The following is a 143407-nucleotide window of genomic DNA, read 5'->3' on the forward strand; positions in this document are numbered from 1 at the left end:
TGGTAATTCCTTCGCCTCTTAGCGGGTGTCTTGCCAACACTCAACCTGTCGATGTGAAAGTCGGTAATGACTTGCTGATCTTTGATAGCTCGCACATACTCTTGAACAGAGGGCTTTGGGCGATGCACTCGGGATTTAAATCCTCTGTGAAAGCCAGGCAGACTTGAGGGCTGAATCCTTTACTTGTCCTTCTTCCGGGAGTAGATGTATCCATCAGAGTCGAGTAGCTGTTGACATCCTGTCCGACCAGAGATGAATTTGGAGAAAGTAGGCATGTTGATAGAATGCGATACTATTGTCTATCATCTTCCAGTATATAATATACCTAAAAACACTTGATCGGCTCACTCCCGTTGCATGCCTTTGGCACGTACGTCTCACATCCCTAGATACAAGAACCCCTCTTTAGCAAGAGCTCCTGTCCCTTATGTGATATAGTTATACGAGTCGAGCGGTCAAATCTTAAAGATCATGTTTACTTCTTAATGCACAGCTATGATGTACATGTGAACTCTACCATTTCTAGGTTAGTTAAATTCTACTGATGGATCACATTACTAATTATACGTCACTAATTAGTGACATGATCTGATCTCCCTGGGCCCCCTAGTAATGAGGGGGCCTGGAAGTCGGCCTCTCGACCAGTCAGTGAGTGGAATATGGAGTGAAGCCTGTTACCATTCCTCCACTCTTTAGAGTTTAGGAAAATAGAGCCAGCAACGAAGATTGATAATCGCCTGCTAGTTCCTGTAGCAACTAAATCATCTAGTGAGTGCCTGAGGATGGTGACCGGATTTTCGTCTGTTCAAGAGAAGAACATCCAACAGCAAGGAATGTGAAATATATCAATGCCATGCCGTGCCAACAGCAGACGGATAACTTCTCGTGTGGACCTCTATGCTTTGGGTTTCTCTGGGCATTTAGTGGTGGAAACGACCCCCAACAGATTCTGGTTCAACTCTACGGATATTAGGAAGACCATACTTAAAATCGCCGAGGACGTCAATAATCGCGATACACACCTTGGGAGAGAAGTGCAAAAAATAAATCCAACGGCAGCGTCAAAATCTCTGGTAACTGTTTCCTGTCAGGCTGTCTGAATCCTTAACAACAAATTACTCTCCAAACCCTGGGCAACTTCTCTCCTAGCTCCAACTACAACCGAAATGCTGTAATATAAGCCCATCACCCTTTTCATCAGTCTCTGGAAAGCCCCTTGAAGTACCTACAGGTGTATCTATACTAGTATACTCATTCCACTAGCATGTAACATGTTCACGTAATCATTATAATGAGCTTTCCTCACTTCTTCACTTATCACTCAACCCAGCCTCTCTTCCAGTGCTCTGGATTTGGAGGACTTAATTAATGATACACTCAATTAATATACTTGTTAATTGATCTTTGATGTAATTTCTATTCGGTCTATTATTTTAATTTTGTTAGTGCATGGAGTGAGTCATGTGTATTAAATTTCGTAATGAAGACTGCTTTCAATTCCCAATTGAATTTGTTTTAGTTCTTAGTACAATATTTTAAGAGATTAAGAGAAAAGGAAGTTTTGATACTATGGTTTCGTACACGCTGCTTTGCTTTTAATAACTTCCTGGGTTGATGTTATACAGGTGGGCTGTGTAGAATAATTTTAAATTTGGGATAGACGTTGCGAAACTATGATCGACCGCCAAGCTTTTGTTATATTTGAAATAATAACAATAATAAATTAAATTATAAACACTGCTTTTAAGTTGTAAAAATTTTACTCAGCAGTTTGAGAACAACTACAAAAGAACAAACTGATATAAGTGCCACAATAACTCTATCCTAAATTAACAGCCTTCCCAGCAATACACGATATATTAATATAACTCAGTAAATAGTACACACTACACAGTATTATGTACTATGCAGTAGTACACAGGCACTTTCAATCATTTAGTAACCTGAAATGTTTAGCCAGTAAATTATTTTAATGTTATTTTTTACACACTGTTCCTCATGATGTGTGGTATATTAAAGCTTTATTACCGGGACTACTGTATTTCTTTTACTTGTTAATCCGACCGACTGCTTTAAACTTTTTTTAAAGTGTGTTATCTTCAAATTAATTCTGAGACCCACTCAATCAATACGATGCTGCATTCCATGTTTAAATTGTTCCTAATTACATTGTTATCTTCATCCATGATCGCAAATAAGCTTAATGACATTGTTTGTAATTTAGTACTTCTTTTTCACTTGTTTACAAAAGAAATATGACTCAAAATTTTTCAGCTCCAGTACCTTGGTCGAGTGAAATCGTTTCTGCTCAGATGTCCTCTGGAGTACTTCGTCCGCTGGAGTACTTCGTCCGCTGGAGTACTTCGTAATGTTGTTCTAAGGATGAACAAAGGTAGTACAAAATTTAAGATTGTAAATCTTTAGAATCATACTGTCTAGCGCCTAATCGTTCAAAATCTGGCGAGTAACTGAGATAATTAAAACCTGATTGAGATTTGAAAAGTTACTTACCATTGTACAGTCAAAAATTATATTTTTAATTTCAGCATAGTGATGAGAGAGGGCTATTAATGTGTGGGATTTCTGCTGCTTTGTTACAGTCATCTGACTTTTTCATTTTTACTCGGTGACTTTCTGAGGAAAGATTTCTGCTAAAAAAGAGACAAAAGATATGCACGCGAGAGATGTTTCCTCTGAGATTATGCTGATGCCGGATGCATCACAAGCACATATTATTCGAACTGCAAATCGGAGAATTTTTTTATAATCCTGAACTTAATTTAAAATCCTTACTTAAAATCAGTTCTCATCCAATACTTTACAGATATTGCATCTAAAAGATAACTAAGAGTAACAGGACGCTCGCAATATCTTGTATATATATATTTTCTTGTGTTTGAAGTCATTATATCTCAAGTTTGGCACATATAAATTCTCCCAAACTCTCACACATTATCCGTCATATAGCCTTGTAACTATCTGGAAAGTTTAAAGAAAATCTATCAGTCAGACCTTGAGAAAATCAAAAATATATTCTAAGTTATTCACTAAAACACTCTATTTTCGAACTTTTTAACTTTTTATTTTAAACAGATTTATCGTTCTGGTACCAAAATGCTTTACCATAATAAACGTACGGCGCGAGAACATTTCCTCGTCCAAAGTCTGACAGTTAACAACATGCGTAGGATTCCCTCAAGAGGTGAAAACGTAATCGCCACCAGAGTGGAAGTCGGCGCTCTCATTAAATTTTTGGAGAAAATCGCTCGCCAAAATTTGTTGGACCAGGACGATGTCCTAGCCTGGCAGCTCATTGCGCGTCGCAACGAGCTTCGTTGTTCGTCGACGTGCGACGAGCAACGAGAAAAATTGTGTGGCGCGTCGGGTGGCACATCTTAACGGGTGATACGCGTATAAATTTCGATCGCTGACGTACAGCGAGCAGCACAGCTGCGAGTGGCGTCAGCTAGTAGGATTTCATCCTACAAGGCACATCGCGTTTACTTAGCTAACCAGGTCATTTCCGCCTCCGGCGCGGCGGTCGCGCGCTACTGCATACTGCAAGCGAGAGGGCTATAGTTAGAGCAACACATCGCGCCACAAGTCAAATATTTATCAACATCTTGACTAGCTACGCGGTCCTTTTCCGCATGCGCTCGCGCTGTGCTCAAAAATTGACGTCGTCAATCAATCAACATTAAGATTTTAGTTTTACATTTCACCTTTATGTCAAAAAATCTTTGAATTTTCAATTGGTGGTCGATGTTACCTAAGGACCTCAGGCTTGATCGTCCTTACTTCGTCACAGGACGATCGGAGCTCGAAGAGCGTAGAGAGTGCCGGCTGGCGTCGTCCTGTGATGGTCGACGTATTTTTGCTTGCTGGGATCCGGCCGAATGACGCCACATGCAACGTGTAGGGTAAAACTAAAAACGCTTCCCTATATGAGATAATATGACAAAAATTGTTTTGGTCACGTGACCAGTCAATGATATTGATATTTCGCTGCTGACGGTTTGGTGGAGGGTTAGGGTCAACGTTTATACATTATAGGGTCAAAGTTTTACCTGAGGACCCCAGGCTATTATGTTCTTAACGAATAAAGATTTGGCGGAATGACAGGCTGAGCCCGGCCCAATAACGCTAGCTTTCTTTTCGATGGCAAGTGCTACAAGGTAGCGCGCGCCGGGCCAGACCATTAACAATGGTTAAGGTTTTTTTTATTGAAATCTTTCAAATCAGTCAATTACATACAAGTTTACACAATGAATTAGTTAAATATAATATTGTCCTCTAAGCATGGATTGTCAAAGTTGAAATTGTCTCGGACAAAATGTATGTAACCAAAGGACCTGAGGGTCACCAAAACACAGATATTGAGTGCAAATGCAGCTCCTGCACAAGCATGGGCCCTTAGTTATAGTTAGGGTTAATGTAAAACTGTTTTGTACGGCTGCAAAACCATAAAAACCAAAGTCACGTAAAATTTTTGAACTCACTGCTGCAATAGCGCCCGGCTGCAAACTGCGCGCGCGCGACAGCAGCAGTTAGCAGCAATTCAACGGGGGATACGATTGTAAAATATTTGTTTCAAGACCGTCGACGAGTCCAACTCGGCGCGTCTTGGTAGGTTATATATAAACTTGTAGCGTGATGCGTTACTATGTACTAGCTGGCCCGCGCCGCGCATCCAATAATGCTTCTCACAAGAGGTGCTACCTTGCTTTAACCAGAGCCCTCTCGCTTGCAATGAAACAAGCGCGTCACGCAGTACGCATATATATAATAATATACACATGGCTATATGATGGTGCTACCAGCTACTAGGCCTCGCCGAGCTGTGAATAATTGACATCGCGATCATCAATTAAGTTATAAACCTACGAAGAAGTTGTCATACGTTGTATGACCCGCCGCGCACGAGTGTGCGGCTCCCCCTGTATCGTCAAAACTCTACAGGGGAGTACTATAGCTCCACTATAGTGAAGCGACAGTGGGGGTCACCACGTGATACAACGAAGCAGCAGTTAGCAGCAGCGAAAAGCAGTGAGCAGCAGCGAGTAGCAGTTAGCAGCAATTAAAACCAGTTAGCATAAGCAGTTTACCGTACCTGGTATGGGACCACAGGCTAATATATTTATGTTAATAAACATATGAGAGATTCCGCGAAATGACAGGCTGAGTGCCGCCCAGTAAGCACAATTAGTATTTTAGTTACAAGTAGCACGACAGATTTGAAATAGAAAAATAAAATTTTTTAAAAAAATAATAATGTTTTTAAAACACGATAATATTAGGTGGTTGCTTGATCATTCATATCATTTGTGTCATTACGACGACGTCGTCATATTTAATATTAAGTCAAATATTCCCCAAAATAATTTAAAGATTATTCCCGATCGAAAACGTTTTTGGTAGAAAAATTTTATCCAAGTTACATAAATATCAATGGAATTGCAATTTTATTTTTATTTTTTGCCCACCTCTGGAGTATGGCAGTCCTAGGGGAGTGGGGAGTATGCCGGAGAAATCAGCGCTTATAATGGAGGATGTTGGTAATATATAAGTGTTATGAGGGGCCGGGGGATGATTCATGAGGGAACGCTAAAGTGTCAGCTTGGTGTCGAACAGAAAGATGAGCTAAGACAACATGTGAAATGTGAATTGTGAGTAGTTGCTATGTCACAACGGTCTGGTCAAGCTCCTCGGGCACAATTAAGGGGCCATCTACTTAGGACGTCCGGCAAATAATAATAATAATAAATACAACTTTTATAAACCGCCTTATAGCTAAATCATATAACTCGATATAATTTAATCCTGGAGATAAACTCCAGTGCTTTCTAAAGCGGCTCTTACATTAACTGAGCTTAGTTTAATTGAAAATTAGACATGACAAGTTCATTTTACCTATGTAAATGCAAAATCAATCAAATGCTAGAGAAAAGAAGTATGTTTTAAGTTTGGTCTTGAAAGATGTAACTGACTCAGCTGATCTTATGTCGTATGGCAGGGAATTAAATACTTTAACTGCACAGTGACTAAAAGCTTTCTCTGTGTTTACATAGTTAGGAGAGGGCGGAAAACTAAGGTAAAAATAATCATTATCAAGACGTACATTTTTAAAACTTTGCTGCCTAGGAGATATCAACTCTTTTAAGTAAGGAGGAGCTATATTATTTAAACACTTGTAGGCAAGTAGGGCAATCTTAAAATCTATTCTAAATCTAACTGGTAGAAAATGAACTTTCTTAAGTAGTGGAGTAGTGTGTGCCTTTCTTCCTCTCCCGAAAATAAATCTTACAGCAGAATTTTGCACCTTCTGTAAACGACTTAAATCATAAGAGCTCAGTCCAAAATATACGCTATTGCAATAATCAATTCTAGAGAGTACTAGAGCATGAACAAGCTGAATCTTAAGGTTAAAAGACAGTTTTGATGCAATAAACCACAAATTTCTGATCTGAATATTACATGCTTGAACCACTGAGGTAATCTGATCACTCATTGAAAGATAACTGTCCAAATACAGCCCAAGACTCTTCACAGTTCCACTAACAACATGTGGCTCTTGATCCTTAACAATCTGTAGAGAGGCTGGAATATTTTTTGAGTCAAATTTAGAGGATATAACGATGACTTCAGTCTTAGAAGAATTCAGTTGAAGGAAATTGTTTGTCATCCATTTCTTGATATCAGACATACAGTGTTCCATATTGTGCTCTAGCTGTGATGGGTCATCAGAATCAAGAGTGAAATACAGCTGGGTGTCATCAGCATACAAATGAATACAGCACCCATGCATACTTGCAATGTTCTCAAGATCTTTGGTGTACAATATGAATAGCAGGGGGCCAAGGATTGAACCTTGTGGCACACCTATCTCAAGAACAGTTGATGAGGAAGACGAATCCTTGACTTTGACACAAAATGAACGGTTAGCCAAGTAGGACCTGATCCATGTAAGAGCAATGCCTGTAATGCCATAAGCAGATCTTAGCTTCTTGATTAATCTTGGGTGATTGACAGTATCAAAGGCAGCACTCAAATCTAGAAGTAAAAGAACAACTTTAGTTTTCTTGTCAATAGTTATCAAGATGTCGTTATGGATTCTGGTTGTTGCAGTTTCACAGCTATGAAACTTCCTATAGCCGGACTGAACTTTAGAAAGCAAGTTGTTATCCTCAAGATAACTGGTGAGCTGTATAGATACACACTTCTCAATGATTTTTGACAAGAATGAGAGATTGCTAATAGGCCTATAGTTAGATAGTAATTCACCGTCAAGGCCACGTTTCTTCAAACTTGGACGAATGAGAGCCTCCTTAAGTTTTATAGGAAACTCACCTTTAACTAATGATTCATTGACTATAAATGAGATCAGAGGAAGGAGTTCTGGGAGACACTTGATGAGAATCTTTGTAGGTATGGGGTCAAGATCACAGAATTTGTTAGACATATTCTTTATGATGCTTACTAGTTCCTCATCAGACACATGACGGAATTGTACTATCTTTGGGCTATTAGAAAGAGGAACAGATTCATCTGAGTTAGGAGAATCTTCAAGGGATTGTTGTTCTAAATAAATGTTGTTGTATATGTTGTCGACCTTTGATTTAAAGAACTGTGCAAAGTTGTCAGCACTCTCAAGATTTGAAGAGCAAGAAGGTGTAGTAGTACTAACTTTTTCTTTATTGAGCAACTTATTAACGATGGAATAAGTCTTTTTAGCATCACCTGCACTATCTTGTAACCTTGTTTTGTAGAAGTGATCTCTTGTGGATACAATGACTGAGGATGCTCTCTCTGATGCTTTCCTGTACAGTCGTTTATAATCTGGGCAATCATGATTCTTTTGATACAGTCTCTCAATCTTTCTTCTCATTGCTTTTGCTTGTTGACAGTGTGTAGACCACCATTCAGCGTTATGATCTTTTCTTGGGATGAAAGTTTTTTCTTTAGCATGCTTGTCCAAAATACTGCTCAACTCAGACTCATAGATATCAACTGCACTATCGAGGTCATTGAAGCAATCAGTGTCACATAGTTTTGACTTAAGAATGTCCTCAACAAAAGCATCTAGGTCTATGCAAGCAATGTTTCTGTAAGTAATTGGTTCTAGAGTGCCTATGGGTGCTGGAGATACATTGCAATTAAAAGCAACAAAGTAGTGGTCAGACGATGTGCCAGAATCAGTAATGACAGGATCTAGAACCTCAATGCAATCGTGAGTAAAAGAACCATCCCTGGTAATTACAAGATCTAATATGCCCCCATCTCTGTGTGTTGCAGCTGAAATTTGTTGCACCCACCCACAAGACTTAAGTAGTGAATTAAACCTTTGTGCAACTGAATCATTTTCGTCTTCAATGTGGATATTAAAATCACCCATGATCAAGGGCTTTCCAGGTTTGTCTACTAAATCAACCAAGAGTTGCTCAAAGTCAGTTAGAAATTGGGGGATGTTAGCACTCTGAGATGTGGAGGTGCCAGAACGGTAAATTGAAACAATTCGTAGTATATCTCCAGAAGATGATTTGAAGGTACATTCACAAGACTCAAACGTTTTGAATCGCTTGCACTTCTGAGGAGTCACTTTAAGACTTTTCTTATATAGAACAGCAACACCTCCTCCCCGCCCAGCTCTTGGCTGGCTATGAATGGAATATCCAAGTTCTTTCATCTCAGAAAACTTAGCATTGTCATCTTTTCTCAGCCAAGTTTCTGTAGCACAGCAAATATCAGTATCAAAGTCTTCAAGCAATTGCATGACTCCAGCAGTTTTATTGCATATGGATCTGCAATTGAACAGGGCAAAGTTCATACTCTGACATTCTGACTTAGAGTTTGTAGCTAGTTTTTTGAAGTAAGGATGTTTTGTTTATACCGATTCAATGCCTGTTGCATGATGGGGCACTGCTCTGAGCTGGAATGGTGAGTGTTACAATGAGATGAGACTCTTGGATCTTTTGACAGACTGCAATTGCGACATCTATGTCTGCTAGGGTCTTCCTTGTAATGACAGTCTGATGTTCTATGCCTACCGCTGCAATACATACAAACCAGAGTTTCTTTCTCAGGACAATTTTGGGAAATATGGTGGAGCTTCTGACAATTATAGCACTGCTTGATGATGAATCTATCCTTTACAGGACAAGCACTATTCAGAATGAAGATTTTGCCGTCTCCTGTCAATAGGTTCCTAATCTGAGGAGAGACCTTGATCCCAGCAGTAGTGTACCTTAGTCCAACATTTATGTACACAATTTCAAAGAAATGCTCATTATCTAGCAAGTGTTTAAGTCCAGGATTTTTCAAGGGAATAATATCTAGAAGAGCTTTTTTAGTCTGTAACCGGAAATCTTCAGCGGGCAAACCAGAGCGTTCAATGGTTTCGAATATCTGACTGGGAATATTAGACACAGTGACTTTAGGGAGAGCTTTCTGGGAAAGAGTGATGTGAAAACCAAGTAATTTAATGACATCAGAGTTTTCAATAAGACTTTTAGCCTTCAGCCTATCAGATGAAGATGGAAAAACTAGCGTTATCTTCTTGTGTGAATCTAGTAGGCTAGTTTTCATAGCAATCAATCGTGTGTCATAGAGCAACTCAGATAGAACATCTGGAGCAGATGAAATATCAGCAGAAGGAAAGGGACTATCTAGCACCAATATCTCTTTACTTTCCTTGCCAACTTGATTTATGTTAGCTGACACTTTTCTTGGCTGAGGAGAACTAGCACCACCTACAAGAGCTGCAGAAAAGTTGCTGTAAGAGGACAGTGCACTTGGAGACCGGGATTGCAAGTTTTCTTTGTTAACATTAGAAACTTGCTCTTCCTGCAAATGTTCTGGAGCACATAGAGCAAGCTTGTCGACAATAATGCTATGCATTTCCTCACGAAATGATTCCAGAAGGGCAGAGTTGTTTGCCCTCATCAGATGCTCAACTTTGGAGAGAATATCAGGAGCTTCATCATCACCATTATCATGACTCATCACAGGGTTGGACTTAGGAGCATCTACCACAGATGGTACAGGTGGACCAGGTGGAGAAACGTTTTTGGAAGAACGGGTGTCATCTACCAGTGAAATGCAATCTTCACATACGAATAGAAAATAACCCCAACGAGCTTGATCTGCAATCATAGGTCTCACCTTAGCACGGAAGGTATTTGTACAAATGGAGTCAAGAAATTGAACACCGGTTTTTTTGCGACAAGCGGAGTGAAACATCCCATCACAGACATTACAGATAATCGATTCATTCACAGTGTCATTACTCCCACACTGTTTACACGAGCCGTCTTCAAATACAGGAAGTATAACAGAGTTCTTCTTTGGCTTTAGAGTCTTCTTGAGCTTCTTACTGGCCAGGGCCTCGTGCCCCTTTTGGCCCGCCATTGACATTGCTTCCTGAAACTCAATAAATGTAATAGATTTGTAGTGTTGTAATTAGTTTAAAACTAAAAATATGGAGGGGGGGGGGGTTGGTTTTGGAATTTCGGACAAATTCGGACAGGTGGAGGGGGTGGTTCCTGAAAATCCGGACGTCCGGAAATTTTGGCAGAATTAACGAAAAAGTCTCATTTATTTCAACTCTTTGACACTAAGTTTAGATCCCTGTATTTTGAACGAGTACTTAAATGTACTTAAATGTAACTGTGCTAAACTTGTTCGACATCAAATGTATTATTGTCTATTTTAAGTAACTACACATTTTATCAATAATGAATTTGAGTTCATGGTTTTATTTGTTCTCTTGAAAGTAGCTGGAAATCCGGATGTCCGGGGAAGGGGGCGGTTTTGAAAATTCGGACACACCCGGACAGGGGGAGGGGGGGGGGGGGGTGGTCTGAAAATCTGTGATTTTGGCAGACATCCTAAGTAGATGGCCCCTAAGCATTTGGTGCGGTTTGCAAAATTGAAAATAGTAGATGTGTGTTGGTTGTCAAATATGTCATTGACATAGTTGGTAATAGTCCTGAGGTAATAGTCCTGGAAATATTGACCTATTATTTGGGCTATAGCCGGACACTGTCCAAGAAAGTGTGAGACAGTATCCTCTTTGTCGGCGCACATAGGACAAGCACTGGTGCTTGATTTGCGAATGGTGTGGAGGTGCTTATTTCATGTCCCGTGATGAAGTGCACTGCAGTTCTGTAATTTTTTCTGTTGTTGCTGAGTGTTGCACGGCTTTTAAATTGAAAATAGAATAATTTCATGTAAACTGTAAAGTCCTGCTTCTGAATTGTTATGAAAATCTCTTTAAATGAATTTCATTTTTTCCTTTCCCTTGAAATGTACTGTAAATTTTATCGATTTACAATTTATGTTTTTATTTGTCTAATAGGTGTTTAGTGTATAACTGTAATTATTCAGGGGTTATGTATAACGGGATGTGGTAAACAGTCATTTTAATATCATATTACATCTTTTTTAACTCTCTGTAACTCTAAGTTGATCAACTCTCTCAAGGATGGCTGAGTTCATGTCACTACTCTAAAATCTGAAAGTCATGGATGATCTAGATATTGGTGGTATTGATGAAATACTGAAACAAGCAGCAAAGATAAGAAATGATGCTAAAAGTGGCTATTTGTACAGTGATGTGAGTGCCAAACACATTGGAAGCTACCAGTGTAATGGTTGTGGAGAAGAAAATAGTTTACTTTCATCATGGTGCTTTAAATGTGGCTTACGTAAATTTGGAAGTCCTCCTAAACCTAAAATGAGCCATTGCTTTTCAGAAGCGGACACTAAATATAATGTCTACAACACAGATCAAATATTGCAGTCAAAGCCGATTGTAACACCGGCAGATAAACCGCGCGAGATCAATACCACAAAAAATATTGTGAAGGGTGAAGTTAAGGTTTTTGAATACAATCAGTCAAAAGAAAATAAGCAAAACGTAATTGGGGTTAAAGACATGCCTGTTCCAGAAATTGATGAAGGAAGTTCAATGGAAAATGTTGGATCAGAAGCTGAGTTTCTTGAGTGCCCCAGTTTTTCCAGTGAAGACATCATATATTATGATCGCTGTGAGACCAAAAAGAGCAAAAAGAGACTGTATATTAAACCGTTATCAACTCCATCTCTATTATCATCAACATTCAGTCCAACAGCCACAAAAAATGCCTGGTCAACACCTGTCTCAAAGCAAACAAAACCATCTGCCACCCCACTACGTGTCAAAAATGGAAGACCAAATTCTGCTTCAAGTGGGAGACCAAATTCGGCTTCAAATGGGAGACCAAATTCGGCTTCAAATGGGAGACCAAATTCTGCTTCAAAGTCAACTCCACAGATAAGAGCTAATTCTCTGGCAAGGAAGAATTTTCCAACATTAAAGCATCACAATTCTACCTGCTCAAAAAAATCTCTCAATAATTCACTGACCCCATCTGTTTTTGAGAGGCTCTATAGTAATGAAACCAAACCAAAAATCAGAACAGTTCAAAGCTCTCCTCACCTCATTGATATAGAGAAAAATAAGAACATGAAAACAAATGCTGTTGTGGCCCTTGCTGCCCCACAACTAAGGTAAGTAATACGTACAATGTACACAATGATGCAATATTTTGTGAGTTCTAAGTTTGAAACTTTTCAAAGAGGAGCAGCATTTAAAATTGTATAGAAAATATTCATTCGTGAGAGAAATGCTTACATAAAATTTAAACTAAATTAACTAACAGATAATTACAATTTGTCTGACCAATAACCATCATAAATTTTTGCATCGTGTTTATTTTTCAGTTTTCAATCTACTGATAAAAAATCAAAGATTTTTACTGAAGAGGAACTGATCATCAATAACAGGAGAAAGGCTAAGAAAAACACTTTTCCTAAACAGGTATGTTGTTGTGGTCTGTCTAAAAATTCCTGTTTATAGTTCATTTTATCGACACGATGACGTTAAAATTCTGAGGTGAGGTATATTAATTGCTGATTTTCCACAGCTATAAGTCTGCCGTTTTCTGACAAAAGTGCTCAAATACCACTGAGCAAATATCGGAGGTTTTCAAGCACATTTGACACATTTATGACAACTTGTGGCATTTTAAGCGGGTTCAAAAAGTGGTTTCTGAAATTTAAAAAATGGTCTTTAAGCATATTTGTCAGAAAACAGCAGAAGTGTAGCAATGCTAAATGTGCTTATTTTTAGATGGGTGCTGCACCACTAGCTGTCAGTGGTATCCGCTCCAATCTTCCCAAGAAATATCGTAAGTTTGCATGATTTCATTGAAATATTAAAATAACTTAAAGTATTACAATAACTTAAATTATTACAATAACTTAAAGTATTAAAATAATTTTGCGTATATTACAATAACTTATTTAAGCATTACAATAACTTATGCATCTGAAATTGATATATATTTTATTTTAATACTGATTGTGGTTCTTTGGGCTGTTTGGATCGGATACTTAAACATTACATCTGAATCACAGACTTCAATTAGTCGGAATAAAGTGGCCCCACAATTTCGGGAGATGATGGTGGATTCACGGAAGATAGATCCACTTTAGCGTGAGGAGCAAGAAAGATCCAGTAAAGTATCCTGCTATTACCATTATCTGAACCTGTATCATCTCTAGACAAAACACCATCTGTTCTTGGGGGTTTGGAGAAACCTTGAAATCTGAGGGATTGAGGAATTCAGAACGTTAATCACTCAAGTAGGAATTAGGAGTTGGACAGGAGGTTCATTTAAACAGCTGTGGTCGCAATTAATTTATAGCACCACAGCTGCAGTGGCGCACTGCTTCTGATTGAGATTGCTCAAGTCTGCCCTTTTGTGACAAATTAAGTGCTGTTATATTATCCAGTTCATGCAATTACTTAATTTTTATAATCTAGTTCTGCACCTGGTTTTTCATTACGTCATGTTCTACGATAGAATTTGCAAATGTCAATATATTGTCAGAGTTATCAAAATTTCCTCCATTTAGGCTAGAGAAATACCCCTATTCGACACTAAGACAATTTGTTCTTCATAATGACTTCATCCTCATTAGCAAGTTTATCTGCTACTTTGTAATATCTGTAGCCCGATTCCCGAACTTGAGCTTACCAATTTGTCACTCACATTTAAACCTAAAGTTTGATTTTGCAAAACTGATTTGTCAGTTACTTAAAACCTTAAGTTTGCCCTAGCCTTACCGATGTATCGCAAATTTTATATTTTATATTTTTGACAGATTTCGTTTTTCCGTGACAGATGGAAGTGGTTAAACAGCTTAAAAACAAAGATTCTGAACAGCTTAAAAACAAAGATTCTGCGGTTACTGACAGTTACGGAGCCTCTTTGTGATCGGTGTGTTAGTTTCGTCATTCCACCGGACTGGTCCATTAAACATGTCCACGTTCAGTCTGAAATATTAAAATATGGACCTTATGTATTTCAAGGTGTATAAATATTAAATAGGGCCTCCATATTGCAATAATTCTTTTATCCACGTATTTCTATGGAATTGTTTATTTGTTGGCTGAAATTTCACGCTAGTGATCCTAGTAGGGGTTTTTAATTCCAATCGAATCCTGGCCCTCAAATCAGTTGATGCTCTTGTCTATCGTCTGAAAGCGTTTTAGTGCTTAAACTGTATATAATATAGCTGGCCAAAAAGAAAGCGAAAATGTCCGTATAAATCGTTCAAAGGAGTCAACACAAATAAATTGCTACAAGATTTCTCAGCTACCTTGATGAAGTATGCTCCACTCGCATTTACTAATTAATTACAAGTGCACAAATGTGAGATCCGTGTGAATCTACGAACAAAGCTGCATGTTTAACTCCACAATTTAGTGAAGTGCTCGGATGAGAATTTGTTCACAGAGGCACTATTTATCAGGTAAAACCTCGCGAATAAGGCGACTCCCCGGCAAATTAACCCATTATTATAATGGGTTAATTTGCCGCGGGATCGCCTTTGGGCCTTATAACCCAGTGGTTGCATATGCAACCACCCAATTCAAGGACTTTTAATATGTGAACCATTTGAGACAGGAGACTGGTTAATACTGCGTTTTGTTTTAAATTAAACCTCAGTTCCCCTGTGATATTACCTGTGTGGAGTGTTGTGTTTACGAAGGAGCTTCCTCAAGTCAAATCTCTCCACCCTAGATTTGCGCCTTAAAGCTGACATCATGCCTGTCGTACCAGAAACTGTTGATATAAAAAGGAGGATCCTAGAAAGAAATCCTAGAGAAATCCTAGAGAAATCCTGGAGAAATCCTAGAGAAATCCTAGAGAAAGCCTAGTAGAGAAATCCTAGAGAAATCCTAGAGACATCCTAGAGAAATCCGGAGAAATCCTAGAGAAATCCTGGAGAAATCCTAGAGAAATCCTAGAGAAAGCCTAGTAGAAAAATCCTAGAGAAATCCTAGAGAAATCCTAGAGAAATCCTAGAGAAAGCCTAGTAGAAAAATCCTAGAGAAATCCTAGAGAAATCCTAGAGAAATCCTAGAGAAATCCTAGAGACATCCTAGAGAAATCCCGGAGAAATCCTAGAGAAATCCTGGAGAAATCCTAGAGAAATCCTAGAGAAAGCCTAGTAGAAAAATCCTAGAGAAATCCTAGAGAAATCCTAGAGAAATCCTAGAGAAATCCTAGAGAATTCTAGAAACTGACCTGTAGTGTTTGCTGTCACCAATACAATTTACCACAGTGATAAACAATTGTTCATTGCTATAATACTGGCTTTGTCGCCGCACAATAAGAAAAGGCGATGCAATATATGGTAGAATAGTGTCTGGATATATTATCAAGTGTGGTGAAGTGGTTTCTAAACAGACTCCATGATGCTCGATGCTCGACTCATTGAAATGATGCTTAAGATTGTACAATCTATGTGTTTTCTCGGCTGTCATACTGACATTATGAAAATACATTAATACTAGATTAATCGTATTGTTCTGCAGTAAACTGTGTGTGGGCCCTAATCATAGGATTGGGGCCCACACACGAAACTTTCTAGAGAAATAATATTCTGCCGTCTTATTCATGAAAATTCACCAGACTCACCAGTGCACCGCATGATTCGTTAAAAATCACCACAACTGGCCACAATAATTTTCAGACTAAAACAGTTCAACTGCACGTTATCAAACAAGTTTACTAATGGATTTATAAATAACATTATGATGATCAAGAAAAAGCTCGAAATAGTGAAAAGTCTGCAATAAAAAGCAAGAAAACCGCCTTCCATCTACACAATGACACGAACAATGCACTACAGACATTCCAAATCATACAATAAACCAGTGAATGAGTGAACACGTAGACACAAACCCACACAAAGTTAGTCTAACTGCAGGTATACTGCGGAGATGAGGTGAACAATCCCCCCTCACAGCAACACAAGTGGTATTGCTGTATTGTCATGGTGTTCTGCACGTGTTGTGCGCGTGTGTGTGTGTCACTGTGGGATACCGTGACATTATAAAGGAGACCTATTAATTAGGATTGACAGCTGCTGTTAGCTGTACTGTAGCTGACTGCAAGAGCGGATACCAATCCTATCACTTTATTAACAGTAAACTAGCACATTATTAGCGCTAGATTAGCACCACGTTGTATTGTAGATTAAGAGGACTATCATGATGTTGTGTTTAAATATCCGGAGGAGGAGGTGAGGAGACAGGGAGGTAAGGAGTGCATTATAAAATGAGAGATTCATATTTTACTTCATATTCATATTTTACTTCTACGTGAAGTAATGCCAGAAACACATGTTTTATTGACGTTTTTATTGACTTCCACCACATGTGCTTTAATAATCGGGGGTCTTATTGTCCAATAAAATGGCAGGGCTCAAAACTGGTTTACCTTTATGAAATATAATGAGACTTTGTAAAGTTCCCTAATATCAACTGTCTCTGGCAGTGAGCCAATAAGTCTTCAAGTTCTCTACCATCAAACTATATTATATAAGACAATCACAAATCATGGAAGCATAGAAATACACTATAATATTAGTATATTGATGAGTATTGGCTAGAGTCGGTGGTAGGCAATATTAGACCAGATCGTGCTAGAGTATCACGTGACTCTGTCCTCTGATGATGATTGATGATGTTACCTGAACTAATGAAATCAGTGGTGTGTTTAAGCAGTTGCCCTGCGCAGTTTAGTCTTGATCGAATGAACTGAACTTCCTGTCTGAGAAATAAGCAAATTCTGACCCGGTTTTATTCCACTACATTTAAGAATTATAGAGAATTATAAACATTGTCTGGCACTTTATTGCTTTATTGCCACTGTCAGATCAGAATATAATATGTTTCTGTCACGAAAAATATAAATTTTATTCATTTCAAAACATGTTCAAATTGATGCACGAAATTTGCCGTTCTCTGACAAAGGTGCTTAAAGATCACTCTAAAAGCCGAAGTTATAAGTTATATTAGCACTCTTGACACACTTTTGACAAATTTTGTTCAGAATATCAAAAATGGTCAGAAAACGGTAGAAATGCTAGTGGGAATTAGCTGATAGAAAATATAAGCAACTGTTTATTTAATGGTACAGACGACCATTACCCACCCCGGATTCTTGAATGTTTCTGAAACAAACACCCTGTCGTATCCAGATAAGTTCCAGATAACGGCCCAGATAAGAGCCAGATAAGAGCCAGATAAGAGCCAGATAAGAGCCAGACAAGAGCCAGATAAGAGCCAGATAAGAGCCAGATAAGAGCCAGATAAGAGCCAGATAAGAGCCAGATAAGAGCCAGATAAGAGCCAGATAAGAGTCCAGATAAGAGCCAGATAAGAGCCAGATAAGAGCCAGATAAGAGCCAGATAAGAGTCCAGATAAGAGCCAGATAAGAGCCAGATAAGAGCCAGATAAGAGCCAGATAAGAGCCCAGATAAGAGCCAGACAAGAGCCAGACAAGAGCCAGATAAGAGCCAGATAAGAGCCAGATAAGAGCCAGATAAGAGCCAGATAAGAGCCAGATAAGAGTCAGATAAGAGCCCAGATAAGAGCCCAGATAAGCGCCCACTTCCAGTTATTAAGCACAGTTGTGGGGCACGTGGTTACGTGGTGAATCAACGCCTAAAAGATGACTTAACCAACTTTACTCAGCAAGTTCAGTTCCTCATTCAGGGATGCATATCCCAGTCTGGTGTTTCTAGTCAAAGATCAGGACTATAGTTCACCGAATTGGCGGTTCGACCTATCAAATTATTCATAAAATTCAATCCAATCATTACCGAACCACTTTTAATCAATTCTACGGTCAAAATGCATTTAATTTCATAGTATAGTAGTATCAGTATGTTCAAAGTTCCCAGCGTTTCGAGTGCAAACACCTGACACCATGATATGAGGTCCTCAAATATTTTTATCAGAGATCTCAACCGGCAATTCTAAATCGTTCCACTATAAGTATAGTCATTCGGGTTGGTTTCAGACGCTATTATTACGTAAAAGGAAGGCTACATTTGCTACATTTGATACATTTGCAAAACAGAATCTTTCTTTAAAATTTCAGAACACAACTCCATCAGTAACCTGTTCATTTGGCTCATTCATTTTTTGCCAAGATTGGGTACTGATTGGATTTATCAGAGAGCTTATTGCGCTAAAATATCAGGAGCTGCATGACGATTACGTTATTAACGCTGTCAAACAAATTAAGTAATGTTTATAATCTCTAGCTTTAAAGAGTTCTCACAAAACGAATTAAAGAGAACTAAATCATTGTCCGGTTAAACAGATTTTAACTAGCCGCCTTGAACAAAATCGACTTTTCAGTTGTTTCTAATAGAAGGGAGTAATATCTATCAGCTGCTTTTGATCCCATTGAAAAATATTGTTTGTAGCCGAATTTATCGCTGGTCAAAGGTCAACGCTTATGAGTAATTGTACTGCGCGAGCGATTTTCAATCGCGCGTACTGAAAATCGAGTCTTAAAATCTAAAAATCGTAAAAAGGAGGTCCAAGATTTTCAAAATCAATTGAAAAATGTTTAAAGGCCTATCTCAAAATTTTGAGATGATAGCCCTCTTTTAAATGATCCCTAGAACATATCCTGATAGTTTCAGGGCGATTGCTCAAAACTGTAGAAGAAGATAGATTTTTAGACTCGATTTTCAGTACACGCGATTGAAAATCAATTACAATTACTCATAAGCGCTGACCTTTGACCAGTGACTAATTCGGCTAGGAACAATACTTTTCAATGGGATTAAAAGCAGCTAATAGATATTACTCCTTCTATAATTAGAAACCAACTAAAAAGTTGATTTTGATAAAAATTTCCATGAAGACCCCCCAGTGCAATCTCGCAAAGCTGCAATATTATAATGATTATTTAACCAAATAGAGGTATATTAGTCACGCAAAATTTCACTGGCGTGCAGGGGGGGTCTTCATGGAAATTTTTATCAAAATCGACTTTTCAGTTGTTTCTAATAGAAGGGAGTAATATCTATCAGCTGCTTTTGATCCCATTGAAAAATATTGTTTGTAGCCGAATTTATCGCTGGTCAAAGGTCAACGCTTATGAGTAATTGTACTGCGCGAGCGATTTTCAATCGCGCGTACTGAAAATCGAGTCTTAAAATCTAAAAATCGTAAAAAAGGAGGTCCAAGATTTTCAAAATCAATTGAAAAATGTTTAAAGGCCTATCTCAAAATTTTGAGATGATAGCCCTCTTTTAAATGATCCCTAGAACATATCCTGATAGTTTCAGGGCGATTGCTCAAAAACTGTAGAAGAAGATAGATTTTTAGACTCGATTTTCAGTACACGCGATTGAAAATCAATTACAATTACTCATAAGCGCTGACCTTTGACCAGTGACTAATTCGGCTAGGAACAATACTTTTCAATGGGATTAAAAGCAGCTAATAGATATTACTCCTTCTATAATTAGAAACAACTAAAAAGTTGATTTTGATAAAAATTTCCATGAAGACCCCCCTGTCCCCTTAAATCAGCCAGTTTAAAGGAACGTTTTATAAACGCAAACCTCAGTTAATGCGTTTATATAAATTATATTAAAGTTAGGATGTCCACTAAGATGTCTGCTAAAATAATGACTGATCAGATCAGGTGAGGTGCAATATTTATCGTTCATTTAGATTTCATGACGGCAATATTTCGTTGTATTTATGTCGGGCTCGGTCAATCATAACTATTAAATTCCACTAAACTTTGTTTGAGAAAACAAAGTTTATCTAGCGCTAGATTATATCTTTTTACACTGTACTCACATTTTCATCATAGAAGATTTCTTGAATTTCCCCCAGACAAGGAAGATAGCACACATGATGACATCCTGTATCTCCACAAATCCACGCTTGAAGTCTTTTTCTGCTGCCAAATACATTATTTCTGGGATCTGGGCGAGCAATATGAAAATTTAAATATGTTTTTGATTACATATTAGTAATATTTATTTAAATTACATATTAGTTTCTGTATAATGTTTGAAATTAAACTCGAGCGACCGTTTTGTAATGGTTTTAGAAAAGCAGTCAGTGGCCGCCCATTGAATAAGTTATAAAGCTGTTTCCAAGTAAGAAGCCACAGTGGAGCAGCTCAAATCAAGTAACTTGATTTGAGAAGTCTCCACTCTCCATCTCAATACATATCTTGCAAACATCAACAGAGAGAGTAAATCTGTAAATCTAATGTGCAACTGTTTGTGTACGCGCTTATTTCCAATCAATGAAAACTGTTTTAATAAGTCCTGCATGACATACACTTGACAGACAAGAACTCAAATCATTGTCATCTCGCAAGCTGACTCGTGCCCGTAAATCGTGCAAAAATCCGTCTCAGTAAAAAGCTTTGAAACAGGGCAGTTTAAGACAATGATGTCGCGTTATGACCCTTCTCGTAATTATAAACAATTGTGTCTGGAGTATTTCGGTGAACTATCAATTTTGAAAGATTTAAGGGCACAGGAAACTATCAATTGAGTACTTTGCTGTATTGTAATAATGCTATGTCCATACAAAATCATAAGAACTACAACTCGAAAAAGTAAGTCACGTCCAAATAATACAGTCCAACAACAACAGCTCAAGTTGGCACCTTTATTTGACACCAACGGTCACCCAAGTACCCAGGTTACTAATGAGCACAAGTAATTGTAGCTGTAACAGAGAGCAAATAGCAGCCCTCCAAACAACTCACGTGACCCCAAATATAAGATCAAATGACCCACATATCATGTCACGCCTGTCACGTGACTTGGACCGATATATGGCACCATTATCTTTCTCAATTTCTCAGTATTTATCTTACCGTATCTGTACTTATCGGAGGCATTTACAGTACCTTAAATACCAGAGCAGATGGCTGCAAAGTGTAATGAAATGAGTTGGCTCAGCCCTTAAAATGCTATCAGAATCATCAGTCATCCGACCACGTGTTTCATCATCTTGATAGTACATAATACTCTACATTTAACATGAAATTATGAGCATTCCAGTCAGGTATCATGATTCATGATAATGGTTGTAAACTTGACTGATACATATATGCGGTTTAACAACAGCTTTATTTAGGTCACAAGAAGATAATATGAGACAGTCTCCAAACTTCAATCATTTATATATAATACGATCATGAACGGTCTCCAGAAACGCCTGTATTCTTCGAGTGTGCTGATTAATAAATGCCCGCTATTATTTATTATATTCAAAGTTCAGACATTTCTGTTGTTGTTTTCTGTTATTGCGTCAATGCAGATTGCAGAGGCAAACAAAAATAACCGATGGTTTACGCTTGAAATTAATATAATCCACGTAAAATATAGCAAGCACCATGGCAACAATGGCAATCGGGTTTGGCTCATATATATCGGTTTACTGACATTTCTCGCATATATATTCGATGCAATCTGAATATGAAATCTTGTTTTAGTCCTATAGAAAGTCTAAAACTACCAACACGAAGTTTATTTAACAGTTTAACTCTCACAACCTAGCTAATGTGAGCTAAAAACGGAAAATCTGTCTTTCTTGTTTGACGTTTTGAAAATTTGAATAATGATCTTGAAAACTATTTGAATATATTGTGAGTTTCAGTAACATTAACAAATTCTTGGTAAGTCTTTCTCGTTTTGCAAATTTGAATAATGATCTTGGTAAGTAATGGTCTTATTTCATTCGAATCATAACGCAGGGTGTCTCTTGGCTATAATATATAGGTGTACTAAAACATTCCAACTTTGAACTATCATATCAAGCTCAATTAGTCTATTTTTAATTGGTCCTTAGCAAAAAAAACTCCCTTTATTAATGCATGGTCTCCACGAACTAACTATATTATATAATCTGCGACTTTTACTGAAACTCACAATATATATAATATTGTTTGCCCCAAGTGTGCACCAAGTAACTTTTTGTCCCAAGTGTGCCCCAAGTGTGCCCCAGGAAATACAATTTTGTGCCCCAAGTGTGCCTAGCTAGATTACCAAATTGCCGAACTGTAATATAAATGCTGTGTAAGTATGGTGGGTAAGTATTATACAGAGTTCAATTAAGAGGTGTCACGACTTCCATCTCCTGAGACGTTATTACCGGGTGCATTTTTGTGTACTTCAGCTGTTAGGCAATTCGGTAATCTGTCGATGGACACACAACGCACGGTTACTAAAGTAAAACATAATAATATGTCTTCTTACGTTTGAAAATCGTTTTTCATTCACGAAGATATTGTAGTCGTTTAATTTTATATCATTTTGATTTAAAATTCAATTTTAGATCCTATGTCAAAACCTGTTGAGATACGCAGTTTTAACGAGATGATTATATTAACAGTTTTTAATTTTAATTATTATTTGTTCACTCGCGGTAAAATGCTGCGGTTCTGAAAGACTGTTGTGTGTTAACCTTATCAATTCTTGTCGAACGTGACCTGTTTTAATCCTACGGAATCATCAAAAATCTAATCTTAAAATTATTTGAACACTATTTGCGGTACCTAACAAAGTTTACGATGACTAATATTTGCTATATTAGTATTTGCCATACCTACTAGAAAGTAACAGCTCGATAATATTTGCTATTTTAGTATTTGCTATACCTACCATAGTAACAGCTCGTTAATATTTGCTATTTTAGTAGTTGCTATATACCTACCATAGTATAAGCGCGTCATCATTGTACTAACTAAGGTGTGGTCCAGCAAGCTGTGCAGACTACTTGTTATATTGTCAGTGCTGTTATACAGTGAGACAATCTGCATTGTGGCGGCTGTTTTTATCGACAACTTGTCTACATTGATATGTGCAGTGTACAGTGTGCATGTGCAGCGAAAGAAAACAATCACTTTCTACTAAATTCTACTTATAAAACGTAAATAAAAATTCTACTTATTAAACTTTACAAAGCTAATTTGAATTACATACGAAGGATTCTAGCAAATAAATCAACAAATTTTGAAAAACATCGACAAATATTCGTCATTCAAAAAGACAAAAATGGTTCAGCAAATCGTATCGCGCATAGTATCTTCACAAATACTTCGCTTTTTTGACTCTCCAATTTTGTCCGTCCCCCATTAAAAGAATAACCTTATCATGAAACTGATCCAAACCCTCATCATGACTCACTGAAAGATAACAAACCCCCATAGTCCTCAGCAAATCATACATAACCTCAGCTAGATCCCCACTAACCGCACTGGTTGCCTCGTCCATTATCACTACCCTGGGCTTGTGGTAAAGTACCCGGGAGAAAGCAAGAAGTTGCTGCTGGCCAGGTGACAGGAGCTTGTGCCAGCTTCTTCTGGGTGTTTTATATAGGGGTGAGGAGGAGTGGAGGAGGGAGGGGGTGGTGAACAGTCTCCTGAGGAAACTAGTTGGTTGAGATGCTATCATGGGGGTGGTTTCTGCATCTTCATGATTTATACCATTCTCTTCGCTGCCATCTTCATCAACTGTTCTATTGAAGAAACCATCTGTCTCATTGATATCCTCATTCCACTGAGTATCATCCAGTATTTCCGTTAACTTCAAAGTCTCCAAAATCCCCAATAATTCTGGATCCTCCCCATGTTTGGGAGGATCAGGGAGAGTGATCTGAGCTGCTAGACACTGTCTGGTAAAGTAGGGTCGTTGTGGTAAGAACATGATGTCACCTGTGGACTGGATAGACCCCACCAGAGGTTCCCACAGTTGCTTGATGGTACGGAGCACGGAGCTTTTGCCCGCTGCTGGGGGACCGTGTATCAGGACGTTAGTGTGGTGGTTCAGGGAGATTGAGAGGTTTTTAACCAGGGATTTGTTAGTTATAGGGTTTAGAATTGTGATGTTCTTCAAAGTGAGGAAATCTGGAATGATTGAAGAGGTTTCTCGTTCTATTTCTTCGCCCCGTACTGAAGAAATCAGTTGTTCACTGTCCTCATCTCTGCCACGATCCTTACCGGTGTCTAGACCTTTTTCTAAGTTATCGTCTGTTGGGGACTGGTTCCAATACTGAGAATCAGCTTTGTGGTCCCTCATGAACTCAATCAGCTCACCTACTCGGTGGATGTAACCCGCTAAATCTGCTAGCTTGCCAGACATGTCCACCTGAAAAGTTGTGGATTTGGGGTTTATGTTAAAGAGAAAGTCTGGATTGCGTTTAAATACTTCCTTGATAAGTGAGCTTGGCGGATTAGTTAAACAGCTTTATAAATTGTAACTGGGCGGAAGTTTTCAAACACAGTCAATGATATTGGTATTAAATTATATACATTTATATTACTGAAAAAGATGTTATAAGGTTTAAAGGTTGTGCCTATTTATTGACGATACATTTTTGAGGAAGCAAACAGTAATTTAAATTTTAAGGACTTTGGTTTAAAGGATTATTTTATTAAATTTAATAATTAAATGGGCATACTTTAGCTTTATACGGACGCGGAAATATGTCATAAAATGGCACTTGCCAGGCATCTATGGTTATTATATTGGTTACCGATTACTGGTTATTGGTCAAGTATTTGAGAGCTTTCTGAGTTTCACAGTCGCATGATTAGGATCTTGGAATATGATTTTTCTGAATAAATTCAGTAAAATGGTGTTTTAAACTACCATGTAAATTTCTTGATTTTGTATTCTAGTTAGATTGATTAAAATATTGAAGTCTGGGAATGCTGTGAGCCTACAGAATGGCAGTTTTATGGTTACATGCTTTACTCGTAATGGTGATCAAGGTCATGTAATCATTCTCCAATCATATGCTAATTGCTAATGGAAGACATTAAGGGGGCAGGGGGGTCAAAAAACGAGGTCCAAGATTTTCAAAATCGAATAAACAAATTTCTAAGGCCTATCTTAAAATAGACCAGAATCTTCTAAATAGTCCTTAGAACATATCCTGAAAGTTTCAAGGTGATTGCTCAAAAAATGTAGGAGAAGATAGATTTTTAGACTCGATTTTCAGGGCGCGCGATTGAAAATCGCTTGCACAAAATCGCTTGCACAATACATTAAATTACAATTACACATGAAAGCTGACCTTTGACCGGCGATAATTTCGGCTAGGAACAATATTTTTCCATGGGACCAAAAGCAACTGATAGATATCACTCCCCTCTCTCAGAAACAACTATAAAATCAATTTCGAGAGGAATTTCATAAAGACCCCCCTTGCCCCCTTAAACAGGTTTCGAGGTTGAAAGTTCTAGTTATGTAATCACGAACTTGCTACATTCCGGCTGAATTCCAATCCGAGTTATTTGCCTTGTTGAATGACCTAAAGGGTAGTGAAATCAAGATCAGATAGTCACGCTGCACGCATTATTGATCATACAGGTTCAGATATACCTATGACTTTATGATATTATGCCATTCAAATCAACCGTTCGATATCAACCGTTTTCACATAAATGAGTCTGTTAGCTAGTGAAAAGGCTGTCAGTGTCACATCGTGTGACCTGACCACCCGGAGAGCCATCACATCATGTGAACAGCCAAGAGAGTAGACGCTTCTCAATTTGATTGTAGTCAACTCTAATAAGAAGCATATCTTGAGCAGAATTCTCTGCTTGAACTAGAAACTGTGGTGTAGCCCGCAAAGAATTAGTTGCAGTTAAGATTGATTGCTTAGCCTTATCGGTGAGAATATTAAGTAGAATAGGACCTAATACAGTCTGTCTAGACTGACTCAGAGCCCTATGTGCTTTAATTTAATTTTAATATGCTCTTTTTGATGCGAATAGTAAGCAAAGAATCTAACAGCCGCAGCTGACTGCTGCGATTCATTGCTCGGTCAATTCAAGAAGTAGAATAAGACCTAATAAAGGTAGTCTAGTGATCATTCGGGTCTGACCAGACTCAAGACTAAGAGTCATCTGTCACCCCACTTGTAATTAAGGCTCAAAATTATCGGTTCCCATCGATATTTAGATTGCAACTTTCTTAGAGACGTACACCATTATTTTGTTATACAAGCTGTTCTGGACCACTAGAATTTTTGCTTGAGCTACAGTGATACAATATCGATAAGTGATACCTTCAGGAATTGTTATTCCTACGATATTTTAGAATAATTTGTTGTAGTGAAAACCCCGTGATCACAACGTTATCACAACGTTATCACAACGTTATCACAACGTTATCACAACGTTATCACAACGTTATCACAACGTTATCACAACGTTATCACAACGTTATCACAACGTTATCACATTGGATTCTGCAATCTGCTAGCTTCTGTCTAACGACCCCCTCTAGTACATCGATAGTTCTAAAATATAAACACTTTCGAATATCACGTTACAAAGTTAAGGTAACAGGTTTTCACTTTTCGCAATACCTAAATGATACAGGAATAAGTGTTTTCAATCACACTAGAAATCCACTTTGTTTGGCCATACACTAGAAACTTATTTTGAGACTAAAAGTTCGAACAACCCTTTTTTTTACAATATATCCTTTAGACTTGACTTACTATTAGCTTCGTCAATTCAGTAGTGTTAGACTATAAAGGTGTCTAGTGATCATTGGTCTAACAGACTCAAGACTATAGTATCTGTCACCCTCACTTTAATTAAGCATAATTATACGGCTTCACCATCGATTTAATTGCAACTTTCTTAGAGAGTGACACCATAGTTGTGTTATACAAGCCGTTCTGGACCACTTAAATTTTGCTGAGCACAGTGATACATATATCGATAAGTGATACTTCAGATGTTATTCCACGATTTTATGAATAACTTTGTTGTAGTGAAAACCCCGTGATACTGTTTAACGATTACACACGTTATCTACACGTACACAACGTTTACACATACTTATCCAAGTTCACAAATACTTTCAAAAGTTATCAACGTTAAGTCATCACTGATTGATTTGCAATCTGCTATTTTCTAACGACCATAGTAAATATCAGGTCTAAAATATACAACACTTTCGAAATACGTTACAAATAGGTAAAATATATCCTGAAATCTTTACCAAGAAAACTGTATGTGCTACTCCTGCAAAGGAAATTGCAGCATGTGCGGTATCGCGATTTTTCACGTTTGCCGCGACAAATCGCGATTTTTCAGATTCTGGCCTCACGACAAATCGCGATTTTTTCCAGTTCTCCGCGTCAAATTGCGCATTTTCCTTTAAATCTACGGACCAAATTCTCGTTTTCTATAATTAGTATATGAAACCAATCAGTATCGCATCCACAACCTTCCGAATGTAGGCACGGACTTCAAAAAACCGAAAACAGAAAAATATATTTTCGGCTCAGAATGATCAAGGTAGCATGAAACATGAACTAAAATAATTTCCAGAAAAACTTTGAAAAATTTTGACTTAGAAAATTTTCGGTCCGAGTCATTCTCGATACGTACCTCTGAAAGCAGAGCTCCCGCTTCGGAGCTCGTATTGCGAAGGGGAGGCCTGCCTTCCGAGATCGCATTACAAAGGCCAAAGTGGAACCCTCGAGTCCAAAATCATATATCGAACTTCGAAAACCGAAAAAAATATTTTTGGCTCATAATGATCAGGGTAGCATGAAACATGAACAAAAGTAGTTTCCAGAAAAACTTTGAAAAATTTTGACTTAGAAAATTTTCGGTCCGAGTCATTCTCGATACGTACCTCTGAAAGCAGAGCTCCCGCTTCCGAGCTCGTATTGCGAAGGGGAGGCCTGCCTTCCGAGATCGCATTACAAAGGCCAAAGGGGAACCCTCGAGTCCAAAATCATACATCGAACTTCGAAAACCGAAAAAAATATTTCTGGCTCATAATGATCAGGGTAGCATGAAACATGAACAAAAGTAGTTTTCAGAAAAACTTTGAAAAATTTTGACTTAGAAAATTTTTGACTAAATAAATTTTCGGGCAAAATTTTTTTTCCCAAAATTTTTAGAAACCTAAATTAAAAAGTTGGCCCTTTTTGGCCCCTTGCCCAGATCTCATGGGGGGCGATGGCCCCCCCTGCCCCCCCCCCCCCCCCCCCCCCCCCCCGCTTCCTACACCCCTGTTCCCACCCCAAAGACGGATTCGGAATCTTAATTTAAAACTTGTCAAGCTCCTTAATCTTTGAAGTTAATAATGGACATTTTACATCTTATAGTACAATCCATCAATTTTATGTCTGTATATTACAGTATTACGTTAAGTTTTGTAAAATAAAGTTATTTATTCCGTTGAATTGTCGATTAGAACCGCCGAGACATTTTGATTTGATCAAAATGTCTGTACAGAGGGTCATGAATTTAGTTTGATTTGTGTTGATGTCAGGTTTAATATTTATCCATTGTTTTTATTGCCCTGACTGTTTGCTCAGTATTTAGAATAACCGGAATCTTGGTTATGATTGACCAATGGATAAATAATAAATATGTTGCCATGCACCAGAATACCACACTAGACTAGAACACCACACAACTAGAACACCACACAACTAGAACACCACACAACTAGAACACCACACCAAGTCTAGAATACCACACAATTAGAACACCACACAACTAGAATACCACACAACTAGAATACCACACCAAGTCTAGAACACCACACCAAGTCTAGAATACCACACAACTAGGACACCACACAACTAGAACACCACACCAAGTCTAGAATACCACACAATTAGAACACCACACAACTAGAACATTACACAACTAGAATACCACACCAAGTCTAGAATACCACACCAAGTCTAGAACACCACACAACTAGAACACCACCCACAACTCACCAATGTACTGAAAGAGCTCACTAAATACATCGTTACGAACGAGTTCTGACTGATAACAAATCCCAGATGTGGGATGTCGTCGTACATTCCACTAAATATAGGTATCGCTAGAATTATGTAACTCAGAATGGCCCCGATGTAATCGCTCGTGTTTACTGCCATGCTGAGAAGTAGTTGCTTGGTTACTATCTTCTGCTTAGAATCCAGGATAGATTTCAACGTCGCCTGAAAATGATGAGATTAACCAAAACTAGACAATAAGGCATAAGCTAGGTAATACAATAATAAGCTAGATAATATAAGCTCAGCTATTAAATGATATAATAAGTTATCTGCAAATAGTAAAACTCTTATTTTACTAGACGGACTTATAACAGTATCGCGAAATATATCGACACATTTCGTCAATCATAAGTCAGTCCCTGTCCAGATCAGGCGTTTTATATTTATATCAGTGCTACCAGTACCTGTAGTGAGTACTTTAAACAGTACAATTCTCTAGTACCGTAACATTATATTTGTAATAAACTAGTTAAATAGTTAACGTAGTTTATCTTTGATCGTATGGTTTCTCGAATTTAAACCCAACCAAACGTTCTGAAGAACGAATGGAGACTGGAGAGCATAAACCATTTTAATAAATCAAAGGAAGCTGCATCATCATCATCTAATTCTACCTTTTAAAATTTAATTCAAAATATTCATGAAACCACACGATTTTAAAACGTGAGTTTCAATAGTTCGCGTTCCTTCAACTCGCTAATGCTCTCTTGCAGCTGTTAAAACGCCCCTGGTTAGACGCGGATAAATTTTCACCGGTTAAATATTCATTCACCTCACAGCGGGTATTATATTATATAAGCCTGGTGCAAAATGCAAACTTGTTGGATCGTTTATGAGCTTACCGGTCCCCCATTATATAAGTCTGCAAAACCCGTTCCCGAGAGTTCCATGCTAAATGCACACAATGGTACAGTTAGTAGTGTTGGTCTAGTATTTTATAAAGGAGAGGGTCCTCTATTTTGCTTTGTCCTCACTACAAACTCACGCTCTTTTGTCTGCTTCTCATTATATTTAGTAACTGGATTTCTACCTACTGAACGATTTTCAAGGATGTCTTTTTTACTGGAAAAATTAGACTTGGACATTGTTTTTAACTATCCCTTGATTCATATGCATAACCTTTAGTGCTTTTATCACCTTGAAGGGCGTATCTTTTTGCTCCACAAAGATCTTCCCACAGCCTCGGCCAAAGTGCTTCTCTTACTGAACATCTTAGTGAGTAGTGACATCTTAGTGAGTAGTGACATCTTAGTGAGTAGTGACATCTTTGTTAGAAACACTTACAGTAGCAACGGTGAACCATTATCCATATTAAGGCTAAAAGCCCATGAACATACAAATTTGGGAAGTTAGCAAATATATTTCAGGCATTAATCAGACATTTTATATTATTACGAAGTCCGAGCACATAATATTATAAAACGTTAATCTTTGAGGGATTTGATAATTTCATTGCTCTTGTAGTTTTATGGTGATATTTCTAATGATATATCATTGCAGCTGGTAGGTCTAGTTAGGCTGAGTGGTCTAACTCAGGCTATCAGAAAATCAAAGTGATCTATGCGTTAGCTTTGTAGTCTTTATGTCAATATTTGTCGGTTTGTTCATGTATACATAATACATAATAATAAAATAATAATAATATTATATATATGATCGCTGTTTCCCTTTGCGTCGGTTATATATTTAATATGATATCGATGCCATTCTATAACAATTTCTAGGCAGCGGAACTTTGCGATATGGTTTAAATACTGATTTTGAATTTTTTTTTGATAAGAACCAACATTGTGCTACAACATACCGTTTATTTAATATTGTATACCATTCACAGGGGTTTTTCTTCTGTTACTGAGAACTTGTTCATTATACTAAAAATATGGAAAGATATCAAACATATGATTTCACGTTCATTTCATTATATCACAGCAAATCTTGTCTATAATAGTATAATGACTTCAGTGTTCCTGCCCTTTTCAACTTGTATATTATAATAAAGGCAGATCTGCCATCCCTATCTCGGACTAATAATACGCATTTACTGGTCACTACTGAGCCTGTTTCATTATGCAGGTAACTCATTAGGGTATTAGTGTACAGCAAGTTCAACTAAGATGGGATATCTCTGATAGTGGTTCGTGTCTAAGTCCCAATAACCAAATTACTTGATCAATCTGGGCCCCAAAAAATAGCGCACTCCGCGGTAGCGACTGCCGGTTGCATGGCCATTATATTAATTATGCACCTTGGTTTGTGATTTCTACTTGGGCTCGATTATAACTGATATCCAATCCAAAACGGTTGTGGTTTACACGTGCTACTAAAAACGGTCTCTGGCAATTAGGTTACTACTTGAACCGCTGGTAAGAGACCACGGTCTCTCTGACGTATTGTAGTATTTATACTACAGGGTGTCCCAAAAAAGACGCCCCAGTGAGAAACCCTCCTCATTTCCTCAATGGTACTCATGTCTTAGTATGTTTACCTAAATGGGTTGGGAGATTTGTTTGTGACTTCTGAAAACTTAAGCAAACTATTTTGAGTCCTCATTTTAAAAATGTCAGAAATTGTCCGAAATAGTCCTCAAATTATAGGCTCGTCGACCATTTTGAGCGCTGAGCCAAGAGGAAACCTCAGTTAATGCTAAAAGTCCCAAAAGGTGCTCACGAGGTGCTCTCATTTTCCCAGCAGGCCTGAAACCCAAAAATGGACGAAAGGCCGAAGTTGCATAAATCATGCATTTTTTAATGCGATTAAGTCGCTAGTCGTTGATTTTCTAGCTTTAATGGTCGCACATGTTCCTTGGTAAGTGTACTGACAGATCAATTAGGTAGCCGAATATTTAAAATCATATGAAAATAGGGCAAAATTACGCCGTTAAAGGTTTAAAGAAAGGGTGTGGCCCGAAAATGCTCCCAAAGGCCAAAACATGCTGGACCATATCAAAAACCTCCATTTCAGTTGTCATTGTGAAGAAGACTTTCCATTGTGTTTGTATATGCCTGGTTTACAACTTGGGGCAGTCTTAACGTTTCAAAACTAGGATTCCATCATGGACGAAAAATATCACCTATTCTGGGATCACACTAAGATTTCTTCGCATATCTTTAACATCGAAAAAAAATATTGCCCATCAAGTTCATATGAGACTCCCAATGGTCCTTAAAAAGTCTCCTAACCCCTTAGAAAATTATACTAAGAGATCAAAACCAATGACTTAAAACTGAGAAAATTAGGAGGGTTTCTTGTTGGGTAGTCTTTTTTGGGACACCTGCACCCTGTATTAAAGTTTTGGATCAAGTCTGCGGAAGCATAAAACCAAAAATATAAAACGCTTTTTTGATTATATTTGTCTTGGAGCTTTTTATAGTGGATTTCTGCCCATGACGTTCAATCGACTTTTTTAGTGTCACTGAACAGTGAACGATTAATAAACAATATTTTTTAATAATTGAACTGATCAAAGATTACTCGCCATTGACCAGAGTTAGGTTAGCTTTTAAAGAAACTATTAGAAAGAACAAAATAGAAATCCTGTATTTGTTCGATTAATTTAGAAAGAAAAAATGGCGAAAGAACAGATCAATCCCGCGATGAGCTCCCACGTACATAATTTAACTCTTAGTCCACCAGACTTGATAGAATATCTCCCTTCCACACACTGCACCACAGTTAGAGGTGGGTCCCACCCTGCAAGCCCCTCTCCCATCTCCCCACCTATCTCCCTACACTCTCTAAACCCAGGTCCTACCAGAGTGTAGTTAGAACCAGCACACTCCACAGAGACACTGTCCCCAGCACTGTAAACACCCTGACTGTTAGGGGCTGATGTTATCTTGATGTTAGATAAGATAAGAGTGGGGTCAGTGCAGCCCTTCACACATTCCTGGTAGTTCTGTACTTGTAGAGCTGGTTTGTAGCCGGTTAGGGAGCAGATGGTTGAGGTGGCTCTGTTGTAGGATTCTCTGGTAACTCCATAACCAATTTTACAGGATAGTTTTATGTTCAGCGCCAGGTCCCGGACTACTGGTGCGGTGAAACTGTTTAGGGATAGAGATCCTCGCGGGTAGTCCACTGCCATGTGATTGTCGTCCAGGAAGTTGGGATCAAGGTTGGGGCACCCTCGAGCACACCACTTGGTTTCACTGGTGAAGATGTCTGGTCTCATGACTCCGCCCTGACACGTGACTATAATCTTACCCTCGTTGTTATCCAAGTAATCTCCTGCTGTTGGTAGCTTATCTCTGGTTTTATCGTCTGGGTTCGACAGTCGTCTGTACTTGTTCATGAAAGTCCAGGTTTCAAGTTGGCATTTGGCGGTGATCCAACGTCCGTCAATAATGGCAGTCCCGTCTATTTGTAGGGAAGGTAGAGTGGGGTCGGAGTTAGCGGTTGATATTGTCAGCTCATATTTCCACTGTGGAGGCAGCAAGCAGTGGTAACCTAAATACAGCAAAAATGTATTTCATTTAAAAACTTACTATGTCCAAAAATTTATTTAATCCTGCTATTTTGATTTTTAAAATATTTTCGAGAGATGTTGAAAACAAATCTTGTTTAAAGAATAAATCATATTTTCAATTTGTTGCTGCTGGACATTTTCAAAAGAAAGGCTTCGTTTGATTAATTACAATTCTTCACCTGATTGCGATATAGTTCCCAGTATAACAACAAGGAAACCATAGAAATAGAGCCTCAGCCTCATAATATGAGTATAAACGTTAAAATATGTCTCGACTGACAAAATGTGCAAGCAATCTAAGAAAATCTGATGATCAAAATACCTCATCTTTTTACCGTCACTCAACAGTCATATTCAACTTCAAGACCAGCCAGATTAATGAAAAAGAAAATCGGGCCACATGGCCACATATTCACGGATTTGTAGCTATAGTCCGCAGAACATATTCACAAATATCAGTAATATTCAAAATGAAGCTCTAACTTATAACTTGCCAGTTTTCTTATAACTTAAAGGATATGCACGGCGTCAGTATTATAACCGTCAGGTACTAAGTTCCGTACGTGACGTATGATCCCCCGGCCCCCGTAACCGTACCAATTTCTTAATCACATCACCACTACAGTGATTCAACCCTTATACCACATAATTACCAAGTCCTACCTTGATGTTCCATTCTCTTGTGAAACTTATAGCCTGGGAGTTTCCTCTTGAATGGTTAATCGCCGCCGTGTGGCTCACGTTGTTCGTGTTAGACTTAAGGATGATTTGATCGGTTACCGGATTGTTAACTTTTTAGAGTTCCATGATATATTATAGAACTTACTCTTATCCAACCGTATAAGGGGTGCCTGAGAAACTGACAATTTAGCCGTAACTTGTAGAGTAGATGGTAGTGGAATGTAGATTGTGGACAGGGTCTAGCTCTTCCTATTCTGAACTGCGTGGTCATGTGGTACGCGCTGGTTTTATCAGTTGATCAAGTGAGTAGCCTCTCTCACGGCGAGACTTTTATTGACCCTTTAGCAACCTGTCAACTTTACAACCGGTAGTGGAATGTAGAAGGGTCTAGCTCTTCCTATTCTGAACTGCGTGGTCAACTGGTCATGTGACGTATGCGCACTTTCTGATAGACAGTATCGCGTGTTGAGGTCGTTCTATTGGCTGGTTTGCTTGTCACGTGACGATGCAGCGCGTGTATTAAAGAATTCTTTACTGCGTGATGGTGATCAGTACGAGAACAATGCCAAAGCAGTTAGTCTACCATTAACCATACAGTTAACCAGACAAATGTCAAGGTGAACTCAATTTAATGAAGTGCAGTTAACAGTTTATGAAATTAAAGACTCGGTCCTAGAAGTTCAAAGGGAATCATGGCATGGTTCACTTGTTCTGATTCGCGTAACAGTTAACTAATAGTTTCATGATTTGTCGGTTTGCAGTTGAGACTTGAGATAGTTTAGTGAAAAACTTTATATAATATATAAGCCTTCAAGAAGAACATACCTACCTCTCTGAGCTGGTTTTATCAGTTGATCAAGTGAGTAGCCTCTCTCACGGCCGTTTGACAAACTTTTAGTGACCTTTTAGTGACCTGTCAACTTTACAACCGGGCCCATTACAAGTGTATTACAAGTGCCAGGCTAGGAGTTTTAATCTTAATTTGTTTTTGTCTTCTTACGTACGCTAAACTGGATGTATCACAACTCACGACTTTTTATTGCTTACCGAATCTCTCTCTCTCTTTTGAGCTGCTACTCACTTACTCCGTCACACAGTCGATGAACCCACGTACAATCTAAAATTTTACGAGTATCAATAATTAATTTGTCTCGTCCTGCGTGGGACATGGGGAGGTGACTTCAACAGTACTTCACCGGTATAAAGTCTGAGGTTGACAGTAGATTGAGTCAGTTCATCAAGGGTACTGGTACTTTAAACAGAGACGGCTATTTGACATTAACTCTTGGTTGTGACTTTCTTCCGATCGTTAATATTTTATTTTGTTCCAGATACTTCTTGGACTTTTCATGGGCGATCGTATCTGTGCAGTACCACTGCCCAGGGGTAGAGGAAGCAGGGGGGGGGGGGGGGGGGCATCGTCACCCCATAACATCTGGGTAAGGGGCCAATAAGGGCAAACTTTTTTATTTAGGTTTCTAAAAATTTTAAGAAAAATATTGGTCCAGTCGAGAATGACTTGGGCCCATAATTTTCAAAGTCAATATTTTTTTCAATGCTGTGGCGCGAAGCGCCAAACAAATTTAGAATTTTCCTACGCGGGGGCACCCCTGCCACTGCCTTAGAATTGAACAATATACTGCGACATTATATATCGGATAATTTTTTACAATAATAATCTAAATCTTTTCAAACAATACATAATTATACAGAAATGAATGCTCCTATAAAACCCAGGTATAAAAGGAGAAAACCAATATAGCCCAAATATCCAGTAGCCCAATATATCAAACCCAAGTTATGTATTTAAGGACGCACCCGCAATAACATTGGCCCCTCGCAAAAAAATAATTAATCAATGAATCAAAACATATAATATTGCATTTATAAAAAATATAAAATTATGTTTTGAAGGATGGGTCACCAAAACACGAAAGTGTGCAATATTGAATACCGCACCCGCAATAACATTGCCCCTTACAAAAAACTAATTAATCAATGAATAAGAACATAAAATATTGTATTTATAGAAAATATAAAACTCTCAAGGTTCCTTCTCTGAGCTTCTGAGCTAATTTCCTGATTACGTGAACTTTGTCCGGCTCTGCTGTCCTTTTATTGAGCAGTTGGTCGACAACTTTCTTGTAGGCTATTCTGTCAGCAGCTGATCTATCCGGAGTAATGTAAACTGAACTAAACCCCTCTACATGTCTTAGTAGCTTAGTCTTGCTTAAGATGGTACGAGCTTGATCTGAGCTTGATAAATTAAGCTCAGATCAAGCTCGTACAAATTACGAAATATTAAATACGAAATACTAACCTTATTGCAAGCATTTCTGCAGAAATCGTCAAACAGTAAATAGCCAATGCAATCGGGTTTTTATGAACGAGCAATAACGATTTAATGCTATAATATGCTCTTAACTTGCACCGCAAACAATATTATTCATTGGTTACAGTGCCTATACTTATAGCTGTATATATTCATTCCTTCCAGTAGTAATAGTATATCTCCAGAATTCTTACAACTTCTCAAATCTCCAACTCTTGATACATTTAGTTAAACTGTACTTTGTAATTTGTTGTGCCAGCTCTTTATTAATATTATATCGACTGAGTCTTTCTCCGGAATTTTGATTAAATTAGCTTAATTCTGTTAAACTGGCTGTCATACCAGTTCTTTAATTTTATTATTACTTTATCAATTGAGCTAGTATAGAGCTTGAGTGACATTTATTTAATATTAATATACCATTTATTTATTTTGGTATGTTTTTAATGTCGAAGCGTGTAATACGTACTCGAATTTCTCCATTATTATTCATTTATTTATACATTCCAGCTCTATGATAGCAGCAAATAACAAGACCCTCTTTGGAGACTGGGGTGTGGAGAGAACATCCCTTGTCATTGCCTGGAGAAGTACAATCCTTGTCTTCTCCCTAGTCGGTAACATCACCATCATGTTCGCCATCACCAAATACCACGCTATAAAACTAGGACGAATCACCACGTCTTTCATAGGACACCTAGCTGTCTCAGACCTTGGTTTGACTCTGTTTGGTATTCTGCCTTTACTCACATTCTCGCTTATCACAGCGAGTGGCAGTGACTATATAAACGGAGTGATCTGCGCGGCAGTGTGTTTTACTTGCACACTCTTTATATCTAGCAGTGTGCTGTTAGTCTGTATGCTGAATCTCTGCAAGCTCGCTACCATGCTCTTCCCCCTGAGAAGCAGAGGTTGGTCAGCCAGGTTAGCTCACATTTCAGCGGGGATATCCTGGGGCTGGAGCAGCTTATCTGCTGTTTACTACGTCGGGATTAACAGTGAGACAGTGTACTTCGACTATAGGATTGGAGGCTGTATGGTCAGGACAGTCTCTCCCAAACAAAAGTGGTTCAGAATAACGAAACTGTTTGTGGGTATTGGACTGCCTGGAATTCTTGTCATTCTTACCACCCTCCGACTTCTCCACTTTGCTCAACGTCAAGCCAGGACACACATGAGGAACTCTCTCCAGTTTCAGAGTGCTGTAACAGCCATCTCCATCGCTTTCTCTTACTGTCTGTCATACCTCCCATTCTTTGCCTATCTAGCTATCACCTACTTCATGGTTGACAACAAACAATTTGACATTATTCACAACGAGAAAGGATTGGGAGCAAGGACAATAATAGTTGAGTATGATAAATCTGGACGGCAAATAAACGGGTTCTTCTACAAAGACTTTTACCTGATGGCCTGTCTCTTTACATTCCTCAACAGTGGTATTAACTTCTTTATATACTTGGCGTCCATCACTAGCTTCAGACAGTTTGTCCAGCGTAAAGTGAGCCTGTTAGTTTGTGGGAGATCAGATGCAGTACCACTGTCTGCTAGGCAGAATCTACTGAGAAGAGATCTGGAGAAAGCTTTAAGTTTTAACGGCGTGTTGGGTCAGGACGTTGATGTGCATGACACAGGGGTTACTATTAGCAACGACACGTTCTCCAGATCAGGATGATGAACTTGTGATTTATTTTTATTTTTATGTACACTGTACAGAGCTGGGGTTTGTGGATTCCATGATGTTTTTTATGTCTTTTTTGTCGTTCATTTTTGTTTGCTGTTATGTGCGTTGATTTTATTAATTGTGTTTTGTAAATATTCGATTTGATAAAATTCGATGTTCAAAGACGCTGTTGTTAGTTTGTTCATTCATTAGGAATAGAAAGAGGAAATCTATTTTAATACTGAATCAAATCATACTATTTAGAAAATTTGCACGAGCATATCCAGGCTCTGGTGCATATTAATAAAGAATATTCGTCGGAAAATTGCTGACTATCAATGTCAGTGGAGGATTCTCAGACTTGCAATTCTTGATTATACAGTATTAAAAGGACCTGATCTTGACACGGGTTCGACTCAACAAAAATAAGCTAAATACCAAGCTTGAGATGAGCTCGTTAAATGAGCTTATCATAGGAATTATATCATGAAAATATTTATAAAAATAACCTGAAAATTAGCATGCTCGACTTGTTCAGCATCAGAGAACGCAGCGGACTCTGCTGAAGATCTCAGGTTAACGTGGATATATCTGAAATGTCCCTCTTTTCTCTCCAGACGAAATACCTGCCAACACATGGACTGTTATTAGAATAGTACACAGGCTGCAGCTTATATTTGCAGCTTACTCTTTCATGATTAATTACATGAAAAGTAACACTTAACTCTCTTATAGTAAGTGTTGTACAGCAGTGAGTCTAGTAAAAATATCGTGAAAACAGAAGAAAGTTTGAATGTTTTAATTTACCTCTGCAACAATAGGTGACATCAAGAAGCTGTTGAGAATGTACGCCACTGTAAAATAACCGTAGATACAGACCGGACCCAGGTACCCCATGGCATGCCAGCACTTGTACGTGTAGTAAATAGCAACTCCCGGGAAGACAACTATTTGTAATATTATTGACTGCAGTGTTTCAGTCAGTTTATCCACGTCCTGGAGGTGTTGTTGGGTACTGATGTTTTGTATTTATGGAAGGAAATTCAATCATCAAAAGAGTTTGATTTGTACGGGAAGCTAGAGTTTCAAATATTGTTTAGTTGGCAGATTTGAACGTATTTTGTTTCTTGGAATCGCAAGACTTGAGTGAATTTGTTAGATCGAGAATATTTAAGGGGGCCACACACCAAGTTACCAATATATTTACCATATAATAAAGCTATAAAGGTAAAAGAGGCCAAATATGGCCATAAAATCTTGACCACAAAAATAAAAAGCTCAGAAACAAATTAAACCTGTGTAATTCTCATATCAGGGTTATCAATAGCACTGTTCAAACAGTTCAAGTCGTAGTAAATCTTGTTGCTAAAATACTTCATGTGCAGATCCTCATTAAGGTTCCACCTCCATTGTATGTAAAGGGCTCCTGCTGCGTAACTTTTACCTGATTTTATCAGCACTATCGCCACTACCCACCAACACGCCCTGAAATTATTTATTGTCATGTTAGTTTAATATATTGTTTATTAGTTTTAAAACGTTTCAATCTTTCGTTGTACTGCTTGGGTGTTGAGAAACTCAAGCAGCAGTGTGCAGGCAAACTGGAGGTACAATCTAGTATCTCTATTCAAGTAATTACCATTCCAGAGTCCATCTTATGTGGATTGAATGCGTTGTGAGCGGTACATGGTTATATACCTAAGGAACTGAGCCCAGGTAGAGTTGTGCTAACAGTGGAAGTGGTACAAGTAAAACATACAATGCACCTTTTCCTCTAGTTTACTGATCAATATCTGGAATAATTTCGTCAAAGGATCGGGTATTTCCATCGGACGTAATCATATTATCCTAATTAGCATATTCCTTGTTCCACTTCTGTGATTTTAACACCTCTCTAGACAGATGTCGCATTATTCTCACGACCTCCTAACCATTACAAATTACAATTTGCTGCCGCAGAATTTTTTCTTTGCAATCTCAAGAGGGCATTATACGTACTTTATCTTCCGATTATATAACGGCTAGGTATTATAACCTGCTTAAAACTTCATTTTAAGTTACTTCCTCACATGTGAGGTAATTTTCCAGACAATTCTTGACATTTTTGTTTAATATTTATCGTATACTTTTTATTATTGTTTTAATAGTACCACTTCCATGATGACAACATCTCTACAAACAGATATTGCACCTTACTAAAAATCAATTCTCAGAGCAATTATAAAGGAGTGTTATACAGTTTTAAACTAATTAGAACACTACAAATCTATTACATTTATTGAGGAGTGAGGACGTTACAGAAGGAATTGATTTAATATAGTTCGAGGAGTCCTAGCTCTCCTCACGTGCGTAAATCTTCCAGACAATTTTTGACATTTTTGTTCAATTATCCTGTGCTCAGAAGGATTGGATAGTGACGGAATTTCTTTTAATTTATCTCATAATTTTAATTATTGTTTTAATAGTACCACTTCCATGATGACAACATCCCTACAAACAGATGTTGCACCTTACTAAAAGACAATTCTCATAGCAATTGTAAAGGAGTGTTATACAATAGTATATATATTATATAGTTCACAATTTCTCACATTATCATATCCGAGGTTTTTGAAAATTCCGCCATACCGCCCGACCAGTTGCCGAATATCACTTGTTCTATGGTTCCTGGCCTTGTACAGACTAACAACTACTGGAAGTATCTTATCTACGTAGTACGTACTTCACAAAGTGAACGACCTTTCTTCGTGTGTGGTAAAACCTGCACCGTGGGATTTTGGAGGGGCATATTTAAGAAACTTGCCGATTTGCATTCCTTTGCAATTAACAGGCGTGGATTCAGTGATGAAGTCATTATATAGTCACAAAAATCATGGGTGCAAAGCATTCCTCCCTCGAAGAGGTGCAAAGAATAGGGTTCAAGTTACCACGCCTCATTTTCTGTCTAGGCGCCTAGAGCAGGATGATCCTTTTCAGGTTAGAAGGTTGATCTCCTGGAAGCTGTTATGAAAACCCTTCACAAATTATGGTCTATAAGAGGTAGTTTCTTAGCTTATGGTGAATATTCGCTTTTATAATGCAGAATCTAGTGGTTCGTTAATGAATTTCATGTAAGATATGTCACGCTTCCAAATATACTGATATACACCAAAAACAACTCTCTGAACTTTCTTAACAGAAAACTGGAGAAGGTCGGAATGACCCTTTGAAATCTTGATATGTATACCGTTTCAGCTGAAACTATAGCAGCTAGAATAGCAGTTTAAAGTGTTTCAGCTGAAACTAGAACAGCTAGAATAGCAGTTTAAAGTGTTCCAGTTGAAACTAGAACAGCTAGAATAGCGGTTTAAAGTGTTCCAGCTGAAACTAGAACAGCTAGAATAGCGGTTTAAAGTGTTCCAGCTGAAACTAGAACAGCTAGAATAGCGGTTTAAAGTGTTCCAGCTGAAACTAGAACAGCTAGAATAGCGGTTTAAAGTGTTCCAGCTGAAACTAGAACAGCTAGAATAGCGGTTTAAAGTGTTCCAGCTGAAACTAGAACAGCTAGAATAGCAGTTTAAAGTGTTCCAGCTGAAACTAGAACAGCTAGAATAGCGGTTTAAAGTGTTCCAGCTGAAACTAAAACAGCTAGAATAGCAGTTTAAAGTGTTCCAGCTGAAACTAGAACAGCTAGAATAGCAGTTTAAAGTGTTCCAGCTGAAACTAGAACAGCTAGAATAGCAGTTTAAAGTGTTCCAGCTGAAACTAGAACAGCTAGAATAGCAGTTTAAAGTGTTCCAGCTGAAACTAGAACAGCTAGAATAGCAGTTTAAAGTGTTCCAACTGAAACTAGAACAGCTAGAATAGCAGTTTAAAGTGTTTCAGCTGAAACTAGAACAGCTAGAATAGCGGTTTAAAGTGTTCCAGCTGAAACTAGAACAGCTAGAATAGCGGTTTAAAGTGTTCCAGCTGAAACTAGAACAGCTAGAATAGCAGTTTAAAGTGTTTCAGCTGAAACTAGAACAGCTAGAATAGCGGTTTAAAGTGTTCCAGCTGAAACTAGAACAGCTAGAATAGCGGTTTAAAGTGTTCCAGCTGAAACTATAGCAGCTAGAATAGCGGTTTAAAGTGTTCCAGCTGAAACTAGAACAGCTAGAATAGCGGTTTAAAGTGTTCCAGCTGAAACTAGAACAGCTAGAATAGCGGTTTAAAGTGTTCCAGCTGAAACTAGAACAGCTAGAATAGCAGTTTAAAGTGTTCCAGCTGAAACTAGAACAGCTAGAATAGCAGTTTAAAGTGTTCCAGCTGAAACTAGAACAGCTAGAATAGCAGTTTAAAGTGTTCCAGCTGAAACTAGAACAGCTAGAATAGCAGTTTAAAGTGTTCCAGCTGAAACTAGAACAGCTAGAATAGCGGTTTAAAGTGTTCCAGCTGAAACTAGAACAGCTAGAATAGCGGTTTAAAGTGTTTCAGCTGAAACTAGAACAGCTAAAATAGCGGTTTAAAGTGTTCCAGCTGAAACTAGAACAGCTAGAATAGCGGTTTAAAGTGTTCCAGCTGAAACTAGAACAGCTAGAATAGCAGTTTAAAGTGTTCCAGCTGAAACTAGAACAGCTAGAATAGCAGTTTAAAGTGTTTCAGCTGAAACTAGAACAACTAGAATAGCAGTTTAAAGTGTTCCAGTTGAAACTAGAACAGCTAGAATAGCGGTTTAAAGTGTTCCAGCTGAAACTAGAACAGCTAGAATAGCGGTTTAAAGTGTTCCAGCTGAAACTAGAACAGCTAGAATAGCGGTTTAAAGTGTTCCAGCTGAAACTAGAACAGCTAGAATAGCGGTTTAAAGTGTTCCAGCTGAAACTAGAACAGCTAGAATAGCGGTTTAAGGCCAGAGGGGGGGGTAAGGGGTCAAAAAATTCTACCAAAATATTATTTTCTAAATCGATTTAATTTTTAATGACAAAAACATTGCCGCTATTCACATATTTGTAGCTGATTAACTTTATTTTATAATTGAGGTTAACCGATTTTCACAAAATTGACTATACAATATTGAGGTTAATAAAATTGAGGTTAATATTTTATTACACGCCATAATTTTTTGTTATTTCGGTCAGCAAATGTAAACTCTAAATTTTAGGTTCATAATTGTCAGAAAAAGTAATATCCAAACGTGATTAAATGAGGTTAACCTCGTCTTTTAGATATAGCGAGAATAGATCAAATGATAGAGTTATTATTTTCATCGTAAGTTTTCGGTATACACATTTCTAAATAGATGACGTGTTGATTGACTTTCTTTTATCTTGGGAAAATGAAAAAAATGAGGTTAACCAACACATTTTGGTACCGTAGGGAATATACATACGGTTCTTACTTATGTAATGTACCACAATATCGAAGTGAGGTATCTATTGGTATCACAATGCCTACAACTATAATCACGTGACAAAGGTGATTCGAACTGACCATATTTTAGTAGAAGATTTTACCCGTAAATGGCTAAAAAATGAGGTTAACCTCTCATTTTTTGAATACCTGACTAGTCAATTACATGTTAACCTCAAAAACTTAATCGTTATACTGTGCAAATGTTTTACTACATATATAATAACATTGATAAACCAATCCCAGTGTTATATGGTCTAAAGCGAGGTTAACAACCAAATTTTAAGCAGTTAGTGTTTACAGGAAGTCTTGGTTAACCTCATTTTTTACAATACAAGGACATTAACTACTGAAAGTAGCTATAATCATTTAGGGGACGGCGAGGTCTGATCAAGCAAACGTTATTAAGTGTATAAAAAGTCCTAACTAACGAACTGTGAAACATTCCAGTGAATATTCAAAATTTTGAAAACACTAAATTGCATCTATCTTAAAACACATTTTTTGACCTTTCGATTCCTTAGTTGAGAAAACCGGCCACTCCCTGATCTTGAGGTTTGGTACAGTGGTTCCTTAGACAATTATCCTCATTTATTATGTGACCGATTTTTTTTATTTGACTCGGTTCTCGAATTATGAGGTTAACCAGCTAAATTTTCCGAATTTTTGACATGGTTAACCTCATAATTCAAGAACCGAGTCAAATAACAAAAATCGCTCACATAATAAATGAGGATAATTGTCTAAGGAACCACTGTACCAAACCTCAAGATCAGGGATTGGCCGGTTTTCTAAACTAAGGAATCGAAAGGTCAAAAAAGTTACAGCCGTTTAAAGATCCAGTTCAACATGTAATTACAGGTAAACCTCAAAATTTAGCACGCGATATCTCAGGAACGCAAGGTCAGATTTTGATCTGGTTTTTTTCTTCTTGTTCGTCTCCAGCAGCTATTATCAAATATGTGAAAACTAGAAAAGTGCCATTTACCCCCCCCCCTCTGGCCTTAAAGTGTTCAAGCTGAAACTAGAACAGCTAGAATAGTGGTTTAAAGCGTTCCAGCTGAAACTAGAACAGCTAGAATAGCGGTTTAAAGTGTTCCAGCTGAAACTAGAACAGCTAGAATAGCGGTTTAAAGTGTTCCAGCTGAAACTAGAACAGCTAGAATAGCGGTTTAAAGTGTTCCAGCTGAAACTAGAACAGCTAGAATAGCAGTTTAAAGTGTTCCAGCTGAAACTAGAACAGCTAGAATAGCGGTTTAAAGTGTTCCAGCTGAAACTAGAACAGCTAGAATAGCGGTTTAAAGTGTTCCAGCTGAAACTAGAACAGCTAGAATAGCGGTTTAAAGTGTTCCAGCTGAAACTAGAACAGCTAGAATAGCGGTTTAAAGTGTTCCAGCTGAAACTAGAACAGCTAGAATAGCGGTTTAAAGTGTTCCAGCTGAAACTAGAACAACTAGAATAGCAGTTTAAAGTGTTCCAGCTGAAACTAGAACAGCTAGAATAGCGGTTTAAAGTGTTCCAGCTGAAACTAGAACAGCTAGAATAGCGGTTTAAAGTGTTCAAGCTGAAACTAGAACAGCTAGAATAGCGGTTTAAAGTGTTCAAGCTGAAACTAGAACAGCTAGAATAGCGGTTTAAAGTGTTCCAGCTGAAACTAGAACAGCTAGAATAGCGGTTTAAAGTGTTCCAGCTGAAACTAGAACAGCTAGAATAGCGGTTTAAAGTGTTCCAGCTGAAACTAGAACAGCTAGAATAGCAGTTTAAAGTGTTCCAGCTGAAACTAGAACAGCTAGAGTAGCAGTTTAAAGTGTTCCAGCTGAAACTAGAACAGCTAGAATAGCGGTTTAAAGTGTTTCAGCTGAAACTAGAACAGCTAGAATAGCGGTTTAAAGTGTTCCAGCTGAAACTAGAACAGCTAGAATAGCGGTTTAAAGTGTTCCAGCTGAAACTAGAACAGCTAGAATAGCGGTTTAAAGTGTTCCAGCTGAAACTAGAACAGCTAGAATAGCGGTTTAAAGTGTTCCAGCTGAAACTAGAACAGCTAGAATAGCGGTTTAAAGTGTTCCAGCTGAAACTAGAACAGCTAGAATAGCGGTATTGTTAAATCTTCCCAGAGATGTCAGATTCCTCATGCCTTTTAACAAATTAGATTAGTCTGAATATTAGATAAGTCTGAATATTAAGTGTTCCTCGTTGTACCGCTCATTATCATGAATTCACCTCTGTGCGGATTGGTTCTGACGTTAAACCAGTAAGATTTGAGTAGTTTCATATGGTTAAACTTTAGTTTGCTGCAGGTATGGGCGCATTGGTTTGCTGCAGGTATGGGCGCATAGGTTAAACTGTTCTAGGTGGGAGCTGACAAATTTTATAATATCGTTTTAGACGATATAATTTCATTTAATAGTAGTTGTAATAGTATTAATATATAGTATTAATAGTAGTTGTAGTAGTATTAAAGTATTAATAGTGAAGTATAGGTAGTCTCCGTGCAAAGTGCAATCTGAAAGTGATCACAGGGTTTGCGGAGGACTATAAGGTCTTCATTTTCTTATATTTAATGATACATGACGATAACGATAACTTGTAAACCACAGATGTTTCCAGTATTGTTATGAAATATGAATCGGTACACTTACTGAATACTGAGCTTGGTGTCATTTGGTCATGAGGAAAACTGGGATTATAGATTATAAAAATTGTATATAAATAAATTTCCTTCGTAAAATTCATTCCTTTAAATTGAAATACGACTAAAGAGTAATTTACATATATCACATAAGCATACAAAAGTATAGAAAAGTATAGAGAAGGAGAACATGAGGTAACATCACGTGTTTTAATCACGTGGAAGATCGAGCGAAGATAATAAGGGATTATCGATTGGAATTCTCGAGCTATTTAAATAGAAATTAAAAGAGTGGGTAGGAGTTGGCACGATTTAAACTGAACAATTTGTTGACATCTTATTTCCCTCCAAGATATGATTGATGCGCTTTAAGATGTCTCAGATCATACTGAAATATATTGACTAGTAATTGTAGAGAGAGCCAATTCGAGGACTAGTGAGAATCGAAACGCAGGGAAATATCTCATTTTGGTAAATACTCGTCACTATTCTTATACACGGACATAACCGGCATTTATAGCGTTGTATATTTAGTATTATAATATATAAGGCGTTGTTGTATTTCTGGGTGGGAAGAAATTTCATATCTAATCGTTCTGAGAAAATCACAGTAGAATCATAAGTAGTTGACGGTATGAACGAAGTCATTCAAAATAGGAAGAAGTGAATTGAATTTCTAACAGCGATTAACCAATCAGATTTCAGTATTGACCACTCAATCCCAGGATAACGTGTCAAAACAAACATGATTCACACCTGCCCCCCCCCCCCCCCCCCACCACCTGCCCGCCTTATTTCCCGTACTTACACCCAGAGCTGATGGTAGAACCCGTCTATATCCCTGTTTTCTAGCACTAGATAAAACCCACTGGGGACTAGGCCCATGTAGTATATCGCTACCTGAGAATACAGCAGTGTTACTGGAGTGTTATACTGTGTGTGTGTTGAGTGGCATTCTTCAAGTTAACTCTGCATGTTAGATAGGACGTGTTGTTCATTATTGGTAGAATGAATCTTGAGCAGACAGTTCAAGTGTGACATTGTGAACATTGTCATAAAAACGTTACAAAACCATTAAAATAACCTTATAATATGCTGTTACAAAGTAAACAGTTTTATCATTGTACTACTATAATAAGTAATTATATTCTAGTGTTTGTTTGTTTGTTTGTTTGTTTGTTTGTTTGTTTGTTTGTTTGTTTGTTTGTTTGTTTGTTTTTTTTTTTTTTTTTTTTTTTGTTTGTTTGTTTGTTTGTTTGTTTGTTTGTTTGTTTGTTTGTTTGTTTGTTTGTTTGTTTGTTTGTTTGTTTGTTTGTTTGTTTGTTTGTTTGTTTGTTTGTTTGTTTGTTTGTTTGTTTGTTTGTTTGTTTGTTTGTTTGTTTGTTTGTTTGTTTGTTTGTTTGTTTGTTTGTTTGTTTGTTTGTTTGTTTGTTTGTTTGTTTGTTTGTTTGTTTGTTTGTTACCTGTTCTACAAAGCTAGCTGGTACTGTTATGAGGAGAATTAGAAATGCAGGAGTCCAAGGTCTGGACATTGTCTTCATAACCAGCCATAGTCTCTTTATAAACAGACAGTTTAATCCAACTCCACCGGTCATCCTACAAATTTTATATTGAGCTTTTCATTGAGAATTAAAACAAGTCCTTCATATTATGGAGCCAGGGTGTGGACTGGCTACACCTGGTGAAAAGACTTCCATCCCATTACATAATACTCGATAAATGTAATAGATTTGTAGTGTTGTAATCAGTTTAGACTATAATCTGCCATATATGCTGTCAAGTTGAGTAGTATGGTAAAACAATTGATTTAATCAACCAGAGTATTGTATTAGTGTTGCTACAATTGTTGTTGCTAAGTAACGGAATCTAACAGATTTTGTACATAATAAAGTAAGTTAATTAATCTTCCTCTATTTCAGCTGTTAGCATATACTACAGAGGAATCGAAGAGGTGAGTTGCTATGGAGATATATTGAATTTATCAATCACATACCTTACTGATGCAATTAACTTAATAATAATAATAAACTACGCTCTGCATCATAGATGAAATCGAGTAACAGTAATTAAGTGTAGAATTAACAATATTCAAACGTAATTAGACCAAACAAATTATGAAACTGCTCATTAATGATAGCTTCTTACAACCGACACACTTATATACCTTTATACATATAATTTGTTATCTATTTAATTGTAACCACACCAACCCCTCCCAACTACATTCCCACATTCCACCAGAACTACCCTGTACAGTGGACATCCCTCCCAGCTGAGATATGGGTTAAAATAATGGGCTACATTTCCCATGGAGAGCTAGTGGAACTGACGGTCTCTTGTTCTTATCTGCAACATGTTGCTGCTGACTACTCTATTTGTGAGTGTTTCCTTTTTACAGACTTTAAGTTGTTAGTTTCGTTTCGACGCCTGTTTACATTAACAAACGATTTTTGTTCAAGAAAGATGGCTTCTCATAAGATGAGAAAATTTTTTTTAAGTATTGAAAAATCAAACAAAACAACTGCTTTTTATCGATAAAGACTATTTTTAAAAGTGCACGCGAATAGATAGAGGCGTAAACGTATAAGATAAAATTTGCAACAAATGGAAATTTGACACTGAATCTGAAAAATTATACAATGTGTGTCTTGCACTGACTACAGAATTATGTATTACATCATTCATTACATTACATAAACTCCATTCCATGACTCGTACATTCTACATTTTACACTTAATTACACTCTCGTGTGACCTAATCACACGGCGTGTGAATTATTAATGCTTTAATGCAGCGGTCGAATAACTCATTCATCTGAATTACATTCTTAAAGTTCACAGAGATTCTTAGTTTCTTCGACATTCCATTTGCTTGTCGGCCCTTCACTATTTTAACTTTACTGCAATCACAAGCATGTTGTGCTATATTTTCTATTCATCTCTGCATCAAAAACGATTTGTTTATTAAAATTCAGGTTGGAATGATTGGTTCACTCTATTTTTGCATGCAGTGCCTTCCAGAAGTTTGTCTAGTTGCATGACAAGTGCGAAATCTTACAATTTATCTGTTATGCTACAAAATAATATTTCACAAGTCTCTAATAATACTTCCATCAATCATTATGATAACCCCCACTAAATTCTAAAATATTGTAAAATATCAAATTTTAACCGCAGTGGTCGAAACGGCACGCGCGGACACCTTACATAAAATTTGTGTCCCGACATAAAGTTTTCGTTGTTTACCTCAACTTTTTGAAAATGCTTGCGCGTCTTTCTATAAGTCGCATGGGGTGTTACCATGGGAACAGAACTTTAAATTAAGTCCAAAATTGTGAACCCAGACGCACAGCTGCTGATATCATATATCTTGCCGATAGAACAAATTTTGTCGGCCTATTCCTTATTTTTCAAGACAAATCTTTAATCTAGAATATTGCAAGAATCGTCAAACAGCGATTGATAGAGTTAAATTGTTAAATTGTGTTAAAATTTAAAAACTGTCCAATCATTGATTCAATGAAATATTTTAATAAAGGATAATATTCATATTATAAATTTTGAGAGATGCATCTATTGACCATACTATGTCCACTACGGAGTATTATTGATGTGTGAAATGCTAAGTTGAGGTCTGGAAAAGTTTTGCTGAGGGGCAACTAACCATAAAAACTACTGTTCCAGATTCCTTCAACTTATAAAGAACGATCACATCAAATATATAAGAAATTTGTCAGTAAAATCAATCTGCAGAGTGCTTTAACCATCACACTTTACCACTATGCATGTTACACAGGGAGCAAGATTACAGTAAGTGGGAGGGATCTGACAGATACACATCTCCAAGCTATTGGAGAGAGATCTCCTAAATATCTCACATTCAGCAGTTGCAACGGAAAGAAACTCTCACCTCTGGGATTCAGATCTCTGTTTAGGAACTGTTCTGCCTCACTCAAGGTTTGTTAGACATTACTCGACTAGCCTCATATTACTTCGAATTGAACGCATACACGAATTATGATATTATCAAGAGGGAGTCTTAAACGAAGCTGAAAAGCTTTCGAAATTTCCGACTAAAGAATTCTCAGCGACAAAACAAAACCAGACTAACATCGCAACGAACCTAACTCATCGCTGGGCTATAATGACATACAGCATATATTATGTAGTGTGTACCTAATATAGTGTAATGGTAATCGGATGAGAAATGTTACACACTCTCTCTCTCTCTCTCTCTCTCTCTCTCTCTCTCTCTCTCTCTCTCTCTCTCTCTCTCTCTCTCTCTCTCTTTCTATGACACGTAACATGGTCCCCGCAGGGTCTAACAATAACTGACTGTAAAGGAGGAGACTTAGTCTCAGCTTCTCTCCTCCTCCACCTCTCTGCGCGGTGTAGGGACCTCACTTCTCTTCATCTGTCTCTCTGTAACTTGGGAGATGAGGCGCTCACTCAGCTTGCTCAGAGAACTCACAGGTATGTGAATATCTTTACACACCACACTCGTGCAGATTATCTTTAAGGTGAGTTGCAGGTGGGACAAGGTGTGTAAGAGATGTGTCTAAACTTCTCAATACAGAATGATTGCAAGTATAGAGTAACTTTGAGGGAAGACGGTACTTTCCGATCTGAAACATCTACCCAAAAGAGAAAATATGTTTAGCCGTAGCGAGTTACTGTACACTGTAAATACTACTCTGCACTGTTGTGACATGTGCTGGCTGTGTGCCAGACCTGGCGAACTCAGTAGAATGTAGATACTTTACTGTACGGATATTTTAACGGAGAGGTATTTAAACCCAGACATAGATTCTGGTACCAATTGATTTAAGTCGTATTACCAGGTAAGAAAGACTAGCTCGATACTTACTGATTAATATAATTACCTGCAGGTTGGAGCAGCTGTGTATCCCGATGTGTAGTGGAGTATCAGATACTAGTTTCAGAGCACTGCTCCAACGGCACTACCGATACCTGACCTGTCTTGATATCACTGGTAAAACTTTTTAAATTACATGACAATCCCCTGGGTATTATATGACTATGAGATCTTTTTTAATACTTGTGTCAGTGTTTCAGCTGCCCTATATTTAAGTTTTAAAATCCCACACTCCACAGGGTGCTACCACATCTCCAGTGTAGCAATATCCCAGATCTCACTGTGCCCTAACCTGACATCCTTGTATTTGGGCAACTGCAACCAGATCCACTCGGCCACCATCCACACCCTCAGTGCCAAACTGGATAAACTTCTCATCCTGGACATCAGGGGCTGTAAGAACGTTTCAAGTGACAGTGTCATGGACTTGCTGAAAGCAAACCCCCACATCCATACGTTATCTTTATCTCATGTTGCCATGGTTACTGACGTGGTACTGGAGCAGATAGCGCGGACTTTGCTCAGTCTGAACGTGCTGGATTTATCTGGATGTATTAAAGTTACCAGTATTGGGATCCAGTATTTGGTTAAACACCCTCTCAGTGCGCTGGATCTGGGGTCTACTGCTGTTTCCTTTAGAGGGTGTTGCGCTATAGCTAACTATCTTTGTACAACTTTAAAACAGGTTTCTTTTAATTTCTGCTCTGATGTTAATGATGAATGTGTGAGAAAGATTGTACAGAAATGTAAGAAGCTGGAACGGATCAGTATTTTTGGGTGCAGTTATATTCGAAATTTGAGTAATTTAAGTAAATTGAATGCAGGCTTGGTTTTAGACTTTTAGTTTTAGTTTTGAACTTTGGATCGTTGTAATTTTATAAGTAGGTTCATTTATGTTAAGTTACCATATATATTGTCTTATTCATTGAGGATGTTATTATTGGATTGATGATTTAAAAAAGTGTACTATCTTAGAAATATTTAAAAAATCTACTGGCCACAAGAATAGCTCAGTAGCGTAACTTGATAAATAAATATAAGTTTCTCTGCCATTTACGCGGTACAGGTTTGTCTTCAATTCGATATATTATATGAAACCGGCCCATATTATGGAAATTGTAGTTCACGAGTTGTTCAGAGCTAATTTGAAATTGAAATCCAACTCTTGGGTAGTTTACAATGTGCAGTATCTTAAATTAAGCTGTGTTTAACTATACACTAAAGTAATTTTTTGTTCTTCCTATCGAGCATCTTGTCAATACATCTTCTGTTTATGAACATTTACAGAACACAGAGAAAGCCTGAGGTCCCCAGTACAGGTAAGTCAATGCACAATTTGAATTATTAGTGTATCTAAAATCTAGATCTCCAACTTACTAACTGTATTGTCTAATTAGGCATTTGTAATTGTTAAACTCTGAGTGTCTTACTGGGCGGCGATTAGGCGCATGCCTATAATATAATACTAATGCAGTCATTCCGCCATATCTTCAATTTTCAATAATCGGTGTTTATGACCACAAAAGCTTATTTGTTATTAGTCTATGTAATAAGCGCCATGAGTTGGCACAGAATTTTTTGTCTCTGATTTTGATAAATTTGGTACCAAAAGTTGCCTTTAACTGTGAATAATGAAAATTCACCGTGTACCGGTGTAGCACGATTCGTTGAGATGTATGTGGGCCTCCTGTTGCTGTGCATTGCAAAAGTGTACTATGGACGAAAAATGGTTAATTTATTGCTTAAAATGCCTATAACTCCTAAAATATTGAATATTTTGAAATAATTCTTACAGAATCGTAATGAGACGCAACTCTTGGTACCAAAATTATAATATTTAAAGCACCAAATTTTTCGAAAATTTGTACAAAATTTTACACAAGGGGGGACCCTTGTGTTCAGATTAAAAACTTTTGAAAAAAAATTCCTTTAAATCTTAAAATAGTAGTACTAAAAGTTTCGTCTCGATGAGCTGATTACGATACCATAATAACTATGTGGTAATAATTTAAAATGTGAAAGTTATAGGCCAAAAACTAAAAATTTGCGCGAAAAAAGCACGCGCGGCGAACAAGCGCCGTGTAGCATTTTTTCCGAAAATTGCTACACGGTGGATTTATTTTATTCACATTTTTAGACAACTTTTGGTACCAAATTTATCGAAATCGGAGAAAAAAGTTCTGTGCTCGCGCTTGGCGCTTATTACATTGACTATATAGTTATATTAATGTAGCGCGCAAAATTAAATATTCGGAGATGAGCGGGAATAGGGAATCGAAATACAAAACTTGATACTCGTTAGTATAGTCCGAGTCGTTACCTAAAAGTAAAATGACATCATACATGAGCGCAGCATGAATAATGCTAATGGAAATGCTGCAACAGATCTTTTTAGTTTAACTTTGTAAGTTTTATATAATATAAACGAGCTAGAGAGCTGGCAGTTGCCCTATATTTGCGATCAAATTTGTTTATATTCTAATCTAAATAAATGATAAAGGATGATGATTAATTACTCTACACTCGACTGTCACGTGACTTTTTCAACCCGTTCTCTAGCTGGTCCTGAACGACTATTCGATCAAACCTTGTCATGTCATACGTTGTATGACCCGCCGCGCACGAAGTGCGCGGCTCCCCTGTATCGTCGAAGACGGTACACTATAGTGAAGCACTACACTATAGTGAAGCGACAGTGGGGGTCACCACGTGATACAAATCAAACCCTAACTGCTAACCCTCTAATCTGATCCCAACCTTAACCCTAACCCAATCTTTAACAAAAGCATTTGCAATTTGCTGAAACCCTATCCCTAACGAGAAATTACGTCGTGACCCCCACTGTCGTTTCACTAAGTGTAAAGTTTTAACAATACGTCGATACAGGGGGAGCTGGAGCCGAGCACTCGTGCGCTACGGGTGGTCATCCTAACCTTAACCCAGTCTTTAACATAAGCATTTGCTGAAACACTTACTGGGCCGCGCTCAGCCTGTCATTCCACCTAATTTATGTTTATGAACATAATAGCCTGAGGTCCCCAGGTAACTGAAACACTAACAGTAACTTTGTCATTGGATGTATGACCCGCCGTGCGCGGCTCCCCTGTATCGCAGAAACTCTACAGTACAGTGTACACTACCAAAGTGTTGTATTACGTCGTGGGGGTCACGACGTAATACAACAGTAACCCCTATAACGAGAAATTAGACCAACTTCCTTGTACGTTCATATCACGTGATCGAAACATGAACAGTTTTTCGCGTTGTATGACCCGCCGCGCGCGAGTGCGCGGCTCCCCCTGTATTGTAGAAACCTGTATTGTAGAAACACCATAGTCAATAGTGAAACGACTGTGGGGGTCACGACGTGATACAAAAGCATTTTAACCATATTTTAACCATATATGTCAGGGGGTGTGATTCGAAATTTACTGGGCGGCGCTCAGCCTGCATCTTTCCGCCAAATCTTTATTTAAGTTTATGAACATAATATAGTAGCATGGGGTCCCCAGGTTATTCGGAATCAGCGTCCAAAAATATAGTATAATACATCTTACCTGCGGACCGCAGGCTTTAATGTTGGTAAATTACAATAGAGATTAGGCGGAATGACAGGCTGAGCGCGGCCCAGTAAAATACATCAAATGAAGTTGAAGTTGATTTCAATTTTAGAACAATCTCGAAGATCGAATGTAAAATTATTTAGCACGCCTGCTCAATAAATAAAAAATCCTGATATCCCCAATTAATTTAGTACTATTAAGCTGCATTTAAAGTAAATGTGAAATGCTTACTTAACTTGTTAGTTTTTTGCTCGACTTTCTTCACTTTACTTTTTTACTTTTTTGCTCGCCTTTCTTCACTTTACTTCTTCTGTGCAACTGCAATTAAGAAGCATGGAAAGAGCGCCGCCCATATAGGGTTTGGTGTACCAGGTGCGATACATAATCTCTGCAATTTTAAAATCGAGCGCTCGTTAAACGTGTAAATATAAAATTCAGTCTGTAGATGTAAACTTAAAACGTCAAAATTTAATTTCATACCTTTAAACTGAATTTTTCAACTGAAACTTTTAATAGTTAGTGTAACGTAGGTATTGTTTCATTTTCCATTCATTTTTCGCATTCGTTTTTATCTCGTTAACACCATAGCATGTAGCACATGGCTACTAGAATTGTCGTTACTTACGCGATCATGATCAAATTTTTCATTTCTAAATCAAAACATGACGAAAGTTAAAATCATCAAAATTGTTCCTTAAAATGTTGTGATGCTTGTATTTCAATAAAATTGTTATTTCCAAGCTAGGCCTATTTTGTAAACGGTATATGCCTACTAACTTAACCTCTCATTTACTTGTTACAGAGAACCTGTACAGATACCGTTGTTTAATGGAACTTTTTAAGATCAATAAGTCACGAGTACCAATTTCGTTATACTACTTATTCAACATATCAAATAGGAAAGATAATCTGTTCATTACACCCTCTCCAACTAATCAATTTATTTATAAATCTGCATGGCTGTGGAATGAATTCCGTAAAGTTGGCCCGTTAAATTTCACCTCCACATGCAGATCTATCAAGAATTTACTTAAACAGTCACTTCTAAGAGCTCAAAACCGGTATGGAACTGAGTGGTGTGACAAAAATTTCACTGAATTCTGATTAAGAAGTGATATTTATTTGCCTGTTATTCCCACTGAAGCACTTACTGACTGACAAGCTTATCTATGATTACCATGCTTGAATTTAGGTAAACAACATACAACTCATTTCCAAGTTACGCTGAGCGCAACCGCCGAATGACACAGCAATATGGAAACGCGCGCGCATAGCATTGCGCGCCGATGTTGTGCGCGCGCGTTGTCGGCCGAAACTTGGGAAGTTCCCGCTCTAATATTCAGACGACAGTGATGACTCATTAAGAGCACTAATTTCGACCACTTTCCCGGTCGAACCATACCAAATCAAACTAATTGACCCACGTGTATAGCCAATAACAAACTAAATTACATGTTATACTTTTTTTTTTGAGGAAAAGAATATTCAAACAATATACACATAATATAGCAATGGCCAATTGGCTGACTATAAGGTCATGGCCTGAACTTTAATAGTCAAGTGATGCTAAAGCAGAGCACAAATATGTAATAAGTTAATAGATAAAAATACTGATTCAATGATTAAAATTATAGCTGTGAGTGTCAATAAATTACTGTGTCATAAAAAAAGGAACGATGTACACGTGATCTGAGATACCAATATCTCAATATCAAAAGGATAGTGTCTAGAAACATTCATAGTCCATGGTGGCAGGTATCAAGTTAAACGAAGTTACACTGACTGGCAATGTATACGATTGCCGTCTCCCTCTCTCACCCCTGACCGCTATCAGGGTGCTCCTGAGGATTGAGAATCTAATCCTGGTGCGCATGTAACACATAATAGCCGCATAGTCTTCTCCTCTCTTCTGGGATAGTTTTTCAGCGAGTCTCTTGTGGTATCTTGTGGCTTGTGGACCCCATCCGCCATTTGTTGAGTATATAAGTTACATGTTATACTGATATCAGATGTAGAGTTTATAACATACAAATTCTAAATTTTTGACGGCTGACGATGGTAAGTCGCTACGTTTAACTCAGGACTTTTATAGTCTTAAGTCTTGGAGCTCAAAATGTCTCGTGCTGTGGGCCGTATAAACGGCGCACACCACCGCCCTGCCTTACTGCTTACATTACTTCATGGTTGCAGGGCGGAGCCGGTGCCGTTTGTCTCGGCCTCGAGTGGCGAGTGCTTGCCCATCGAATACACGATTGAAACACTAATTATTTACTGGCATTCTACAGTTTCCAAAACGAAGTACGAAGGTATATTAACTTTGAGCTTTGTTTTGGCAACTGCTTCATCGATGGGCGAGTAGGTATTTGTTGTTTAGCAGTGTTGAATATTGGAGCAATTATATAATGTATATCTCCATCATAATATAGGCTAGTGTAAACATATATAATCAATAATACAAACAAATAGTATTATATTATTGGTAACTCGCTAGATTATAAATGTTATTTAAACACATATGTTTACGTCAATTATTACTAAAATTTATATTCTTTTTGCTTTAATATAATTACATGTCACATAATTGATTAGTTGAATGAAACGTGTGCTACAAATGTCTACGCCTCACGCAGAACTGCGTACCGCTTAGTACTTCATGCTTGAGCGGTACTGCTGTTCACAGAGGCGCGCACTCAATTTAATCACAAATAACGAGCGCGCGGTTTTTGGAATTTCTCCATTAATATTATTCGATCTATTAATTAGATCGCAGGCCTGTACTGCGTGAACGACAGAAATATGTTTTAAATTATTTTGCTTCTGAAATTTTGGCTCTAGTAATTAAGAAATGTGACATGTAATTGTAAGATGACAATCAAATAGATCCTGTGCGCGGCTCCTAAAGCTGACCTACGAATTTCTGAACAATTGAAAATTGTGGCTGTGTGCGCGGCGTACTGTATATGTGTTTGAAATTGAAATTTGAATTTATTTATGAATATAACATTATGTATTGATTGTTTTGTGGTGAATAAAAATTTTTCTTTCCTAAATTTTTCTTTCCTATTTGCTCCTACAAATCCACTGCATACTCTAAATCCCTGCCTTATCCCATACCTAATCCCATGCTAAGACATTAACTAAACCTAAAAGTTAAACCCAACAGTTTTAGTCATGCATAGAAATAACCTTATTGACCTGGTCACATTTTTGCCTTACCTGCACAAGATCAATTGTAATTTTGTAAACAAACTTTGATGGAGTTGTTAATAAACTGATACGACCAGTCCTATCTGCACACTTACCTTTTCTCGAAAACAAATCGTTGTTTTTTTTCCAATGATGATCAGAACAAATTCCTTTTGGGACACATTTCTTTTTGAAACGTTCTCGGTTGATCTTTGAGTTATTCACACAAGAGTTCTTAACATTCTGAGAGGTTATAACTCTCAGGAAGAAAATGTTTACGATGATTCCTTTTTTAAGAGTTTTTGATTATATCGCACTTAATAGTAAACAGGATTCTTCTTTCAGCTAACGTAGTTGAATTAAGAATTTCTAACCTGATGCTGTATGGCTGTGTGCCGTTACCCTCGATTATCTGGGTGAAGCGGCATTGGATGAATAGCTTCCAATTCCAGGATAACTCTCCAACTATTATGAGCAGCAGATAGATTCCTTATTTGTACACAATATTGAGAATGGGGTCCATAATCAATCAATACATTGCTAGAACACTGATACATCTACAGTTGTCCTTGTTAGCTATTTGTCTATGTTACTGAGGGAAGTTGGGACTTGAACTCTAAAGAGAACTACAAACCCTGATGCGGAACCGGGATGTATGGAGGGAATGTTTTGGCATAAATCGGACTTAGTAGTAGTAGATCAGACTTTGTCTAGTAGTAGTAGTAGTAGTATAGTTACGCTTATTGGACAGCTATTCCCTTAAGATGATTTTTGTAATTTTGCTCCTGCTCAAGCTTGATCATACTTCACGTTACTCGTTAGCTGACGTTTGGTATCATTCGACAAGTCAGTGGTAATGATGGATAAATCAGTGAATAATCTTAAGATCAATGGTAGTCATGTTAACATGAAAACAAGGCAATTGCTTGTGACTCACAAACACGTCGCCTTGTAATAGCTCATTTTCAACTGCACATGACTACCATCAATCACTAGGATTAAGATAGATTGTTGCACTTCATTACATTCAGGGGGGGGGGGGGGGGGGCCAACGCCCCAAAAGGCCCCACATATCGAAAATCCGAAAAGGGCCCTAGAAATCGGGGCCTTTTGGGGCCTTTTGGGGCCTTTTGACCCTGACCACTATTTGATAGTGTTTATTAAAATAGATTATTACACTTCATTACAATCACTTTCTTGTTGAAGCACCTTTGCTAGAAGTTAATTCTTGAAGTTTAACTGTTTTCATATAAACTGAGGTTTCTGTAGAAAACTTTTTTACGCAGACACTTTTTTTCTGTAGTCTATCTTCTGGAGGCTACATTGTTGTTTACTTGCTTTTGTCAGAGCCACTTTCTCTTTTTTGGGAGGATTGTACAGCTGTATAGCTCTAAGGCCAATCACAATGAAGCACCCTTCAGTCTTCACCCTCGTTATCTTTCTGACAAAAGGGTATATCTTTAGTGCTTTCTGAGTAAGCATCTGAGTGAGCTTCTTTGAGAGAAATGAAGTTGTTAAGCCTTTCTCTATCTTTGGTGTTGATTCCACACGTCTATGGAAGTGTTCTTTTGGCCCAAGGTTGTGGGTGTAATGTGGATATCTAGTGCAAGTGACAAGTGTATAACCATCATGTCAGAAGGTCTGTTCTGGGTGCAACAGCAGCATTTTAAGCCAACTTTAACCTTTGACAGGATATAATTTCATGGTAGATCTTCCTTCTCAATTTGATCACATATTTTTTATACAGAATTTCCCCAGCTCCTTGCAATCATCATTCATCCTATTTCATTTATTTTCAAACTGCAATCGCAATTATTACTTATACAATGATTAACACCTTAATTGTATTACAAGTTTCTCAAAACATTGAGAGTTCGCCATTTAGAAACTTAATCCAGTTTAAACAGATATATATTTCGGTCTTCATGACTCCTTTCTTGTGATAATTTCTCTGGTTTAAAAATATAATCGTATTATTTTATTTGAAGTCAAAATTCTTAATTATTTTTGTTGTATTTGTGTGATTTTAAAGATGATTTGCCTATTTATTATTTGTTGACAATCTAGATTATACTGTAAACCTGCAGCTTGCTCTCATTGTCTATTCACCGGTATACACATTTTCAACATACCGAGAAGTACATTTTTATACGGAATTTCCAGACTGTAACAAACAATTATCTCAGGATGGTTGGCCAGCACCAGGAGTATGAGGACAGGTAAGGGTTGTTTAGACAATACACATTGACAGTAGCAGAGTGTGAATAAATTATAATCTGTCTGGATATCTACCTTTTATTAAGACAGACAGTCAAATTTTGACACTACCTTATTCTTGAGCAGTATTTCTCGACTTACTGCAATTAATGAATTAGAAGCTAACAAGTAACAACTCGATCCTCCCTTTGCAAAACTCTATTCTCGTTCGTGACTGGGAAATTTCTTAGTTTTGATAAATTAAATACCAATTTATATGTTTGTTCGATTTGCTGCACATTTGTATATTTGCTATTTTGTAAAAGTTTCAAATCAAATCATATATAGTTCTGAGGAATCGGTTTTATTTTTGAAACAAGACATAAAGCAGACAGGACCAGTGTTTGCTAATGATATTAAATAATATTATATGGTGTATACTGTACATTGTGTCTAATTTGCTGTACTAAATGCAATATTTTATGACAAACTCCCCTCAGCGATGCTATAGCATCTGAAGACGAGTATGAGTGCTACAGGGCTGCATTCAATAGTAGTGGTCACCTTTTCTGCCTTGACAGTAAGTACCCATTTGTACCATTATATCCTTTTATTAGTGTTTTTTTTATTTGCATTTTTCATAGGGCATTTGCATTCACAAGGCCATCCCAAATATGATCAATGTATGAATATTACGCTTTATTTTTGTTATCTTTGTTGTAGCTCATTGCCATTTGCCCCCTTGTTAACTGTTCTCCTCCTTTCTTCTCCTTGTTAACTACTGGCCATGCAAAGAAGAAAAGGGAGTTTGCTACCGGAAACACCCTTCTTTAGCTTTAAGTCTAGTGGACCATTATCCGAACAATATGTCATCAGTTTTACAGCACTGCTACTTGCTAGAGCAATTGTTTCAATATTACATTCGGATCTATATAATGCTAGTAAATATGGTTACTACTCCTATATATCATATTACTTGATTGGTATTCGATTTCTGATTATTTCCCTAGGAATATGATTATTATATCTCAATTTGGCTTTAGGTAGGGTGCCCCGCTAAAAGAACTGGATTCTTCCAGGAAGCATCCCGTGCACAGAGCTGGGTCTACATATATATTAAATTATTAACCATTCATTCTGTATGTGCACGAAAATTTATTTCAATTATATGGTAGAGATGTGTGTAATATACTAATAACCTAGTTAACTAATAAAGTCTTTATGTTTTAATACATTCAACACTATACAACAAATAATTTGAGATCATGAATACGATGTTGTCACATTGAAACGTTAATAATTCCTTTCCTGATAAGAGCCTGTTCCTTGTCGCATCAAACGGGATCAATACAAATTTTACCCAAGAAACAGCTTCTTTACTCGTAATAATTTCCATATTCTATAGTCTATGTTATGTGATATGTAGTCTATATAATATAGTTCATATTATATGGTTTGCGAACATTTTCCTGCATGATACTTGATATGAATATTACTTATGGGACACAAGGGCGCATGCGGTATAGTACTTTCCTGAAAGGATTGACACGATAGCGGCTCACATGATACTCACTTTAACTCGAGGCCAGGACCAAACACCGTCCCAAACTTCAATACGTTTAAAGTTAATAGAACTTATTGGCGAAGGGCATCTAGTGAAACTCCACTGTCTGTCTTTCGTAGAGTTGGTGAGAGACGTAAAGTCAGTGTTGAAAGTTTCTCAAAATAACTTACTCAACTTAGGTCCTTATGTTATTTAAGTAAAACATATTCATTTGTTTATTACGAAACATATTTCTGCAAAATAGACAATTTGTTCGCCAACATGATGAAATATCGCCTTTTTACAACTGTCTTATTGAGTTATACATGCCAAAAAATGTATCTGTTACAGATATACATTATCCAAATTATTGTACTATACAAATAAATTGCTTAGGATGATTTAATGTAAGTTACAATAGCTGTACTGTTCTGTTGACATCACGTGACTCACGTGCTTGTTATCTTCCTCTCTGTGTTACACACTTCTACAAACACTTCATTGTTACTGTTTGTTTTATCTTTCTTGTGCTGCTTTTCTGTTATGTTTCAATATAATTATGATATACATTTAATTGGCTTTAATTAGGTTACCCCATCAAAAAACAGGAGCACCCTGAAACACATAAGAAGCACCATTTTTACAATAATATGTAAATTATTGAATATTTATTCGTTTTGCAAAATATTATAATTGAATTGAATACTCGCACGCCGTAATCTGAGTCAGCCGCTCAACTGAATATATAAACTTGGAAGTTACCTCATAGAAGGATATACATGATGTGACAATTTATTGGTCGAATAATAAATATTAATACAATTTTTATAACTTCCCATAAAATTTGATGTTTTTATAACCATTTGGGAGATGCACTAATTCGCTACTCAGTGTGAACTTCGAAGTTACTTTAATTCCAGAGAGTTAAGCAACAAACATGATAGGATGGTTAATTTTAATCTTGTATTAAACCGCATGGAATCTATCCTATGTATAACATCAACTGAGTATGATTACACAACTACAGTTGAATTGTATGAGTCATTCGTTTGTTCCTGCCACGCCTAGGTGCAGCTTTTTCAGAAAGATTCCGTTTGGAACGCAGCTCGAATAGTTAAACAAACCCGGGAAACTCTGCTTTCTTTCTGTTGTATAATGATATTTGGAGATATCTTTTAGAATATCTTTGTTTTAGCCTAAAAGTATAAAACGTTTTTAAGGGACTTGGCTAACCAGCTCTTAAACTACGATTATTGTCATCTTAAAAGAGTGAACTATTAAGCAGCCCTTAGTATTAGTTAATGGCGTTTCTTATCAAGCTATTACCAAAATTATTCTTAACTGCTTTAATTAATAAATGTTCCAGTCAAGTTACTATGTAATTAAATTTGTGCCAAGACTTAATCTCCATTACCGAGCAATCAATTAGCATGAAACCTGAGATTTCCCTATAATTTATTTGAACATTTCCCCTGAAATTACGACCTTTTTGTGTGATACAGTGTAATCGTAGTGTAATCATTTTGTGTAGGATCACTGGCTTAATTACATCATTGTTAGCTTGGCTCGTATCTACAATACATCGTATCTCATGACCATAGTTTAGTCTAGAACCCGGATACGATCCCAAGTTCATATAATAATAAATAAATAAACTATAACATTATGAACTTTGTCATTATTATAATTCGAAAGATTATTTATGTCTGTATGTACGAACTACGACCGCCCACGTGCAAATTAAATGAGAAATAAGAAGTTGCATCGCGTCGTAACCATGGTAACGATGTTGAACGCGCACGTGCACGTGCAAATATTTGCGAGCGACATTTTGATCGGGTTTGTGGTAATTGCGTTGTGTTTGAGTGTCGATTACATTTTAATGGGCTGTATCTTCGGTTGTGATGGAAATATTTTTTGATGCGATAAAAACTGACTACCAAAGAATACTATTAGCTTCCTCCCTGTGACCACGGGCTTTCTAGTTATTTAATAAGTTAGAGAGTCTGGTACGCTTTGAGGTTCACATAATTATATAGCTTTTTTTTTGCAACTATTATATACATTAAAATGGTACTTAATTTATATATTATGCAAAGATCGAACACCAAATATGACCAAAATAGTTATCGATAAAGTTTTATATAGTCACGAACATAAATAAAGTCACGAACGAAACAGGAAATTAATTCACTTATGTTTGTGACATATCCAGGACCAGGGACAAATGGAAATCGCGGCATGTGCGGGATCGCGATTTTCCCCATTTTTTGCGAAAAATGTTATATGTCGCCTGTTTGGCTTGTCGCGGAACCGCAATTTTTGGCCTAAATAATCGCGATTTTCTTTTGTCCCTGCCCAGGATACATAACATGAAGACTTTGTTGTAACTTGTATGAAAAGCATTAATACAGTATGTCCCTGGCCTGACCTTGTTAGTTGTTTTATTTAAGAGCTCGTAACAGTGCCTAAATTTAGACTGCAATCAGTTATATCTCTCGTTTTATTTACAGAGATTTAGTAGGATGCAGACTGTAGCCAGCTCGCATATCTCAACTTCATACATTATAATAATAAATAAATAAACTATAACATTATGAACTTTGTTATTTAATAAGTTAGAGAGTCTGGTACGGTTTGCGGTTCACATAATTATATAAGTTATATATTGTTTTCTATATTCTTTTAGACCTTTACTTAAGTCTAGTTATACATTACTTTATCATATTTTATTGAACTAAGGTGTAGTATTGCCAGATCCCAGTTCAACTTGTAACGGAGTTTTACATTAACAAGAAACGATGTAACAGAGTTGATATATTTCAATGTTGCCATGGGGTGACAAGTCCCCATACATCGTGGTCCGGTTACCGGTAGTTTCATTGCGTCCTAATATAAGTTATATAAGTGACATATTTATTGAAATCAAGTTTGCAGGTTTTTTTTGCAACTACTGTATATAATAAAATTCATACTGTTATAGTTTATTTATTTATTATTATATGAACTTGGGATCGTATCCGGGTTCCAGACTAAACTATGGTCATGAGATACGATTTATTGTAGATCATCAGTCACTATGATTGAAACAATTGTTTGACTTAACGCGTCGTTTCAATTTGTATTAAGCTTTCGGCTTGCCGATTGAGCACTGTCAGCAGACGACGCCATCCACAATTATGTATACATACATATATATAGATATATAATATATAGTCACGAACATAATTAAAGTCGCGAAAAAACAGGGGGTTAATCCACTTATGTATGTCCCTGACCTTGTCAGTTGTTTTATTTTAAGAGCTCGTTACAGTGCCTAAATTTAGACTGCAATCAGTTATATCTCTCGTTTTATTTGTTAAGTAAGCTACGGTGTAGACAGTAGCCAGCTCGCATATCTCATTTCATTGCAATTCCTTGAGGGATACATAACAATCTATGGGTTGAATAACTTAAAATTTACCTAATTTTCCACTGCATTTGAATTTTGATGTTCTTACAATTTGGGAGATGCACTGTATTGGCTCCTGCATCGTTAGATGTTCTGAAGAACAAACTGTCCAAAGTTCTCACAAATTATAAAAGTTCTCACAACAAATTAGATATTATATTTTATTTATATATTTTGCGCCACCGGCCCTCCTGGACCCAGATGGTGCGCTCACACTTAGTTACTTGTTGTGTTTCTCTCTGTCTCGAATCATACGTTTGCGGCTAAGTCACTCCTGCGAGTTGTATTATATATTTTCTGTTACTAGTACAGTTGCTAGTAAAGTTGAAATATTTTCTGTTACAGTAAAAGTATTTGATCTAGACTATATTATATTGACTCCATTTGACAATTGACGCTGTCTCTTGACACGCTAGTGTGTGTCAGCCACCTTTTACACTTGCATACATTTCTAACTTATTGTCTCTGATTTGTAATCAAACACTTTTCCATGATAACAAAAGACCCTGGCCTGATTGCTAACTTCAGGATCAGCGAAATCTGAATACCATGCTTACTACTTAAACCATGAAGTTGATGTTGTTATCTGTGATATTGATAATTACAATTAATTGCTAAGTAATTAAGTATTAAGTAATTACCCTACGCAGGTTCTAATGGGAAGGAAGTGCTGGTGAGTTTAGAGGACGAGAAACCGTCTGAGAAACTTATTGTACCTAATATTGGTGAGTACCTGTTATATACTAATTAATACCTATTGGTAAGTACTTATATAGCTAACTCGAATATTTACCGATAAAGTGCTGTGTAAAATTTGACTTTATTTATATTTATTTATTATTTTATTCATAGCGATAATTATTGGTAAACACCGTTACTAAAGTTCAACATATTTTACTTTATCGTCTCGTCTATAAGTTGACACCTCACTAGTCGCTACTCGCTATATATACCCGGTATATTATACCGTATACCAGACTATTTTACTATTTAATTGAAAAGATAGCGCCAGTACGTGATTTTTACCACCCAAATTCCCCAGGCAAGGACCACAAGAACGTAATGGACGTTAAACCAGGTACTTTAAATTCGAATGTCCAATCTTGTTTTGTTTGCTAAAATTGTACTTAAACCTGATATTAAAAGATAGATCCTGAATAAGACAATGTATGTGATAATAGACGTATAGCTAGTGTTGACAACCAGGTGTGGTTACTTAGTGGTTACTTAGTGTGGGTGTGGTAACTTAGTGTGGGTGTGGTTGCTTAGTGTGGGTGTGGTTGCTTAGTGTGGGTGTGGTAACTTAGTGTGGGTGTGGTTGCTTAGTGTGGGTGTGGTTACTTAGTGTGGGTGTGGTAACTTAGTGTGGTAACTTAGTGTGGTTACTTAGTGTGGTTACTTAGTGTGGTTACTTAGTGTGTGTTACTTATTGTGGGTGTGGTTACTACTTAGTTACAACAAAGCACTCTACCCATTTTACAATTTATTGTATTGCTAGTTTTTATAGCTTTTATCTACTTAAATTATTTCAAATTTTCATAAACTAATCATTAATATTATTTCAGAGACTTGGGACATAGATTACGCTGATATCCAGGTACCACCCAATTTAATGTACTATTTTTCTCAACAGATGCTCTACAATATCATAATTCATATATCAAAGCCTTCTTGCTTTAAGGAGCCTCCATGTCCTCAATAAACTGTCATAATTGTAGTTTTAAAACTTTAAAACTAATGATCTAGTTTTCAGGGACACCTAGAGATAAGCCGGTACTACTGTCCAGTTCAGATGACATGTTACAACTGTAACGAGAACGGGCATGTCAAGTACGATTGTCCTAAACCAAGGGTAAATTCTCTGCACCATTTTCTTTAGTTCAAAGTTGTTGTTCAGAATAGTCTGTACTAAAATAAAAGCACCTCCTGGCGGCCTGAAAGGAGCAAGGCTGCAGCCCGATATCATTAGCGAGATCAAAGGGAGGATTCACAGAGTTCATGAGCCTGCCAAGCAATCTTGACCTTTAAAGGACCAGTTAACTGAAAAATTTGTAGCCTCCAATTTGGCTAAGATTTAAATCAGCTGTGACAAACTGGTAAAGAATCGTATCGCCGAAAGAACCAACTCTCTAGCGTACGTGTAACGCGTGTTATTGCAATAATAAGCTGTGGCCGCGTGACGTCATAAAGTCCCTCAGTGCGCGCTTGCATAGCGTAATACAATGCACAAATGTTTATCATCGTCAATAAAACACGTGTTACTCACTCAAATTTTAGAGTTATGACTATTTTCCTAGTTCTACAAAATCCTTATAGTTTTGGCTATCACCCTAACTATATGAATAGCTGATTGGATGTACAGTGCTCACGTCAGGATTTTAAACAGTGACATAAGTTCTTGAACAGTGGCGGGTGAATGTACGGTTAGAAAGTCTCTGCTATTACAAGTTATGTCATATGTGATAATTTTGGATTGTTTTCATTGCTTCATTACAAACGAAGGGAGACTGTACCGATTATTTTTCCCCAGTACATGAAACTAATACACAAAACAATGTGCTATATATTAAATATAGCTGATAAGAGTGTAACTCTGTAATATAATATTACAGTTGTTCGGAAGAATGCGAGCAGTCGAATGGTTCGCTGTCCTAAAAGACATAGTTCCGAGAGCAATTATATTTTTAGCATAGCGAAATTTCTTACTATACTTTAATCCACACGTGCCAGACAGTACAGGAGACAAGAAGTCTGGCTATTTTACGGCCGTTCCCATGGGACCATTAGTAGAAGTAGCTCCTATCAGAACGGTGCCGTGGGAACCGAAAAATACCCGGTCTACTAAATACTGATTGGACTGTACAGTGTGCGGAGTGTTTTGAATTTGACTTACCTAGTTATCGTCCTACTTGTATGATCATAAAATTAAATACCAAGTGCAAACGTGTTCAGTCAATCGACCCACTGAACAACTATAGAATTTCCAAGACCCTATTATTCTTTGGCCATATATATTACGGCACGATCGATTCTTAGATGGCTAAACGACAAACGTTAATCTATACAATTCTTAAACTATGAGATAGCACTTTAATCTAAAAATACACTTTTTATATTACTCATGATTTTTACATTTCAATTTTCACGTAAAACATTGTAGCCATAGGTTGATCATGGACACTGACAGCTTAATTTTAGATAATAATGATTTATGAGTTTCTCTAAAGTTAACTCTAAACTTGTGTAGTCTAGTCATTTATGGACATTTATGGAATTGAACCTGCACATTTTCGTATACTCCCGAAATTTTGCAAAGACCTTCCCAAAAGTATGAATAAACGATTTTCGGTTGGAGACATATTGACCACGCCGATATTGACCCAATAACGTAACCGACCCTTTGCTTCTGAAGGTCGTGGAGACTTCAAAATAGGCTTAAACGAAGCCGCATATGCAAGTTTATATAGGAGTTATTGAGCAACACATGGCCTAAAATCCTTACTTTTCGAGAAATTCGCCAAAAACCATTTTGGGCGTGGTGCTGAGCCCATTTTCGATAGGATCGTGATAGAGTCTTTAAACAGGGTGCAAAAGAACCGCATTTAGCATATTAATATATGACTTACGAAGAAACAGATGCCTTAAAGTGCTTACTTTTTCAGTTATTGGCGAAAAACTGATTTCCGGTTCCAGAAATCATGCAAAAATATGGGTATCTCGTAAATTGGGCTATGAAGGCCCTACAGATTTTTGAATGGATGCAAATTGTGCAGAATGGCCATGTTTATATACAACTTATGAAGCAACATGTACCCTAAAACACTTACTTTTCGAGTTATTTGGGGGAGAAACATTGTATTATGTCCATTTTTACCTGTAAAATACAGTCTCACGAGCTGCTCTGTGCGCGCAAGGGACTTTATGACGTCATCGCCAAAATAATACAAACGCTAATTACACGCGTTAGAGAGCAGTTAGAGATTTAGGAATTTCGACTCGTTGCTCAGTTTGCTATTTGTCACAATCTGTCAAAATATGAGGATAACTTTTTTTTCAGTTAACTGGTCCTTTAAAACCCCATAGAAGTTCATATTTAATTATTCGAATATATCCCGGACGGTTCCGTTCCCTTGCATTGTTTGTTCACCGAGAAATACAGCATACATCGGCCCTGCAGCCTGTTCTCAATAACTGCCTCTGCTATGCAGTTCTCATGCAGTTTTCATGCAGTTCTCTTGCAGTTGTGGAGATTAGCAGCTATAAGATAAGAACGGCAGCATGGGGAACCTTGTGTACAACAGGTGCCATTAGACGTAAGACGTTGCTGGAACGATATTAGATACTGTTGTTGGCCCTGTCCCAAGTTTTAAGTTTCTCAAATAGCACGCTCTCTCTGTGTAGTATTTACAATGTTCTGGAAGCTCTGTGTTCCACCTTGCGGTAAATTAAGAAGATGGTAAATTAAGGGTTTACCAAGGATTGGGTAGTCTAGATGGTTCCAATTTGAATTAAAGTCATTAAGACCCTAGCTAGACGTCTAAGCAATAGCTTAGAATATGAACGCGAATGTTCCTCGAATGAACTAATTTGTAGATTTGAGGTTCTAGAAGTTAGCCGTATTTTTATAAGTTTTACGGCACGCTTTTTGATTTTTAACTAGAGTTCCAAAATCAACGTTCTTCCTCTGTCGGCAACATGATAAAGCTCTCCAAGCCGGGTTCCCTCTACCTCTCTGCACGATAACATATTTTATCATGCCACCAGTTTGTAATAATTGAGAATAACGTCATTGATGTAATGGAGAGCCGTTTGCAGTTTGTGTCCATGTTGCAGCAGTCATCGTGGTATTCCGAAAATAGTAACTATTCCCATGCCAGTTCCCTTGCTTGCCCTCACTGCCTTTGTTTCTCATTCTTAGTACATGTCTTGATTGTTCTAGCAAACGCTCTGTTTAGTTTTAGTGGAGTTGGCAGCATGCTATTACTAGTAGTTCTAGATAAAAGCTTAAGATTCTATGATTTCATAAAGTCATTTTAGCAAAAATGCCCCACAAATTTTAACGATTTTCTATGTGACCACGCTCTCTTCAGCATTTGCTAAAATTTTGAGCGCGCCGCGCATAAATATTATAATTTATCTTGAGCTTCGTATACAGTATAAAACTTTCGTAATTAGTAGCTTTTTCTTGCTAACAGCTTTCTCTTTCGCTTCAAAACAGTAAACAGTCTGTACCATTCACCACATTGTTTCTAATGTGTACCTTTTCAGAAAGAACACCCATGTTTGAGTTGTGGTATGACTGGACATAATCTGAGAGATTGCTCACACGAACTTTGCTTCAATTGCGGGAACCCCGGCCACAGTAAAAAGGTAAAACTTTAATCTCAAGACAATTTCATCAATTGAAACATATCCCAGAATAGACAATAAGTACCAAACTTTGTTGCCAACAAGCTATTTACATTTCCACTCATGATATTTCATGCTTATCCTAATACGATGCTGTGGTTACTGTCATGCTATTTCAGGGACATTCTCATGCATGCTGTTTACATGCAACATCCACACAAACAGTTGAAACTTAGAAATAATCACCTGATTATAACTAACTCTGACTCTCAGGATTGCTCGAAACCGATGGTTCCCAGATGGAAGAACTGTCCGCGGTGCCACACTCCGGGTCACACAGAGTCCCATTGTCCTGACAGATGGAGACAGTACCACTCCACTACTAGTTATGGTCCTCCTGTGGAACCTGAACCCGCTCCGGTACCGGATAACAGACCTATTTACTGTTATAATTGTGGTCGTGACGGTCACTGGGGATTTGTAAGTCTTACACATTTATATTTTGCTTTAATTGCTCTTAAGATTCCTCTCCTCGTTGGTATAATTTATTTGTTTGGCCTTTGAAAATGACTCGTTTCTTACATCCTGTAACATACCGCGACCGGTACAGTCATACTATTTTATTAAATTATGTTACTTTTGTGTTACCAATTACGGTATCTAAAATTACATATTTTCACTCTACAATGAAACAATTCACTCTTGACAGGAGTGCCAAGAGGAGAGGCCAGACGATGCCTACTACATTGGAACCCAGTTTGTTGTGCGCTACGATGCCTCTGCAAGCTCTCTGGCACCCCGGATGAAACGGAAAGTCAAGGGCAAACAAGCTGACAACAATGATCAGCCAGGCTTCTCTGATTCAGTTGTCAGTGATGGCAGTACGAAGAATGCTGCCAAGAAGAAACGTAATAAGTCTTACTTTCCACGATCTAAATCGCTTGCTTCTGAGTTCCCAGCAAAGGAGAAGACTGAAACATGGAAACGGCGGAGTAAATCTGTCGACGAAACGTCTCATTTTAAGGAGACTAACTTGTCTAAATTCAAATCTCGGTCCCATAAATCATTTGAAAAACTGAGAAATAGTGACGGTGGAAAACAAACAGACTCTCCTCCAAATCAAAAACCTCGAAAGTACAACAAAATCAAGGAGGAACTTGAGCGAATGGGCATTAACAAAAGCAAGAAAAAAATGGAGAATAAAAAAGGCAATCCCAGGTCTCGGACAGAAAATAATGTAGGAAGTGATGGGAAGAGCAGTGGGAACCATGTTTCTTTCAAGGTGGAGAAGAATGGGAAAAGAGGGAGTGGGGAGTATGGTTACAATTGGAATAAACCATCACCCAATTTGAATCATGGTGTTAATGGGGAAAGGACTAAGAGTAAAAACTCTCAAAAAGGGCCCGAAGGAAAATCAAACACTCAGCAGGCTAAGAAAAACAAGAAAAAGAATAAGAAAAATAATGGCTTTCAGAAATCAACGTCTGTGTTTTCCTGAAAATAACCTGCTTTCAAATTTAGAAGAAAATCTTTGCGGTCGCGGTGCTGGTGCATCAGTTTCTACTGAAAATAATGAAGTTCGAAATATTTTGTGTTTTTAAACTTATGTAAATAAAGTTAAGTTTTGTAGTAAATTTTTGCTGTTTATGCATTGCTGCTTTCGATTTCCGTTTTTTGGGTGACAATTTTGATGTTATTCGTATGGGATTTAAATCTGGGTTGCACGAATTTTACAATTGCGTGTAACGAATATAATATATATATTAATGATTATCAGCAACTTTCGACAATGACAGAATGGTATTAGAGTCAATGAAATGAGTTTTTTGGAAATCATTCGTCAGTCACGTTAGTTGACAATATTGTAGATTGTCACACTATCGTTATTTTTAGCTTATATTTAGGGGTTATTAACTTTATTGTACTCGTAGTTCCATGACTCTAGTTTGAAATGATGAAAAAGAGAACATTTCTATATTTAACATGGTAAGAAAACCAAAAGTATTATGCGCATGAAACAATGTTTGCGAGTACTTTGAATTGTTGTTCCGAAAAGTGGTATGGTATACCTAGTATTTTTGTTTATTGTTTGAAATGTGTTAAGAGTTTAAGTCGTTTTTTACTATTTATACTTGTAACCAATGCAAAGATATTTATGTGGTCCGACAGTTTTTAAATTGAACCAGGTTTCATTAAGAACACCACGGTAGTGCAGAGGTTATAATCTCAGAGAAAACCAAAAAAAATGTGGATACTTTTTAGAAGAGTAACGGATTACTCTTCTTGAAATGATTTATATATCGACTCATTGGACTGATAGAATTTAGGCTAACAATAACTTAGAAGACCCTCACGATTATTTATTTAACGATATCACGCGTCCATTAATATTATGACACCATCTAACTTGAATTATTAATTTGAATCGTTAGACTCTGCCTCAGTGGTTCTACATTTAGCATGAATTTGGGTGAAATTTAGTGTGGGCCGAGAATTAATTAGGAATCTGTATGGTTATTAGATTATTTATCAAAAGGTGGTTAATTAAATAATTTGCAAATTGTAGTCACTAAAAGTTTGGAGAGTGACTACATGTATATTGCCTGATCTTTTGGTGGACTTATGTGATTTCAATCAAGCTTTTAATTTATTGCATTTTTATTCCATGTCGTTTTATTCATCTACCGAACATTATTTTGTAACAAATAAATCAATGAAATTAAACCAATGAATAATCTCAGAATTTATGTGAATTCAAAAACCATTTAAGATATATTTATAAATATCACTTTAAAAAATTGATTGAATCAAAAAAAACCCTTTACTTTCATTACCGATTTTCATTCGGTTCTACCGCATGATGGGATGTATAGTCATTAACAGACAACAAGACTGGAATAGTCCAGTTATCAAATACCAGACCTTTAATCTCCTGACTCCAGGATGTTGGGAACCGAGATATCAACACTGGAAAAATGTCCCACAACAATGAGTACTCATGCGTTTACTGCTATGGGGGTGTATTTTCATGTTATCAAGATGAAACAGTCCTTCGTTCTTTGGATAGGTTCGTATCTTCTACTTTTCCAATTTAACTTTAAATCGCAGTTTTTAACTGACTCGATAAACCCACCTACTCTAAGCTCATTTCAACCGATAATCAAACCCCTCCTAAAATGTGTAAATACCGATGTGATCACTGATCAGTGAACCAGTGGTCAGGAGAAAAGTAAACCACAAGTTATTTACCATCTTCCTGTAACAAATAATATATCCGTTTACTTGACAGTCTCCTTCCCCAGGACACGACGAACCTAAAATAGACTCCCTCGCCACAGCGATCTCTCTCCCGTCCCGACCTGCTGCCTGCTCCAAACTAATGGGCAGTGCTGACTGGACGACTACTTTTGCTCAGAAACTAGCGGTGAAGACTAAACACCAGGTGTTTATAATGGCGGACGAGCTGGAGCCGGACGAGGTACCGCTCAGTGAGAAGGTTGTGTTTCAGAAGTTGAGAACTGACCCTCATATATTTCTAACAGAACCTGAGGTCCCATCATGAGAGATTTGGCTGGAGTTAGCTTCTTCAGCGATAGTTCGAATTATCTTCAGCTTTTCAACGATTTGTTCAGAAATTTGACAGCCCTTTCTGATCACCAACCGAGCGATGTATACGTTCTGGAACAGTTATGACAATACAATTTAACTTGCAATTTGTGTAACGATTTAATACGATTAACCTTGAAACTTACCACCAATTAATGTTTTTTGTGATCTTAATTAAAACTGAGTAGCAGATAAACAAATTATTTTTGATAAAAGTTACAGGAGGCTATAAACTGATCTGATTTCCTAATGTAGGATGCTTAGAGCTGTTGCTAAAAGGGCGTCTGTCATGACAGTCAGACATCTTTCTGCTAAGGAAGGTTAGCCAGTTTCTCTCTTTGTCCAGTTTAAAGATGATGATTTCCCTGATCATTCATGTATGTGTAATGTGTATCATATATCAAGAATCACTATCATTAGATAGATTATTTACATATTTTATAACAGTGTGTGTTATCCAGGAGGTTCGTACTACGGAGAACCCGAGTACCCACGAGGTTCCGGGACGGACGATGAGCGGTACTACTTTGCAGACGTGTCCAACAGGGAGAACCCCAAAAGAGTGAAACAACCTGCACCTAAGATCGCACCTCTGCCTAAACCTACTGAGAAGGAAAGATAGATAAGGGGTTGTAAACAGTTTTAAACTGAGAATAGAATCTCTGGACTGAAAAATGTTATTCGTGGATAACTAGACCGTTTCGATTGATATGTATTCAAATGATGGAAATGTGCTCATGATATTGATTAAGGTGATTTGTAAATATAAGTACAACTAGTTGAATTTAGGTATTTTCAAGTTTGTAATTTATTCACCCATGATCTGACTGTTACGTTTTGTACTTTGTACAAATTGCTAGTATCGTTAATGATTCAACTTTACTCACCATGATGCAATAACAACTCTTCTCACTATCCTTAGTTTTACTGTCTGCACCTGGTGATCATTCTCATCTTATCCCGTATTTACAGCTCTCAAATAAATCTCCGGCTAGGTCCATGTATAGATAGTGTGAAGTACAATGGATTTCCAGAACAGAGTAGGGAGCAAGACAGGAGGGGGAGGGGTAGCCTCCTTCTCCGAGTCTAACAGAGACCGGAGAGAGAGACTCAGACAGCTGGCTCTTGAAACTATCGATCTTAACAAGGTACGTGGGAAGGTCTCAGTGGGGATACTCAGTCAACTTACTTAACCGGGTCTATATTTGCAGGGTCTATATTTGTTGCACACTCGGCCCCGGCTATTTTATCATTGGTCGCTCAGGTCGGAAATTTCAGGGCCTGATCGGAACGTGGCAAGTAAACTGGTCAGCTCCAGGTCTGTTGTTTGTTTTCATTTAAATACCTGGGATAAGTATTACCTTGTAAATCAGGGTGTGCACTGTGTCCCCAACCCCAGCAAGTTGTAGGTTAACCCATGGTAGGTAACTGTGTTGCATGCTATCTTGGCACATCAACAGGCAGCTGAATATTAATAACTAAACCTTCCCAGGATCCCTACTTCATGAAGAACCATCTGGGTAGTTACGAGTGTAAACTATGTCTGACTCTTCATAATAACGAGGGATCCTACCTGGCTCATACTCAGGGAAAGAAACATCAGCAGAATCTGTGAGTACATCTGCTGGGATCGTAAATTTGAAAAGATATTGATATTTTGTAATTTTGGGATTTGGGTAATCTTTCAATTTTGAATCAACTTCCAATGTGCCAGTATTAACAGCTAACACCACATTCCAGAGCTCGGAGAGCAGCTAAGGAAGCGTTAGAAAAGGAGCAGAACAACCAGAGCATGTTACCAGCTCCAGCTAAAGCTAGGGTCAAAGTTAAAACCTTCATTAAGATCGGGCGACCAGGTTACAAAGTCACGAAACAAAAGGACACCAAGACTGATCAGCACAGTCTCCTTTTCCAGGTACTTGAGAAATTCGGGTATTTTTAATGATTTGTTTTGAGTTGACTAGATTTTTTTTTTCGGTCAAGTAATGTTGGGAGTTTTCAAAAAAATGGTGTGAAATTGTTTGCAAAACCCTCGCTAAATGCCAGTGCCCAGTATTTTATTTTGACACAACATTTCTGTCATCAAAAACTATTTACAATTATTTTTGTGGCATCTGCCCAACAGATATCCAAATATTATTTTTGAAAGTATTGCTTAATAACAAAATAACATCTAAACCAGTTCCAACTCTCAGATTGATTACCCAGAGATCGTATCGGAAGTGGTCCCCAAACATCGTTTCATGTCCGCGTACGAACAGCGTATTGAACCTCCAGATAAGAAGTGGCAGTATCTCCTTTTCGCTGCTGAACCTTACGAGACTATTGCTTTCAAGGTAAGCCATGTTTTATCTAATAGTGTTGATAGTAATAATCAATGATAATGAGACCGTCATGAAATTTAAAATTCAGGTGTAGATTCCCTTTTATCTACTTGTAGGATGTTATCCTATTCCAGCATCTCAATTTTGTTGTTCTAGCTTTTATCAAAGTGAAATGTTTGCACTTTGTAGTAAGCCAAGTTTCTTTCAGATACCCTCCAGAGAGGTTGACAAGGGAGAGAAGAAAATGTGGACACAGTGGAATCCACAGACAAAACAGTTCTTCCTCCAGTTCTACTTCAAGGAGAACATCAAGGAAGCTAGGTTGGCACTGAAAGCAGAGCAGAACAGATCCAAGTCACGAGGAGGGAAAGCAGACAAACCACCTCCAGGACCTCCAGGGTATGATAGATTATAATTCTTATTTTACTATTTACCTCCAGGACCTCCAGGGTATGATAGATTATAATTCTTATTTTACTATTTACCTCCAGGACCTCCAGGGTATGATAGATTCTAATTCTTATTTTACTATTTACCTCCAGGACCTCCAGGGTATGATAGATTCTAATTCTTATTTTACTATTTACCTCCAGGACCTCCAGGGTATGATAGATTCTAATTCTTATTTTACTATTTACCTCCAGGACCTCCATGCCAGGGTATGATAGATTCTAATTCTTATTTTACTATTTACCTCCAGGGTATGATAGATTCTAATTCTTATTTTACTATTTACCTCCAGGACCTCCAGGGTATGATAGATTCTAATTCTTATTTTACTATTTACCTCCAGGGTATGATAGATTCTAATTCTTATTTTACTATTTACCTCCAGGACCTCCAGGGTATGATAGATTCTAATTCTTATTTTACTATTTACCTCCAGGGTACGATAGATTCTAATTCTTATTTTACTATTTACCTCCAGGACCTCCAGGGTAGGGGGGGGGGGGGGGGGGGGCAACCATATTAAAGTATATTAAAGTATATCCCCGGGTCAAAATCGGAAAAAATCCTACATTTTAATATACTTTAATATACCTACAATTAGAAGATTTATATTCTTCGTTAAGATTTACATGATGAACTATATTTTTCACTCAGATTCGCAAGATAAGCCTGTTTTAGGACTAGTACATGAATTTCCATCCTGATTGGTCAAAAATTGGCTGAGCTATGAGCTTAAAAAATATGCCCATATTTGGGCATACGCTTTTGCCCAAATTCGCTTTTGTCCAAATTTGATAAAATTTCAATATTTTTTAATGAGACTAACTCTATGTGAAAGATATAACTCAGTGTTTGTTGAATATAGTGGATACTAAGTAAAAAGACCTCCATGAACAAAATTGGGAAAATTGCACATAATATCTCGGTTCGGAATACTAGCCAAAATGAATTCATTAAAATTGAAATAACTCCATCAGTTTTCAATATTTTTTCAAGAACTTTTTGGAATCGATTCAGAATTGCATTTCAAGCTTATTTTGGGCAACAATTTTTGATGTAGGCCCCCAAGGAGATAGGGATATATTAAAGTATATTGTAGGTATATTAAAGTATATCCCCGGGTCAAATTCGGGAAAAATCCTACATTTTAATATACTTTAATATGGTTGGCCCCCCCAGGGTATGATAGATTCTAATTCTTATTTTACTATTTACCTCCAGGACCTCCAGGGTATGATAGATTCTAATTCTTATTTTACTATTTACCTCCAGGGTATGATAGATTCTAATTCTTATTTTACTATTTACCTCCAGGACCTCCAGGGTATGATAGATTCTAATTCTTATTTTACTATTTACCTCCAGGGTATGATAGATTCTAATTCTTATTTTACTATTTACCTCCAGGACCTCCAGGGTATGATAGATTCTAATTCTTATTTTACTGTTTACCTCCAGGACCTCCAGGGTATGATAGATTCTAATTCTTATTTTACTATTTACCTCCAGGGTATGATAGATTCTAATTCTTATTTTACTATTTACCTCCAGGACCTCCAGGGTATGATAGATTCTAATTCTTATTTTACTATTTACCTCCAGGGTATGATAGATTCTAATTCTTATTTTACTGTTTACCTCCAGGACCTCCAGGGTATGATAGATTCTAATTCTTATTTTACTATTTACCTCCAGGGTATGATAGATTCTAATTCTTATTTTACTATTTACCTCCAGGACCTCCAGGGTATGATAGATTCTAATTCTTATTTTACTATTTACCTCCAGGGTATGATAGATTCTAATTCTTATTTTACTATTTACCTCCAGGACCTCCAGGGTATGATATATTCTTATTCTTATTTTACTATTTACGTAATTTTATTTCATATTATTCTCTTTTGAATTGAGAAGTTGATTATCCAATTTCTTTGCATACCTCTCAACACGTACACGAAATTGTTGAAAACATAATCTAAATAAACCTTGCTCCCAGGGTGCCACCAGGCATGCCTCCGAGAGGACCACCTCGAGCACCACCACCCGGACCACCAGGTGCACCGCCTCCAGGACCTCCGTCCGGTGGACCTCCTCCTCGACCTCCAGGCTTCCCTGGTCCTCCTATGAACAGACCTCCACCTCCCGGCATGCAAGGTAACTGATTTGTTCCTCCTTAAGAACTGAAATATACTGATCTGGAAAATTTAACGGAGCAGTAACATTTAATATGCAGTAACATATCGAATTGAACATGATATATCTCAGGTATGAGACCCCCCGGTGGTATGCCTCCAGGAGTAAGACCGCCTGGTGTCAGACCCCCACACTTTAGCGGACCAATGCATTCTAACAACCAACCTGGACCACCTGGCCTAACAGCCCCACCAGTCAGGCCTCCTAACATGGGCCCTGGTCCTCCTGGTAACATGGACGTGAACATGGCCCCTCCTGGATGAGACCTAACTTCATGGGCCCTCCTGGTATTAGGGGCCCTCCTCCTGGAATGAGACCTCCAGCTAGCAGCGGACCTCCCGGTATCTCCAACCCTCCAGGGGTTCCTGGTCCTGGTATGTTATAATCTTAGCTAGAATCAATTGAGATTCAAATAACCTACATTCGATTTTAGACTCATATAAAAAATATTCACCGTACCCAAGAGTTAAAAATCAGTCTTCAAAACACCGACTGATACTCCGAATTTCCCAGATAACGAAGATAGTCCAGGAAGTGTCCCTCTGCCCGGGATGCAACGTCAACCTAACCAGATGGCAGAGTTTCCAACTCGTAGAGGTGCTCACCATGACAACCAGGAGTTCAACACCGAGGACTACTAGTTTACAAGTAACTTTTATGGACAGTGTGCTAATATCTTAGTTTTGGAAAGGTCCGTGAATCATGAATGTGATCATAATTCTTACGGTTATGCCAACAAAGTCCAATGTTAATTAACTGTAAGAGCACCCCGTGTCCGACTGGCAGAAACTATATCTAAATAGATTAAAATGATTATCTTATTATTCGTTATCAACAATGAAGCTTTTTATGACTTAAATTGCGGGTCCGATTTTCGATTTGAATCGCTAAATTTTCTTGATCATCCTGGTGTTCATCCGACGAGATGAAATTGTATCTTACTTGTAAGCTGTTTTATGTATTTATATCATATTTTACTCAATTAACATTTTATTTTTTGCCTGAAATTTAACCGTGTATTCTTTAGATCTTGAATCAGATATACGACTATGTCGGGTCGTTTTATCTCAGTGCCGTCAGTGGTGTTCTATTAAATTTAGCTCGTTTTATTGAATAAAATGACCCTACTCCATCTTCTAGTAAGTGAGTATGGTTAACTTCAGGTCAGAGTGGAGGGACCTAGCGGGGTGGGCCCCCTACAACCTCCCCCTCAACACCTCCTCCAACCAGGCCGCTAAACTTTACGACGCTGCCCTGGACCAGCTCGCTTACTACTACAATGACCCTGTGTTAGATGGCGTGGGAGAGACTATGGTGAGGATGCTTGCGGAGGATCCGAGTTTTGTGGCGGGAAACCTGCTGAAACACAGCATGGAGTTGTTTGGGAGTAACAGTGACCCAGCTAGGGTTAGGTTTGATGAGTATTGTGGGACACTAGATATGGCGGGGCTGAATCATTGGGAAACAGAACATATTGCTGCTGTTAGGTGTTTTTACAAAGAGGATCTGATCGGAGCTATGGAGAAATACTCTGCTATTTCCCGTCAATACCCCTACGATCTACACAGCTTTAATTTCGGGTATGTCCTGGGTTTGATAAACGGTAAAACCTCCTACCTCAGAGACGTACCACTTGGCGTGGTAGAACGATACAAACCCCACATGCCCCATTATGGGCTAGTGCATGGTAAACTGTGTTTTGGGCACGCTGAGATGGGTGAGTATGAGGAGGCTAAGCGGTGTGGGGATATCGCTCTGGAGGCATTTCCTCTTGATTCGTGGGCTGTACATGCTATGGCGCACACTTACGAGAATCAGTCGAAACCGAAAGAGGTTGTGAAAATGTTGGATGAGACTTCCAAACATTGGACTCGAGGAGTTTGTTTCAGTCAGCACATTCACTGGCACCAAGCCAATGCCCATACCCAACTGGGTGAGTATGAAGCTGCCCTCACTATCTACGATACGCACGTGGGACACTGTGCTAGGGGAGGCGATGTGTTCCCTCTGTCTGACGCTAGTTCTCTGCTAATGAGGTTAAAGGTAGACGGTCAAAAGACGGGTGGGAGAGAGGAAATACTGGCTGATCTGTGGTCACAACACAACGATGAGTTCACCTCTTTGTTCTACGACGGACACTCCGCTATCGCAGCCGCAATGGTGGGTGACACCTCCAGTCTGGATACCTTACTGGAGAATATGAGGGAGTTTGTAGCGGGAGATAGAAGTGGATGGAACAAGGTTGTAACCTCTACACACGGAGTAGAGCTGGTGGAGGGGATCAGACTGATGAGTGGTGGAGACTACACTGCTGCTACAGATAAACTCCTGCTCTGTGTTCCTGGTGTTATCAAGATGATGCACGGGTCTAAAGCACAGAAGAGCATCTTCTCTATAGTGCTGATGCACTGTGCACTGTTATCAGGGACGACTGAGCACCTGTGCGCGGCGGAGCAGCATATGAAGGAGCTGATGGCATGGAACAAAGTGTCGACTTTGCCGCCGTTACAGCAGAGGCTCTGGGATAAGATTCAGCTGCAGCATTCAAAACATTGAGTTTAAGTCTGGTTATCTGCCTGTTGGGTTATACTCCTGATAAAGGCACTATTGGAATTAGTTCTGTAATCTTGGGTAGAATTTTTCTGATTTGTTGCGTTATTTTTTTATGCATATATAATAAATATATATGCTTTTATGATGAGCATTAGTTTTCATGTAAGGAGTTGAGATTAACTTCTTACAAACTTTAAATTGCTGTAAAATGCTGATTAAAGCTTTTTCACCTATAATATTAAATGTATGATATTTTATTTCGATTGATTTTTAGACTGTTTATTTGATTTTCAATCATATTTATGATTAAATGGAATCCTAATGTTTGCATGCAATATTTTATAAATGAGTAATAGTAGGTTGATTTGCAGAATTAATGTACATACTAACTATTCGTTATTAGTTATTCAATTTTTAAAACTGTTTTTTACTTGTGATCTCCAACAGAGACTACCAAAACTCTTCCCATTCTTGGGAGATTCTTGAACTGCTCTCGTTCGATTAGAAAAATTGCTTTAAGCTTTATTCCCTTTATCACGACTATAATAATTACACATTAGATGCAGTACGCAAATAAGCTAATTTAGTAATATCTTCAGTAGCTAAAATGGCTGAACCTATGGATCTTATGGATGCTCTCCGGGAAACGCTCAAGAACTCTATCATTGTTGATGGTGTTACCAAAGGTATGGTCTGTTTTTGACATTTGCTCGAGATATCGGAAATTTTTGGTATTTATGGGATTATATTGGATTATATATGACAAGACTATAGAAAAATGTATGATTCATATTTTGATCTATATTTTAAATTTTATCAATCGTGAAGCTATTTGTTTTAAGAATTGACTCTATATTAAAGATCAGACTCTGTTATTCATCTGATTTTATAATTTGTCAGGTCTGAGAGAAAGTGTAAAGAAGCTGGACAAGAGAGAAGCACTGTTGTGCGTGCTGGCTGAGAGCACTGATGAGAAGAATATACTGAAACTTGTAGAGGCCCTCTGCAGGGAGCATGGCATCAACCTTATCAAGGTGGCACTGCTTTCATAATCAATTAATTATTACAATCTTTAAATGAATGATTACTAGGCGTTTTTTAATGAATTAAAAATGACAAGATAACCAAATAATGACACATCATGTAAATAAATCATGTAAATAAACAGGTTAAATATATATTTTAATATATATTAAAACAGTTTAAATATATTAAATATCCCCGGTTAAAAAACATCTTAATCACAGATTGACGACGCTAAGAAGTTGGGGGAATGGGTAGGTCTCTGCAAGATCGACAAGGAAGGAAACGCCCGTAAGGTGGTACGTTGCAGCTGTGCTGTTGTCTCAGACTTTGGCCGAGAGTCCATAGCTCTGGAGGTAATCAATGATCACTTCAAACGAGCAGTGACCGCGGAGGTCTAGGATCAGATTTATTTCTTACGGTTTTTAACTTATTTTTTATTTATTCCGAGTTGTTGGGTTTGTTTCATTTGTAGGCATGTGTTCTGTATTACTGGTGTCTATCATGTGATATTATGTCAAATATGTTTTCAATTAGTCTCAATGCGTTTGTAAAATGGAGAAGATTGATTCTTTATTTTTATTTCGAATAACCAGTCAATGATTTTTCTTCCTTGTAGCCATGGCAAACCTTGAAGATAATCTCGGAAAGATAACGCTAGTCGCTACAGGAGACGGCCGCATCATTGTTGGTGAGTTTTCCCCTTTTTATCGGTAAAGATAGCGATTTCAAGTTTTTCAATTTGGAGGGGGTGGATGCAATTGCACTCTTTGTATCGTTAGAGACTTCAGAAATCGGGGGGGGGGGGGGTTCTTGAGTAACTCTGGAGGGGGTTCTTGAGTAACTCTGGAGGGGGTTCTTGAGTAACTCTGGAGGGGTGTTCTTGAGTAACTCTGGAGGGGGTTCTTGAGTAACTCTGGAGGGGTGTTCTTGAGTAACTCTGGAGGGGGGTTCTTGAGTAACTCTGGAGGGGGGGTTCATGAGTCACTCTGGAGGGGGGTTCTTAAATAACTCTGGAGGGGGGTTCTTGAGTAACTCTGGAGGGGGTTCTTGAGTAACCCTCTGCTTATCTGGTGTAAAGGTCTTCAAGTCCACCTCATACTGAGATTCAGCAGCTGTATTAGAGAAGAAATTTGAATCAGAAGGAGCACTTCTTACACCGGTGAATAGTCCCAGAACCCACGCCCTTAGGCGCTTCATCCTCCAACAATATAGCAAAGGGTTAAGGGCCGCATTGAGAACAGGGCAGAATATCTCGGCGATTGACCAACTGTAGAAGAACATAAACGTGCTCGAGTAAACGTCTCCCGGATATTCGTGATTGAATATGTAGGTTAGAGTGTACAGAAAATTGTTTACGAAAGTGAACATATTGCAAAAGAGGAATGTAGCTGCAAAAAGCATGATTGTCATAGAAGCTCTAGCCCTACGGTTGTCTCTTACAGTTTGGCGGTTGTTCTTTGCAGTAGCAGTATTCTCCCCACCCATGGCTGCCGTTCTAAGTCTGTTGACTGACACCAACAAAGATAGAAACACTACGATAGGGGGCATCCCTACACAAATACAGTAGAGAACATGATATAAAGCCTGTATCTGTTGAATTGCTTTTAGATCCTTCACAAAGATAGGCTTGTAATCACCATCGGACGTTCGTGTGCAATGTCCAACCCCAAAACTGTAATAGTTGTAGCTTGTCAAGAAGTAAAGAACGGTCAAAATAGCCTGGAAGATAAAATAGACAGGGATTGAAGTGAGAATCACATTTTTTCTGAGTCTGTAAAAGGGGAAGATGATGAGGATGGTACGAGACAAAGACATGAGCATCACCACATACATGGACATGAGTTGAACTGAAAGGAGGAGGAAATACCACAAGGAGCAGAAAACATCACTATCCATAGCCCCAGGTTTTCGTTTGTTGAACAGGTTTACAGCAACTGGAAGTTGGATGACACTGGATAGTGTATCGATAGAACAAGCCACTAAGAACAGCAAAGTTGATAGATTCCGTTTTTTTGTCAGAGAGAAATATTTTAAGGCCAGACAATTTCCTGGAAGCCCAATCATAAAACAAGAACAGTAACCCACAGCCAGCAAGCAGTCATACACTCGGTACTGAGTTTCGAGCACGAGGTCCACATTTGGAGTTAGGGGTCCGGATCCTGGTGTCGATGTCATCTAAAGCTGAGCAAAGTTCGCAGTTAGAACAAAATTAGTCAAGTGCAGTGTGGCAACTGGCACATTTAGTTTGGAAGGTAGCTGAACCACCTGTGGAAGGTAGCTGAACCACCTGCACTGTGAAAAAGATAACGATAAATGTTTCTCTAGACATTTATAATGCAATTAATAAATAATAGGTCCTGAGGATTACCAACATTTTTTTACTTAACCTAAATCTTGTTTTGCAAAACTCTTTCTCTCGAGCCATGCGATGCACCCGAATTTTGTGCAAAATTACCAAGATGATAACAATATGACCAATCAGCAGCAAAAAACGTACTTACGAAATTCATTCAGGCATGAGAAAAATTTTGGACAGCCCAATACAAATATCATTACAGAAATTGCAAGATTTTAAAGATAACGAGGATTGCTTGAGTAGCGGTAATAATAACGACCAAGTTAAATGCTTCCCGAAAGCCATTACGGCAGACACTTAACCATAATGACATAATGCTACAGATCTGAACAAAGCCCACATCGCATTCCATGCTCGCCGGAGTATATTTCCTGGTTTTTTGTGGCCGTGTAATTTTTGATATCTATTCGAAACTAAAGATAACGGTTAGAGAGCAAGGCTAGAACTTCTCTCCAATACAATGCGTAAACTAACTGAACTAACTTGTAAACTTGTGTTAGGGGTTGTTCACATATTACGTAATCAGCCGAGGGGAGGGGGGTTTACAAATGATTACGCTACTGTAATTTGGACACAATAGCTATGTGTAAAACTGATTACGGAGGGGGGCGGGGGGGGGGGGTAAAAATTGTCCAAAAGTTGATTATGTAATATGTGAACGACCCCTTATTAGAGACTTCAGCCTCACATAAATATTAAATATTCTGTGAATATTTAATATTTCTGTGAGGCTGACGTCTTATTAACAAAAGTTATTAACAAATGCAAAAGTTGTTTAAGTTAATTTGATGCAGTGGAGATACAATCGACTGACTGATGCATTTATAGTTCGGTATTGTAAATTTTCTCACTGTGTGTTCACTTTACAAGATGAAGATCTGGGCCATGCTTATACCTGCGATGCAGTTAGCATCAATAGTTTTTGGAAGGTCATTGGAGGAACAAGCTCGTCCTATTGGAAAAATGGAAGATAGCGAAGAACAAGCTCGTCCTATTGGTGTGGAAAATAGCGAAGAACAAGCTCGTCCTATTGGTGTGGAAGATAGCGAAGAACAAGCTCGTCCTATTGGTGTGGAAAATAGCGAAGAACAAGCTCGTCCTATTGGTGTGGAAAATAGCGAAGAACAAGCTCGTCCTATTGGTTTGGAAGATAGCGAAGAACAAGCTCGTCCTATTGGTTTGGAAGATAGCGAAGAACAAGCTCGTCCTATTGGTTTGGAAGATAGCGAAGAACAAGCTCGTCCTATTGGTTTGGAAGATAGCGAAGAACAGCCGCTCAACAGCCGTTTCGGAGACAGTGAAGAACAATCTTTAAACACATAATAATATCTAGTAAATTATAATGATTCACTACTAAGTTCAATTAGTAAAAAGTGTTAAATGTGTTTTAGTCGCAGCTTAGGTAGACTATAGGTAAACTATAGGTAAACTATAGGTAAACTATAGGTAAAAATACAATATTAATCATAAGCTAAAATGTACTAATCTTTGTATTCTAAATGGGGAAAAGAAGAAACATTGTCAGTCAGTCGAGAAAATTGTCAGTCAGGCTATATGGCAGCTTTGTAGATGTTGTGACTATGCTAGTAGTGGTCCCAGGCTTGCGACTGGAATTGCGGCGTTAAATCGATTTAATGGTATACCAATGATCCACCTCCCACTTGTTGTTTGGTACTTAGCATTAATAGTGTTAGCTGTAGCCATTTATAGCAAGAATCTTAAAACTAAAGGGGATGACAAGGAAAAGAGGAAGGAAAAAGAATAACGGAACAAACAATTAATTAAAGAATTTAAGAAATTAATTTAAGAAATTAATACTGAAATGCTCGAATGGAATCAAGGGGGCAATATCATAATTCATAAAATCTCCCTCTAAATAGCAACATTGCTCGGAAACAAGTCTGCGACTCTGCTTTACATTATGTCTAGGTTATCGCTAGCTGTTCATGGTCATGGTACCAGTAGCCATAACAAATGAAACGTCAGCGATCCTTAACAATTCCTTTGTCTATTATTGAACTGATCCCTGGTATGGCCCTTTTTATCGCCTCATAATTTTTGTTTGTCCAGATAATTTCCGTATCAGATGTATCTCGTACCCAACTAATCCTACTACCTCAGACCTTATTATATACAGACCTTATACTGTTATTATCAACACTTTTTGGTACTAGACAAATTGTTGGTTGTTAACAATAAAACCATTATATCATGACGAGTAGGGCGACTAATCCTCTAGTAGTTTACTCCAAATAATGGGTTATGGGTACCGTTATTGTTATTCTACTAGGAGTACACGGTACACCGCCACTAACGTGTTACCAACGAGTATACCTTTGCTATGGGGCTGCATTCTATACTTCCTATTATCTAAATATGCGAAGTTACACATTAGTGTGTAACTTTATAATGGAGTGACGGAGTCCTTTACAAAGGTCGCATATTGCATACCCCTCCCGGTCCCCAACCCAAACCCCTCCCGGTCCCCCACCCCTCCCGGTCTTCCACCCCTCCCGGTCACCCACCCCTCCCGGTCCCCAACCCCTCCGATCCCGGTTCCTAACCCAAACCCCTCCCGGTCCCCCTCCCCCTGTTATCTCTCAACATCACCTCAGGAACACTGAAAGGGTTTGATCAGACTGTGAACCTAGTGTTGGAGGACGCACATGAGAGGATCTTCTCTCACACCCAGGGGGTAGAACAGGTTCCACTGGGACTCTACCTCATCAGGGGAGACAATGTGTGAGTGCAATATATTATGTTGCTGTTTATCTTAAATTTTGCACTTCTCTAAAATACTTATGTTTTCAGTTTCGAATCGTTTTATTCGTTAAATATTATTTGGAACAACCATGTTACCTTGCCTGAGCCAGCATATTTTCTGGATTTATCACTTATTATCTTCTTCTTTCTGAGTGTTAACAGCTGATTAATCCACAGTGCCTGTGTCGGTGAAATAGATCAAGATATAGACGGGAACTTAGGACTAGGAGGAATCCGAGCCGAACCTCTACAACCTATCGTTCACTGACATTACCACATCAAGGTAATATAACATTGTCATTAAAATAACTAGATTTAGAATGCCAGCAAAATAAAATCCTACTTTGTACTGTTTTGTAGGGCAGTCTTGTGGTATAAGTTGGGAAGTTCGTTTCATTATGTTATTGTTAAAACTGTAAATGCCCTGCAGGCCAATAGTTAGAATAAAGCTGCCTCCCACAGAAGAACTGAAAAAAAATGACACCAACATTCCCTGTCAGATATATGAAATCAGAGTAAATTGAGTTTTGGAAAAGGTTTGACAAAAGTTTCAATATGGACATCGTTGTTTTAGTATTTTAACTTTCTTAAGCTGTGTAACATGTTTATTTATATGATGATCAAAGAGTGTCTGCTAGTTATTTATTTCTGTCTCAGTTTTTGGAGGATCGTTCAGTTTCAAATCTATTCTTATACCATTAGTTTTAATAAATAAGACCTGTTATCCCTAATAATAATTCCTTAAACGAGTAGAGACCTCTCACGTTATTGATTAGCAAGCAGTCTGACTTACATTATAAATCAAAGGTGTGATCCTCGGGCCGGTCATGCTACACGCTGCTACATTATTTGTGAGATATTTGTTAAATTTATCTACAACTGGAGTGACAGGTGGTTAGTGTAAAGACAGGTGGTTAGTATATATATATATACAGAGTGAGGCTGGTGAACTGTCTGAGTTTACACGACTTAAAGCATCGCAATGTAATAAGACATGCTAGTTAAACACCTGGCTGTAGTAGCCTCGTTACTACACCTCACCGTTCAGTGTCCTTTTACTTTTCTTCGTTTTGTTCTTCTTGGGGGGCGTGTCAGCGCTGAAAACAGTTTGTTACAGAGCTAATTATAGCTGGAGTGACGTTAGTTTTATATCGCGAGCTACTGGTTGTTCCATATTAACCTGGTATAAAATAAAGAGTGTGCAGGCAACATGGTTACTGGTGTGCAAGCACTGAGTTCCATGAGGTGTAATGTGCGCAAATGTCCCAGTGTTAGTTATTGTCAAGGTCGTATGTTGAATTGTACTTATTTACTGTGTGAACAGTGTTCTTTAATAGGAGTATAACAGTACTTGTTATAGTATTGTACTTAACTTGTTGTTTGCCTCTCCACGCTTACATTTTAAGCCAGATTCCTGGACCCTCTTTCTCAGATCTCTAGATTCCTGGACCCTCTTTCCGTGGGATCCTCACGAGAAAGTGAGCGCATAACCATTAGTTGCTCAGCCACTAGCGGATCTCCGAAATGAAAGACTCTCAACCGCACACCATGCTGCTAGCCTTGGTTACCTTAACTTGCTTCAAACTCCTTCACATCATGTACACTACCAACCAGGAACTCCTAAACAGCCGTCCTACTCTCTTCTTCTTTGTTTCTCAGAAAGTTTACCTGGAAATACCCCCAACTCTGATCCATGATGAGGATTGCGCGACCAAACATTTCGTCCCCATGTACAGGTTCAAACTTGCGCGCCACATTGCGGACACGTGTGAAGCAAAACAACCCAAGAGTAAAATAATGAATCAGTATGAAACTCTACCAGAAATATCCCTGAACAACATGGTTATAGATAAACAGAGGAATTATCTGTACACGGCGGTGCTAGGAGCCTTTGGGACGAAGTGGTCTCAACTAATGGTAGGGGTGAATAAAGTGGATGGTGAATACAGCGACAACCTTGTTAAGATGGCTAAATTCGTGCAAACATCGGAGGGCAAGGAGTTTTTAAAGAAATCTACAAACCTGTTCAAGTTTTATTTCGTGAGGAATCCGCTTGACAGGGTTATTAGTGGGTATTACTACTACTTTGTTGATCTCAACTACGCGCAAAGCTACCTAAACGGGGTCGCTCTGAAAGAACTGGTCAAAATAAACAAACTAAACCCTGGTAAAATAACTCAGATCACGTTTGAACAGTATTTAAAGTGGGTTATCTCCGGGGAGTCCGCTCTGAAGCACTTTGGTGTTCAGAGTGATATAATACAGCCGTGCACGGTAAAGTACACGCTCAACGGCATATTTGAGATACTGACAATGGAGCGACTTGTAATCGCTAACAACGTGCTAGACCTCAAGACACCCCGTTCTATCTTCACCACCGTCAGAGATCTGACCTATTTGACGACTGAAGCGAGAAACCTGGTGAACTCAGTGGATCCTGGTGTTATGGAGGAGTTTTATGACAAATACAGGTCTGATTATGAGACATGGAACTACAGCCGGCCTGGTCACTGGTTCTACCCTTACCCTGCCTTTGCGAAACACATGAGACTACCTTTAAATCCTACCTTCCAGGATAATGACTGGACTAAAGTGAAGGATTTAAAAGAGGAGGATCTGGTGATGTTAGAGGAGTTGAAAGGGGAGGAGAAGAGAGAGGTTGTGGAATCACAAGATACTCAGGGTAGAGGATCATTTGGCGTCGTGCCAATGTTAAGTTGCTCCCTGGTATTGGTGATATTGTTGTTCTATTAGTTTTTATGATGTTCGTGTTGCTGGGTTATTGTAGCGTAGAGGGTTTATTTTAAATAGAACCATCAGTTGTGTCAGTTACAAGATGATATTTATATTTTGCAAGAGTCGTTATCTGTTAATTTAATTTTAAGGTCAGATTTGATTGCGTCGCTGAAGCTGTATAAGTCAGTAATTTGACAACTACTAATACTGAAATACACCGTAACCACTATTCGTTATATTGACACTTATTATATTTTTAATATTTATATGATATTAATTTTGGTGTTTCACTGTGTAATAACACGTGCAATTGTTCGTAAAACAGAGAGAAGTTTATTTATTTTAACTACTGAAAGTAAGTTGAAAAGTACAAGACACTAACCATTTATCACTTCCTAATAGTGCAGTGCATGGCAAGTAAAATAGTTGGTGAAGACCAATCACAAGAAACACTTGAACAAGAGGTTTGAAATTCTTAAATTATTGAACTCAATCTTCTTAGTTTTAATTTGATCGTATTATTGATTTCGCCGGCACATTCACATATTTAAACCGCTTTTTCGTTCTATATAAAGTCTGAAATACGTGACGTTTGGAGTTCATGTCACTGCTCAGGTAATGGACAACTACGAAGAGTACAATTTCGAGGATTACGAGCAGGACAAAACCAGGAAACATGGAAGCAAGAAGGGGAGTGGTCAACACAAGGAGCAGAGTGAGTTACCATGGTTACTAGTGACTTCATAACGTTACCATGGTTACTAGTGACTTCAAAACGTTACCATGGTTACTAGTGACTTCATAACGTTACCATGGTTACTAGTGACTTCATAACGTTACCATGGTTACTAGTGACTTCATAACGTTACCATGGTTACTAGTGACTTCATAACGTTACCATGGTTACTAGTGACTTCATAACGTTACCATGGTTACTAGTGACTTCATAACGTTACCATGGTTACTAGTGACTTCATAACGTTACCATGGTTACTAGTGACTTCATAACGTTACCATGGTTACTAGTGACTTCATAACGATACCATGGTTACTGGTGACTCCATAACTTTTTCATGGTTACTAGTGACTTCATAACGTTACCATGGTTACCAGTGACTTCATAACGTTACCATGGTGACTAGTGACTTCATAACGTAACCATGGTTACTAGTGACTTCATAACGCTACCATGGTTACTAGTGCCTTCATAATGTTACCACGGTTACCAGTGACGCAAATTAATTATTATTGTTACGAATGACGTCATTCCGCTACCACGAACAGTACACCACATTGATTTGAACATGATTATTGAAAAGTGGTTGGAATTTATGTCGTAAAAGAGAGCGAATGACAATGTACGGCACCTAACAGTCACCTTCTTTTGGTCTTTGATTATGTTTCAAAATGTGACTATGTTACAAGATATGACACTAACAAGTCTTTCTCTTCAGGCACCAGTCAAGATCACACCCGTAAAATCCAAACTCAACTGAGGAACGAAGAGAAGAACCAGCAGGCGGAACAGGTGAAACACCCTGACAAGAAGTTCCCTGAAAAGAAATAGATTCACCTTATATATAATCGTGGGAACAACTAACAAAACTAAGCAATTATAGATTTTAATTAAGCTCTAAGAGCGAGAAAAAGGAGAATATTTGGATATGAATATTAGATCAATTTTGATCATTGAACTTTTTGGTTGACTTGAAAAAAAAGATTGACTTAAGAGAAGATTTAATCCATGTTTTTAATTTGCACAGGTTTGTATAGTATCATTGGTGAATCGGTTGATAACGATTGCGCAAATTTAATACGTTGCACATTCTATTAATTTGCGTAATCTCGGACCGAAATACTATAAACATTCAATTTTTGAATTAAGGGGATCTTTTAGTTTTCAATTTGAACGCATGACATCTAAATTTAATGACTGGAGCGGAGTTCATTCCTTGGTTAATGCATGATGCAAAACAACGAATTTTTGCTAATTAAACTTTTTACCATCGAACAGGGCGATGTTTTAGTATGTAGTAACTTAAACAATTTTATCTTTTATTGTGAATTCTAAAAATGGTTTGGTAAATTTTTAGGTTGAATACTTTGATGTATTGTTTTTGTAGATAAATTTGAAGGCTTTTTGTTCAGAAATTCAAATTCCAGATTTAGATAATTGCATTTTAATTTAAGTATACTCCAAGTTGTTTAAATTATTAGTTTAATTCTTTGCTTTTAATTTACGTTTCAGATAGTAAATGTATCTTTGATCTAAGTCGTTTTTGGTACTTTTTAGATTTTGTCATTTGATCTTATCATAATTTTGGGCTTAATTTCAATCAGATCGGCCATTTTTATTTCTTACTATACACTATTATATATCTACCTTACTCGGGAATATTATGACTGGGATAAAGTGGTGAGTTTTGGAAAATTTCGCCATATTTTTCCCGGTCATTAATTTTCCCAGTCATTAATTAACCCGCTATAATGTTCCCGAGTAAGGTAAACTAATAGTAATACATTTTGATGCTTGGTGGGTTTTGGAAAATTCCGCCATATTTTTCCCGGTCATTAATTTTCCCAGTCATAAATTAACCCGCTATAATATTCCCGAGTAAGGTATATAGCATGGCCGATAGATCTCTGCTAAATTATTCAGAATAGTAAGAGCACTAAACTGAAATTATATTTTGAACGACAGTTCCTTGTATCACGTTGCGACCCCCACGGTCGTTTCACTATGGTGAATCGTCCTGACGATACAGGAGGAGCCGCGCACTTCGTGCGCGGCGGGTCATACAACGTATGACAAACAGTTCCCAGGCCTTATGCAAGAAGTTGAAAGAGCCAGGTATGAGGTAACGCGCGCGCGTCAGTAAGTTACAAACTACTTGACCATTAATAGTAGAGGCTCTTACGGGCATTGTCTGCTCGATACGTTAGGGACCCCAGATACACCTTACTAGACGTATTTTTGACCGTAGAATCGATTTAAAGTGGTTTCAAGATGATTGGACTGATTGTTCTGGGGTAAAATCGCAAAAAACCGATTTTTGGGCCAAAAATAGGCCAAAAAACCATGTTTTTTGATATTTTGAGCAAGTTAATTTTGTTGGCATGTCGGCAAAACTTGCATAAAGATAGCTAAAAGACAGCCGCACAAGATTGTATAAAAATAAAACAAATCCCTCTATTTGTTCTGAGGTAAAAATCCAAAAAAGTGGTAAAAATTTTGATTTTTTTGCTTGAAGTTTGAATAATTTTTTGCAGTTGTATTAAATCAACCCAAAAATAGTCACATCGTGTTTGCCTAAATTTTTCCTTTCCGAGAAGTACCCACTTCATATACTTTATCGAAGTTTGAATATTGTCACTCCGCAAGCGTTTTTGCCAAATTTTCGACGCGCACTACGCGCAAAAGCATTTAGTTGTTATCAATTGGCACCCGCGCGTTCATCATAAATTTCAAACAGCTATAACTCAGCGAGATTATGTCCGTTCTAGCTCATATTTTCACACTAAATAGAAAATAATGTGATCTTATTGCTGACAAAATATGAATATAATTACTTTATTTGCCTTAGAGTAATAGACTGTCAAAGTTTAAAACGCGCATTGGTATAGCACGTGACTAATAAGGCCAAATTTATACTTCTTAACATATTATCGATCCTTAGCACCGCGGCGAATGCCGCGGGCTTCATATTGCTACGCGAGTCAAAACAATTTTTAGGCTGAAATTCGTCAAGAGATCGATTGTCATTTCGTTCACGAACCTTTTAAAGATATTTGACAGTGCCGATTCCATCCCTTAAAGGATTTTCAATAGTGCCGAGGAAAAATAAAACATCAAATTCATTCATCTGAATATTAGTAAAGGTTATAATGATATCAAATCAAGATTTCAAACGCGTGCAATCATTAACCCTAATCAAGTATTGTCAACTGTGATCAAAGATCATAGCAAAGTATGCTATCCTATATGTAAGCTACAATGAGGAAGAAACAGCATTATACAACAGTATTACAATAATAAATATAGGTATAATATCAAAATGTAACTATTACTGCTTACAAGACAACTATAGTTAAAAGATTGGCTTAGAAGATTTAAAATTGACATGAAATTTATTTGCGGTTTATTTTAGAATGCAACACAAACACTGTACACATCAAATAGAATCTTTAAAAACATAAAAAAAGAGATCATTCACTATTTGTCATTACATATTACAATTGTCGAAATACCACCTAATAACATATCTGACAACGGATGAGTAGCTCAGACGAGTAATCTGTAAGCTCTAGTATCAGGCAGCGAATGATGGACGTCCATGGTTCGATGCCGGTCGTGGTATTTTGAACATTTTGTGAAATTCATCACTGCTTGAGAGGGTCCACTTCCAGTTACCGATTTTCTCCCCACAAAACATGTATTCATTCTCAGCTTGATCTGACGTATTTTCCAATATAGTTATTCCATGTTCCAATGAATTGTTAATCTTCAAATTTGAGATCAGCAGTCGGGTTCTGAAATATCAAATTCATTTAATTTTAACGTCAACGGGCAAGTAATTCTTCTACTAGTAAAATTGTGGTTTCCAGTTTCGGGCAAATTTTCAATATAGCAACATATCAAATTAGTAATGGAAGGGCCCTCCTACTTCCAGTTTATGTTTGTGGTCAGTTATGAATGATTCGATGCACGTGCAAGTAACGCGCGGCTTTGTGCGCGCAAATTTTATCAAAGCTTGCGCCAAATCTGTATCATGCCTTTGGTTTGTTTAAAATTTTATCAAATTCTCGAAGACTTCGTCCCCATTTTTTGTTCCGAAAATGTTCCAAAATTCCGGATTCATCAACTCTTAGAATATATGTCAATAGAATCCACGTTTTAGAAAACCTCGAGACAACTTTTAAACATTCTTTTAGTTTTAATTGTTATATTTATCCAATAAGTAAAGTAGACTTGACCTGCGATCCTGATAGGTAACAGTTGCGGTGGTCCTTTTAATGTGGTATGTTCCAAAACTGCTGTTAGCCCGAATTTGTGTTGTGATTTATTTCGTCGGTTTATATCCCTTCAACCTGAGGTATTTATTGTTAGACTAACAAAAAATTTACTCAAAGCAGTCTTTCTTACAAATGTGTGAAATAGTCTTAAAATATTTTCATAATTGTGACATAGAGTGAGATGAATTTTTCTTACGGGTGGAATTCCTGAGTGAGTTGTTCTGGAATGTTCTAGATGAAAACATGCTGTAATGAATGTAATGTATTATACATTTATGGCGCCATGGCCATCTAACTTGTGAACATTAATTTGGCCAATCACATGACCCGGACTGTCGGCTACACAATATTCCGATATGTTTACCAGACTTTCCCACGTGATAGCTTAGAGTTAGACCGCAGGACTTCAACATTTGTAATATTACTTGTATGCATCATACTTTAATTAAAGCCACCAATGTATATTCATATAACGGATTTCAGGACATTGAGCCACAAGATGTAGATTTCTCCGAACAAAAGAAACAGGCCCTGACAACATTGTCAGGGCTCATCATGCCATACCACTATCCGGACTTTGTTCTGATAAACGAAGGCTTGGGTCAGTAATATTATACGTGCATAGTATTTCAAATGTTAGTTATTCAAAATGCGTTTTCACGGTTAACATTCATTACACAAATTATTTTATAAAAATATTACAGGAATCATAAAGCAGTTGGGGAATAACAACGTCCCGGGATTAGTTTCTGATTCAGACGGCTCCCTCATTAGGGACATTTCTAATCCAGTAATCGAAAAGGCAGTATTGGTAACTAAAGCTGTCAGTTACAAGTCGAGTCCAAGCGGAGAGGATATGTCAAAACTTTACTGCCAGATAGCCTGTTTTTTACAGGTAAATGCTCGAACTCAATTTCTGTCTTACAAGGTGTTTTATAGTTTAAAACTAAATCTCCAAACTCTTTGATACAAGTTTGACATAATTGAGGGACATGATTTCAAATAAGTGACGTACTCAGCGTATAACTTGAGACAGCGTTCAAGCTGTAATTACATTACTAACAATTGCTAACACCAGATCTTTACACTTATCAGTATACTGCTGACCCTTGTAAGCCACCAAACGGGTTGATACTAGAAATCGACAAGTACGACTCTTTTGTCCGAGTTTGGCATGTTGACATTCTTCCCGATGTCGTAAGGGAGGCTCATAAAGTGTTTCTCACATACTTCTGTCACGATGAGGTAAACCTCGATTATATATATTATATTATAAATATACTAATACTGACAAAACTCGTGGTCACAGGGTGGAAGCTAATAGGATCCAATTTTATCGCATCAATAAAATATGTCGACCACAATGGCCGATGATATAGTGCATTAAAATATAACTCGAAGTTAACTTAAACTAAAGCTTACGAGCTGTTCTGTTCAAAACGTAATTCACCCTCAATCTAGGGTGTCAAAGAAATCAAGAAAGTCATTCCTCAAGCGATTAAAGAGCTAAGAGAAAAACTTCGGGAAATATGTTCAACAACAACGGAACATTTGGGAGATTTTCCTTTGTTAACCTTTTCTCAGGGAGAAATTCTCCCATGCCGGAGAAACTGCAACTATGTGTTTACCCCAAAAACTTTAATCGACAGACAAGGTTTGATCATAAAAATCATTTTCTCAAAAAAGTGATACAGATCTCAACCTTATGTATCAATAATGTTTTATCATCCGATCATAAACATCTCAAACACAATATTAATTGAAGAGTTTAATTTAATTTAGAATTTAAGACATTGATGATTTGATAACTGACAGTGAAATGGATTATCAGGAACCAAAGGAACATTCCTTATAGAAGCAATCAAACAAAGCAGAGAAGACGGTTTTGCGTATACTCTGCTGAAAGCAGCAAATATCATGATTTATACGCTCGCTGACATAGCACGTGCTAAAAGTAACAACACCTATTATTCAGGTATCTTGCTAATAAGCTATCATATTTCGCAATAATTCTATTCGATAAATATGACAGATAGTCCTAGAGATCTTTTGAATCAATTTTGGCATAGGTCAAATATAATAGAAATGATAAGGTACACAATTATGAATTTATTAAGCATTTCTGCACAGTAGATTGAAGCATCTCTAAATTAGCTACTATTTTTATTGTATTGCTGTGCAAATGTGATTATATTTCTAATTCTATTTTCCATATAATAGACCGATCCATAATTTCAGTATATTGGTTTCCAGCGGCTTCTGATCTTAGTGTTGAGGTAGACAAGACTATTACAGAGCATGTCTTAACGGAGTTACGCAGAAGAAACCTTAATGTAGTTGCGTGCTCCTTCGATGGTAAGTCTCATCTTAGAGTTTCAACAGGCATGAAAGGAGAGCCTCAAACATACATGCAGGTGGTGAGAAACCACTGGGATGAGTGCAAAAAGGTGAAAACCGTACAAGACCTCATCGATGTAACAGCTGAGGAAACTGGAGAAGTAAAGAGGTTGAGTCTGCTCTGTTTACTTCGAATTCACAGATTGAGGTAAGAGATGTTCGTAACTGAACTGACACTTTCAAAAAGATAATAAATTGAAGTTTAGGAACACCACTATAAAGCTTATACTCAGATGTTAATAAATTTTTATGAATGTTAAGGGTTCAGTCTTAAGTAACAAGGGTCACTTGCCCACCTAGCAGTAGCTACGAAGATCAAGAAGCTCCCCGCCTTCAGCAAACTCCTAGAGATACCAGAAGAAGACTCCTTCTACCCTCTCCCCTTTACTGGAGAGAATCTCTCTCAGAAGCTCAAGCTAAAGGATTGTCTGTTCGATAAAACACCTGGCTCTAAGAAGAATAAAGAGGTTTGACATTTTAAACTTTTAAACAGGTTCTCATTGCTACATTCTTACTGAGGTCAGAGTTATATCAAAAGGTATTTAAGTTGCCAGCTAACAAGATTTTGAAACTTTAAAGTGCACCTTAGTTTTAAATACAACTAGACGATAAACCTGCTGAAAAAGTGCGAAAATTAAAGACTTATTATTCCCAGGTTAGACCCAGGACGGTGAACGAGCCGCCCAGAGGTGCCGTTCCTGTTAGGACAGCCGGTTTCCACAAAAGGAATGAAGAAAGATAGAACAATTTAAATGTTTGATTGTGAAATGCATTACGTTTATTTTTTTTGTTTTCCGATATATGTTTGAAGAGTTGACTTCAAGTTTTAGTAGAGTTTAGATAAAATGACTGACACACAATGTTACTTATTTTACCCTTTTCCAGAGAGTACTATTTTAAATACTATGATTAATGAAAGCATGCTATTAAAAATAGAGTACATACCATTGTTCGAAGTCTGCAAAATCGGACGGGCTGACGATTGTTATCGGCTGCGTTCTCATATTTGAGCTAATTTAAAATATAGAAGGTTAAACGACTATCAATTATATCAGACAGCATCAGCAAAAACTCTATCCAATAATGAACATAGCATAGGTGATGTAAGCAGTTTCCATCGAGCAACAGTGGACGATGAACAGTTTAACTAAATCGCAAACACAGCGTACATCAACATATTTGTATTATTAACACAGCGTGTAAAACAGATGACGCGCGTTGAACACAAGCGAATTCAAACTGTCAAATTTGACGCTGGCTCCAATATCAGGAAAGAATCATGAAACCAAGGCAACTTGATTCTATTATCCAACGCGACATTGGTTTGAGCGCATTATCGACACGTTTTAAATGCGCAGAACAATTTTGTGCGCGGCACTAGCATTTTAAATTTTCAAAATTCAAATCATAGCCAGAGTTATGGTTATTTTTCAAGACAAATTTTGAGGCAAATTTTACGTGTAAATTATCCATTTTTCATTCATGATCACTCATAATTTGAACAATTTACCTTGGATTGAATTGAACTCTTCAGTATTCGATGATTAAAACAATTGTTTTAAGAACAGAGTAGTTTTAAAGCTAAACATTCGCAATTTGTCTTAACAGGAGTCTTGGGAGAATTATAAAAATGAAATTTAAACGTTTTAGCGGCGCATGAAGCCCGCGGCTTTCGCTGGGGTGCTTAGACATCATACTATTGTGTCCAATTAGCGGTTAGGTCTCTAAACTCGTAGCAGAAAACACGTCTTTTTGCCCGTAAGAGCCTCTACTATAATGGATGATGATTAATCACTCTACACTCGACTGTCACGTGACTTTTTCAACCCGTCCTCTAGCTGTTCCTGAACGACTATTCAAAACCCTAACCATCTAATCTGATCCTAACCCTAACCCAATACTAAACAAAAACATATGCCCTAACGAGAAATTAGACTAACTTCCTTAGCTTATACGGTGTCCTTAGCTCACGTGATCGAGACAGTTTTTCGCCAATATCTCGTCAGGGGAGCATTTTAACCCTATGTCATTGGGGTGATTCGAAATCAGCGTCCGAAAATACATCGATCGAAGTTGGTTTCAACGGTCGAGGGCCCTTTTAGAACAATCTCTAAAATGTAAAATCGACTAGAGTGATTTAGCAGCCAGCAGCGCACGCATTAATACACGTTTCATATTACCCCACGCTGTGGCCCTTACTGGGCCGCACTCAGCCTGTCATTCCGCCGAATCTCTATTTATGAACATAATAGCCTGATGTCCCCAGGTAATGTGGCCCCTGCCGCAGCGAATAGCCACGAAATGATTTAAAATAAATCAGTGCCGGGACGTGAGAAAAGTTGCATATCACTTTTGTGCGCGCACTTTCTGTGAGAATTGAGAAAATATAAATGTGCAACATATGTATATTAATTGAAATCGGAAGGGGGTAGGGTAGTGTTGTCATCATACGTTGTATGACCTGTCGCGCACGAGTGCGCGGCTCCCCCTGTATCCGCGTTGAAACTGTACACTATCAACTATAGTCGTTGAAACTCTACACTATAGTGAAGCGACAGTGTGTCACCACGTGATAGTGATACAAGGGTAGGGAGGTTGTGTGTGTGTGTGTGTGTGTGTGTGTGTGTGTGTGTGCGTGTGTGTGTGTGTGTGTGTGTGTGTGTGTGTGTGTGTGTGTGTGTGTGTGTGTGTGTGTGTGTGTGTGTGTGTGTGTGTGTGTGTGTATTGTTGATTACGAGCTTAATCACTCTACCATTTACACATGACGAACTTCTAAATGTTTCTAAAGAGCCTCCGACAGTTTAAACCAACTTGAATCGATGGATCACGTGAAATGAAATTGACCATATAAGCAATAAGGAAGTTACTCTTATTTCACGTTGTTGTTTTCTTTCAGTGAACAGTGTTGCAGTTTACTGCAATTAACATGACGATATTTATTTAGCTAGTGCTTTCCACACTTATCCATGTTTTTTTGGTTATTAAACATGTAACTGTAAGATGTAAGAAAGGCTTGGGCCTGGGTGGCCCACTAAAAGTTAGCATGTCACAGTGCAGGAGGGGCTAAGTGCAAAGAAACTACTACTAACTGCTGCTCACTGCTGCTCACTGCTGCTCACTGCTGCTCACTGCTGCTCACTGCTGCTCACTGCTGCTCACTGCTGCTATGGGCGCGCGCGCGACAGCAGCAGTGAGCAGCAGTGAGCAGCAGTGATCGAGCAGCATTAATTGACGATGTCAATTCATCTCAGCTCGGCGCGGCACAGTATATATAGCGCATCTCACCGCTGTGAGAAGCCTCATTGATTGCGCGGCGCGGCACAGTAACGCATCGCGCTACAATGAGCAGCAGTGAGCAGCAGTTAGCAGCAGTTTCTTTGCACTTAGCCCCTCCTGTGTCGAGTTCTATTGTTTAATTAAGTAATAGCATGTTTTGAGCGAAATCAGTTTCGCGAATATCGCGAACTGAGATGTGGGCTATTTTTTTCATTTTTGCATATTTGAACACAGAATCTACAGTTAGGTCATATTAAGCTCATGATCATAGAGACTATGAAGTTTAGGCTCACCTTTTATATAAAGTTGGTTTCATTCACAAATATTGATATTTGACCAATTTATGGGCGAAAATCGATCAAATTTGGTGCGTATGCCCAAATATGGGTATATATATGGTTTTTGGCTCATAACTCAGTTATTTTATGTCCAATCTTGATGAAAATTTATATACGACTTCAGGGTACCATTAGCTACAAGTACAAGTACAGCACCTAAATCGGGGTTTTGAGCATGTTAAGATGATTTGGCATAATTGGGCATAATTGGGACCAAAAATGGGCGTGGCTGTCCCGCAGGCACCCGGAGTCCGTAACCCCCTCAAAAGTTTGGTCACCGGCCCTAGTTTGTTGGTCAATTCCTATCTCAAAATCAAATTTCACAAAAAATCAGGGTGAACCCCCCTTAAGTACTACTATTGGATACGTATTACGTGATGGGCGCTCAGAATTAAATTTACTCTAATTAATTTAATGCAGTCGGTTTCAACTGAGCGAGTTTATACTTTTTCGCAAGTTTAACTTTTGCACTGTTTATACTTTTGCAAATCAACTGAGATAGTGAAGTCCCGGCCGTAGGCACGGGTTACACTGGTGACTAGTATACACTAGTGACTAGTATTACATATTATATAGACGCTTTGGCAGTCAATTGTAGCCTAAATTCAAGTGTCCGTAGATTCAAAAGTATAAAAGATACAGTCATAATCATCACTTGATGATGTCATCAAGTTAACTGTTTTTAAACTTGATTTTTTATAAAGTAATAACTTTTCAAATCGATTGTTTTCCATTAAGGAGTTATTTAATGTTAATTTTGAGGTCACATTAAAGTTAGATAATTGTCCAAGCATTTTGAAAATGTGCCGAAAAGTTTTCATAGCTTACTCTTCATAAAAATATTTGCTCTTGACGTTAGTACTTTTTTAAAGAATGAATTTATAAAAACACAAAAGTTGTGAATTAGTATTCTCTGGTGTTGGACCATCCCTTGGGTTGTGGAGCTTAATTTTGCTTCCTATAGATCTATATTGTGTTATAGGCTATAAGTTTAATAACACCACTTTTTAAGAGCAATGTTTTATCTAAACAAGCATTGATTATTTAGGGTTTTCTAAAAACATCATCTATTCTAGCATTTATTACATGGTTACCTAATCCTATTAAAGTATTAATAGATTAATAGCTTCGACTAATAACAGACTAGAGTCTTCGATCAAAACTGTATGGACTGCTGTTTCAAGATTAGACTGAGTATCTTTATTTTTGAGACACGTATCAATCTTACGTTTTCTCTCGATATCTCGAACCCTCGACAACATGCTCTTGATCTTTTTTTCTGCTTTAATTTACCGTGCCCATTCTGAGGGGGATCAAAGTGCACTTCAATTTGGACAAACAATCGGGGACTACATGCAGCTAAAAGATGGTATAATGGACTCATCGACATCACAGTTTTCTGTGTGCACTTGGGTCAAGAATAGATTTGATGCAGAGAACCCAACAGTGCTGGACTACTGTCCTCGAAATGTTGCTAATTCCGACATATTTCTCGGTTCTAACGGCAAGTTCAACTGGGTGGTAGGTAGTAATCTCAATCTAGAGGATGAGTACAATGTTCCAAATGGTGAATGGTTCCACCTCTGTTGGACCTGGACTACCTCTACCTACATCACCACAGTCTACCTTAATGGAGATGTAATAGGATCTGGAGCTACTAATGAGAGGGAGCTAAAGACAGGTTGGAGGATGAGTTTGGGAAGCAATGCAGAGGAAACAAAGGAATCACGTTGCATCTTTGGGGGTGATATGTTCAAGTTGAACATTTATAGTAGAGTCCTCAGTTTATCTGAGATACAAAGAATGTCATCTGACATGTGTTCTGTGGAAGAGGAGCTACTTACCACTATTAAGATTCTAAGTTGGAGGGATGTAATATCAAGTGAAAAAACTGGATCAGTGACTGAGATCACGTCCGGATGCACTGATATAGGGACACTGGCTGATACTGTGATGAGGTCGCAGAATAACGAGCAAGAGTTGGCTCAGACAAAGACTTTCTTGAATACTCTTAACAACTCGCTCACAACTACTCGTGATGAACTAAACAGAACCATGAAGCAGGCTCTAGCGGCAACAAAGACCAACCTGGAGAAGCGACTAGACATCCTGGGCACCGATCACAAAGATAGCAATAGTAAGTTAAATACTTGATAAAATCTTAATCCAAACCAGGCAACTCCTATAAATTATAACCAAATAGTATAGGCTAATAGTAATATGATAACAAATTAATTAACGTGTAATTATTTTCAGAACTATATCTAACTCTGGTGAATGCTAGCACAACTACTCGATATGATCTAAACAGAATCAAGCAGGAACTATACAATACCACGCAAGATCTAGAAGCAACAAAGACCAACCTGGAGAAGCGACTAGACATCCTGGTCACCAATCACAAAGATAGCGAGAGTAAGTTAAATACTTGATACGGTTAAAATTGATTAATAATATCTATTTATAAGAATATTTTGAGTAAAATATCATTTAATTGATTTGTTAAATCAATGACCCATGTCCCACCATAATCATCCAAAACAATAAAAATTAGAAGAGAAAATTTAAATTTACATTATGATATGATCAAATGATGATAAATGTAATTTAATTTATCTTGATCATGATGGCATGCGAAGTGATAAGGGTTCAAACTTAAGAGGCAGAAGAAAGCTGCTAGCTGAACACTAGAAGCTTCTGTACCAAACACATTGTGCGATTTGCACTACACGTGATTGTATTAAGTATTAACATTCATGTTTCATAGCACAAGTAAAGGGAGATATGATTAATGATAGGGTGGGACAAACTTCAACTATAATAAACAGTTCGGATACAGTTTTCGGTATTCGGTTCGACCGAATAGCTAGAGATTCGGTTGATTAAATATTCGGTTGATTCGGTAATCGGTTACTGAATACCGAATTCTACCGAATACTGAATATTTGATTATTCGGTATTAACACGACGAGCCCAAAATATTACAAAATCACAATTCAACCCAAGCAACTTTTATAAATTAACCGGATAGTTTAGGCTAATACAATAACAAATTAATTAACATGTAATTATTTTCAGAACTCTATCTTACTCTGATAACTGTCTTTGGGGCAATACCAGGAGTTCTCCTGATTGTCCTGACTGCAATTCTTCTCTACAAAGTGGCGGCAAAAAAGAAAACAGACCAGCATGTTGTCATGAGCAACCTTGCCAGGGAAACTCCCAGTATGTGCAGTGTACGAGGCCCCAGTATGGAAATGACACTGGAGGAAGAGTATGCGAAGAAGTAGACGAAGACAATTATACGATAACATAATTGATGTTGAAGAGCTAGATAACACAGATGGAAGAATTTTTTGAATTATTTGAATTAAGTATAAAATTGTACCATTCAAAATATTGCATTGGTCAAAATTAAACCAACACTGTATAAATTCACAGCTCCTCAACTTAAATTGATCAATGCAATACTGAAAAAAACTCATAGTTATGAAATATATTTCTCCCTGATAATCTGTTGAGTTGGTTATAGTTTTTGATTATTAACATTTTAAAAATTGTACTTTAAAACTATTTTTCTAACATAAATCGAAAGTGTTTTATTCTGCTCACATTTTGCAAAATTGTATGTAATACATAAACCTGAATCTCCATTTGAAATGATTCGACAAAATTAGCCAGTTTGGAAAATATAAACGCATATCCGCTGCTGATGTCATGAAGTCAACATACAATTTACCTTCTACGATTGGTTCCTTACAAAAATTCCGCAACCGGTATGTTTATTTTTCCAATGATTTACAAGACCAGATCTCCAACGGGAACTGTATTTACATAGCTCACATTTATAAGGACGTTCATAGGAATGTGTTCTCATGTGACACCTCAAAGTTAATTTCAAACTTGCCCGAAAACTACACAAATTGCACCCGTATGGTCGCTCCCCTGTGTGAGTCCGTTTGTGTGTGGTCAAATGTCCATTCTGAGTGGCTGAATAATTGCACTGGTCACATTTGAACGGTCTCTCTCCAGTGTGGATCCGGAGGTGCATTTTCAGTCTAGCTCGTGATGCCGCTCTATAGCTGCACTCGTTACACTTAAACGGCTTGTCTTCAGCTGAGTCACTTGTATCTTCGTATTCTATGTGCTGATTTTTTGGATCCTCTGTTGTCCCGGTGACTTTTGCTTTGGAATAACACATATCGCATATGAAGTAACGCTGTTTTTTGTGTGATGTCATGTGAACAGATAAAGCGACTTTCCACACGGTGGAAAAGTTACATTCCTTGCAGAAGTACTTTCCATCTAGTCGACCAACAGAGTCGCGTGTTGGATAGCCCTCGTGACTTATCTGACACAATTCACAATTACAGAATTTGTCTTTTGCAGGAATTTTCTGTGTTTCAACTATCTGAGGGTCCTTTTCTTGCTCCATTTCGTCCTTTTTATGCACATAACGTTTTCGTTTTCTCACAGGAAGCTCTAAAGATTTCATGCGATCATATCTGTCAGAGTATAAGCCACAGTTGAGACACACGTAGCAAAAATTGGTGCTTTTCTGCTTTGAAATGGTCTGTTTGTTTAGTCTTAGATCCGGGTGATTTATGACTAATTCTTTCGTCGACATCCCTATAAAAATAGCAAGGTAAGAAAAGGAAAGAAATTATAAATGATAAGATAATCATAGATGATAAGCTTTAAATAAATAACTACAATTAATTTGTAGGTCGTACTTTATAAATTGAAAAACAAATTGCAATTGCCCAAATTGCAAAATCTTAATTTGCAGTAACAGCAAAAAACGAATATAACTACGATCATGATCGTAAAAACCAATACTAGTTTATTATGTCGCTTTATAAAGCCATCACATCCGGGATTAGGTGTCATTAGGGTTACTACAATATACAATATGTACATACCTTATCGGACATTATTTGGACGGACATTACATGGACGCTGGAGGCCCTAGCGTTCATCTTAATGTCCGTTCAAATAAAGTCCGTTCAATTAATGACCGTCCAAGTTAAAGTCCGTTGAAATTTTTTCAAAAATTTTTCCATTTCGAACTTTTTGTCCAGAATATGACAACTATGAAAACTTTATTGTGCCGTAAGTTAACGACGGAAAGGTTCTCCTTGGTCTGCCGGAGGCACAGAAAACTCTACTAGTATATGATGTTTTCAAGGGTCACTTGGCGGAAAAAGTCAATGAAATTATGGCACTCAACAACATAGTTCATGAGCTAGTCCCCGCCAACATGACAAACTTGTTCCAGCCTCTAGATATTACGGTAAATCGTGTTGCCAAGGACATTGTCCGACGTTGTTATAGTTCATATTACTGAGGATAGGTAATGAAACAGTGCTAGAGTGCTAGGAAAGCTCCACGTGATGTTAAGGTTAACCTAAAGTTGTCAAGATAAAACCACTTCACGCCGAATGGCTTGTAAAAGTTAACACTGAAATGCAGGACCGGGGTAGTTTGATAAAAAAGGTTTCCATAAAGCTAGAAATCACTGATGCTTGTTTAAGCATGGACTATTTCATGCACGAAAACCCATTTGATGAAGATGATATGTGATATTAGACACTGATCATGTACACATATTTTAACATTTTTACTGCTTGATGACAGCTTTTCTTACTTACTGTATAAAAATGGATTTAAAAATCATTGGCTGAAAATGAAATTAAAAAAACGTCAAAAAATTGAAAAAATTCGGATTTTTGATGGTTTTGAATGCCTTCGAGCGTTCATATTAATGTCCGTTCATGATTATGTCCGTTCATGTAATGTCCGTCCAAATAAGGTCCAATAAGGTATATATTGTTTCACGAATGAATATTTATGTAAACATTTAGCTTTGTAATTTTAATGTTAACTGTCAGCAGACGACGCCATCCACAAATATCCCTCAATATATATCCCTCAATATATATATCCCTCAATATATATATCCCTCAATGCATATCTTACACAAAATCTTAGTCGCATAGTAGCAGATTAGTTCGCTTTCGGTTCGAATAGATAAAGGGACGTAATATATATCCAGGTGTGAAGTGAGTATGAAGCAGCTTATTTTTTCTGTCAACTTATCCGGCCATGCATGTTTTTCAACCCCATTTTGTCTCAATTCATGATGTTTAAAACGATGTTCTAAGAAAACGTCCGGAATTCAAACGCATTTTTGCTGTTTTAACAGAAACTAGATTTTTAGCAACTTTAAAGAAGTATGTAATATCACCTATCAATATTTTATAACGAATAACACAACAGATAATACTGAATACACCCTCTAAAACTCTGCTGATCTAGGAATTGATCGGAAGTTACGACGTTGAGAAAATAAGCTAGAGGAAGTACAAAATTGCTTCGTTAAAAATGTTGCATCGATCAAAATTGTATGGATAGTGCAAAAATTCGCACAATCTACCACTCAACTTGAATGAATCAATGCAATATAATATAAACAAAATATTAGGTATAAGTAATAAAGAATGTAAACTTCTAAGCTTACCGCAAAGAAACTATTAAATTTAACGGATATGAGTCTTTCAACACTTTCTAGAGTTCGTATACTATTGATTGATATAAAGTCAATCATCACATTCACGTATGATATAATATTTGAAAATGTAAATTGACTAGCGGCACACGTACAATATATCATTTTCCGATGATGGCCAATGTCCATAAAGGAAAATACTTTTAAGGAGCTTATATCAGCCCTTAGCTTTAGAGTCCTAACTGTTCTATTTCAGTTTCGAGGGAAATGGTTATTTGTTATTACTATTAGTCCTTAGTCCTAACTGTTCTATTTCAGTTTCGAGGGAAATGGTTATTTGTTATTAGTCCTAACTGTTCTATTTCATTTTCAAGGGAAATGGTTATTTGTTATTAGTCCTAACTGTTCTATTTCAGTTTCGAGGGAAATGGTTATTTGTTATTGGTCCTAACTTAAACTAGACTGTTCTATTTCATTTTCGAGGGAAATGGTTATTTGTTATTTATATTAGAGCCGCCGAAGATTACGGCTTTTATTCGCCCTTAATTTTATTCAACTAATCTTAGATAAAATCCTATTATAATCCCCCCCTCCAAGTCCAATGATATTATAACATTAAACATAACAGACACCACACCCTCTAAAACTCTGCTGATCTAGGAATTGATCGGAAGTTACGATGTTGAGAAAATAAGCTGGAGGAAGTACAAAATTGATCCATTAAAAATGTGGATGATGATTAATCACTCTACACTCGACTGTCACGTGACTTTTTCAACCCATTCTCTAGCTGGCCCTGAACGACTATTCGAAACCCTAACCCTCTTATCTGATCCCAACCCTAACCCTAACCCAATCCCTAACAAAAGCATATGCTGAAAACCTAACCCTAACGAGAAATTCGACCAACTTCCTTATACGGTCATATCACGTGATCAAGAAAGTTTTTCGCCAATATCTCGGCAGGGGAGCATTTTAACCCTATGTCATGGGGGGTGATTCTGAATCAGCGTCTGAAAATACATCGATTCAAGCTGGTTTCAACTGTCGGGGGCCCTCTTAGAACAATCTCGAAGATCGACTGTAGAGTGATTTAGCACGCTCGTAAAAATGTTGCATTGATCAAAATTATATGGATAGTGCAAAAATTCGCATACTCGACCACTTAACTTGAATGAATCAATGCAATATAAACAGAATATTGGAGAGATAATTGTTGGAGAGATATTCTTGATCGATTAATTTGTTATTTCGTGAAAACTAAAGTTCGTAGTCTTAATTAATTCTTAAGTTTCAGCACTATAATCATCATTCCTTAAGAATATATATACGAGAAATAACAATTAAACTCCAGGAATAAAAATATACACATTATACTTACCATTATACTTACCATATTATACTTATGGGGGAAATTAGCGATACAAAATGCCCAAATTGAAAAATGTTTGTGTGCAGCAACAGCAAAAAAACAAACAAATCTACGATCGTCGGTGAAAATCAGAGCCTATGTTTATCATGTCGCTTTATCAATTGAGGCATTGCATCCGGGTACAGACAATGATAGCAAGGTCCATTGAGTTATACAAGGCCGAAAAGTTTGAGCAAAATTATCAATTTTATTGCTCTCTGGGACTTCCAAACAGGTTAAATTAACCTCTCGCAAGTACCTTCCTATCAAAAGTTTAAAAAATAGGCCATGGCCAGTTGGCCTCACAAATAAGCTATTCTGTAAAAAGCACATAATCCCGGATACAATCCCTCAATATATCTATACAATATTTTAAACTTGACGAAATTTCCCCGGCAACGGGGACATAGAAGAAAAAACACCGAAAATCGACCTCAAAATGACCCTCTGGTGAAGCCAAACCCAGCTCGCAAATGGAGTTGAAACCTCGCCATTTTTAGCAGGGTTGTAGAAAAAAGATAGGAATAGGCTATACTTATAGCATTCTTAGAATTTTGATTTAGGCTTTAGATTTTTTATAATTAACGTCGGAAGTGAGGTTAAATAATCGTTAGAATAATGGCGTTATTTTAGCAAAGATTTACTGCGCTGTTGTGTAGCAACGATAAAAATGCACGTGCGCGAGCAAGAACATCTTAACTACGCGCGTTGTTATGCTGTATGCTACGTCATAACTTCAAAACTAGCTCACATTTACGCTCACGCTATGACTTATAATAACATAAACCCGCCACGCAAAGGGTTTATATAACAGATCATCCCGCGCTAGCGGGATGATCTGATAAACACATACGAGTGCGCGCAGCGCACGAGTTTTGTGTTAATATGTAATCCCGAAGCGCCAGCTGAGGGATTACATTTATTTAGCCCTGAGCGTGAAGTGTTTATGGATTATAATTATCTCCGGCGATTTCGACAAGGGATTTAGACAACACGATTGGAAAGCAGTTCATCAATCTGAATGTCAAACCGATCTGTCATAGTGGAGCAATAGCTTGAACGTTAGCAGGAACAAGAGCTGGAAGGAGAGCAAGCAAAACAATACTATATTTAGGGCACGGACAAGGGTAGCTGGCTAGTCGCCAACTTCTCACGCCACGCGTTGGAGAAATTCCAAGAATTAGCTGCTTTGGCAACGTTCCCAGGAATTTGCGTGTAAAAGAAGTGGACGGTTACGATGTTTCATATCACGTGGTGCGCTTTCGTGTCACGTGGTATAGACTCGGCGTATGCTATTGGTGGCACGTGGTACGCACGTGACGCGCCCACGTGATCGCGCGTCTAACTGTTCTACTATTATCGAGTTCTAATCAGCAGTATCATTGATTATTGTAAGACGGAGAATTGAATGATAAACATCAGTTACGACTAAAAAGCGGGCCGGGTTTATACAAATTTCCGGGGCGGGATGATATCACCTCGAGATGTTTATCTAACAGCGGGCCGGGCTGAGTGATAATATGATCCCGCGTCGAAATCCCGGAGATATTTATAAACATAACTGATTTTTAAAATTTCCTCGAACAAAGCTTTCGACTAGCGGGTTTCTAGTAATATATATTACATAGTAATGGGGTATTAGATATTAGATAATGTGTTTCGTTTCGTTTCGTTTTCGTTTTGGTTAGAATAGATAAAACGACGTAATGTATGAGTATCCAGGTGTGAGCAGTGAGGTGAGTATATGAAGCAGTTTGTTGTTCAACTGATCCGGCCATGCATATATTTTCCCCAGAAATAATAATTAAACCCCAGAAATAACAATATGACTGTATTACATATAGGCAAAATTAACACAATTAGATATGAATATTTATTTTCACTACCAATGCATTCAAATTTAATCGCAAGTGCAACTGGTATGTTTCTTTTTCCAATGATTTGCAAGACCAGACTTCCAGCGAGAATTTTAGTTACAAAGCTCACATTTAAAAGGGTGCATATAGGAATGTGTTCTCATGTGACACCTTAAAGTTAATTTCAAACTTGCCCGAAAACTACATTAATTACACCCAAATGTGAATCCTGGGTGGCTGAATAATTGCACTGGTCACATTTGAAAAGGTCTCTCTCCAGTGTGGATCCGGAGGTGCATTTTCAGTCTAGCTCGTGTCATGCCGCTCTATAGCTGCACTCGTAACACTTAAATTCATGGTGTTTAAAACGACTTTCCATTCGGTGGAGAAGTCACATTCCTTGCAGAAATACTATCCTTGTAGTCGATCAAAAGAGCTCTCGTGACTTATCTGACACAATTCACAATTACAGAATTTGTCATGTGTTTGAACCATCTGAGGGTCCTTTCCTTGCTCCAATCCCTCCTTTATATGCACATAAGAGGACTATCTTGGTTGTTTTCTTCTCACAGGAAGCTCTAAAGATTTCATGCGATCATATATGTGAATGTCCGAGTAGTCAGTAGCCACAATAGAGACACAAGTACTCGTAGCATAGCCATAAATTTGGTGTTTTTCTGCTTTGAAATAGTCAGTCTGTAGAAATAGCAGAAAGATGTAAACAGATACGATAATAATATATGATAAACCTTACTCTAATAACTACAGTTCAAATTGAATTGTGGAACAGGAAAGTAAGTACTTAATTGAAAACAAAATTGACCAAATGGCAAAAATTGCTTGGCCCTAAGTATGGGCATGGCCCTTGCAAAAGTAAATTCCGCTAAAATAATACCGGAAGTCATGGTGAATTGAGGCATTGTATCCGGGTTTGGCTGTTAGAATGTTGCAAAACCGCTGTTAGTGTTATGTACGTGTGCACCAACTTGTTTACTTTTGATAGGAAGGTATATATCTTACTGGGCCGCGCTCAGCCTGTCATTCCGCCAAATCTTTATTTATGTTAATGAAATTGAATATAATAGCCTGGGGTCCTCAGGTAAGTATATATCATGATCACACTTTTGACCTTAAAAAACGCAACCAAGTGACATTTGTTGATAACTCGTTCAAATGTTATTTAGAGCTTTTATAGTTCTGTAAAACTGCAGTTGCAATTGTTCTACTGCTAGAATATTTGGTTGTTCGGGTGAATATTTGGTTGTTCGGGTCGACATCAAATATCGACCCCTGCACGTGTACTACATACTTCCAAATGTTAAATTTATCCCAAAAGTACTGGACTATTAGAAACAAAGTGATTTATAATTATACACTACCTCATCGGACCTTATTTGGACGGACATTAATTGAACCCTGGAGGCCCTAACGTTCATCTTAATGTCTGTTCAAATAAATTCCGTTCATTTAAGGTCCGTCCAGGTTAAAGTCCGTTGAAACTTGGAACTTTTTCTTACTTACTGTATAAAAAATGGATTTAAAAATCATTTGCTGAAATAAAAAAAAGGATTTTTGATGATTTTGAATGCCTTCTAGCGTTTATATTAATGTCCGTTCATAATTATGTCCGTTCATTTAATGTCAGTCCAAATAAGGTCCGATAAGGTATATCCTACTCCTAGATTCAATTTAATAATATAAAATGAACTATGTAATCCAGCAAAATGTAATTTTATTCCTTGGTTGCCAACTTTAAGGTCAGAAATGAAAAATATGTAACGATGATAACAGACCAATTATTGAGCTATGGTAGCCTCGTAGTTGATTTGTGGTTTGCAGTACGTCTTCCTGATTTTCCAATGCTTAAAATGCATGTGTTTTTTCTGTTCAGTTCCGTCTATTTTTCCATTTGTCAATCAAATGATCATGATGCTTTTGTCAGTAAATGAAACTTCGTCGAATGTTAATAGGTTGGATATTCATTAAGGTGAGTTGCGATAGCTTTTGGTGTGGTAGTGGTTACGCAACAAAAATCAAGTCTTCGCAAAAGGACATAAAATGAACTGAAAGGGACTGTTGATAAAAACGAGTGAAAATTGTGGATAATATTAATGAGTGAAATAATCCTCGTGCATTTTTTTTCGAGAGTTTTTCTAAATCAAACGAGTTTATCCAGTTTTGATTAAACCGGGCTCCTTTGAAATAAAATGTGAAAAGATGTATCGACAATCCAAGCAGTAATTTTAACCCAGAAAATCGAACATTAAACTAGGCTAACAGTAACCATGATCAATACAAAGAAGTGAAATACAATTATCTGATACAATTAGTGCTAGATACAACACAATCTCGCGATATAATCGGATATTGAGGTGTTTCTTCCGGGAGGCAATAAATCCCACGGTGCCTATAAATCACTCTGCACTGGAACTTTGAGATTTTTCTTAAAGGGTCCCCAATCCCCGGCAGCTGAAACCAACTTCAATCGGCGTATTTTTCAATGCTGATTCCGAATCATCCCACATGATATAGCTTAAGCTATAGGTTAAAACGCTTCCCTGACAAGTTATCTATATCAGCGAAAGAACTGTTTTGATCACGTGAAATGGCTATTTAAGTGTAAATGTTAAGTCAACTAACTCATAACTTCCTGTCTCATTATTGACCCAGCCACTCGTGCATTAAATAGTTTTTCCCGACCGAGAGCTAAAGCCTGGATTAGGGGACAATTTAATCTTCAAATGTTTAACTTTATCATTATGTATGTCATCACTCATGAGGGCAACACAGCATTACCTATAAGTATAACAAAAGAATTACCTGTAACAAAAGAAAATACAATATTTTCAAAACTTTCCTAAAATCTTCATGAAATTTACAAGCGGATTTTGTTACAATTGCATTATTATATACCTAAAACTCATATACACCCTTAAACATTTCCCACGCGTATCTTGATTCTTAAATATAACGCATAAAATTCAACATCAACAAAAAATGACCCAGCGCGGGCCTGCTGCCACTTTCTTACCATAGGTCTGAGGTCATTCACATCATGTGTTTCACTGTTAATTCAGAGCCGTCAGCCGCGCCAATTTTGTTGTGAATGACCTTAACCTACGGTTATTCGTAGAGCATAGAGAAGTGAGTAAGATCAGCAAACTGAGAGCAAAATACAATAAAAATGTTGGCTAGTTTGAAATATTTTCGGTTTAGAAGCTGATTTATTTTTAAAACAATATTAACATCAAACCTAAATATATTGCATTGCTTTGTTTCACAAATACATGTACTACAATTTGCAGTATAGCCATTAGTGAAATAAAACGAATTCTACGGGTTAAATAAGAGTGAGAATGAATTTAAAGCATTTTCTTCAATATTTGGGATGTCAACAGCAATTTGGGGTCGTTTACAATTCACATGTTATTTTTACATGATCACTGAGGGAGAGGGAGGCCGGGTTACTAAATGATTTCGCTAAAATGCTTTCAGACTTGAACTCAATACCTATGGGTAAAACTGATCACAGAGCGGGGTTAAAAATTGGTCAACAAGTGATTAGGTATTATCCCAAACCCAGGATACATGACATAAAAGATTCGTTTTCACTTGTTCGCATGAAAAGCATTAATATGAACGACCCATTTCAAGGTTTCAACCCTATGAGTATTGCTGAAAGCACAGTGTAAGGCCTACACGGACCGCCTCTAACTAGCCAATCCCTGTTTACATGCCGTGTAGCAGGGGACTAGAAAGAGCTAAACTAGTAAGCTCTTAATAATAAAAAACATTTACAGTTCATCAGCTCAACATATAATCTCATCTATCTGAATCTTACAGTAAATACTGAGGAGGTGGAACAAGTAAATCTAACAAGGGGTCGTTCACATATTACGTAATCACTTTTTGTCCAATTTTTAACCCCCCGGCCCCCTCCCCCTCCGTAATAATTTTTACCCATAGCTATTGTGTAAAAATTACAATAGCGTAATCATTTGGAAACCCCCTTCCCCCCTCGGCTGATTAAGTAATATTTGAACGACCCCCAAGTAAGACTAATACATAATCAAGGGTCGACCGAGGGCAGGATTTGCGACCGAGGCCGAGGAAATTTTGCCGAGGTTTCATTTTGTTGGCCGAGGAAAAAATCAATATTCCTCGGTAAAACCGAGGCCGAGGCCGAGGACTCGGTCGACCTTTGCAAGTGGAACAATTTCGCCGAGGCCGAGGAATAGCAACTTAATTTTTAACCGAGGCCGAGGCAAACCGAGGAATTGTCCTCCTAACCGAGGCCGAAGCCGAGGAAAAATCGCTATTCCTCGGTAAAACCGAGGCCGATGCCGATGACTCGGTCGACCGTTGTACATAATAGTAAAATACTCATTGGCCGTTGCTTTTAAGTAACATCGAACGCTCCAAATAACGCCAAGTTTTTCATTGAATTTGTTAAACCTAATTACAAATTGGAAACTTCACTCCTCGTTTTCGAGCTGTTTAAAAACACCTGTTCATTTTAAAAACTGATCCCCTAAATTCTAATTTCCCACAAAGTCTCTACGTCCTTAAATCACTATGGTTTCCATTAACAGATACAACAGGTGAGTCTGAGTTGCAAATGTCCCCTGAGTCTACAATAGATACGTCCAGAGCAAGTAGTCTCTGTTCTATCGACTCCTGAGTTGGTTGGGCCCGGTGAGTATTGACGGAACTGTCCACTCCAAACGTTATCTCTTCTTTCTCGCAACCGTATCTGAAAAAGAAGAAAGGTTAGTACCTGAAGGTGTACATCCTTCTGTATAAAGATGGGTGGACTAATCACGTTATCATATTGTTTTTCATAACTTACGAGACAATGTCAATTCCCAATTCCCATGATATTTGCAGTATTTAATGGACGATTTTTTCCATCGCCTAAAAAGGCAATAGATGGTTAGAAGTGGTAGGATTTGAGAATGGGTATAGTGGGTATAGGTTTTTCGTCGTGTCACAAAGCAAAACATGCATTAACCTCCGCAAACACGTGCTCCTTTACAAATTATCTTTTGATGGTCGCGCGCGCATTTTACAATGCTTTTATGTCAAGGTGTACTCTATACCAAGAATCGAGCTAATAAATCGTGTACGGCGCGCATGTATATCTCTTTTCGCTATTATACATTTTGATTCGCATTGATATTTGTCGTTTAAGCTTTCGTTAACTTCATGCGATACAAACTTCTCATTTTGTTGTGGGTGCTTGGTGCAACCCGATATTAGTAATCCGTTATGTTGTTGTATAAATTATGATGTTATGACTATCATGTTGAACATGATTGCCCATAGATTGATTCATTATATTTAGACGAAATGAACGATACATTTTATTATGATTCACATTGTATTAACTACCACAGATTTTATTGGGTGACATCTGTCCGACAGTCGAATTACCGGTTTCGGACAAGAGTCGCTGTCAGATAGGAGTCGTTTTTGGCGACATCTGTCCAACTTTCGGATCACATTTGCAATTTCAGATCACGTTCGTATTTTACAAGCTCACGTGTAATCTTGTGACGTTGCTCCCACAGTCCTAATATAATGCTGATTTGATCCATTGAGATCTGATCCATCGATACGTGATTGACTATTTGAGGACAGGATCATGCTAGCCGTACACTAACAAGCTGTAACAAGCTGCCAATCACATCACAGCCTACATTACACACAGGAGAGCGGTATGGAGATCAGTTATTTATATGAGTATTGCTGAAAGCACAGTGTAAGGCCTACACGGACCGCCTCTAACTAGCCAACATTTAAACTATTGTCCAATTTTTGACATCAAATGAAAATAAACTATGGTAGAGTAAAGAGTTCAGCTCAGGTCATATCTCAGTTCAGATCATGTCTCTAATTGGAAAATGGAAATGTGTCGTATTGCAATTAGATCACAATTTCGGACAGATGTCTTTTTTTTCTGGTAACATATTGAGTCGGACAAGAGTCGCTGTCGGACAGATGTCCTTTTAACTGCATCATGCATATCACCGCACAGGCTGCGCTACGGTGTCCGGTCGTTTAACTTTCGATTCAAATAATTGACAACGGCAATCCCTCCATTTTGTTCTCTGTAACGCCCCAAAGAAATTTGGTAATTTAACCAATATGAAACGATTGTTAATTGTAATTAATTACGGGCGATGGAAATCTAGCGTCCGCTAACCGGCGCAATTCTTGTTAATCGTTACTTTTTAGTCGTTACAGCCTTCTAAACAGAAAAAATAAGAGAATTACATTCGATATTACACATCAATTGATCTGGTATTACTTTCTGACTATTAATCCTTTTTCCAACTTACGCTACTGGAGTTATCTTGATGACGGTATGCAGGGGTATCTTAATGTAAGGTATCTCTTCAGTTGATAGGTTGAGGAAGTAGCCAACAACACATCTCAGCACAGCTTGGTGGCAAATTACCAATATCTGAATTAAATATTATGTCAAATATCTTGTCTATACGATACAAATTAAATGATTTCTGTCAAATAACATATATCTTTACAATCTGTAGAAATCGACTTTTGAACCATATTGAGAAACGTAGAAAAACAATAAAATTCATATGAACCGTGACAAATCGGATACGCTTATCGATTAAGATATTGGAAGAAAATAAATAACCTGATCCTGCTTCTCAAGATCCATGATAATTGGCTCCAGTCTACAGCAGATATCCTGATACGATTCTCCTTGAGGGTACCTGGGGAGACATGATAATGAGGGGGTGGGGTGGGGGTGGAGGTGGGGGTGGGTGGGGCGAGGGGGTTTAAGTGGGATACTCATTACTCGCAAGTCATGATCACCATAACCCACATTATTAACAGCAGGAAACTATAGACAGTTGTGAGTCGGTTTGTCAACAATACACCGTGACTGTTTAGTGTAAAATCAGTTCCTACCAGTTCAGCTGTTTGAGTGAAAAATTTAAAATTTCCAACAACAATTTGTAATTTCTTAAAAATTTTGAATATATCCGGGTCACGTGATAAAACCTGTAATTATATTTGTCCAGGTCTCTGAGAGCAAACTCCTCCGGATACAGATCCTCTATCTCTTCGTAAGTTAGACCGTCACATCTCCCAGCGTCTATCTCGTTCAAAGATTTGTACCTGAGCAAATTTCAGTTAATTCTTGTACTTTTTTGGTTACATATTCAGATACATTTTGATTTTTTTCCTTTCGACGAAGTCAGGTATTAATTGATTAGAACTGGCATCAAGTGAGGTCTGCTAAGCTCGGAAAAATGAGCGCTAATTTTGGTGATAAGGGAGAATATGCCCAGCGATGAAGGGGCTCAAAGGTGAGTAGGTGTTCTCAGAACTGACCTCTGGACGTTTTGGTTAGGAAGATGGGAGCATGTCTCGATAGTTCTCTTCATAATACTAGTCCACACTGGAACATCCGTAAGATTGTTCTCCTGGACAAATTTCCCCAACTTCTTTGCGTATCTTATACCGTTTTCCGTTAGATTGGTGTCCCCTGAGTATTTATTCCGATATCATCATAAATATAACTACAAACAAATTAAAAATGGTTACACAATATTGGTTGTGTTGAATTTTAATTTTCTAAGTTACCAACAAATAAATAACTCGTTATCCATAATAGATTGATGGAACAGCGTTATAGTTATGTAGTTATATGCAGAGCAAAATATTATCTTACCGCCAATTTTAGCTTCTGCGTTGAACTGACTCTCGCCGTGTCGTGAAAGGTAGAGCGTAGTTTTGGTATGAGGTCGGATATTCATCAGGAAATAGGCAGACTTCGACTGTACCGTACCTATCGTATAATTAATAAGAATTACCAATAAAGTGTCGACGCACAAAATGGAATTAAGAAATAATATACTATGTTATCTATGTTTTTGTGGTAAACGGTCTACTGTATCATTTGCGGTTTGGATATCAATGTTTTAAAATGAAAACCCTTCCTCCCAACAGCATATGAAACTGTTATACATGAACGGCTACAATACATGATATACATGATTAGTAAAAGAGACAAACAACACTAATATGATTGGAGCGAAGTCGCGCCTAATTATCAACTAACACTCCTTCATAATACGTTCCAACTTATAACATAAGCCCAACCAAAAGAAGAAAATACGTCAGCTGGAACTAAAATTGTAAACAAGAAATGTGGTGCAAGATAAATATACGCTTTATTTATAGAATAATTGTGCACGTATCTGACAAATACAATGTGCAACTGTGCAGCGTACTAATTAGGTTGAAACGGTGTACTCTGTCTTTATCAAAACCAGGTACAACTTATCGCGGTACAAATTCAATGAAATACAAGAATTATTCTAGATACGTTTTATTGAGGGTAATTCCTGGAATATTCTATAATTTTCTGATAGTACGAGGTTTGCAAAAATTTAATTATATTTTGAAAATTTCATTATGATTTGTAAATTCGGTACTGAAGCAACTATGGATATAATATAATAAGGATTCTTATGACTTTTGTACGTCTTGCAGTGTAGGGTATGGAAAGGTAAAGCAATAATGTGACGAACGGTATTGGGGGAGCTTATCAACAATAGAATTATAAATCAGAAAATTCGAGTTTGTAAACATGGGGTATATCTTGGAAATTTGTTTATATTTCCTGTTACTCGGGGTAACGCGTGATGGCGGTTTACAAATTTGACGTTGCCAGTTGCAAAGGTTTTCAAAAATCAAAAACTTACATCATGACTTACTGGCGAGGTTATTGATGTGAAACTGAGTGATATTAGAAACTCTAATAAATGACAGTTCTCTATCCAGATTAAGACACAGTGCCTCGTAAGCCTTTTTGTAGTTCTGGATCCGTTCTGAGAAGTCCTTGAAAGCTGCATCAGGGTCACATCCCTGGTAGTCCGGACAACGGACCTTGTGCTCCTGAGGGTTATACAGTACTTTGAACACAACGGACCTTGTGCTCCTGAGGGTTATACAGTACTTTTAACAGGGAAGATAACGGACCTTGTGCTCCTGAGGGTTATACAGTACTTTGAACACAACGGACCTTGTGCTCCTGAGGGTTATACAGTACTTTGAACACAACGGACCTTGTGCTCCTGAGGGTTATACAGTACTTTGAACACAACGGACCTTGTGCTCCTGAGGGTTATACAGTACTTTAAACAGAACGGACCTTGTGCTCCTGAGGGTTATACAGTACTTTAAACACAACGGACCTTGTGCTCCTGAGGGTTATACAGTACTTTAAACACAACGGACCTTGTGCTCCTGAGGGTTATACAGTACTTTGAACAGGGAAGATAAAAAGAGAAACCAATACGGATAACATAAATCACTGCAGCTAGACTGAGACTGAGAAATAATTTTGTTTCAAAAACTTTCATGTACTGAAAACAGTGAAAGTTTCGCAAGTTTAAATAGTTAACAGTTGAACAACTTTTAAAACTGCACTCAAACCCACCTACCCTAATATTCATCTCCTCAATCTGAACATCGTCCAGTACACTCTCAATAAACAGGACCTGGATACCTTCTGGTGTGATCTTCTCTAGAATGAGATCCCTGCGGTCCCGAGTCGTGTTCGTTGCGTCTAGAATCTGAAAAAGGGGGAAAATCAATATTAGAGGGGTCGTTATTTTATTATGTAATCACGGATGGGAGTTCGACTGGGGAGGGAGGGGGTTTCTAAATGATTAATATTTATGCTGTGTGTATCTAATCATCATCAGTTATATATTGCATTTGGAAACGAAGGGAAACACGCAATGTTAGGCTTCAATCCTTCGTTAATAAACTAAATCTTTAGAGCCTATAAGTCCCCCATAATCAGTTATTATTTTGATTACTCACTTATACATTTTGATCACGAAAAACCCCTAAGCTACTAACACTTCTAAAACTTAAAATTGAAGTTTTGCAGGCTCCATAAATCATATTCTACATTCAAAGAAACCATGATTAACTTGGCGCTCAAATTAGTATGTTAATTAAAAACTACCTTTGGAGCCGTTGAAACGCCTCACATCATAATAAATTACTAAATTACTTGGTCCGCCCGGTAATTACAGACTACAAAGAGAGGATGCATATCAAAAAAGGAACCACGGAGCCCAACTCATTACTGCAGCTGTCTGCAGCTTTGAGAGGTTCCTTGGATCTTGTGAATAATCATTAACCTGGTTAGTAAGCGGCGATAATATATTACTGTGATCCTTTACCCCCCCCCCCCCCCCCCCCTCAGACTGCTTGACGATCTAAATGCTAATAAGACAAGAAAAAAGGAGTTATATAGATGTAGCAGCTATTGTCAGATGAAAACCTGCCGTTCAATATTTAACAACCCAGAAGGTAGATGAGTTATGAGGGTCCGGGTGAGAGTCTTCTTATTCTTACTGGCTGGCTGGAGGCATGAGCAGATATACGGTGTTGTGATTGGGTGGATCCACGTAAAACCACGTGGTAAGGGTCTCGGCACAATTAGCTAGCACAGTTCCTGCCCTCATTTCTCATTAGCTCAGTTCAATTAAACCGCTCAATATTTCGGTTGTTGTAAAGTAAAGTAAGTTCAAAGACTAAGAGAAGACAGCAGAGATCGTTAGAGAATGGCGAGTTCCTGCTTTCTTATCTTCCTTGCAGGGGAGATAATTAGAACTACTGCTGTAAATGAAGGTATTCATTAATAATATTTTAGTGGGCGACATTCTTACAATTCTAAGAATGAACTATGGGCGACGTTCTCACAATTCTTTTACAATTTTGCTAGAACACCTCTTCTTTAAATTCATGATAACATTAATCGTTGCTCAGTAGTCAAGAGTTAAACATACATTTAACAGGTTGGTTACCAGTCGAACGTGAGGTGGAAATAGAGTGGGATCTTGAGTCGACACCTTTAGAAGTTAAAACCAATAGTGTGCTGGGGAGTGACGATCAAGTGGCTGTGTGGCTCTACTCTGCTGGGGGAGAGTTTGCAGGAGCAGTCGGCCTCTGGTTCTTCTCTACTCCACAATGCTGGGTATCCTGGTGCGGCACATTCTGGATTAACCTCCCTGTTAATCCCCCCTCTCCTACTGACAAGGTTTGGCGTATCACTCTAACCAGAACTGCAGGTGTCAGACTAGTGATACACTGTAACGAGGTGGAGGTGCTCAACATACTGCTCTCTCAATCAACTTGTAGTGGCAGTGACTGGAGCACGTACTGGAATAGAGACGTGACAAAGATAAAGTTCTGGTCCGTCGACACAGCATCTGATTACTACGGACCACAACCAGGTGCAGAAATACAATAAGTGACAAGTTTCATTAAGTCAGAACTCATAAGTAGATAAGTCAAGTTACAGTAAAACCTCTATATACCAGGCCAAACAAATACACTGAGAGCTATGATAAGTCACCCTTCTTGCACAAAACAGGATACCCGGTAAAGAGAGGCACGGTATATAGAGGTTTGACTGTATAACTTAACTAAAATAATGCCCAACAAATATGATAGAAATAAGATTCGGCAGTACTCTATTGTACTAACAAATCAAATTTGTTTTCCAATCTGGTCTGTAATAACTTTGCCAGAATTCAGCTTTGCATTGCATATTCGGTGATATCATCACAGTTGGAGTTTACCAAAAACTTTCCTTGTATAACAACATAATATACCACCTTTTAATAAGATGATTAATGGTTGCATTGGCACACAGCAAAAAAGTTCAATCAGGCAAAACTTTAAGTAAGAGTTTCTTCTTCTAATATGAATACATTATTGATCATTCGTTTGTATTTCAGAATGCAAAGTGCTCGTCATACTAAATGCATCACCCATTGAAAGGGTGAACGTGAACACTGACGTCACTGTCACATGCTCCGAAGGGTACATTCTGAACGGTCCGGGGGTGGTCACGTGCCAGTCAGATCAATCCTGGTCTTCAGTACCTCAATGTGGTGAATAAATTTGGAAATATTTTGTTTGCTGATAAATTCGAAAGGGGAATTTTTTGAATGATCGGCCCATACCATAAATTATAGAATACCATAATATGACTCTAACTGACATAATTAAATTTCAGTAAAATTGATAAAATAATGAACTTAGATATACATAATATTATGCACGACAGGTGCGTAAATTGTTAATTTTGAATCTATTCCAGAGCCTTGCCGAGGGGGAACGTATAGATCAGCTGACTCAACAGTTTGTGTACCATGTGATGATAACACTATTAGTTCTGAGGGAGCCAGTCAATGTGATAATTGTGGGGAAAAACAAGTAGCGGAAGATGGGAACACCAAATGTGGTAAGTTTCCATTAATATATAAGTCAAAATATATTTCAATAACGTCTTCATAACACGAATTTTGTTCCTATGTGAAGCCTATCACAGTATCACAAAGACTTACTCAAGATAGTTAATTAACCCTTCAAAATAAGTCCAGTGTTTACCCTTGAAAATGTTTTCAGCGGGGCGCTGTGAAAAGGAAGAGTTAGACAAGAAGTTTGAAGTTCCCTCTGCCCTGAACGAAACAACTGCGGAGACCACTGTTGTTAACGTAACGTGTGTCAGACCTAAGCGCTACGTTCTGATGGGCGAAACAAGCATCACGTGTCAGCATACTGGTACCTGGTCCCAACAACCACAGTGTAGAAAATGCGGTAAGCATCTTAAAATAATGCTTTGAAGATTTTTGGATTCATTGACATAAAAGAACAATTAATATTAATACTTTATAATGTATACTATTTAAGTTCACCTTAGCCCCTTCTAACTACTTAATCGGGAAAAGCAAACTACTGAAGCACTAGGGCTGTATTAAGGGTTTGCTTTTCTCTCTTATTCTTTCCATAATCTGTTTGTAAGTTTACAATACATTTTTACGAGCTAATTGTAAGTTCAGCAATTGTAAACGAATCGTGAGTATTTCGAGATGGGGGCCAACCTGACTCAAGGTAATTACACATTTACCAAATTTAGCCGTGCAAAAATTGTGTATGGTAATTTAAAAATCCTTGAATCCTTATATTGTAATTAAAAGCGATAACAAATAACTTCTAATTTCATTCTGAAAGTATATAGTGAAATCGTGTTTATCAATTATTGCAGCTGTAGTCAGTTGATAACAACTTTATAACCTGACTATCATTTCAGGTTACCTTTAGAGAGTAGAGACCCTGAATCCTGATAAAGTCACAGAACTTTAAACCTTAAGGCATTTGAGAACTCTGCTGAAAAGACCGCAACACTCTTATCAGTTTAATGAACTATGATCACATAAAATTATGAAGACGCTGGACCTATTTGTATGAAACTATTGTATTCAAGAACTTCTTATGAAGTCAGATAAAAAAAGACCCTAGAGTTTAGACTTTTAGATATAGTGATAATGCAGTGAAAAAAAACTGTGTATCTTATATTAACTAAATTTGCACAGTCCCGAAATGGTAACGGTGATTACAAATATTCGCACTAAATAGTCTAGTTGTTTATAAATAAAGACTTTTGAATTATTGATAATGATAAATTATGAACTCGTAATATCTTAGAAGTTGAGTGGGAAAACTTTAGCAAGACGAGCAATTGCAATCTTTAAGACGTACTTTTCTTTGCAAAGATTTCCGATGCATAAAATTTCCTAATGTATATAAACATAAAATTGATAGTTCTGTTTTACCGAATTATTCAGGGGTTTCGCGGATCAATTGAGACATCATTTTCGTGACCTAATATCTTAACTTCTTAAGATGTCCGATGTTGTGTATCACGATTCTTGTATTTTTATTTAATATTCATTCTTCTGATCCCGGTTTTCGTTATATATATTGATTATGTTAATGTAATTTTTAGACCATATCTATGACGTGTTAAACCGATTACGGAAGGGACTAAAAAATTTTTTATTCCACATTTTTCAGAGCATTTCTTTAGGAAGAGGGAAATAATTTATGGCAGACTAGTGTACGGTAATGCGATCGTCCCAAGTAAATTGAGCTTTCTTTCGTGAAAAAAAAACTGAGATTTTTTGGTAACCGCAATCACGAAACTCATTTCATATCAAGCTAGTTCAATAACCCATTCAGATAAAAAGGTTGAAAATTTACCCTGTCTCGTTGATTTGGGCGTGGGAAAGTACTTAACTAATTACTGCACATTTTTATTGTAATTTCAAGTTTGTAACCATGCGGTGGAGTCAGCCCAAGACTGCAATTATAGTGAATCATTTCTAAATTTCTAATATAGCTATATTATATACTTTGTGAGAAACGAGGAAGCTGATAATAGCTGCTTTATATGCAGCCACCTTTGTAATTGTATATAATAACCTGAATTTTCTTGCTTATTTTTAGCCACTTCTAATCAAATTCATTTAAATCCAATTAAATTGATTGTGATATTCACGCCATTAATTCGAGATCGCGTTTATACCATTTACAGCGGAATCCATTCAGACATCTAAAAGAAGCAAAGCGTGTTCAGAATTGGCATAATATCCGCAGCCCGCCCTTGTAATTGACACACGGAAAGTAAGCCACGTGTCTTGATATAAGTCACGTGACCACTACTCAGAGCGTGGTTTGAGCGAATGTGCACTGTTGTCATGACATCACGTGACGCCCACACGTGCATCGGGTTGTATAGCTGTAGTTGATTTGTGTATTCACTTTGCAACCATGACCAACCCATCTTGTTTTTATGACCGATTCTTGTCTTTGATAACGCGATCTTTGCAGATGTTTAATTTTAAGAGGAAAAGCAAAAATAGTAAGTAATACTTTGTATAGATTAGCGATTTTCTTTTTAAAGAATCAATGAATTGTTGTTCAGCCTATTTTAGTCTTTTGCATATTATGTACGGGTGAAAATTAACTTCTAAAGTAACTTTAGGACAGATTGGCGTTAGTTATTCCGTGATCTGATTGAGATTTTCTTTTGTGGTTCATCATTTTTATCCAGTTCAAAGCTGTCATATTTTTATTCTAAAAATACCACCTGCATACTATACATTATACAAGTAACAAATTCATTTCATTTTGCACGTGCACTATATGTTACTACCCGCTGTTTGCACTTGCACTACATGTTACTACCGCGCTGTTTGCACGTACAATACTTGTTACTACCTCACTGTTTGCACGTGCACTACATGTTACTACCCACTGTTTCATTTTGTACGTGCACTATATGTTACTACCCGCTGTTTGCACGTACACTACATGTTACTACCCTGCTTTTTCTTTGCACGTGCACTACTTGTTACTACCCCACTGTTTCAGGGGTTGATCCACAACCAGACGAGAGCCCACCAAGACAAGAGGAGCTGGAGGGAGTCATGATATTTCGGAACCCTGTATTCGAACCTATAGCAGGGGCAGAGTCAGACTTTATAATGAGCATTCAGGGTAGCTAGCTGATGGGCCATTGGGCCGTGTCCTTAATAAAAGGGTTTCGGAACCTTGACGTAGTTCCTTTTTCGATCTAGAGAAACGAATCAGAGTACATCAGATTTAGGAGTGATTATCTATGAAGGCAAAATAACCCTGGCTTGTCATATTATGGCACAGTTCTGTTTTCAAATGCGGAGGACTTAGCAGGTGAAGAATTTGAGAATGAATATTAAAGATGAAAGATGTGAAATATAGATTGGAGCTGAGAGAAAATAGTTGTTTGGATGATGGAAATGATAGTATTGTCAGTTATTTTACAGTTTCATATACCGATTGTGACATGTGTTATTATAAATATAACTTTATAACGATGTTCTGTTGATGCATGAATTTTTAATGCAGTTTGTAAAAATGGTTGCCAACATTTGGGCTCGTGTCGATTTTAGCTCTTTTTAATTTTCTTCGTTGATTTAATTTTATGAATTCTTAGTTTACTGCTCCCTTTTATTTTAAAGACAAGAATTTCAGCATTAATCTATAAATTATGCATTTAAATCTGTGATACATGTATTTTGATAGTAAAATCTAGAAAAATCTGAATAGATATTCAAAGAGCTTTCCAGTTTCGAGTCAGTACATTACGATCAGGAAATTTGTAATCCGAGAATGTTGTCTCTATTGTCTATGATAAAATGCTCCATTGAGTACATGACGTCATCATGTATACAATATATTGTCAGGAATGTAGCTTACTAAAGAATATAGATAACCCTGGGCCTGAGTGAGATTAAAGGTTTATCTGCACTGAGCATGGCTCGATCACCCATTTTATGTTTAAATACCATAATGTACATTGTACATTTTCAATGACAATATAAATTTAGCGCCTTTACTTTTAACAAAGAGAAATATATTTTTGGTTAATCGTGTCCAAAATCAATCATTTTTTGGTTAATTGTAGTAGATTATTTTACTCAAAATTTCCTGGGCCTCAAAAATTCCCTTAGCAAGACAATATTATCCGCGTTTTATTTAGTGACAAATGAAAATAGAGTTGATGTTTAATAATCATAAATCAGTAAAAACAACAACACAAAATGCATGAGAAGTAAAACAATCCAAATTCGAACCCAGGTATATCTTCAATTCTTCAAACTAAAAAACAAGAAAACACCAGTAAAGCAGCCCAGGAGCTCGCTGTAAGTCCCACAGCAGTACTCAGACTCCCCACACACAGTGGGGCCGGGTCAGTCCAAACCTGCGCGGCATTGCACGTGGTCGCGCTACTTCCCACTAGGGCGAACCTGTCAGGGTTTGTGATTAAGTGATTAGGAATTGTTTTTTTTTTAAAGTTGTAACATTTGCAGGAATCTAATAAAAGCTTTCCATACTATGAAGTGCTGTTAGTTACATTCAAAGATTGAACGCATGGCTCAATCCAACATCTAATTAAACAGGTGAAGGATCCCTTAAACATGTGATTAAACAGGTGAAGGGTCCCTTAGACATGTAATTAAACAGGTGAAGGGTCCCTTAGACATGTAATTAAACAGGTGAAGGGTCCCTTATATTAAACGAACCCCTGTAGGCAGAACCACTGTATCACATCTCCCGATACAAAGGGGGGCCTCCCTGCCGCTGGTCTGCTGCTAGTTGCTGTCAGGTACGGGGCCTGCTCTGTGATACCTTTCTTTATGTCTCCTGGGGGAGGAATCATTCTGTTTCCTTTCACAAATTGAGGTTTAAATATACATACCATAATCGGGGTTTTACTTTAAACTTTTAAATGTATTTCCATTTCGAGATAACCATTAACCAATAATGTACGAACAAACCAGATAACATAACCCAACCTGTGATATCCTTACAGCCCGGAACACAATGTACTAGATCAGTATATCCGGGATGCCAGCCCGTCTCCGTACACCGGGTTTGTGTGTAGCCGGTATTTCCGTACGGAACTGCGTACCCGTCCTTTAGATTACGAAGTCAGGATTTCGGGTTTTTAAAGGACAAGTGGGACAAGTGGGCTCACAACATACATTTGGTACGTGATTACACACGTACAACATACATTTGGTACGTGATTACACACGTACAACATACATTTGGTACGTGATTACACACGTACAACATACATTTGGTACGTGATTGTTCAAAAGAGTTGCTAGGATCCTGCATGGCTGGATCGTTAGCCCGGTCAATTGAATGGACATGTCATCCTAATCTTATAGCGTAACCAGTATAAACGGAATAAGATTAGGATCGCTTAATTGTATACTTGCAATAAGTACAAGCAAAGATAGATGTATATTGTATATTGCATGATATTTTTTATCAATATAACCTAATATTTAACTAATTTCACAGCTACAAATAACTACATTTATTGTAACAGTTCACTGCTTAACTTGAAAGTGTTCAGCCCTCCAGGATATCATTTACATTGTCTTGCTGTCAAGTAATAATATTATAAATATAATATTATAAATTGTTATAATACATAATAAAATGACCTGGCAGGTAATGTTGGCTGTCCTGTCCAGATCGAATGTGATGGGAGTTTCACTCTCCAGAACAGATACGGTAGAGGGTGAATAGGAAACTGACCAATAGTATCTAGCATCCTCTGGTATCGGCGTGCAGCCCTGAGTATTGCATCCAGTGAGACAGGGTTGTGGGTATGTGCATTGGCTGGACGTTCGAGGGTTGAATTTGCAATTAATTGAGTTTGAACAGGATATCATCAACTTAATAACACCAGAATGTGTGTCTGTCTGTGTGTCTGTCTGTCTGTGTGTAATTTCCGAACGGTTATACAAAAAAACGGTAATAGTTACGGGACTGGTTTTTCGGTAGTGCTGACAAAACTCTGACGAAGCCCATAAGCAAATTTTATAAAAATCGGCCGGTGGTAAGTGGTTTAATTGATGATTTTGTTCCAGAAATGTGACATAAATGGATGGGAGAGAGAACGAGGAGGATAACATGTACCGTAATTAGTTTAGCCCCACGTAATTACGCGTAATACTATAAGCTTAGAGCGCACTCTTGCGGCCGCTTTGTTTCAACTGTAGGGAGATTTCATACTTTCATAAGACAGCGTTATGCGTGATATCAAATATATAATGCGGTTGTATACTTTTACATTGCAACTGTGACAATAAAGTCCCGGCCGAAGGCACGGGTTACACTAGTAGAGACAATAATCCTGGGACATAATCATAGCATTAGGATTTCGGGTACAGGGCCATCCTGATATCCCTGGCTCAATCAGGTCTGTATATGAGACAAGAGAAACGTTATCTTAAGGTGCGAGGAGATTCATGGCATTCCTGTAAGATGGGCAGGCCAGCGGTTAGCAAGCCGGTAAAGTAGTCTCACCAGTGCACACCAAGTGGTGATGTCAGTGAAGATGTCGGGGAAGAAACCGTCCGTAGTACACTTGATAGATAACATCCCGTTACCTGTGTTATTACCTAGGGTGTTACCTGTGTTATTACCTAGGGTGTGTTTTTATTGAGGGTATGCACTTCATGAAGTAACTGTTTTAGATTCTAAGATAAGAATTAAGTTGGACCTAGATCATCTTTATTTTTTAAATGGGCAAATAATCCATTTATTAATTTATCGCAGTCTTACCTAACAATTAGGCAACTTAATATTGAACAGGAAGTGTCTGGTTTTACATAATTTTTGGATTTCTGAGAAATATAAATATGTAAAATCAGAAACCTCCAGAAATTTTTTGCCTACCATTTATTAATTTACCCTTTTTCTAATCTAAAAGATCCTTGAACGAAATTGACTCAAAACTATCATCAACCGAACTGTTGTATTTATACAACAGTATTATATATACTGTTTCACTGAATATTTACTGTTTCACTGAATGTCTCAAATATATATATATCAGAATATATATATTCTGATATATATATCAGAAAAACCGCCGAACAGTTGGATAAAATACCTCGGTCAGGGTTATGATAGTCAATGCTCTCCACCACAACCCCCTCAATACGTCTAATCTTGTTTATGAAGGTCTTGACTTTGTCGTCATGGTTACATTGTACTGTTATAGACTCTTTCAGGTTGAGACCCGTCACGTCTAGTGCCCCACCTGTGTAAAGGTATATGAAGTTAAGGTTACAGGCTTGTGGTATATTGTATATTGTATAAGGGTTCGTAATGTATAACTCAAGTCTCAAGACAGGGTTCTAGGCAGTCGGAATTACAACTATAACTTAAAATAAGAGAAAGAAGTAATCATACACATTACTCACAAGGCTGGTACCACAGTTTTAAATATTGAGTTGCTCTCTCCGGTGGGTATTAATATCATTGATATCAGGTAAAAAAAAGATAACAGTATAATAACCTGTAGTCTGTCTCATCTGGGTCTGGGCCAGAATCAGTCTGTTGTTAGTGCATGACTTTTTAACCCCACCCACCAGGAACACCATAATAACAAAAGCAACAGCGAAGTTGAGAAGCATTCTCCCAAATGTTGTAGGATAGAACCTTGCAGAGGTTGTTAGAATGTGCACGTTTAAGCTACATCAGATTGTAGTCACAAACAGAGAACCATAAAACAAACAATCAGGTATAAACCCCAATTAGACAGTGACTAGTTAAACAAAGACAGGGTTTATCAACTGAAGAATGAAGATACATAGTCTTAGGTACACTACACTGTAGTGTAAGGTCGGTGTACTAAAGTTGCGGCAACCCCGGGTTATTGGTCTCCACATAACACAGACACTACACTATCAAACAAACTCTAAAGTTTGTTTGATAGTGTATTGTCTGCGAGAGGAACTGCGAACCCTGATGCGGGACAGGGATATATGGAGGGGGTTATCTGGCGTAGATCGGACTTAGCTCCGACATAGTAGTAGTAGTACACTATCACAAGTACTGACAGAAATAGGGGTTATCCGACATTGGTTGGTATACCCAGTATTATAGTAGTTGTGATATTAGTCAACAGAAACAGTTCAATTATTGAAAATTTCACAAATTTGTAACTGAAGTATCTATGGTTCGAACTTCTTCATCTATTCGAGAATTACAAAAGTCTTCTCTTTTAATACCATTCGTCGAGTGTACATTTGGTTATAACGAGGCTTACATAAGAATGATTTACGAAATAAGAATATTGTCAGTTTCAACTGATAAAAAATAAGTGTACTCACAGCAACGCTGTTATCAGGATCCGCTTTAAACCAGTCTACAATCGTATCTAGAACATGACTCGCTACCATCCTGAGGGGTTTTACTATATAGGATGATTGCTGACTCAGAGATAGCATCACATAGCTTTTAAAGTTTTAAGAATAAGTTGAGAAGTATAACAAAGTCTAGCAAGGTCCACACTCCAGAAGGTTGAGAAAGCTCTAGAAAGGTTTACAAATAACCAGTAACCAATAGAAACCACTAGTAACCAATAGTAACCACAACACAGCTCTAGAAAGGTTTACAAATAACCAGTAACCAATAGTAACCAATAGTAACCAATAGTAACCAATAAGCCAATAGTAACCACAACACAGCTCTAGAAAAGTTTACAAATAACCAGTAACCAATAGTAACCAATAGTAACCAATAGTAACCAATAGTAACCACAACACAGCTCTAGAAAGGTTTACAAATAACCAGTAACCAATAGTAACCAATAGTAACCAATAGTAACCAATAGTAACCACAACACAGCTCTAGAAAGGTTTACAAATAACCAGTAACCACTAGTAACCACTAGTAACCAGTAACCAATAGTAACCACTAGTAACCAATAGTAACCAGTAAAGAATAGTAACCACTAGTAACCAATAGTAACCAGTAACCAATAGTAACCAATAGTAACCACAACACAGTGCTCATACCTGCGGGACTGGGCTCCGGTAGTGTTGTTAGGATCGTAGTAATCACACGGCATGTTAACTCCAACCAACTCCCTCCGAACTGAACCAACGTTGAAAACTGAAAGGGTCAACTTTTATAATCAGACAACAGTGAGTTGTTATCAAATCTCACTTGTCGAAAAAAAAATCTTTATCCGTTTTCGATTTTTTTACAGTTATTTATCTATATATTTGCTAAAATTGACTTTTTAAAAACCAAAAGAAGATAATATGACAATGAAAGCTCGCGCTCCCCCACCTTTACTCTTGATTCCGATCCAGTTGAGGTACCTGGCAAGCCGGTGGGCTATGTAGGACTTCCCTCGAGCGGGTAGCCCCACCATGGCGTAACATTGCTGAGCACAACTCATAGGGGTACCCCGCGTGTACCTCTCTTTTCCTGGGAGTAAAATATGTTAAAATACGTAAAATATGTATGTTTGATTAAGTTATAATTTAACATTTAAAATATGTTAAAATATGTTTTTAAATATGTCATAATAAGGAGTGTAACAGTTGATTAAGTCAATTTGTTCGTAATTTGTTGCGGTTGATCGTTTGTTTAGAAGAAGAGTCGATATTTGCAGTTTTGTTTTTTACAGTAAAGCAGTTAAGTAGAGTTGAGCAGCCAACATTGTAATATTTCATTAATCTTTGGATAAGACAGCCAGAGGCTCAGGATCGAGCAATGCGCAGATGAAATCGCTCATGACCATTATTTTTGCTTTTCTATCCCAAGGTGTTAAACTTCATTTAAAAAAGCTAATTTTAGAGGTACAGATTTAGGTAATTTCAAAACTTTGAATCGACCGCATAAAACCGACACAACTTGATACAACCTGTCTAAAATTGACAAAATCAGACTTTTTATATCGATTATTATTGTGATAAATTATAAAAACAGAGGGGGGGGGGCAAAAGTCAGTCTGCAAACGTTGGGTCTTATACCTCCACCGTGTTTTATATTTGAGAGTTATTGCTTTGCAGATGGCATACTGTACTTACTTGTTCGAGGATTCCGTCGCCAAAATGTGAAAATTCGAATATTTTAGACCACGCCCATTCAATATTAAAACACCTATATTGTTCTTTCTGAACATGCTGGACGCCTAATTTAATTGGCTGGGTGATTAAGCACACTGACCCCCCCCCCACCCCCCCTCGTATAAAAATTCCAATAATACATTACTAAATTAAATGAAGGTTATCGAATATTATTATGATAACTGTCAAACTTCCAATAATACATAATTTAATTAAATGAAATATGGAGATTACTTAAACCTGAGTGAAACTGTAACCAGATAAGACGACGTTAAGCAGCTCCGTAAAGGAAAGCGTTGTAACTATGAGCATATAAGTACAATCAATACTCATTACTACAAGGCAGAACAATAGTCCTTTATTTAACTTATGAGTTGTGTGTATATTATGGTAACTTAAAGTTTAAACAAAAGACCATTGTGTACCCTCTACCCTGCCCACTATTATCAATAGATATTGTAAACAAAACCCAAACAAAAGTAAACAGTGTTTCAGGGACACGGGTTGTGACGTTACGATTGTTGGCTCTCGTACCAGCCAATCGAATTAGAGTAAAGCCCCAATTTACTGCAGAGTTTGGCGAGGGGGGAGGACAAGGGAGGAGGACACAATGGCGGTACTTTCCTTAAAGGGTGGACACAAGGGCGGATCTCATGATACTCAATTTAACACGTAACGAGGGCGGAACCAGACACCGTCCTAAATAAAGAACCAGTAGTAAACTAGTAACATCACACAATCTTATTTTAACTTTTGTTTATATGCGTCAACCTAAGGTTATCGGGGTTCGCAGTAAGTTGGGGTTTTGTTTCACACATTATGTATGTCCATTTGGGGGAAGGGAATGGCTGCGGAAAATTTGTAAGTGAATGTAATGGGTTGTGAGTATTTTAACCTGAATTGGTCGTTCCAAATCCTGGCTGCATAGCACGGATGCGTCTCACTGATTTATAAAGAGCACGAATAACAATTGTGACATGATAATGCTCTGTACATACAAATCACTCTTCTCATTGTTACTGTGATAACAACATCATGTAAAGATATCGTCATGATTTAAATTATATGAACAAGGTGTGAAGCCGTGATTAACTTACACAGTGCGATAATTTTAATAACTTGTCCGTCATCATGCCTGTTTGTTTGGGGACTGGTTTATTACTTATTAGCCAGTCAATGTTTACGAATATAATAACTTTATTACATAATTATATATATATAACGAAAATATAATAGATCAAATCTTAAAAAGAATATTTGCACAAAATTGATAAATAAAAAATGAAAAAGATGATTTATTGATTTAAACAAAAGATAAAGCACACTGTGCTTCCAACAAAGACTCGTGCTTAGTTTGTTTGGGACTGAGCTAGGATATCGTTCTAAACACAAAAGACAAACGTAAGACACTCTTCAACTTGGCAGCTTTAACTATATATAATATCACGAGTCAAGAGAACAGAAAAACCGCTACGACGAGAAGTGTAGCGTGGATATGTTGGAGTATAAACAGTATTAGTGTTTATAAATAGTGTTTATAAACATTATTAGTACTAATATTATTAGCCTGTGGAAGTCTTAGTAGCCTGTAGAAGATCTCATCTAATGACTCGTGAGATTTGATTAAAATAAAACATGCTGCTGACCTTCGCGGACTTGTCAAGGATGAGTTCTTCCCGAGACCTCCAAATCTTATGCGTTGTGTATATTACTCTGTGAAGCAATCGGCATTTGGCAGAACGAAATGATACGCGAATGATAAATTAGTTTTGGTCTGTGCTATTATTCTTGATTAAAGTAATCAAGGATTAACTATATTATAACTCAGGAAACTTCTCCTTGTTTCTAGAGTAAGCGAAGTGTTCCAGAAGGAACTAACTACAGGCTTCTCGTGGAGATCAACATTTGGTGAGTAGGGTATATAAGTTTCAAATTACCATTTGTCTTTATATCCGGAGTTATATTTATCTTTACATGGAGAAATGGTATAAATTAATTTCAGAATTAATCGATCTAAAATTTTACCCGTCTTGAATAGGAGATTCAGGATTCAGAAGGCTAGGAAGAGTTTTGAGATATAACGAGGGAACACTACGACTAACTCCGGACTAACAACAAAGTGTTAACAGCAATGTGGTAAAGCCAGGACAGCGACGGTACTACAACAAAATTGGTTGATAACCCAAAACTTCTGGAATACACTACATCATTCATCAATAATTAGCAAATACTCAGCACTTGTATTTTAGATCTCAGGTTATTCTAGAATTTGTATTTTTTTATAATTTGTACATTATGTACATTGTATTGTACTGGTAAATTTCATCTCTTGTCATATCTCAGTATGAATAACAGCCGTAACTCTGGCCTAACACATTAAGGATCGCTAATACGGCTTCGAGGAGAAATATTGTATTGAGTACAAACTACAAAGTCCCTATGGCGAACATCGTCACGAATATTTACACGTTTATCATTTGACATCATGCTTTGGCCCAGGCCAGGGTGATGCAAATAACTTCTTTATCAGTGCCATATCGACAAAATGTGGAGGAGGAATTAAAACACAACAAATGTCCTAAACACCGTTCAGTTATCTCTTTAAACCATCCCGAATATCAAGAAATTTTGAAAATCTACAAACAATAATAGAAGTTAGAAGTCTGAACCAATAATATCATCACCTCTTCTGCCGGGGAGATAACAAAACAGAGCACCAACAAACACGAATTACAGGTACATTGACGACTAAATTACTTGTGCGTCAAATGGGCCCCAATAATGTGAATTACCTTGAACAATAAAGGGGGAGTGACGCCGAGGTCCGGGGCTGGAGCTTATAGACATCACCTGACGAGTTGTGATCACGTGGTTACTATGGTCACGTGGTTACTATGGTCACGTGGTTGCTGCACGTGCTAACATTTAGAAAAACTAAAGAGAGATCAACAAATCAAACATAAGTATTGAGGTTTATCATAAGCTACTGGAGGTATTACTGTTCTAGTGATTATTAAGCAATGAGCATGCACTGATACAAGCACATTATCCAAAGTATCAAATTACAATGTTCGAAATTACATTTGCATTTGGATAAGAATAACATTAGATTTCTGACAAAAAGCGGTAATTCGATTTTGATAAAATTAATTAAATAAAGGGTGGTGATTGTACAGAACTTAAGGAATTAATTGACAAATTTGCCTGAGAAAACCAAATAGAGGCACAAATAACGGCAGTATCGAGATAGCCCGACCACTGTCCGCGGACAACTGTCCGCGGACAGTTGTCCGCAGACACCTGTCTACCAGATCATATTACTGTATAATAACAGTATCCCCTGAATCAAGCAACAGGTGTTTGTGAATAGTTGATTGGTTACCAGATCATAATATTGATTGCTCAATGAAATAAATGATTACGATTAAAATGTGGTATATAAGTCGTTCGTTTTTGGTGAAGTATTATCAGTTGCCATCATCAACAACAACAACTATTCCAATTCCTGACATGGTACTCTTCTGTCTAATGGACGAAATTAATGGACCCACCGCCTCCCTAGAGAATGCTCGAGACTTCCTATTCCAGCAAAACCTCGTGAAGAGCTCCATGTCCTGTCCTGGGTGTAATGCATCTATGTCCCTGGTTCCCTGCTCGTCCTCGAAGTCAGGGTCATGTGAACCCTGCTTGACTCAGGGGATGATGTGAACCCTGCTTGATTCAGGGGATGATGTGAACCCTGCTTGATTCAGGGGATACTGTTATTATGCAGTAAAATGATCTGGTAGACAGGTGTTTGTGGACAGTTGTCTGCGGACAACTGTCCGCGGACAGTTGTCCGCGGACAGTGGTCGGGCTATCTCGATACTGCCCAAATAACCCCTCAAACAATAGCGTACGTGTCGGCGCGACTGCTGCAGCAGGCCAACACGTACGAAGGCGTGTATCAGGTGCAATTTGTACAACTACTATAAATTATTATAACACAAACTTGTCGTTCACCATAACGTGTGTTGTTGTATAACTTGTATAATAACACCGCAGTGTTGTTATGAAATGTCAGTTTGTGATGCCAGAAGGTACGGGAATTTGTAGCCATCAGAATCATGAACTATCAAATATTGAGCAAGGAGAGCTACAGTGAGATTATGTTTTATAAAATCAAATTCCACAATAATCCATAATAGTGTTTAAATCAGGGTGGAAAACAAACCAATTCCAATGTTTAATAAGTTTAACTGTCAAGTGTCAAACTCATTAGCAAGATAACTGGGACACCTGCTGAATTTGTTTATCTTAACTTGTAGATTTGTACACCTCTAATTAGCTTAATAGCAAGGTCAGGTACATAGCTGCAGTAACAAGTTTTGTGTATATTTATCCATTACGGAGGGATGACGTGGGATGTATTTCTGGTGCCACTATAATAAAACTATAAAACTACGGGTGGGGAGCGGGGGGGGGGGAGCGGGGGGTATTCGGTAGAAAACAGAAAGGAACTGCTCCAAGTAACCAGATAATCTGAAACTTATAAGACCCGTTAATAAAGGCTGTGTCAGCAGCTAAGCCCTAGTTGGACAAAGAACTTCCCCAACAAGAACTTATCCGACAACGTTACAACGACACCACGCTACGAAGTACGCATACACTGAACAGCTAAATTACTCTTAAATTTGATTATGTGGGAGTGAAGCTATCGGATATCTATGTAGGACCTTGCGTTCCTTCTAGACGATTAGACTACAAAAGAATATGCTTTTGTTACTAGCCAAATAGCTAGTATTTGAAAATTCCAAATCTACCATTCGCAAGTACGGTGATTGATGATTTTAAATCCGCGAATTGTAATTTGAATATTGGCGCCAAACATGACAGACGTTTCCTGTCAGAGGGTATCGTGAAGAAGCAAACTAGAAACGGTCAGCAGAGACTAATACCATGATATTAATATCATGGTATCAATGCTATTGGAGACTGGTCTGTGTAACCAACAGAGTTCAACTCAATCATGCGATTTTGCGAGGACAAACAGTGTAACGAAAGCTGAAGAAAACAGTAATCAAATGCGTAAGACGCGATTTGATGTGAAGTTTAGGCAACATTTGCGATAATCAGTAACTGCAACAAATCCAGAAAACAACAAAAAGGTCCGTCGTGCAAGAATGAAAACAGGATTTTGTCTAAGCGCGTTACAAATATGTGGATGTGATATTGTGGTGAAGACCCATAATTCGGTCAGTTATAATTTTCGACTTTGCGCATTGCGCGCATGGATGTATTAGTTTCGAAATAGTGACGTTACCCAAATATTTATATAATAATGGACAACTCAATGACAATTACATACATCGTGGATCAAATTAGTCCTATAGTACTAACAATGATTCCGATGAGGCGCTTCAAAGTTCAAATCACAAATTTCCACTTATAGAGCTTTTACAAAGTTTGGAATGGAACTACAACTTTTACCACTGGCCTCACCCTGGCCTCACCGTACCTAAATATATCAATGACCTGACTACTCAGTGTTCACAAACCTAACGTTTCCATCAGATTGCCCGAAGCTGTGTTCCTGGTCTTGCCAGTGTTTATGGCAAGCTGCTTCTGTACTTCGAACATAGCACGACGTGGAACAACTGGACTGCTGTACTGATGTCTGCAAATAATTTAAATTTATAAAAATTACAAATTATGATAAATTGAGATTGCTACAGCGATCTCGTTTTAATAATTGTTGCTTTTTAATGAGGACAATCTCTGGCAGAAGTCTCAAATCCAATCAGAAGACCTTTAGGATAAGCAAATAGGGATTTGAGGATAAGATTGTTGAATCTTTAAAAACATGACCGTTACCCTTACTAATATCAACAGTGCTTTTAAAATAGGCGGAACGGAAATCAAATCCATTCAAAACACAGAGCTGCACGGATATCACGTATTAATAAACCTGCAACCAGCAACTTACTTACTAACTATTAGCGTAGTAACTAGTTTTCTTCAGCTCTAAAATATTAGACATTACAGTTAGTTTATTTATAGAATTTCCCGTTTAATATGCAGTATGTATAATCGTACTGCGTGGCATCAGATGTTCACCCACTGTGATCTTCCCTAATTTTGTCGATTATTAAAACACAGCCCACATGTTGGACGGAAGGCAGGTTACCGGCAACCTTTCGGAGACCGGTTAGATACGACTAAACTATATTATGACTAAACTGGTGTAGACTAGATTGAGGTTATTCAGATATTATACACCTGAAGGTATTAAGAAGTTCGAATATGTAAGGATATTCACCGTGTATACTTACACATAAAGTAATCACATTAAGTCTAATAATGTACACATACAGCACGGAGAACGTTGCCGACATTGATTTTTTTGCTTTTGCGTCAGAAAAGTGGCGTACTTTTTTAAAATGACTAGAAGAAGCATCAAAGAATTTGTATTATTATATTCTCCTCCTGGAAAAACTTTTTTTTTCGGTGAAAAAAATCAAAAATTTTCTCGGACATTAAACTTACACTTCCTTATTAGAGACTTTCATCTCTTTTGAAATACTTGAAACCTCCTCTGTCTTCTTGACCATGCTATCTGTAGAAGCTAATTAGTGAAAATTCAGTTAACTGTTGCAAGTGGTAGATAATAAAACTTCATTTCCAAGTACCAATAATTTTTTAGTTGTGGCAAATAAAAACAGAAACCTCGAAGATAAAATTATTGTCATTATTTCCTTTTTCCAGAGTTAAAAAATGAAAGGCACATTTTTCAATAATTATAAATATAAGCATGATACTACATTCTTACAGAGTTACAGAACAATGCTTGTTTATATACTAAAAACAATGTTAATAGAATGCAAGAAAATCATGATGAATGATAAAACATATGACCAGGCAAGCTATCAACGATCACGGATATAATACATTGCCATAATTAGTATCCCGTAAGAGTTTAATTTGAATATTTTGCATGTTTTAATTTGCATATTGAACTTGCACTTTTTGACTTATATTTGTATAACGTGTTACCCAGGGGCATAAAATAAACTAAGATAATGAAAAAAAGTTACTTTTCGTTCTGCGCGAATTCCGATAATAACTTAATAACTATAAATGACTACAGTTAATAACCGGACCAGCTTAAAAATTAGATGCTATAAATAGAATAAGATTGTTTTTACTTTTTTATGCTGAGAAATGCCGGTATCATTTTATCAAACTGGTCCGGTATTTAAACTGGTCCGGGGTTTACTTAATGGGTTTTACTAATCGTGAAAGTTCACTGAGTACACCTGTTAATTACATGTCTAATCTAACTAATTATATAGTAGTCTATCTGACGATGGACTTTAAACTCTCAACTGTCACTAATCTTGTCCTACATGATATGACAGCTGTTAGAAACATTACCAATAACAATATCAATGAAAACAATAACAATATCAATGAACGTAATGATATAATAATATTTTATGTAGAAACAACAAGAAACTTAACAAAATACCAATAAAATGGCGTAACCCCCACGATTATTATTATTCAGATTTCATCCACTATCATTGCTACAATATAGACATTTTAAGTTTATTGTGGACCGTCCATAACAAGACAATAACTGTTGTTTTGAAACTAAGATTATTCTAAACTTATGACGGAATTTCGTCAGAATTTGTACAACACTATTTTTACAACATACTTTGAAATCGAACTGATTTTCTACATTCTCTACCAGAGCAAGCTTAGAATTTGATTTTGTTTTAAACAAATGTATTAACTAACAGGTATCCAGATATACTATAGTTTAAAATACACTTGGTCTGCATAGTGTGATGGGTTACCCGAGCAATGGTCCCTGTTTCAGAATCAAATGTTGATTAATTTCAACCCTACAATTTGGTTGTAATAACTGAGAAAAAGCAAAGTGAAAGTTAACCCCGATGAGCTGTTGATTATCAGTCGGTCCCTGACAACATGGCAATGAATTGGATGAAAACTGTGCACGGCTCAAATAACGACTGAAGACCAAAACAAACGCAAGAGAACCGGTTTAACAAGTTATGTCACGTCGCCTCATAATACGTGGCACATCCTAATAACCGTAGGTTTCTATATTCCTCTCTCTCTCTCTCTCTCTCTCCCTATATTCCTCATAATGAATGTAAATTTCACGCCGGCGGATCAGGACATATAGAAACTGTAGCTCCATGAGGAGTATACGCATTATTGCATTTTATGTTAATCTTGTACACGCATCATTGCATTTCATTTTAATTTCCACCGTGGGTTCTACCGTAGTTCCGTATTGGGTTGGGTTATCTGTCATTATTATTGCGTTATTGATCCTATATAATTTAAATCGTAATTGTAACATTTAAACCAGGTCACATATTATGCTGTTTCGAGCTCTAGTATATTAAAATATGTCAAGATACTCTATCATTCCCAACTTTATATCATATATCCATAATATAATGACTGAACTTCGTTTACAATAATATAACCAAACCTTCAGTAAATTAATACGGTAATACACATAACGTGTCCAACGAGTCTCAGGTCTATTAATAACTCAATTAGCAAAACATCTCGCTAATCAAGGTCACTAATTAACTAATTGCGTAATTAATTAACTACAGCTGTGCCATGTAGAGTCTGAACTTAATGCTCTTTTCAGCTAGCAGATTGTTGAGGTCTAGAGGCTGGACAAGTTTTATCTCGACATAGTCTGATTCGGAGTCTTCTGCTGTGTAGCTATGTCTACTTACCTGAGGTTATTTTGAGGTTATATTGAGGTTATTTTGAGGTTATATTGAGGTTATATTGAGGTTATTTTGAGGTTATTTTGAGGTTATATTGAGGTTATATTGAGGTTATTTTGAGGTTATATTCAGGTTATTTTGAGGTTATATTGAGGTTATTTTGAAGTTATATTGAGGTTATTTTGAGGTTATATTGAGGTTAAAATGATATTATATTCAGGTTATATGAAAGATAATATTCAGGTTGTATGGATCATGTTAAAATGATGTTATATTCAGGTTATACGAGAGGTTATTTTGAGGTTACATGATTGGTTCCCTCAATTCTTCCTAATACTTTATTCGAAACATTGTAATACTTAATCAGAAATCATATCTTTCTTAAATCGTTCTAATCTAACTTTAAATGTTAGAATTGTCGAGTGTCACGTCCGGAGTGAGGAATAACTCGCTCAGTCACACTTTTGGATATTCTTAATTTTATTTACATTCTTACTACAGATCTGTTGCTTGAAACAAGATTAAAACCGGTTCATTCTGAACATCTCCATTACCCGATCCATAATTATCTGTCAAACCACAAGTTACTTTAAAAGCTTCCATTTAAGGTCACCACGTACCGGGCCGTAGTAGCAAGTATTTTTAGGAGATGTCAATATTTAGAGGTCACGATCAAGCTTTGCACAAGAGGGAAAGTATATTTATGGTTTATAATCGGTGATATTTCTCAGTTTCTACTGTGTTCGGAAAATGGCAGTTAAAATGTGGTAAATATGCGTGCAGTTTCAGTGTAGATAAAATAGTAATTATTAACAATAAACATATCAAAGCGAGCGACCGATTTCATTCTCGGTATCATTTTGCATTTTCGGACGGTTATTCAAATTAATATCATTTCCTTTTGTTTGGGAAAGAGACACTGACAGCGGTTCACTCTACTACTATACCCATGATTATGGGTTTTGGTCACATCACACAT

General features: G+C 37.5%; 12 protein-coding genes and 4 long non-coding RNA genes across 23 annotated transcripts in view; 10 read left to right on the forward strand and 6 right to left on the reverse strand.

Annotated features, from left to right (window-relative positions):
- Nucleotides 1-2630, forward strand: part of LOC134819355 (uncharacterized) — an 11181-nt gene extending 8551 nt beyond the window's left edge. The window contains exons 4-5 of the long non-coding RNA XR_010160746.1: nt 2275-2392; nt 2547-2630. This is a non-coding gene — a long non-coding RNA (uncharacterized LOC134819355). The remainder of the gene's footprint in view (nt 1-2274; nt 2393-2546) is intronic.
- On the reverse strand, nt 2320-2943 carry LOC134819356 (uncharacterized). Its single transcript, XR_010160747.1, has 3 exons — nt 2794-2943; nt 2512-2634; nt 2320-2376 (listed from the first exon to the last, which is right to left on the reverse strand). It is a non-coding gene; the product is annotated as an uncharacterized LOC134819356 (long non-coding RNA).
- An 8344-nt stretch (nt 2944-11287) lies between these two features.
- On the forward strand, nt 11288-52293 carry LOC134819360 (F-box and leucine-rich repeat protein 13-like). The gene is made up of 9 exons (XM_063829286.1): nt 11288-12546; nt 12760-12856; nt 13169-13226; nt 48276-48307; nt 48598-48733; nt 50153-50313; nt 50675-50829; nt 51246-51349; nt 51472-52293. The coding sequence occupies exons 1-9, from the start codon at nt 11519-11521 to the stop codon at nt 52074-52076; spliced, it is 2376 nt and encodes a 791-aa protein (XP_063685356.1). The 5' UTR covers nt 11288-11518; the 3' UTR covers nt 52077-52293.
- On the reverse strand, nt 23302-47957 carry LOC134819357 (lysosomal cobalamin transporter ABCD4-like). The gene is made up of 7 exons (XM_063829283.1): nt 47820-47957; nt 47165-47256; nt 39659-39848; nt 39171-39359; nt 38873-38989; nt 29163-29387; nt 23302-24541 (listed from the first exon to the last, which is right to left on the reverse strand). The coding sequence occupies exons 1-7, from the start codon at nt 47949-47951 to the stop codon at nt 23483-23485; spliced, it is 2004 nt and encodes a 667-aa protein (XP_063685353.1). The 5' UTR covers nt 47952-47957; the 3' UTR covers nt 23302-23482.
- Nucleotides 40625-82066, forward strand: LOC134819361 (splicing factor 3A subunit 2-like). 2 transcript variants are annotated; one of them, XM_063829287.1, is made up of 10 exons: nt 40625-40644; nt 75120-75274; nt 75619-75737; nt 75867-76041; nt 76322-76462; nt 76659-76849; nt 78897-79054; nt 79166-79467; nt 79607-79741; nt 80257-82066. In XM_063829287.1, the coding sequence occupies exons 2-8, from the start codon at nt 75149-75151 to the stop codon at nt 79354-79356; spliced, it is 1101 nt and encodes a 366-aa protein (XP_063685357.1). In that variant the 5' UTR covers nt 40625-40644; nt 75120-75148; the 3' UTR covers nt 79357-79467; nt 79607-79741; nt 80257-82066. The 2 variants fall into 2 exon arrangements, with proteins under 2 accessions (XP_063685357.1, XP_063685358.1); XM_063829288.1 differs by lacking the exons at nt 40625-40644; nt 80257-82066 and adding an exon at nt 75405-75444 and having other exon boundaries at nt 79607-80100.
- On the forward strand, nt 60155-73184 carry LOC134819358 (zinc finger CCHC domain-containing protein 7-like). Its single transcript, XM_063829284.1, has 9 exons — nt 60155-60200; nt 60678-60757; nt 65822-65896; nt 66214-66249; nt 66737-66768; nt 66925-67023; nt 70440-70541; nt 70794-71000; nt 71230-73184. Exons 1-9 carry the CDS (start codon nt 60169-60171, stop codon nt 72016-72018), a joined length of 1452 nt encoding a protein of 483 aa, XP_063685354.1. The 5' UTR covers nt 60155-60168; the 3' UTR covers nt 72019-73184.
- On the forward strand, nt 73067-83124 carry LOC134819362 (small ribosomal subunit protein eS12-like). Of its 2 annotated transcripts, XM_063829291.1 has the most exons (4): nt 73067-73076; nt 82244-82332; nt 82547-82680; nt 82894-83124. In XM_063829291.1, the coding sequence occupies exons 2-4, from the start codon at nt 82254-82256 to the stop codon at nt 83068-83070; spliced, it is 390 nt and encodes a 129-aa protein (XP_063685361.1). In that variant the 5' UTR covers nt 73067-73076; nt 82244-82253; the 3' UTR covers nt 83071-83124. The 2 variants fall into 2 exon arrangements, with proteins under 2 accessions (XP_063685361.1, XP_063685360.1); XM_063829290.1 differs by lacking the exon at nt 73067-73076 and having other exon boundaries at nt 82241-82332.
- Nucleotides 73509-74082, forward strand: LOC134820188 (proteasome assembly chaperone 4-like). Its single transcript, XM_063830410.1, has 2 exons — nt 73509-73587; nt 73823-74082. The coding sequence occupies exons 1-2, from the start codon at nt 73509-73511 to the stop codon at nt 74080-74082; spliced, it is 339 nt and encodes a 112-aa protein (XP_063686480.1).
- On the forward strand, nt 80238-82066 carry LOC134819359 (tetratricopeptide repeat protein 38-like). Its single transcript, XM_063829285.1, has one exon. It carries the CDS (start codon nt 80243-80245, stop codon nt 81647-81649), a length of 1407 nt encoding a protein of 468 aa, XP_063685355.1. The 5' UTR covers nt 80238-80242; the 3' UTR covers nt 81650-82066.
- Nucleotides 83125-94583: 11459 nt separating the features above from the next.
- LOC134819369 (uncharacterized) lies at nt 94584-99162 on the reverse strand. The gene is made up of 3 exons (XR_010160750.1): nt 98883-99162; nt 95502-95615; nt 94584-95057 (listed from the first exon to the last, which is right to left on the reverse strand). It is a non-coding gene; the product is annotated as an uncharacterized LOC134819369 (long non-coding RNA).
- LOC134819365 (uncharacterized) lies at nt 95874-98922 on the forward strand. The gene is made up of 7 exons (XM_063829294.1): nt 95874-96141; nt 96245-96435; nt 96636-96785; nt 97002-97194; nt 97372-97515; nt 97779-98404; nt 98593-98922. Exons 1-6 carry the CDS (start codon nt 95970-95972, stop codon nt 98087-98089), a joined length of 1161 nt encoding a protein of 386 aa, XP_063685364.1. The 5' UTR covers nt 95874-95969; the 3' UTR covers nt 98090-98404; nt 98593-98922.
- Nucleotides 99163-105010: 5848 nt separating the features above from the next.
- On the reverse strand, nt 105011-106178 carry LOC134820189 (zinc finger protein 320-like). Its single transcript, XM_063830411.1, has 2 exons — nt 105455-106178; nt 105011-105021 (listed from the first exon to the last, which is right to left on the reverse strand). Exons 1-2 carry the CDS (start codon nt 106176-106178, stop codon nt 105011-105013), a joined length of 735 nt encoding a protein of 244 aa, XP_063686481.1.
- Nucleotides 106179-115694: 9516 nt separating this feature from the next.
- LOC134819745 (6-phosphofructo-2-kinase/fructose-2,6-bisphosphatase-like) lies at nt 115695-140272 on the reverse strand. Of its 5 annotated transcripts, XM_063829870.1 has the most exons (14): nt 140192-140272; nt 139636-139669; nt 139204-139322; nt 132882-133022; nt 132605-132701; nt 131918-131987; nt 120812-120943; nt 120083-120263; nt 119035-119151; nt 118695-118848; nt 118362-118478; nt 117991-118069; nt 117668-117792; nt 115695-116079 (listed from the first exon to the last, which is right to left on the reverse strand). In XM_063829870.1, exons 3-14 carry the CDS (start codon nt 139283-139285, stop codon nt 115884-115886), a joined length of 1491 nt encoding a protein of 496 aa, XP_063685940.1. In that variant the 5' UTR covers nt 139286-139322; nt 139636-139669; nt 140192-140272; the 3' UTR covers nt 115695-115883. The 5 variants fall into 5 exon arrangements, with proteins under 5 accessions (XP_063685940.1, XP_063685939.1, XP_063685941.1 ...); XM_063829869.1 differs by lacking the exon at nt 139636-139669 and having other exon boundaries at nt 140192-140266; XM_063829871.1 differs by lacking the exons at nt 139636-139669; nt 140192-140272 and adding an exon at nt 136459-136516 and having other exon boundaries at nt 139204-139250.
- On the forward strand, nt 121949-124496 carry LOC134819812 (sushi, von Willebrand factor type A, EGF and pentraxin domain-containing protein 1-like). Its single transcript, XM_063829961.1, has 6 exons — nt 121949-122015; nt 122183-122620; nt 123128-123283; nt 123493-123636; nt 123801-123992; nt 124486-124496. The coding sequence occupies exons 1-6, from the start codon at nt 121949-121951 to the stop codon at nt 124494-124496; spliced, it is 1008 nt and encodes a 335-aa protein (XP_063686031.1).
- On the forward strand, nt 125988-127386 carry LOC134819746 (uncharacterized). The gene is made up of 2 exons (XR_010160795.1): nt 125988-126096; nt 126609-127386. It is a non-coding gene; the product is annotated as an uncharacterized LOC134819746 (long non-coding RNA).
- A 680-nt stretch (nt 140273-140952) lies between the features above and the next one.
- Nucleotides 140953-143407, reverse strand: part of LOC134819366 (zinc finger TRAF-type-containing protein 1-B-like) — a 102985-nt gene continuing 100530 nt past the window's right edge. For both annotated transcript variants that reach the window (XM_063829295.1, XM_063829297.1), the window contains exon 10: nt 140953-142434. In XM_063829295.1, coding sequence (XP_063685365.1) covers nt 142300-142434 — 135 coding nt within the window. In that variant the 3' untranslated portion in view covers nt 140953-142299. The remainder of the gene's footprint in view (nt 142435-143407) is intronic.

The sequence above is a fragment of the Bolinopsis microptera genome, chromosome 8 (genome assembly GCF_026151205.1).
Source record: "Bolinopsis microptera isolate Bmic1 chromosome 8, MBARI_Bmic_1.0, whole genome shotgun sequence".
Classification (NCBI taxonomy): domain Eukaryota; kingdom Metazoa; phylum Ctenophora; class Tentaculata; order Lobata; family Bolinopsidae; genus Bolinopsis; species Bolinopsis microptera.

What these genes read in the sequence shown, in the direction of transcription:
- LOC134819745 (XM_063829869.1), bottom strand. Translation starts at nt 140,256, where the DNA reads ATGGTCAAGAAGACAGAGGAGGTTTCAAGTATTTCAAAAGAGATGAAA. An exon ending in TCACATCAATAACCTCGCCA is followed by an intron (nt 119,152 to 120,082) that starts GTAAGTCATGAT and finishes ATTATACGATAG; the next exon opens with GTACGGTACAGTCGAAGTCT. An exon ending in CCTAACCAAAACGTCCAGAG is followed by an intron (nt 118,479 to 118,694) that starts GTCAGTTCTGAG and finishes AAATTTGCTCAG; the next exon opens with GTACAAATCTTTGAACGAGA.
- LOC134820188 (XM_063830410.1), top strand. Translation starts at nt 73,509, where the DNA reads ATGAGTACTCATGCGTTTACTGCTATGGGGGTGTATTTTCATGTTATC. An exon ending in GTCCTTCGTTCTTTGGATAG is followed by an intron (nt 73,588 to 73,822) that starts GTTCGTATCTTC and finishes CTCCTTCCCCAG; the next exon opens with GACACGACGAACCTAAAATA.
- LOC134819358 (XM_063829284.1), top strand. Translation starts at nt 60,169, where the DNA reads ATGGTTGGCCAGCACCAGGAGTATGAGGACAG. An exon ending in CACCAGGAGTATGAGGACAG is followed by an intron (nt 60,201 to 60,677) that starts GTAAGGGTTGTT and finishes AACTCCCCTCAG; the next exon opens with CGATGCTATAGCATCTGAAG. An exon ending in ACGATTGTCCTAAACCAAGG is followed by an intron (nt 67,024 to 70,439) that starts GTAAATTCTCTG and finishes GTACCTTTTCAG; the next exon opens with AAAGAACACCCATGTTTGAG.
- LOC134819359 (XM_063829285.1), top strand. Translation starts at nt 80,243, where the DNA reads ATGGTTAACTTCAGGTCAGAGTGGAGGGACCTAGCGGGGTGGGCCCCC.
- LOC134819365 (XM_063829294.1), top strand. Translation starts at nt 95,970, where the DNA reads ATGCATCATACTTTAATTAAAGCCACCAATGTATATTCATATAACGGA. An exon ending in TCTGATAAACGAAGGCTTGG is followed by an intron (nt 96,142 to 96,244) that starts GTCAGTAATATT and finishes AAAATATTACAG; the next exon opens with GAATCATAAAGCAGTTGGGG. An exon ending in TAACAACACCTATTATTCAG is followed by an intron (nt 97,516 to 97,778) that starts GTATCTTGCTAA and finishes CCATAATTTCAG; the next exon opens with TATATTGGTTTCCAGCGGCT.
- LOC134819357 (XM_063829283.1), bottom strand. Translation starts at nt 47,951, where the DNA reads ATGACCGGTGGAGTTGGATTAAACTGTCTGTTTATAAAGAGACTATGG. An exon ending in TTCTACCATCAGCTCTGGGT is followed by an intron (nt 39,849 to 47,164) that starts GTAAGTACGGGA and finishes AAATAATTTCAG; the next exon opens with GGCGTGTTGGTGGGTAGTGG. An exon ending in CTGATATGAGAATTACACAG is followed by an intron (nt 39,360 to 39,658) that starts GTTTAATTTGTT and finishes CAACACCTCCAG; the next exon opens with GACGTGGATAAACTGACTGA.
- LOC134819362 (XM_063829291.1), top strand. Translation starts at nt 82,254, where the DNA reads ATGGCTGAACCTATGGATCTTATGGATGCTCTCCGGGAAACGCTCAAG. An exon ending in TGTTGATGGTGTTACCAAAG is followed by an intron (nt 82,333 to 82,546) that starts GTATGGTCTGTT and finishes ATAATTTGTCAG; the next exon opens with GTCTGAGAGAAAGTGTAAAG. An exon ending in ATGGCATCAACCTTATCAAG is followed by an intron (nt 82,681 to 82,893) that starts GTGGCACTGCTT and finishes TCTTAATCACAG; the next exon opens with ATTGACGACGCTAAGAAGTT.
- LOC134819361 (XM_063829287.1), top strand. Translation starts at nt 75,149, where the DNA reads ATGGATTTCCAGAACAGAGTAGGGAGCAAGACAGGAGGGGGAGGGGTA. An exon ending in AAGAAACATCAGCAGAATCT is followed by an intron (nt 75,738 to 75,866) that starts GTGAGTACATCT and finishes ACCACATTCCAG; the next exon opens with AGCTCGGAGAGCAGCTAAGG. An exon ending in AGCACAGTCTCCTTTTCCAG is followed by an intron (nt 76,042 to 76,321) that starts GTACTTGAGAAA and finishes TCCAACTCTCAG; the next exon opens with ATTGATTACCCAGAGATCGT.
- LOC134819812 (XM_063829961.1), top strand. Translation starts at nt 121,949, where the DNA reads ATGGCGAGTTCCTGCTTTCTTATCTTCCTTGCAGGGGAGATAATTAGA. An exon ending in TTACTACGGACCACAACCAG is followed by an intron (nt 122,621 to 123,127) that starts GTGCAGAAATAC and finishes TTTGTATTTCAG; the next exon opens with AATGCAAAGTGCTCGTCATA. An exon ending in AGATGGGAACACCAAATGTG is followed by an intron (nt 123,637 to 123,800) that starts GTAAGTTTCCAT and finishes AAATGTTTTCAG; the next exon opens with CGGGGCGCTGTGAAAAGGAA.
- LOC134820189 (XM_063830411.1), bottom strand. Translation starts at nt 106,178, where the DNA reads ATGTCGACGAAAGAATTAGTCATAAATCACCCGGATCTAAGACTAAAC.
- LOC134819360 (XM_063829286.1), top strand. Translation starts at nt 11,519, where the DNA reads ATGGATGATCTAGATATTGGTGGTATTGATGAAATACTGAAACAAGCA. An exon ending in ACTACAGAGGAATCGAAGAG is followed by an intron (nt 48,308 to 48,597) that starts GTGAGTTGCTAT and finishes ACATTCCACCAG; the next exon opens with AACTACCCTGTACAGTGGAC. An exon ending in ACTGTTCTGCCTCACTCAAG is followed by an intron (nt 50,314 to 50,674) that starts GTTTGTTAGACA and finishes TGGTCCCCGCAG; the next exon opens with GGTCTAACAATAACTGACTG.